General features: G+C 41.1%; 4 protein-coding genes across 7 annotated transcripts; 2 read left to right on the top strand and 2 right to left on the bottom strand.

Annotated features, from left to right (window-relative positions):
- Window positions 1-1,831: 1,831 nt before the first annotated feature.
- On the top strand, window positions 1,832-20,906 carry VSIG1 (V-set and immunoglobulin domain containing 1). 2 transcript variants are annotated; one of them, XM_065729641.1, is made up of 7 exons: window positions 1,832-1,971; window positions 4,740-4,900; window positions 15,527-15,725; window positions 17,276-17,431; window positions 18,101-18,220; window positions 18,858-18,984; window positions 19,966-20,906. In XM_065729641.1, exons 1-7 carry the CDS (start codon window positions 1,923-1,925, stop codon window positions 20,147-20,149), a joined length of 996 nt encoding a protein of 331 aa, XP_065585713.1. In that variant the 5' UTR covers window positions 1,832-1,922; the 3' UTR covers window positions 20,150-20,906. The 2 variants fall into 2 exon arrangements, with proteins under 2 accessions (XP_065585713.1, XP_065585714.1); XM_065729642.1 differs by having other exon boundaries at window positions 18,858-18,971; window positions 19,966-20,042.
- A 3,837-nt stretch (window positions 20,907-24,743) lies between these two features.
- On the bottom strand, window positions 24,744-26,902 carry PSMD10 (proteasome 26S subunit, non-ATPase 10). The gene is made up of 5 exons (XM_065729640.1): window positions 26,783-26,902; window positions 26,602-26,700; window positions 26,315-26,461; window positions 26,031-26,197; window positions 24,744-25,088 (listed from the first exon to the last, which is right to left on the bottom strand). The coding sequence occupies exons 1-5, from the start codon at window positions 26,894-26,896 to the stop codon at window positions 24,935-24,937; spliced, it is 681 nt and encodes a 226-aa protein (XP_065585712.1). The 5' UTR covers window positions 26,897-26,902; the 3' UTR covers window positions 24,744-24,934.
- Window positions 26,903-27,119: 217 nt separating this feature from the next.
- ATG4A (autophagy related 4A cysteine peptidase) lies at window positions 27,120-38,255 on the top strand. Of its 3 annotated transcripts, XM_065729636.1 has the most exons (13): window positions 27,120-27,166; window positions 27,389-27,499; window positions 29,274-29,345; window positions 29,760-29,858; window positions 30,783-30,884; window positions 31,672-31,744; window positions 33,009-33,088; window positions 33,871-34,058; window positions 34,177-34,255; window positions 34,892-35,037; window positions 35,490-35,546; window positions 36,331-36,442; window positions 36,700-38,255. In XM_065729636.1, exons 1-13 carry the CDS (start codon window positions 27,157-27,159, stop codon window positions 36,762-36,764), a joined length of 1,194 nt encoding a protein of 397 aa, XP_065585708.1. In that variant the 5' UTR covers window positions 27,120-27,156; the 3' UTR covers window positions 36,765-38,255. The 3 variants fall into 3 exon arrangements, with proteins under 3 accessions (XP_065585708.1, XP_065585709.1, XP_065585710.1); XM_065729637.1 differs by lacking the exon at window positions 27,389-27,499 and having other exon boundaries at window positions 27,150-27,166; XM_065729638.1 differs by lacking the exons at window positions 27,120-27,166; window positions 27,389-27,499 and adding an exon at window positions 28,548-28,767.
- Window positions 38,256-40,154: 1,899 nt separating this feature from the next.
- COL4A6 (collagen type IV alpha 6 chain) lies at window positions 40,155-112,147 on the bottom strand. Its single transcript, XM_065729823.1, has 44 exons — window positions 112,088-112,147; window positions 111,062-111,145; window positions 77,591-77,725; window positions 75,462-75,506; window positions 69,998-70,114; window positions 68,890-68,958; window positions 68,357-68,392; window positions 67,884-67,946; window positions 67,234-67,269; window positions 67,054-67,095; window positions 66,114-66,206; window positions 65,034-65,087; window positions 63,578-63,637; window positions 62,660-62,704; window positions 62,374-62,427; window positions 61,802-61,871; window positions 60,996-61,106; window positions 59,977-60,126; window positions 59,212-59,316; window positions 58,176-58,336; window positions 57,095-57,274; window positions 56,440-56,623; window positions 54,738-54,809; window positions 54,235-54,342; window positions 53,073-53,294; window positions 52,685-52,846; window positions 50,556-50,726; window positions 49,761-49,904; window positions 49,309-49,434; window positions 48,841-49,022; window positions 48,523-48,586; window positions 47,974-48,048; window positions 47,513-47,620; window positions 46,682-46,789; window positions 46,177-46,248; window positions 45,223-45,348; window positions 44,780-44,896; window positions 43,728-43,889; window positions 43,139-43,237; window positions 42,735-42,881; window positions 42,123-42,239; window positions 41,594-41,785; window positions 41,081-41,367; window positions 40,155-40,485 (listed from the first exon to the last, which is right to left on the bottom strand). The coding sequence occupies exons 1-44, from the start codon at window positions 112,145-112,147 to the stop codon at window positions 40,225-40,227; spliced, it is 5,076 nt and encodes a 1,691-aa protein (XP_065585895.1). The 3' UTR covers window positions 40,155-40,224.
- Between the last annotated feature and the right edge of the window lie 9,749 nt (window positions 112,148-121,896).

The following is a 121,896-nucleotide window of genomic DNA, read 5'->3' as shown; positions in this document are numbered from 1 at the left end:
GTGCACCTTCTAAAAATTGCTGGTTTTGCAGAGGTTTGATGCTCTGTCTAGTGAGAGCTTGTGCATACTACAGGGTTGCCACAGGCTGTTGCTGAATTAGCCCTGCAGATTGTGACTGTGCTCACAACCAGTTTCTGTGGCTCACTGACTAGAAGATAACAGCAGCTCCCATTTCAGCCTGATGCTGGGTAACTTAGTGAGAACCCCAGGTGCATTTGGGATACCTTCATGCTTCCTTACAGAAGGTCAATCTAAAAACTGTTCGCATTTGGAAGAAACCTGAATTTGATAATCAGGTTTTCAGTGTACATATTCCTCTCTAGCCACCATATCTCCTGTGCACCCATGGCAAGACATGAATCTGTTCCAAGTCCTATCCTCCTTGTCACTAAACCAATGAATGCTGCCTATCCTATGGGGACACAGTGAGAAGCACTGACAGTTAGAAGTAAGGAAAAGGCATCTTTCATGAAAATTCTTGGGATAGTTCATGTAAAAGTGCAATCATCCACACAGAGTTATTTAGGAATCTACCATCCACAGAAATATCAGGAAGAATAAAACTCACCTAATTCGTAAGCCTGAGCACAATGATAACTGACTCAATAAACGACTCATCGCTTCTGTCATGAAGAACCTACCACCACATCACACCACATCAGAGATGAGGTTGAGCATGGAAATACTCAACCATACCACTTTACACATCCAGAGCCTGAGCCCCACTTGCCAAAGGGGTGTTCTCTTCAGCATCACGTTCCCTGCCATAGAAAAGTTTGGCCCATGTTTTCACCAAGCACAGAACTGAGACTTGGGACATTTTTGTTGTCTTGGTCCCACAGGTACAGAAGCACTTCTAAGAGGCAATGCTGCCCTCTGCTATGTCTTCAGCTACTACCACGTGGCTGCACATGCACAACCAGCTACTCCCATCTCAGCTCCAGCTACTCCCATCTCAGCTCCAGCTACTCCCATCTCAGCTCCAGGCTTTGAATCAGCTTCTATCAAATGAGATGGAATGAAGAAAGCTGAGCTGCCTTCTCCAAGCACCTGAGCACCCTGTATTCCTCACGAGCTTTAGAGAACCAGACAAGGCGTTCTGCATTCACCAAGGGCACTCTAACCTACTGTAAGTTACTGTAATTATTTCTAGCCTTCATCCACTGCTTTTTCACTACATGTATCAGATATTAAGGTTTAAATAAAAATCAATATATTCACTCTGTCATTTGTAATAGCATCCAATTTCAGGGATTAAAACCAGATGAAACTGACTGCCCTGTCTGCTTAGAAGATGATCTGTATTTTGCTTTATGTTTGTTTTGATGCATTATCTTTTTGATGAATTTAGTACAGAAATTTCAAGGCAATCATAAGTCCAGTGTAATCATTCTGTATGGAACTGTATGAGAAATACTTTAAAAAATGGAAACATACTACAAAGTATTATCTTCAGATGCCCATTAAAAAATATGTGATTGAATTAACAGGAAATAAAGATAATTCCATGCTCATACAAGGCATGACTCCAATTCTGGTAATCAGACTGACCACTGGAAATTCTGGTTATCAGGTGTAGCTCTACAAATACTTCTGTTGTGCTCAGTGAAAGTACTTATGAGGGCAAATACTGCTGGCAGAGTAGGTATAGGTGGGAGCATCGGGGCTTCTTGGATTCAAAGGTTTATTATTAACAAAACGCTCATTTGCTCTCACCCCACGAAATGGTTTCAACTGAACAATCACACCACTAGTTGGAGAAAGGCATACACGCGATAAAGGAGAGTGAAAAAGCTTGCTGACGTGCTGATACACGGCTGATAAGAAAAACAAAAAGCCACTTGAAAAAAACCCCACTCAGATGAGTTTTAGTCGAAGCCAGAAGCTGCATCTGGTCTCTTTTCTCTCCAAACGTCAAGAAGATGTTTCCAACGATGCTGAAGATATTTCCAATTCTAGCCACACTTGCAGGTAAGAATTACAAACTGATTGAAACAACACCGAAGTAAAGGAACTTGCTGCAGTAAGAAAGTAGATGACCCTGACTGGCAAACTAGGAGAACATTCTGGATTTATTTCTAGATGGAATGAAAATCGTGGCTATATTGACATGCCATTTTGTGGAAATCAGCAGGCTGACCCCTGACTGGTGATAATTTTTTGCTCAAGAACAGAATTTTAGATTTAGTAAACTAACGCTTTGCTTTAGAGCCAAGAAGAAGCAAGGGGCTCACACTCAGACTGCTAGGGTCCTTCACGGTTGGCTTTCTCACATTTAGCTTCCATCTCCCCTTCGTATCCTGGGGATGATGCTTTGCATCCACTCCATTTAAAACTTTTTGAGGGATGCTTAACTTAAGCATGCAAATTGTCCTTTGTAATTCTGTGAAGCTAAGTGAGGATGTAATACTTGGTGGAATCTAGGAATCATATGGTCCACTAAATATAATATTTTATTACTGTTTCAAAGACAACTTATTGTGCTAAGCTCTATTTTTATCATATACAAAGGTGGACATTTTATATCGAATGGTCCATGGAGATGAGCAGCTTCCAGTTTCACTAAAGAAATTGGGAGTTACTGCCCACATTTTCTTTTTCAAGATGGAGTTATCTATTTGGAAGGCAAATAAATATTTTCAATAGTTGCTCTTGGTCCTTCAGTGTTATCTCTCTCACACATAAACTCCACAGATTTTTGCCTTAGAAATGAAAAGAAATTCAGCTCTAGTACAAATACTTTGTCAAACAATGTCCTCTAATTTCAAGGTTCTGGACTTGAGACTAGCAGTGTGACTGTAGTGATGGGAATCACTGACTGAGGGTTTCAGTAGCAGCCAGCAAAAGATTAGCAATCTGGTGTTTGCTTTGTTAACATTAAGAACTGCATGGGACTGCAATCAAAGTGAATGATTCTCAATTAACTGCAGCTACTTTTCTGTAACAAGGAAATGCCTTTGCAGAAATGTTGAGTAGAAGACACAGACCAACTATTTTTAACAATAAGTTATGGCCCTGCTCACAGTAGCCTTTTGTCATGTGTAACTTCTTACTCACGCACTTTTTTCATTGCAGTCAAAAGGCCTGTATGTATGAAATGGGATTATAAGTTTGAAAGAGTGGATTAAACACAAAGCCAAATTCTCATTAACTTCCGTGATGTAGAACAGGCCGGACAGGTCCAGTTTGCTCCATTTTCAGTCTAAAGCACCATCTTAGAATTAGTAGTGGTTTTTAACAACCTTGCTGGAAAAAGAAAGTTTTTTTGCTTTTGGCCTTATTTATTTATGAGAACTAAGCAAGCTGTTTGTATTTATTCAAAGCATGCAGCTTTATGGAAGCTGGAGTCACTTCTATTAACTTCTCCTGGAAAATATCCAGTCTCTGTAGCACTCCAGAAATAGAGAGTGATAAAAGCAGATGCGTAGAAAATGGATGCTTTCAGTAGAATGCCTTTGTGTTGGGAGAGTACGGCTTTTTTTGGGTGCAGAACAGAAAATAATTGGATGTACCTGCAAGTATTGTTGTGGCAAGAAACTATTACCTTCTATCCAGCTGTAAGATCAATGAGCTGAGACATTGAAAATAATACTGCATGGCTTTCATATTAGATTTTAACTAGATTTTAATTTTAACTGACAGCTCTAGCTATGTTACCACGTCACCATTTCTAGTAACTTGAACAGGGACAGAAACAGATAAATACTGTAGGACATCACTAAATTCCTTTCATTAACACAGCTCTTTAGCCAAGACTGATCAGAACATTACAGAAAAGAGTTCATCAATTATGTTTGTTCCTTTTCTGTTTGCAGCATGACAAAAAGGGTTGATCAGGTTACCACAGAATTTCTCACAACTCACATTATGAAAGCATTTCCAGAAAGCTCAGTTTGAAATCTGCAATGTGAAGATATTGGAAAACAAAGAGCTTCTGCAAAGAAGCCATAAGAAACGTAAACAAAAGCAAAAGAAGTTGCGGTGAGGTGGAGATCAGCCTATTATCCCAAGTAACAGTGATAGGATGAGAGGTAATGGCCTTACCTTACACCAGAGGAGGTTCAGGTTGGATCTTAGGAAAAAATTCTTCTCAGAAGGAGTGGTGATCCGTTGGAACAGGCTGCCCAGGGAGGTGGTGCAGTCCCTAGAGGTGATCAAGAAAAGGGTCCATGTGGCACTGAGGGACTTGGTTAGTGGGCATGCAAGGACGGGTTGATGGTTGGACTAGATGATCTTAGGGGTCCCTTCCAACTTCAATGATTCTTAAATAGCAAAACAAAAATAGAGGAAAGCTGCCGGGCTCCAGCCTGGGGGAACCCAACAGTGCCACCCAGTCAGAATCAATATAAGAACGCAAGAAGAAGGTAACAGATGGTGAGCCATGGATAAAGATGAGGTATCTGAGGAATAAGTGCAAAAAAGAAGGCAAGAAAAGTGTACAGGAGGCCTAGGGACAGCTGTGAATGAGTGTCAGTTTCAGGAGAGTGCTGAGTGCAGGGAGGCTGCCAGTGACAAGTCTGTGCAGGTGGGAGCAAGCCTGCTTTTGGAAATTGTGCTTTGCCAGAACAATATTTGTTTTAAGGGGGCTTGCTATCACTAACTTCTGCCCAGCAAGCCCATGGAGGGCTGTTCTAAAAGCAGAGAGGCAGACACCTCCAGGTTAATTTGGGAGAGCAGGGCCCTCCACGCAGTGCCCAGCCTGCCCCGCTGCTCTCTGCTCACATGCTTGCTGCCCACAGGTCATGTCTGTGGAGTTGTGGTGACCGTTCCTGAGAAGACGGTGAATGTCAAGACTGGTGGGAACGCAACCCTGCTCTGCACGTACACGAGTTCTCAGCCACTGGGAAACTTCTTCATCCAGTGGAGCTTTTACAGTGCCAAAGAAAGCCAACTGCACACCGTAAGATATTCATTTACTACCAATGTAAAGATGTGTTTCAGATATCCTTAAGTTCTTAAGGAATTGTTGCTTTTTGCGCTGTTACCCAGGCCCAGGAGGCAGGTAACATCCATCTTCCTGCACTTTAGATTGAGCTGCAATGAAATTTAGGGGAGACACACGACGTCAGCCTAGGCTCCCAGCTCCTACCAGTTGCCTGAGCTCCTGCAGAAACTTATGAGAAAGTGCCAAAGGGACTCAAAAGTTGAAGGGACTCAAAAAGCCTTGCTCCAAGCCACAACAGTCAGTGTGATGGGGAGCCAAGTCCAGGTGTCCAACAATCACACAAGCACTCCTGCCCCAAGCCAGCTCCCTTTTCTCTTGTCTGGCAGATATTTCCTTCTATTGTGAAGGTTGTTTTCCTAGTGAGACGCCCTTGCCTATGACAATGTGCTCCCCAGCCAAGGGTCAGACACAAGCTCCTGGCTCAGCCACCACTGCCACTGCCAGGCGGCTCTGCATGGAGTGGTGCCAAACAACGGACTATTGGTGCAAAGCAAGTGGTCATAGCCTGGCAGGATTCCATAGGAATTTGTGCTGGCAGGAAATCTGCCACATCAATCTTGTGTTAGCGTTCTGCAGCATCCTATGAGTGTCACTGTGGTAGCAGAACAAACATGGATGAAAGGCTCCTGCCCTGCACAAGGCCCCCAGAGGCAGCAGAGCTGAGAAGCACTCCCCTGCAGTGTGGTAGAAGGTAGTCAGCATGGAGACAGCACCAGAACAGTGAAGGACACCATGAGCTAGACAGCTCCATGCTTAGACAACTGCTCGAGCCTCTCATGTGGCTATGAAGCCCTTGCAGAGCAGCCTGGCGTGCCTGGAAGGAGCCAGTGATGGGGTGTGTAACTTCCTATACGCCACAACAGTGCCCAGAGTTCAAGAGCTGTCCCTAAATCCAATGTTTTGTTGGGAAATGAATCCATGAATCTCACTGTGAGTTCCCATTAGCTTACCCAGGAAGGTGCTGAGCTCTCAACGACACTTCCTGATAGGCAGAAATGCCTATAGAAGTGTTACTGCATCCTGGAAGACCATGACTTTCCCCATGCCCTTGTGTCAGGCTTGTGTCTTTTAGACAATTAGTTCATTTTCTCTCCCATTGTACTCATCTTACTGCCAACATTTTCTTACTAAAATCTCAGTCCTGTTTGGTGTTACACCTGACAACTGATATGAAATTGACTTAGAAGACTGGCACAGTTCACATTGATGGTATTCCTGTTACGTTTAATAGTTTCTTAATAATATTACATTAGGAGATTTTCCATTGCTGATAGTTACACCTTCTATTCAGTTTATCAATTATAGAGGATTAGACTGTATATAATTTGAAGGATGTAAAGTACTGAACAGCAATAGCAGAAATATCAATTTAATATAAGACAAGGGAACTGCTTACCCTCCTGCAGCATATCATAGCCATAGATAAAGACTGTACCAGTGATAACTACAAGCAGTGAGCCCATCCCAAATTCCGACTCTAGCTAAATGCCAGACAGATGCATCCACACCTTTCCTGACTAATTATGTGAATAGCTGTTACTCATCATTTGCTTTTTTCAAATCAGAACTGTTTTCTTAAACAGAGAATTATTCATGGAGATGGTGGTAGCTTCAAATTTCCCAAGTAAGCCGTGTATAGTATAGTACATTATAATTTTGACCCAATACATTGCATCACAAACTTCAATCACTTGCTCAGAAGTGTATGTTCAGGGAATTAAGATCCTACCTTGATAGGATCGAGCTCATATTCTCCAGAACCAGTTTGAGTCTTTGTGTTTTACTTGCATTCAATTTTCTTTATTGCAAGACAAATATATATATATATATATATATACTATATATATTTTCTGGTCACAACGAAGAAAAAAGAGCACGTTGTAGCTCAAAGTGTTTCAGAGGGAGCATAAAAGACAGTGTCAAGTGACCCAGGAGGGGAAAACCACTTGTAAACTACGGCCAACAGTGAGAAAATATCCTCTGAGGAATGTAATCAGAAAATACTGTGGGTGGTTCAGAATATGCTCAACAAGAATTCACCAACATGAGGCTACTGTCAGGGAAACCTTGTGGGCCAATCTCTGCAGCACTCACTCACAGTTTTAGCAGCTCCCACTGAAGTCAGTGGGAAAGCCATGCCTATAAGGGCTTAAGAATCACTACCAGGAAAAACTATATCTGTTTTTCTCTCCATGTGAAACAAATTTCATAATACATTCACTTTTGCACTGCAGTACACATGCATTGGTAATGGGTGATTGTCATTTTTGTTACATAAAGTCAATTCAACCTGGAAAGGCAATGGGTTAGTGGTTAAAGCCCATTCTCCACAAAGAGAGAGGCAAACCCTCCATTCCCTGCAGTGCCCATTCTCAGCTCATATGCTCAGCGAGGCACCCAGCAAGATCCTCTCTGCCCAGGGCCTGCTGGTGTGCCTGAAGGGTGCAGGTGCGTGAGGAGCAGCAGGACTGGGGTGCTGCTCAGTTCACAATGCTTTCAGCAACCTGCTCAGCCCTTTGGTCTCATATCTTTTCACAAGAACATGGTAATTCCTTTTCATTTAGAACTTATTCACAGTGAAATTCAGCATGTCAATACAAACACTGGTAAGAAAGTATTGTGACTGCTTGTGGAGTACACCCAACACTGCCATGTTGTAGATTTTGCAGTGTGCTGAGATATGTAAGCTCAGGTGCAGTTCTGCCTCGAGTGAGATGAATAAGATTGGTGTTGGGACAGGTGCCAGTGTTAATTTAAGAGAATATTCAGCAGTAGATTTTCCCTCACTTGAAGATGAGGCAATGCTACTCATCAGTTCACAGACGTGGTGCTTCCCAGCACTTGCTCTACAAAGCTGGCTGGTGTGCTTTGCTGTTTGTTGTGGTGTTCACACATCCTGCTCCTTTTGCCCTCCTTACATGATGCTGGCACAGGTGCTCAGCAGCTAAAAGCCGTGGCAGTTACATGTGAGAGGATGAGATACCGCAAACAGATGGTATGGTGAGAGGGGAGGCAGCAAGCAGAGGAATGGCAGGTGTTCACTGTGCTGGTTTTAAGGCAGAGCAGCTACATTTAGTGTGTGAATAGAAATCTTTTTGCTCATTGGAGCCTAATTCTGCTCTTGGCCTGAGAAGTTTCTCCTGTGAAGAAACTAAATAATGTAAATATCAAGTAATGGAAAATAGGATGCCATGTGTATTTTTAACTTCTTTTTCTTGCCTTTTACACCTTAGCAGTGTGTCTTTTTAATAATGAATTTAATTTTTAAATAAGAGTACCCAGCCTAGGGTCTTGAGCTTTCCAGATACTGAACTCTCCCTACCTGGCCTATGAACAACTTGAGGCAAAAGCTCCTTGTTCAGCTCACCCAGGGTAACAACGTATGCCACAGCCTGGCCTGCTTCCTGTGGTAGGGTCTCAGCTCCTACTAAGGTCTGCATCTGTGCTTCATTTTATGCTCTGAGTCACTTGGCTGGCCTGGGTGTAAAGCAGCTAAATAAATGTTTGAAATATCGAAGCCTTCTGTTGACTTTGCACAGGCGAGGCTGCAGCCTTGCAAACCTAAATATAAGTCCCGAACCCAACTAGCTCACACCTTGAACTTCCAGCCCAGGCCACCCACAGTCAAAGTGAAATTATCACAGACACTGTAGCTACCCAAGATATGCCCACTGCAGTAGTACTGATGAAAATGTTAAGTTCACTAAAGGAGTAGAGGAAGTGAATGAGTGCTATCTGTAAGAGGCACAGCTTCAGTTAATCGTGGCAAGGGAAACAAAGACCCCTTGTCAGTGTCAGAGCAGCCAGAGTGGTTCCCTGCATGTCACTGGGATAACTGTGACTACCTGCAGTAGTCACTGATCTGAAGCAGGTAACAGAAGAAAACAGAAAGTGGAAACAAGTGGAAAATGATCAGGTTGCAATCCATTTGTTCAGAGCAAACTAAGACTTCAGTCTTACCTTGCCCAATTTTAGGTGAAACTCAGAAATAGGATGGTGTTGCATCCCAATCTGCTACTGAGGGCACCCTGCCCTTGTGAGTGGCACCACTGCCTTCTGGGGGCTGTGCAGAAGCCAGGCGCTTATGCTTTGGGGGAACACTTACAGTCTCATTTAACTCTCAGACCAGCCCATTTTTGCTCAAATACAGCCTTCCCCGTGTCATGGTATTCTGAGTATGGATGAAAAATCAATCAGTCAATGTCAAAAGATGGTGTATGTGACAGATGCGCGGGGAAGATGTAGCTGGAGATACAAGGTAAGAAAACAATCCCCACAATCTTAAGAAAAAAAGAAATCTAAACAGCTTCTGCTACATTTACTTTGCTGTAAAAACTTGTAATCATGCTCTAGGCTAAAATCCTAAAACCAGCATGGCTGAGGTGAGTTGAATCAGACGTATCATTCCGAATTTTCAACTCACGCTGTTTTATTGCATTTTCCTCTATCAAAATTCTTTTGGATATTTTTTCCTCCAGCTATTCTAGGTGGCTGAATTTGTACGTAAGCCTTCAGGAATATTCTATCCAATGATGGCATCCGGGTTGAATGTGAGCAAGTCTGAACAGCCCAAATTTGGAGCTAGGTATTTACACAGCAAAGGAAACATTCATCCTGGATCCCCTTTATACAAAGTAATGTCTTGAAAAATAACGTACAGAGAGGAACACGAAGCTGCCTGCTGATGTGGCTTCATCCCAGCCACTGGCTGGCCCTCTCCCAGCCTTAATCCATTCCAAACTCTTTGACTGAGTGGGATTCCTGTCTCACAGGGTACAACCCAAAGTAAATTGAGGTCTTAATAACTGCCAAAGAATAGCTACACTGAACGCACTAAGAAAGCAAGTTTGTGCTTGATGCATGGTAGGAATTTCTCCTTAATAGTTCAGCCACAAGAATGATACTGTGAGAACATGAAAGAAATGATTCTCAAGAGTATTTTGCACCAGTTAAAGCTGCTCAATGATTAATTCTTTAAAGGCTTCTGACTCCATTCCTTTACTCTTCTACCAACGTGCAACTGCAAGAGGCTTCTATTCATCTTTAATTGCTCCTGCATAACTCCCAATAACACAGGACACAATATCCCTGCTGCAGAAGGGCAATATCAGAGTTTCAATACAAATATGTAAAAAGAAGCTGTGGATGAGAAAAGCATTTGGGGCCAGACTTATCCATATGACATATGTCAAAGAAACCAATACGTATGTGGGGATTTGCTTTCTTATCTGGCAAGTTCAGAGAATCTGAGCCTTGGGCTTTAATTAACACTTTGTGCAGCATTTGCTCTCTAATTAGATGGTAAGATGCTTGAGGGAGTGCTGAATACATTTTTTCTCATGTTGTTATCTTATAAATTCTGCCTGTACTCAGAATTCAGGAAGATGATGGTTTGTAACTGGTAAAGTTGTTAATATCTCCCTCTGCATTAATTGGTAAGAAAGGATTCAGTCGTTCTTTTTATGGTAGCTTGAGAAACCTCCAAAGAAAATGATACGACATAGTGATAGGGCATGAATGCTTCTGAATGTCTGAGCTTCACAGCTCTCCAGGCAAGGACTGAATCAGAATGAGACATGGACTACATCGGCGTAAGGAGATATCACTGGGCAGGATGCTACAGCTTTGTATCTGCTGGTGGGAGAAAGCGAGAAGGGGCTGGGGGAGGGAAGGCAGGTATTAGAATGGACATCATGTCCTCAGACTGCCTCACGGTTAGGAAATCAAGACTACCATGGAGATTAAGTGGGACATTCTGTAATGCATCATCGAGTATACCTCTTTTTACAAATTTGACATCCAGATGTACTAGGAAAAACAGCAATGTGATGCAAGGGCACCAGCTGATGGGGAGGGGGGAGGGATATTGAACTGGAAATTGTGAATTAGTCCATATGAAGATATCTGAAAGACATATTTACACTGTTCTAGTATCTTTTTGTCCAGTTCCAAGAAGATAGAGGGAGAAGCAGATGGAGGCATGTTTTTTCTTATTTACTGCATGATTTTTCACACGTGCCCTCCACTCCCCAAGGAATAAGATTGTCCTATGGGAGTTGTATATAGAAAACCTGTAGGTGGGTTCCTTGTTCTCTGCCAAACATCTGGCAGCTTTTGAAAAGCAGCAACTCAGCATCAGCATTGCCAGATGCTTCCTCTTTAGGCAAGTACTTCCTTCACCATCACACAAGAAGGGGAACAGCCTTCCCATGGGTCAGGCTAAAGTAAAAGAAAAAAAAATGCATAAGTTCATGCACCAGATCCTTCTGTATTTGAGACATATATTATCTTGTCTCCAGCATCTGGAGATCACGAAGGTAACCATGATTTTCTTCCCAACTAACATGATAATTCCCACATCCCTGTTCTTTTTGTAATCCATATTCCCTGAACAGATACACAAATAGTTCAACTGCCTTGGAAGTCTATAAACCCAAATCCATCTCCTGGATGTATCAGAGACTTCAACTCTAGAAATGCAAAGTAACTGTCCTTGCCTTAGAAATCCAGGCAGGGTGGCTGCTGACACTAGAGGTGGCAGGCAAAAGCCTGGCCCACAAGTTACAGAACAAACTACAATCCTTTTAAGATCAAGGAGACTTCCTCAACTGCTCAGCTGTTTTACAGAAACTGGAGTTTCAGACTGGAGTTATTAGGGACAACAATTTTAGGAGTGATAATCTTGGCTTTTTTTGTTTGCCACTTATTTGATTAGTCATCCAAAGCAGCTGCTCCCATGAAATGTGAAAAGGCATCGTTATATAAAAACTTGCATGGGCAAGCTGGCTGGTAATTGGAAGTAAGAACCATTACTACAGTCTTTATATTGTTTTTACTCTGGTAAATCATCGACTTCACTAGAGCTGCTCATGATTTGCTTGAGGACAAAGAAGTGCTCTTTTTTTTTTCAGAGAATACTGAGATTTCCCTTTTTTTGTTTTACATTGAAGATGCTGGACTTGAAATGTGTTTATCACACCAATACAAGAAGGCCTCTAGCAAAAGGCTGTCACTGAGACTTTACTGATGCTTTTTGCATACAGACTTTTCAGTAACATTTTAGTTAAAATGGAAAGAAATATCAATGAAATATGTGTTTGTCAGAAGGAACATCAGTTGCCAAAAAAAAAAAAAAAAGAGAAAGAAAGAAAAACAGAAGTCTTCTGTACCTTCAACAGAAAACAAGTTTCTGACTTCTGAAATGGAATAGACATGTTTTAAAAGAGCTTTTTATTGCAGCTTTTTGAGAGGCACAAACATGAGCTTCTAAACACTATGAAAACTTCTGATACAAGATTCTGCAACACCCATTTTGAGTGCATTGTTTGAAATGGGCAATGCATTCACAGCCAATTAACTGAAGCATGTTCCTCTTAAATGAAATTTCCTGTGTACACAATCCAGTCTTACCTCTGGGACAAGATATACACTCAGTAATTAATCACAACATTACTCAGCCTTTTTGGTGTTTACCACCTTCCTTCAAGCAGTAAACTCCAGAGTTATTAAGATAAGCATCACACAGGAGCAGAAGAATAGGCAGGAGCCTGCAGGGGAACTGAGTGCATTTCCTTAGGCAGTTCAACTATGCTTATATTCTTAAGAAAACACTAAAACTGAAAGATTTGGTTTAAACCTATGGAGAAAACAAATATTCTCTGCTGTGTGCATACCTGCTTCAGATTTAACAGTGGACACAAAATATTTTCTCTGTGTGCATTCAGAAAAGAAGAAAGACCACACAGAACTATTTTTGTAGCAAATTATATGGGGGCTTAGATATGTAATTCGCCCTCAACTTCAGATGAAGCAAACTGCACTCACTCAGAACTTCTTGCTATGCTGTTTATTAGCATGTTCTGACTGCATTTACTGCTTGTAGTGCCAGTCTTGTTAATCAAAAACACGTGCTGTCACTGAGCTGGCATGCAACAGGCAGCTTCTGTTACTGTTTACTTTCACATAAATCCCAATTACTTTGAGGAAGACTGAAGAGAATTTAGCCCCTTTTTCAATAGACAGGCCCTATGAAATGAGATAACGGGCCTGCCTCTCCTCTCAAGATGCTGCAAGTCACACAGTACTTAAAATTTAAGCCATTGAACAGCTTAGTTTCATGATACTGTGAAGCTGATGGAAGCTCTTTCCCTTATCCTGCTGAAATGGACATCACATCATTGATAGAGAGGGGATGCAAATCCATCACAGCTGAGATTTATAGAGTTTAACAGAAGCTTAAAATTAGAAGTCATAGTTCTTGCAACTTCAAACTCATAAGCAGCGTTCAACACTCGGATGCTACCTGTATTGGGATAAACAGGAAGAGAGAAGTGTGGTCAATGGCTTTTTGAAGTCAAGGTAGCTCTGTTTTCTGATGAGTGATTTGTTTAAAGCAAATTCCTAACTTTGAGCTCTATCCTTCTTTCTGAAATACAAATACAGTTCATCCAGACTTCAATTTTGCATTAGATATTGGTAAAGTGTGATGTTAGTTTTAAAAGTGATGATCTTGAAAGCAAAAAAAAAAAAAAAAAGAAAAGAAAAAAAAGAAAGGCAACTGGAAATCTCTCTACAGTTTCGCAAACTTTCTAACCTAGTCTGCACTCTGCTAGCATTAGAACTCTTATCCTTCCTGCCTGCAACACCACTTTCCTACACTTCGTTGGTGCACACAGTAGTGTAGCTTTGGTATTCAGAGCCCTGCATCAATTGTACCTGGTGTTTGCAATTCTGTGGTTGGGAAAGATTAACCCTTGTTGGAAAGTGGACAAAACTGCACTTGAGACGGGGCCAAGCTGTAGTACTGGTGCTGTTGTTCCTATGCAGTCTGGGTTTTGACCTTCATTTGAAAACTTTATCATTGCCTACACCAGCCATGTTCTGGCAGTTTTAGGGTGTAGCTTGCTTTAAGCTAATAAAGGTTTCCAGATAACATTGCTTAAAGATTTCAGTCAACACTGTATCAGGGTGGATAAACAGAATTAAGAGTAAGTATTCTTAATTCAAAATGCAATCAGTTGATCTGCAAAGTAAAGCAAATTACACTTCTTGACTAGGGATTTACAGAGTCCCTACAGGCAGGAAGCTTTGACAAAAGAACTCTGATACTACTCAAGTGGGAATGATATTTTACATCAGTTTGTTTTTTCCTACAAGCATTTTCTAAATATTTCCATGATAAACATATTGTCAGTCCATCTTTAATAAATACATTTACAATGCTGATTTTGGAATACTGTCAGTAGGATAAATATTAGATTTATTTGGGTACCAAGCTGTAATTCTGTGTGATTACCACTTGCCAGTGTGAGAAAATAGCTAAGCGTCCTTGAACCATTCAATTTGCCTAGACAATGGAGTTTGTGTACTGGGGAGCATATGGCTTATCCCAAGCACTCTCACTTATATTCAACACTACTACTAACATCTGAGAAAAACAGTTAATTCCACAGTTTCAAGCTTTGTTCGTTCAGATCTCGATCTCACAGGCAAACTTGTGAGGAGACTGTGTATGTACTCCTTGAGAACTACTATATTTACATCAGAGTAAATGAGGTATCATGGCTCGAGGCCCAAGGCTCAAAGTATCAGTCTCCACTATTAGCACTACTTCTCCTTTCAGACAGCAGATGTGGTCTTCCGAGCTTACAAACCCAGTTCTACTCCCACAGTGCTGTTAAGTACAATTAATGCTACTGAAGTCTATGAAATCAGTCAACATTAAACCACAAACTTTAGTTGGGGAGGAAATCTTGCATTCCTTAAAGACCATTTCCTTTAGTGTGCATACAGTTCTTCAGAAGTTTCCTACTGGTTAGTAGAAGGGGAAATTCTTGATCTCAAATAGGTACCACTTCAAGCACTGAAGCCAACAGCTATTCTTGACTTCCAACTATGGTATAAACTCAAAAAACCCAACAAGATAGGTCATGACACTGGCTCTGACCCCGATTACACAAGCAAGGAGAACAGCATGGTTGCTCTACTAGCATGTGTGGTTATTCTGTTGGTGTTCTTGTACTGCATTTTTATTGCTTCCAAATTTACTGCAAACAGATCAGGCAACTTGTTTGCTTAGATCTGTGCTGTGAGGATTCACTTCAGCTCTCTGTTTGCTAGCTTCTGTATTTGGAAAGCTCTGTAGCCACTTTTTGCAATGATGGGTCCATTCCTGTCATAATCTACTAAGCTGCTTAATAATATCACACATGATCACTGCTTCAATTAGTGCCAGTATTAATTGTGCATAACACTGCATTTTTACAGCTTTGTCATATGATGATCAATGATCTCACCTTTGTTCCTGCAAACATACAATCTGTGTCTTAAGTACAAACAGAAAATTAGCTACTGTCCATTTACATGACTAAAAAAAATCCCATCCTGAAAAGCTTGCTCCCTAAAAACCATTAGTAATATATATTCAAGTGCACCATGTTTTCACCTCTTCCTTTGAGAAGAGTGATAGAAAGGGGGTCACCTTTCTTCACTTAATGAAAAATCAACCACTGTCCTGTTATGAGTAGCAAAGGGAGAGTAAGATCTCTTGTTATTAAACTAACAGCTTGTTTTGTACCACAGATCTACTATTATTCAGAAGGACAGTCTTATTCCTATGGAGAGTTTAAAGACAGGATCACAGCTGCAACAAGTCCAGGGAACGCATCAATAACAATCTCCAACATGCAGCCCTCAGACACTGGTTCCTACACCTGTGAAGTTTTCAGCCCCCAGGACGGTGCTGGACAGAGTCAAAAATCAGTGATTGTCAACGTGCTGGGTAAGTAACTTTTGTCTCTGTTGCCGTGTTGTACTTTTCCTGCCTTTTTACAACTGAGCTCACACCACGAAACGCGCCGCAGCAGGAGGAGTAACGGAGCAGTGAGAAACAAGGCCTGTGATGCAGAAAAAGGGCTCGGTTATGTATTGACGCAGTTTCACTCCAAGGCTTTGGAGGCAGAGAGAGCTTGTGGTGCCATCTAGCTTCCAGATAAAGCAAACCTCGTCTGATATAGCTACGTTTACATGGCCTATAGTAAAATCTTCTCCCACAAGAGGCCTTTATACTCATCCTCCCCAAAAGCTGCCTGAACAGGTACAGGTAGCTGGAACTACCCAGCTTTGCTAGATTTCTGATGCTGGAAAAGAAGGGATAATGACTGATTAAAATAAGTAGCTCTTCTAGCCATAATTGACAACCCCCCAGGAACCCATTGCTTTCAGTATAACCCAGGCCCAGCAAAGACCAATATTTGGCTGAGACCTAATAGCTGTGATGACCTGTGTGAATGTGGGAGAGGCAGCGGGGCAGCCCAAGGGTTCTGCTCCACCCTGTCCTCCAGAAGCTCTAGAAACTTAGTATGTGTTGAATGGAAATATTATGAATCTATTTTGAATTGAAGAAAACAACAGTTCAGCTGTGAGCAGGCTGGACAGAAGACGGAAAAAGAAGTGGAATGAGGTATTTTCCTTTCTAATAAGAGAAAAGTTTGTACTAATCCCATCTAACCATTGCTTTTGTACTGACAATTCATACCTGATCGGAGTTACAAAATCAAAGCCCTGTGCAAGCATTTTCAACATAATTTACCTATCTGCCATGGATAAGACAAAGACATGTATAAATCCAATCCCTAACAGTTGCGTTTTCAAAGTGCAGTTACTAATTCTTATCTAAAATTTCCCAAAGAATAAATCTCAGAACAATTAAATAAGAAACCATGCTATTCACATAGAAATTCATTAATGCACATAAACTTTGGCTGTGTTCATTGCTTGCATAGTTCCACTGATGTCACTCTAAAGAACCACAACAGCACACCTAGATGTAGATAATGAAAAATGAAAGTCTAAATGAAAGCCCTATATTTTGTGTGAAAAGTGAGAAAACACTATCAAAACAGATCTTTTCTTCCACCCCCCCCCCCCCCCCCCCTCAAACTGTGGTTGATTTACTTCCTCCACAACCATGATACTGAAGAATCAGGCCTGACCCTCAACTTTTATGCTGCTATGTGGCAGATAATTATACATGATGAATAGTGACTGACTCATTATAAGTAGCTGATAGTCTTCACCACCTCCATTAACAGTACTTAGTGTGTAAAAGGAAGACGAGAATAATCCTAGGCTATGTGTATATATTTAGTATATTTAGTATTACTGAAATCTTTATAGAAGATCCTTTGGCTAGATCTATGAACAAGTCTATGCTCTCAGGTGGACATCTGTAACAGGTTTAACTGCAGCAACACAGGAACAGGCCTTGATGTGGAAATCACAGCCCGGGCTGAATACTTATGTGTCATTCTCCTCATTGTTATTTTACAGTCAAACCTTCAAAGCCTTTCTGCAAAATAGAAGGAACACCTGAAAAAGGCCATCTAGTCTACCTCTTATGCAAGTGTGACCAAGGACTGCCTCACCCCACCTACCACTGGTACAAAGTAGATGAGAACACCCTCACGCCTGTGACTGAGCACTTCAGTAAGTAACTACAGGACTACCCCACCACATTCAAGAGTAGGAGTTTCATAGTATCAGCTAGGACTTCACACATTTTGTATCATGTAGGGCAGTGAAACACACCTATTCTGATTCTCAATACCACAAATTCCTAATTTCATTTACTCAAATTGTCCAATAGCTGTCACAGAGGTAATTTCTTTTTTTTCCTATTCATTTTAGAAAAAATACGTGGCATATTAATCTATACCAGTCTATGCCATTACATTAAAGTGTCAAAAAGGGAAAAATATTTATACCATTACATCTCCCTTTCCCTTGGAAGTCTGAAAGAAAATAATTCAAAATAAGTCAGTTTGTCATTCAGTTGCTAAGAACTCAATCCTGAAAATCTTCAGTACCCACTTTTTCATTTATGAAATTGTACTGACAATACTACGTATTTGCAGAGTATTAAAGATGTATTTACAAAGTAGGGACATACTTCCCACATTCTAATACACTTCTACAGAATCTACTGTAGTAATTTTCAAGGAAGATAGAAGTTTTTGATTTAAAGACTATTTAAAAAGTGTATGAATGAAGGAATTTTTTTCACCTCTTAACAGCTCTCAAAATTACCTGCTATAGATAAACATTTGCCTCTGAAGTATATGAATGATGATCCATACCTGTTCTCTTTTGTCACAGATCCAAACACAGGCATTCTTTACATTGGCAATCTCACTACCTTTGAAACAGGGTATTACCGGTGTATAGCCAGCAACATCGTGGGGAACAGTACTTGTGAGCTCGACCTAACTTCAATGCGTAAGTGAAAGTAATCCCTTATGCAATGTAGATATAATACACTGCAGAAAAAATGCTGTAATATCCTCACAATGCAGATTTTTGGCAATACAAACAGCACAGACATTGGAGAGTAGTGGTCAGCCACATTTGTGTGCAAACTTTTCACGTAACCAGTAACAGTAAATTTATGTTGTGCAAGTAGCCACGAGATACCTCCACAGAATGGGTTCTCAGTCATTCAGTGGTCTTGTAAAATGAGAAAGGCAAGTCAGAGCCAACTGACTGTTCTCAACTGAACAACAGTGATAAAGGCAACCTGCATTTAAGAACTTCCTGAAATGACTGAAGAGCAAAAGCTTTCCAACTTCTGCCAAGGTTAACAGCCTAATATTTTCTTCACTCAGTCATAAACATGGGGTTTGCTGGGGGCAGGGAGCTAACAACCAAAAAGAAGTCATAAAAACACAGTTCTTTCTTCCCTGGAACATCTTTGGTCTCAAAAAATGTTTCAGTCTTTAGCTTGTCAGACTGAGTGCTTTCTTTCTGATATAGGCTCATCCACTACATTTCTATAGGACTTTGCAGTAAAATTCAAGTAATCTTTCTTTTTCTTTTTACAATTTTCTTCTCCCTTCCCCTTCCCCCTCCCAAACAGATTCTGATGGTAATATTGTTGCTGGAGCATTAATTGGAGCAATTCTGGCAGCTGTTATCATTTGTGCTATTGTCTGGGTCTTAACCAAGAAGGCAAAGAAAAAGAAGTCATCAAGTAATGAAATGCAGTAAGAATTTGCTTTGCTTGCTTGCTTGCTTTTAAGACAATTATTACTATAAAATACTGCTGATAAACCAGAGCTAAAGTAAAATGTAAATACTGTAAACAACTGTAGAAAAGCAAATAATACAATGCTCAAGAAAAATTTCAAAATAAGATATTATATAAATAAATACATATATATATATAGTGACTTATAAGCTCTTGCTTTTGTAACACAGGTTACTATTACCCTCCTCCTTTAATACATTTGCAGTTACCATTTAGCAATTCCTAACATAGTGATGCAGATGTTTTTGAGCAAAACAAGTTGGAAAAGTTGGAAAAACTGCATTTAAAATGTCAAAGTTAATGGTGGTTGTTAATGATGGGTGGATTTTCTCAGCAAACTGACTGACTACTAGATATGACAACGGGCTATGGGACACATAGTGAAGGTGCTCTAAGGAGATACTCAAATGGAAGCAGACATAAAGGTTAAGGAACAGAATGGACCCCAGAATGTTCATTTTAATTCTGCCCTGGAGCTGATTTTTCCTCTGTGCTTTGGTCACTCATTTGTCTCTTAATTGCCAAATCTTCAGGGAAAAGAAAAACTAATTTCATATGCTACAGAGCCTGTGTTTAGTCCCATGATGTTATATGCTACATGCACACAGCTAAGCCTGGAAAGATTGTCATGTGGACAGTGGCCTGTAGCAGAGGTCTCAAACTTCCTGAGGGCACTGTTGCTGACACAGAGCAGTGCCCAGTCACTCACTCACATACATCACTTCTGCTTTGAACTGATGCCGCTTTAACACCCAGTTTTATTCTTGGATCCTAATCTATGTTGAATTAATCCACAAATATAAATTCTTTTTTACACATTAAAGCACTTACGTATTGGAAGTTGTATTGTTTTGATAAGGTAAATTCTTTCAACAGACTCTAATGTAGGTGGGACATCAATATAAGAAATCACAATCCTCCTCCTGTCTTCCTGCAGAGTAATGGCTCAGAAACAATCCAGTGCAGAGTATGCTCAGGTACCTAATGAAGAAAATACACCTGCAACCATAGTTCCATCGAGCAATGCAACAAACGAACAGCCTAGTGCTGATGAAGCAGCAGCATCTGAAACACCAGGAAATGAAGAGAAGCACGAAGTGGAAAAAGAAGATACAGCCTGAAGTTCATTTTAATACAGTTTTCCTTTTTGGCTTTGGATCACATTATTAAAAAAAAAAAACCAAAAAAAACAAACAAACAACAAGAAACATCACTGAATTAACACAGCATTGTGGCTAAACTCATTTGTATTATGAACCCCAGGACTGGAGATTGGAAAGGATGGTACAGACACATTTTATGAATAGCAGATTTGGCCTTCAAAGTTAACCAAATGTAACGTATTATCTAGTTATGCATGCACGTAGGTATAAAAAGATTACCATCTGCAATCATCCAATCTAGTTTTCAAAGCTAATCAGAAAATGCTCTCAATCTGTGGAGAAAGTAAGAACTTCCCTGTCACTAAAAGGAAAGCTGCATGTGTGCATACGGTTCTGAACCACAGCAGCCTTCTCCACACGTTTCCTGTGCACTGAGATCCACCATCACAGCCATTACATTGCTGTGTTTAAAAGATCTGGTTTTGCACTTCAGAAGCAAACACAAGCTCCATCAGAGTGCAGAATCAGATTTAAAAACTTGGATTTGGACCAATGAAATCTTATAAGTCTGAATTTCACTTGAAGCTAAAGAAAAAAAAAAAAAAAAACCAAGAAAAAAAAAAAAAGTAGACTTCTACTGTGTTACCAAAAATGGGAGTACAGCTTTATTAGCAATGACCTTCTGACTTCAGAGTTCCCAGGACATCAGTGTCCTGGAGTTGTGCATTTCAGCAGTTCTGGTTTTCAGTTTAATGGAATTAGTGGCTGGGTACCCATTTCATGGGAGCTGGAAACTAAGGTCCCTTACCCAGTTCAGGCACTCAGAGTAGCAGATTCCCCATGAAAAGCAGATGCTTACCTGCTTTCAAACCTCAGAAATTAATACTGCCAACTACAAAACACATCAGCTTCCTTTGCCTGAGATGACTTAAATAAAATTTGCAGGCAAAAAAGTCATGCTTTTTTTCTGCTGGTCTCTTTAGCCCAGTGTAACTTTGACCACTTTCTGCAGGCGAAAGCTTCAGGAGGAAAGGTAAACAGTGCATCCACAACAGCAGACAACTGCTCAGTCAGTCATGAGCTCTCTCTCGGAAAAGGCAATTGATCCACAAACACTAACTACTAGACACTTGTCTAGTGAAGTAAAAATCCTCCTCTCTCTGGGCCCACTTTCCAAAGATAAGCTGTTCAGTTAATAAACTGTTCAGTTCTTCAAAAGGGCAAAGCTACCACTTTCAGAAGAGACGGAGGACAAAGGGATTCTGGTTCAGGTCTGTTCAAGGAACAGACATTCAGACTCAGCATCTCCCTTCTGTTCTACACGAGGCAGAAACTCCTTGAAATAAGGAGACACTGCTTTCAATCTTCTGCACTGCAGATAAATGTATCTGACTCAGGGATCTGCTATGTTCGGGCATTTAAGTGTGGCATAGGAACTACAATTCATAAATCCTTCGGTGACTGTTCCTAGCCTGTAACTACTAGCTACATGCCACATCCATCTTTAAAATAGATCATATAAAGATGCAACTGTGCTAAAATTTTCCAGTTCAGTTGCTACAACTGAGTACCTCCATCAACACGAAGGCATGAAGTCCTAATGGAGATTCAGGATGAATCATTATACGTAACTGCATTTGCTGTTCTTTCTACACAGGTTTGTAGCTTTCAAGAGATTTAACACAAGTGTTCCAGCCTTTAGCCTCACTCTAGGGGAAGAAAGCATTTGCAGCATTCTGGTAACATTGTTTTAGCTAAGAAAATCTCCTGACAGAAGTGGTCAAACCATTCTAGTACCAACACTGCCTTATTGTATCAGCAGATTATACCCTCCTTTCTCTCCACAACACCCAGCTTAAGTCGCAACCTGTATATATGCTTCTTCTTAATCAGGCACTTCTTTTATTAAGTCTATTACTAAGCAAAGTCTGCAAACTAACCATGCAATCTAGCTTTAGTGGCTTAATGAGTATTTTTTAGATTCACACTCAAACAGTTTTGTAAGCAGGCAACAATCTGTCACTAAGCAAGAGCAGCAACAGCAAGAGTGCCACCTGGGTGCCATTTCTTACCAATGATGTTGTTTAATGAGATAATTCAAATGAATTATTGGTCCAAGGGAGGCCACTTGGGTGACACTGGCATTAATTTTAAATAGCTGCTTCTCTGATGCTCCTAGGCCTTCTTCTACTCTTGCCTTTTGTGGATGAATATACACAACTCTCTTCATCACACTGCTCTCGTTGTAATCTCTTGTACTTTGTCAACTGTATCTTCTTACTGTAACAATTGTACAAATTTCAGGTCTCCACAACTACATCATTGTGTTGTATGGGGGCAGTGGGGAAATACATTATATGGACATTTATCATCAGTTTTTAATCTTTCCTTATCTCACTTCCACACATTTCTCTGCATGTACTCCCCATATAACTGACCACTGACTTTGTAATTATGTTGTATGGCTAACACAAAGTTCCTAGACCACCACATCTGCTAAAAACAGAACTTTCTCAAGTTATGTTAAATGTTTTTAAATAAAACAAAGAATGCAACTTGTTAAACAACCTCTCCCTTACTTCTACTCAGCAGTTTGCAATAGTTTAGGAACAATCCAGGAAAACAAAAACCCCAAGAAACAAACAAACAAAAAGCTGAATGGATTGCTGGGGATTAGGAAAATAACAAATACATTTGGTTTTGGTTTCCTAATATAGAAATGTTTCTGTAAGCCTTCTCACAGCTGCTTGTCCTCCTTATGAAGTTTCTCTCATGTAAAATAACATATAATAAAGAACAAGGTACTGTTTGTAGCTTTCCACTGATGCTTTTAACAAAGCTCAAGCCAAATTAGATACTGATGCATGGCACATAGCTCAAAAAACCTTCAGAGCTATGCAGGAGGCAGTCTCTCAGTATTTGCCTCTGATGTTTCAACAGTCTTTCCTGCGTGGACCATTTCTCTTCTCTCCTCCTGACAGAGCAGGGGTCATTAACATGGAAAGCAGGTACTAAGCCAACATCATCCAGAGATGTGGATTTACAAAGCTACAGAGCTGTGGCAGTTTTAGGGTAGGTTTTTTCTTCATTTCTTTTCTACTCAAAGATCAAGAACCAACACAGAATTGTATCTTCAGCTTTTTTCAATTCTAGATTTCAGCAGCATCTGCATCACATATAGAAACACCATTTACTCCATCAAGTTTCTGCTAACTGCGAGGCCTGCAGAGCCAGGGGTTACCATAAAGACAAGCTTCTGCCACTGCTCTCAGAAGGTATTCTCAACGAAAATTAGCCTGCACTTTTCTTTCTAGGATAGAGTAAATAATTGGTGAAAATATTTGTTTAGATTGAAGTTTCTGTCTTGCTTATCAAAATAAACTGTATTAACTTAATCCCTATCAGTTAAACTATAGAAACCATCATCTTCTGCTTCAGCACTTCCTTGCAGCTGAAAAAAATCCCCATTCTATCTCCATACTGTGTATAGCTGGCAGCCTTTCAGCTGACTTGCTCGTTTTGTCCCAATAAGTTTTGTAACAGATAAGTTTAATAAGGTTTTTTAACACCAAAGACTGCTGTTACGGAAAGTGTCTTTATTTCAGAGAACTTCATCAGTATGATTTGTTCAGACACGAGAACTCACCCACCAGTGCCACAACAGATCTTACCAATGTCAGAACAGGATGCTGAAGACCAGACCCTTTCTCTCTGTGCAGCTTTCCAGCCACTCTGCCCCAAGCCAGTAGCACCACGTGGGATTGCTGTGGCCAGTGCACAGGACACAGCACTTGGTCTCATGGAAGCTCATACAATCACCTCAGCCCAGAGACTAGGCTGTCCAGATCCTGCTGTAGGGCCTTCCTACTCACAGGCAGATCCACATCTTCCCAACTTGCTGTCATCCACAAACTTACTGCAGGTGCACTCAATCCCCTCATCAGGATCATCAATAAAGATATTAAACAGGGCCAGCCCTGCTTTTGACCCTGGGAAACACACTAGCAAATCCAGTTGCCAGCAGGATTTAGCTCTGTTCACCAGTGCTCCCTGGCCATCCAGACAGTTTTTTTTTCCATTATGCAGTAAGTATTCTCACCTCTATTGCTAAGTGCTAAAATAATTAATTTAATTCCAATCACACCAAAAACAAAACACAAAAAAGAAAATCCCAGCCTCCCCCACATCAGTTCAATCAGGGATTAGCTGTACAAAATTAAGGGACAAATGAGCTACTGGCAGGCACATGGAAGTTCTCAATCATCCTTATTAACAAGCCATTTAGAGAATGTCTTCTCTCCTGGCCAAACAAACCCTTGCATGACTGCAAGCATCATAGAAGTTGCTAGGTTTTTTTTTAATATCCTACACATAAAGATGGTTGCTTTCCTTCTTACTCCTATGCATATTTTAAGAATTCAGCAGGAAATCACCTTTCAACCATGCTTTATCCCTTAAGCTATTACCTGAAGCACAGTGAGCAGGAATATCATTTTGAGATTCCCAAAGTTGTTTGAAAGAAACAATCCTAAACTGGAATGTGAAATAGAAGGAATGACCTAATGTATCCAGATCATACAGTGAACTGACAGAAAACTGGAACATATCAAAATACATTAAAAGATCTGTTTAATCACCAGTAAGTACAAATGACTGTTTTGGCAGTATACCTGAAGCAAACAAAGAGATAAGACATTTGAGTACCATGCTCACACATGACATCCTTATTGAACTATCAAAATACAAGGTTAGCAATCTTAAACACGAGCACAACAGAGAAGACAGCCAAGCCAGAAGGCCCTACTAGCCCTCCACCATTCTTTTAAGCATGGCTCCCAGGCCACCCTTTGCCACTTTCAGTGGGGTCAGCTCTTCTTTATTCTCAATGTGAATACTCGCACCGTGAGACACCAGCAGCTTTGCCTCATCCACTCTTTCTTCATCGCAGGCTAAATGACTGCAATAAAAACAAGAAACCCACAGCCACTTTTAAGTAGTCCAACTTTATGAAAAGCAATAATTTGCCTTGTCAAAACAAGAGCAAGACAAGAATGTAGGGGGCAGGGAGGGGAGAGAAATTCTAGAAAAACAAAACCATGCATAACCAGCTACCTACAAAGAATTTGAAGCCTGGCTCTGCAGTCAGCAAAGCTAAGGAGTACAAAATCCACAGTGGAATTGGAAAATAGTAATCTCTATTTGAATCAAAAGCAATAAACCAAATCATAAAGAATTACTGTAAATGCAGCATGTGTTTTTTTTTCAGTTAAGTATCCTATCTTGAGAATAAATGCATGTGTTCTACAATAAATTGGGGCTTATGTATAGCAAAAATACCCTGCTCAATCTTATTCGTGGCAAAACCTTGATTCCACTGCAGACAAGGCAGAGTTCTGCCACCAACTTCAAAGCGGGTAAGATTTCACTCCTACAGATTCAAACTGCATTCTGAGGCAATAACAAACATTGCACTAGTTACATTTAAATTGTATCTTATTTTCCTTAGAGGAGTGAGGAAAAGTTTCCAAAATTAGTTCTTACTCGACAGGACAGAGCAGGCCAGGCTGCATGGCCAGCTCCTTATGACTTAGATGTTATTAGCACGCTTTCTAACCCCTGGCAGAAATGGAATGTATTCCAAGTTACTACAAAAGGTGTTCCACATTTCATAATAGATGTATACAGACACACTTATGCAAAACACTAATTATGATTTTCTCAAATCCTTTTTAATTACACAGAGATGTGAAGGAAAGGAGTATTCTGAGGCACCCCGAAGTTAAAAAATGAATTTGAAGTGATGGAGCTTCATTTCATAGAAATTACGCTATAGCCACGCCAAAAATAAAAATTAAAAAAAAAAAAAGGCAAAAGCAACCAACCAACCAAAATCACTTACAGGGGTGTGTTCCCTTCTGAGTCCTGGATGTTAACAGATGCATTGTGCCGCAGTAGGATCTGGATCATTTTTAGGTTCCCTTTGGCTGCTGCTCTGTGTAACGGGGTAGATTCAAAATGATCTGTCGCATCAGGATCGGCTCCGTTCTCTAAAAGCATGACTGCAATCTGAAGGCATAGGAAGAGCAAGAGGGGAAATAAAGAAAAACCTGAAGAAAAGCTCATATAACCAAACACTTTTTGAGAGAGCAAGCCCAGCTCCAGCAGCAGCAGCAGCAGCCGTACCTCCTGCTTGTTTTTGGAGGCTGCGTAGTGCAGGGGCGTGCAGCCGTTCTGATTGACAGCATTGATGGGAGCCCCCTTGTCGATGAGGGCCTTCACGATCTCATCGCGGCCCGCCGACGCGGCGATGTGCAGCGGAGTCCAACCGGCCTGCAGAGGCGAGCGCAGAATGCACGAAAGCAAAGACGTCACGCGAGAAAACCACACCACCGCCACCCGACCGCCGTGGTCGGGGACGGTGACCCCGAGAGTCCCCGCGCCGAGGCCCGGCCCCGGGCCGCCCCACTCACGTCGTCCTTGTCGCCCACGGGCACGCCGAGCCCCAGCAGCAGCTCCGCCACCGCCGCGTGTCCCGCCGAGCAGGCCCAGTGCAGCGCGGTGCGGCTGTCCTGAGGGGAGGGAGCGGCGGTCAGCGGGCCCCGGGCCGCCCTGACGGACCCGCTCCCAACGCGCGGCGCTCGGCCGGCTGACCTGGTCGGTGGCGGTGGCCAGGGCCCTGTCGCGCAGCAGCCGGGCGCGCAGCTCCTCCAGGCGCCCGGCGTAGGCCAGGTTGCACACCTCGACGTTGGACACCGCGCCCTCCATGCCGCCCGCCCGCCCCGCCGACAGGGGGACGCCCCGCCCCTTCCCGCGCGCTGTCCAATCAGCGGGGCGCAGCGGCGAGCTCGGCCAATCGCGCCCGGAGGCCGACGGCGCGTCGCAGGGGCTGCCGGGATTTGTAGTTCTCCCTGCGGGACGCAGCGCGCTGCCGCTCTGCGGCGGAACTACAGCTCCCGGCGTGCCCCGCGCGGCCGCCGTGTCGCGCCTCGGCGTCGGGGCGAGGAGGAGGATGGTGACGGCGGAGGATGGAGTCAGGTGAGGGGCGGCGGGACGGGGCCGCGGGGTGAGGGGGGCGGCGGGGCCGGGCCGGGTTCCGATCTGCGGGGACCGCTGAGGTAAACCCCGCCGGCCTCGGCGCGGGGGCCGTGCGTGGGGCTCGAGGCGGGGGCTCGGGGCCTTCGGGCCGGGCCGGGCGGTCCGCGTCTTTCCTCAGGTGGATAAGGAGGGCGGGCTGTGAGTGCTTCGCGTCCCCTTCAGTTCTATCCAGGTATGAGAACCACATCACTGTGCTGGCCGACTGCTTAGAAGAATTTCCCGACACCGATGAGCCGGTGTGGATCCTGGGGAGGCAGCACCAGCTGAACGCAGGTATCTGATGTGAAAGCTCCCCCTTTCCTTCCACGTTCTGTTTGTTTTTTTCATTCCAAGTTTTGTTTTGTTTCCTTGTCCCTCGAAACAAACCCCACGGCTGAAGGTAGTGGTGCTCAGCCCAAAATGAAAGCGCAGTGTCACTGCCGTAGCTCATGCACAGAGGGGACACGTCTGGCAGAGGTGTGAGTTTTCGGGCCCTTCTCATCGTCGGGAGCTTCAGAAATTAAATGAAAGCAGATCTGTGGGAGGTGGTTGGTTTTGCTGCTGTTGTCTTCCCTCAAGGGCTGCTGTCTGTCAGCTAAAGTGAGATTTTGAAATTGCCTGGTGGATGACAGGTTGGCCATGAGCCAGCAGTGTGCTCTGGTGGCCAAGAAGGCCACTGGGGTCTTGGGGTGCATTAAAAAGAGTGTGGCCAGCAGGGCGAGGGAGGTGATCCTCCCCCTCTGCTCTGCCCTGGTGAGGCCTCATCTGGAGAACTGTGTCCAGTTCTGGGCTCCCCAGTATAAAAAAGAGGGATCTGCTGGAAAGAGTCCAGTGCAGGACACAAAGATGACAAAGGGTGTGGAACACTGCCCTTATGAGGAAAGGCTGAGAGAGCTGGGGCTGTTCAGCCTTGAGAAAAGAAGACTCAGAGGGGATCTGATCCATGTCTATAAATATCTAAGGAGCAGGAGGCAAAGGGATGAGGCTGGACTCTTCTCAGCAGTGTGTGGTGATAGGACGAGGGGAAATGGTCACAAACTGAAGCATAGGAAGTTCTGCACAAATGTATGTGGGAACTTGAACACAGTGTAATGATGGAGCACTGGCACAAACTGCACAGAGAGGTGGTGGGGTCTCCTTCTCTGGAGACGTTCCAGACCCACCTGGACGCCTACCTGTGCAACCTGGGCTGGGAGCTGCTTTGCATGGGGGTTGGACTCAATGATCCCTAGAGATCCCTTCCAACCCCTACAGTTCTGTGATTCTGTGAAATCATAATAATAAAAGATAATTATCTGAGACATGTGCTGTATTTTGGTGAAAAGCAACATTGTCTGATAGTCTTAGCAATTCTATATGATAAAAATAATTAGACTTCAGAACTGAATTTTGCTTCTTGGGAAGGGAGCAAGGGCATTATCCTGTGTTACATGTCAAAGACAGAGACCATCCGTGCAGCCCTGCTATCAGAACACCCAAGGGTCCCATACCCAGCCCTGCTGGGCTGAGCGATCCCTTGATAGGCTGCTGGGTCTGAGCACAGCTCAGAGAGAAAGCAGCAGGTAAGAGCTGAAGAAATCTTTGAGAGCCTTTGGGAGAATTCTGTTAGTGTATGTTAAAAAAAAAAAAAAGAGAGAATGAATTACAGTTAGTATTATTCATGTTTTCAAGAAATGACAGTGAATTGGGTTTGGAAGAAATGCATAATTCTATGCTGTTCCACACGTAGGAGTTCTTCACCTTAGCTTGCTTCACCAGTTCTTTCCTGAGGACATAATTCTGCATAGCACTCCATTCCAGCTAGACAGAATCATTCCAAACATCTTTTACAGCTTCATTGCCTAGTAATTATTTCATTCGTAATACTTCAACTTTAATTATAAGTCTACAAAAAAAGTTACCAGGTTTAAATGACTACGTATATATATGTGTGTGTGTGTAGGTATTAAAGCTCTTATATGTACAAGCTAACAGGAGTCATCTGTGAGCAATATATGTAGGCTACAGAGGAAAAACTAGAATTTTCCAGTTCTAAAAGTTTCTTTCTTTCCTTTTAAAAACATTCCAGATAAATCTAAGTTATTGTTGGATGTAAGTGCTCGTCTCTGGTTTACATACAGAAGAAAGTTTTCTCCTATTGGTGAGTATACTGCAGACCTGTTGCCTTGTTAAAATTAAATAGCAAGAGCAAGGATGTAATCATGGACTGAGAAATGATTTTTATGGTATTAGAACATTCTGAGCATAACTGTTTATGCAAACAACATATTGAAGTTATTGAAATCTATGCATAGTCAGGTGCTCGTGTTTGTACAGTGGGCAGTACGTGTCTGTGAGTGTTGCTTGAAGGAAGTCAGCTCCACAAGGAATACATAAACCTTTTTTGTGCCTCATGGAGATTAGAAGTAACACCAACAATGTGGAAAGAAAAAGTCTCCCTTGGTGCCCTGCATCCATAGGACAGTTGGTGCAGATGTCAGCTTACTCTCTGACGTTTTCTCTGTGGTGCTGCCTCCAGTTTAAGCCCATATTAACTGATGAACTTTCCCAATAGGAGGCACTGGTCCTTCATCTGACGCTGGCTGGGGATGTATGCTGCGATGTGGGCAGATGATGCTGGCACAGGCACTGATCTGCAGGCATTTGGGAAGAGGTGTGTGCTGTTTCTGTATGAACATCTGTATTATTTGGAGACCACTTTCCTTTTTTTGTGTGTGTAGTATTATGTGAAAGCTCAAAACCCAGATTTCTTAATGAGACTTTATCTGACACTCTGATGGGTTGAAATCAGCAGCTTATGCAGAGAAATAGAACAGACAGGGAGTCCTGCTTCTCTCCATAACTAAGGTAACTGTCCCTGTTAGAGGCAGCAGAAAACATGGCAGAGCTGTTTTGGATTAGCTTGTGAGAGGACTTTCCAGTGTGGACCTTATGTTGTTATTTGATGCCTGTTTACAAATCTGACATTTTTACCAGCCATGAACGAGATGCTGCACTCATGCAGATCTGTGCCAGCAGACATGTCCTGCTGTTGCCACTGCTGAAATGCACCACTCAGTGCCTCACTGTGCTCACACCCACTCTTTGGTCCCCATAAACTTTCAGCATGTGTCAGTGACTGGCAGCAGGTGCCATGTCAGATACCATGTTGTCAGACTGCCCCTCTGCAGTCTGTGCCAGCACAGCACAGCTCTTTCTGGGGATATTTTTTCCCTTATATCCAACCTGAACTTCCCCTGGTGCAACTTGAGGCCATTCTGTCCTACTGCTGTTACCTGGGAGCAGAGGCTGACCCCCCAGCTGAGGCTGTGCAGTGGATCAGGACACACAGGGCTGGGGGCAGCAGGGCCACAGTGCAGGGATGGGCACTGCTGGAGGAGGTTCAGCTGCTGTTACTGCACCACCACCACTACCACCACCTCTGGTGTTGTGGGCCATCATGAAATAGGAGGCATTACTTTTGGAGCAGCCCTCATGCATGACTTGTAACATCTCATTGTGTGGCTTACTGCCCAGAAGTTTGATCAGGATAGTGGAAACATTGCTATTTTTTAATCTTTATTATTTTTCCCCTCAGATTGGCAATGGGAAAAACACAAGGAACAACCAGAAGAGTATCACAGAATCCTCCGATGCTTTCTGGACAGGAAGGATTGCTGTTATTCCATCCACCAGATGGGTAAGAGCAAACAGACTTTGTTTGGTTTTCCTACTGGAATTCCTACTGTGACTAAACTTACTTTCTAATACGTTAATTCATAAATTTCAAGTAGTGGTTGTGAAGGCAATGTGTATGTTTAGATCTAAAAGTGCACATAGGCAGGTATAACAGTACAGAAATGTTATTCACTGAGACCTAAATAGAAGCATGTACTGGAAGCTGTCCCCTGATAAACTGTGTAAGCCTGGGCTACAGGGTCAGTAATATTGAAATAGACAGACGTGGAACTTACTGTTGTAATCTGTAATAATTTGTAATAAATATTTGTAATCCCTACCATTGTTCAGAAACCTTATTAGAGGAACTGCCAGTATGTGGAAGGAGCTTATAAGCATGAAGGAGACAGACTGTTCGTGCTGTTGGATAGTGATAGGACAAGGGGGAATGGCTTTAAACTAAAATTCTTCATCCTGAGAGGGTGGTGAGGCCATGGCATTGCTGCCCAGACTGGATGGGACCATGGGGGGGAGTGGGCAGCCAGCCTATGGCATGGCTTGGAGCTTGAGGGACTTTTAGGTCCCTTCCAGCCCAACCATTCTGTGATTCCATGCTTCTATAACTTAGCAACAGTAAGGATTTGCAAAGAGCATAGGTTGACAAAATAATTGTTACTGCTAAATATAGCTTGCAGTTACTCAAGAACTTATCACATAGCTATGGCATTGAATATATACTGCTATTGAATTCTTTGTTCTCTCTCTTTTTGTGTGTGTATGTGTGGTTTTTTTCCCCTTCATAACAACAGCACAGATGGGTGTTGGAGAGGGAAAGTCGATTGGAGAATGGTTTGGACCAAACACAGTTGCTCAAGTATTAAAGTAAGTCAGATCCTATCAGTTCGTTCAGAATGCACTCCTCTGGGACACCTAGCTCAGAGACTGGGGTGAGGCCCAGACAGGTTTTTGAGGGCTGCATCTTCCTGTCTCATAATCAGGAATACGTTTACTGAGTGTTTACAAGTACAGCGTGGAATATGATGGGCAGGAACTGAATTGGGAATGGGTGAGCTCTACATTTTAATATGGTAAGAGCCTGGGAAAGGGAAACCTCAAGAAAAAGTCTCTGCTGCTGTGCTGTCTGCGTGCCCTAACCAGTACCACTACAGACATCTGCTCTCTTTTGCGTAGTGGCACAGCTTGAACAGGTCAGGAGGGCCACCAGGAAGGTTAGGCTGGTGGTAAATATCAGAGGGAAGCCAGCTGGGCCAAGGGGGAATTCCTCATTTTCAGGGCTTTTGCCAACCATAAAAGATGGGCAGCTCTTCATTGTCTCAAAGCCACACTTAGAAGAGTTGACTTAGCTCAGTTCTTGGAGGGATATGAGGAGATGCCTTACATCAGGGCTGCAGGGTCTACAGTGCTCAGCTGCAATTCTTTCAACCCTGGGACAGGCACGAGTTCTGGAGAGAGGGAGGAGCTGGAGCACTCCCAGGGCCCCAGCACTTCTCACTGATAAGTTCTCCGTGGGTTAGTGGGTTTTTCTGGCTTGTTTTAAGCAGCTAACTCTGCCTGTGCAGCTTGAGAGTATAGCTCCCTTCCTCAGAGGTCTGGATTTACATATAATACAAATAACAGAAACCTATATATCCCACCTAACTTCTGCCCAGATTCCTTTAGCTTTTAATGCCCAATTCTGGTTTGCACACGTGCACAGAAATAGTTCCTCTGAATTCAGTAGAACTTCTTAGGCACCAACTAATAAGCAGAGCTGGCAATTTGTCCTTTTCTAGACAGTGACAGACACGATGGGCAAGATTCCATCGTGCAGGCTGTTAAATGCAATACAGAGTAGCAAACTGAATTATGTGGTTGCACCGTTACTGTCACTGCAACTGGCAATGGGACAAAACAGCTTCCACGTGGTACAGTGTGTGTGCTTTTCCTGGTACCACTTGGTATCTACTTTTCTGAATATCTTAAATGTTTAATATTGGAAGGTTACTTCTCATTGCATGGAGACTTTCAAAAATCCAACAGGTTTTTCCTTTGGGAAAGCAAACTTTTAATTCCTCAAGAATCATCTGTTTTTTCTGGGTATAAGTACCCTCTTGGTCTAACTAGCTCACATTAATTTGTTCTCTAGGAAGCTTGCTTTATTTGATGAGTGGAATTCACTGGCTGTTTATGTATCTATGGACAATACAGTGGTCATTGAAGACATCAGTAAGTGAAACATTAGTTATCCTGTAACTGTTTCTCATAAGACTTCATTTTCCCAAGCGTATCTAAAAATGAACAAAATACATCAGGGCCATCTGTACTCCCTCCTGGTGTAAGGAAATGGGTAAAAAAAATGACAAGCTCAGGTTTGCATTTCCAAAACTAAAGCCACCATGCAGCTGGGGAGAAGACTGAAATGGTCTGTGCTATCTAAACTCTTAACCCAGAAGTGGAATGAGGTTGCAGTTTATGTAAGTTGGTTTCAATGCAGGGATTGTGAAAGAGTTGTGCATTTTCTTGGCAGAAAAGAAAGCAGTGTAGCAGATCCTAGCACTGACAAATGCATGGCTGTGCTTAATTTACAGCTGTAAGAAATGTGGATTTAGAAGTGAAGCTTAGCCATAGTCCACGTCTGCTTTGGTTTGTTTCCTTTATGCTCAGAGAGTTCCCTGAAGAGCTCCTGATGTCATCATCTCTTCCATTTCATTTCCATGATGTTTTACAGACAAGTCTTGAGTGTATTAATAATACCAATAGTAAATGTCATTTCAGTCTTAAATCTTCATCTCCCAGTCATTAATCCAGTGCCTCCCTTTAATGTGCCAGCACATACTGTCTGCTAGGATTACTTCTGCTGAACAGCTGTAATTAATTTCCACGCCCTGCTCATTTTATCCTGGGAGCTCTGTGAAGATCTCTGGCACAGCAGCCCCATTTGTTACAGGGAGGAAGATCTCCTTTGTGTCCCTGTGTGCACCCTCTGATTTGCGTTTTTATTCCCACAGAGAAGATGTGCTGGTCCCCTCCCCAGAGCAGCAGCACAGCCCACAGCAGTGCACATTTGCACAGAAGTGCTCTTGGCCGAAACAGGAACGCAGCAGGACTCTGCTCAGGCTGGAAGCCCCTCCTGCTTATTATACCTCTACGACTAGGGATAAATCACATAAATCCAGTATATATTGATGCATTTAAAGTAAGGTGTTTTTTTTTTTTCCCAACAGATTGCTTGTTATTGTCAAATAAGTTCAGGTATTCTTGAGATCAGTGAACAAATGAGCTATAATTTCCTTTTCCTCCCTTTGAATTCCCAGGAATGCTTTAAGATGCCGCAGTCTTTGGGAGCATTAGGAGGGAAACCAAATAATGCCTATTATTTCATAGGATTTTTAGGTAAGGAAAAAAAGAAACTTATTCAAAATCTGCAGATGGTCAAAAGAGAAATTTCTGGGGGGAGAGGGTAAGCAATTTAAGTATGAATCCCTAAAGTAAAGAAAAATGAGAGTATGGTTAAAGAAATGAAGAAATGTAGCTGGAGTATTTCAGCAACAGTCTGACACGTTCCTTAACGGAAGCAGAAAGGTAACAGCAAAGGTAGGTGCAGAGACATAAGCAAGAACAGCACAGCAGTGCTGACAGCATTTGACAAGTACATCGGTCAAGTGCTGCTCTTATTTTCTTGTATTTCAGACGTGTTCTGATAGCAGTGTCTGTTTCACCTTCTTGCAGATCTTGTATCATGTATTCCTTTAATGACTGGAAATACAGTCTTCCATATCTCACCCGTTTGGCCCATGGTTTTACGGACATTTTGATGTTTTGTAAAACCTGAACTGATTTGGGCTGTTTTGTTCCAATTTCTGCATGAAAGTCTCATGGGATTGCAGATTTCACTTCTGGCCATCCTGTACCTTTCGAACCTGGAATGTTAGGGATTGCTGTGATGACAATTCCATCTCTGTTCTTCAGTTCTGGAGGTAGTGCTCATTAAAGTCACTTGTTTTCAACACACGGATGTCATCCATACAGGCAATGAGCTGATCTATTTGGACCCTCACACCACCCAAAGCTTTGTAGATTCAGAAGAGAACGGCACAGTTGATGACCAGAGCTTCCACTGCCAGCATGCCCCCCACAGAATGAAGATCATGAATTTGGACCCTTCAGTAGCTTTAGTAGGTGTCAGAAAGTAACAACGTGGCATGTGTTTAATGGTCAAAGGAATGGAATCAAGTTTGTTCGCTTTATCACTGCTTTGTATCATAATTTAAAAGTCTTTAATTGGAATTATTTGTCATCCAACATACGCTGCAGCATTCTGTATGTATCTGTGGTATCTGAAGAAACTAAATTTTTTTTAATGCTTTACTCTACAAAATCTGGAATGATACAGTGAGACAAAGTCATAATTGAAGAACACATATTTCCAGCACAGGTACCATGGGGAAAGTGTCCCTTAGGTTATTCTTATGTTCTCTCCCTGGAGCTGCCACCTATTTTGGGCCTTCCATGTAGTGGCCACAGGAGGATCAGCATACTGCTGCTCACACTGCCTCACCTGCTGCACCACGGATTTGTCATTTGCAAAATAACACTCCATTGTTTCGTTTTTTGTTTCCTCCCTCAGGGCTTCTTTTGCAAAGAAGAATGTGATTTTGATAACTGGTGCAGTCTCGTACAGAAGGTAACAGTGACAAGTGACCATCTTTGTCCACTCTATAGAAGTCATGGTTTTGGTTGGTTGGTGGTTGGTTTTTTTCCTAGAATGGAAACCCCCATTACATTTCTCTCTGTATTCACACTAAAAGAACCACAGAGAACACATTAACACAACAGAGTAAGGCAGTGCTGCTGAGTTGTTACGTAGAAACTGTTCAATGCTTTGACTGCCAGGAACTGTGCCAGTTGGAAAAGGGGTGGAACAGATCCCCTTAAGGGTACATACACCTCTGAAGGCATTTCTTTGGAACAAAAGAAGAACAAACAGCTGAGGAAAGCAGTTTGTGTATAACTGTAATACGTAACAGGAGGTGACATCTCTTTGAAGTAGCACTTGGCTTCAGTAACAGCTTGCTTCTCCTGATCAAACTCATCCTTCTAAATCCATTGGGTTTTTGGAGCTGATCTCTTTGGTCACGGAGTTCCACAAACACTTTTCTTCTAAAAGGCAGAAAACACTGAGCATTCTTGGTGTGTGTTTGCTACATGTGAACAAAACCAGACGCATGTAGAAATCAGAGCTGCTTATGAGACAGTGGTAAGTTGTAGTGCAGTTCAGAAGAGAATGAGGAACACATGTGAGAGGTCTGTGGTACTCGAAATATAACAGGACTTCACAGTACGTCTGCATAAAGCTTTTGTTTCCTGACAGATACATGTAATGAAGGAATGTTTTTATTGAGCAGACACCTTCTGTGCTTTAAGGTTCTCCCAAGGCATCATTTAAAATAAAAATATTCTGTCCCCAGGAGATTCTGAAGCAGCAGAGCCTACGGATGTTTGAGCTGGTCCAGAAGCACCCGCCCCACTGGCCTCCGTTCATACCTCCATCGAAGCCAGAAGTGACAACTACAGGAGCAGGTACAGTGCAGGCTGAGAGCCCTGTGGTGCAGCAGTGTCCTTAGCAAAGAGAGGAACAGTCACAGGTGGAATAACTGCTTTCCTAAGCATCAGCCAATATCTGTCTGCCACGTATCCAGACAATCCACACTATTGCTAGCATACATTCACTTACTTTTTTCAGCCTTACGAGATACTTCTCTGCAGTGCATCTTTCGAAGTGTTTTCCTTTAAGTAAACAGTTCGGGCACTACTTTAGCATCACTTCTTTTTTGCAGAACTCATTGAATCTACTGACAAGCTGTTTGAATTGGAGGAAGAATTTGAAATCCTGAGTGTATGAAGGAAACAACTGCTGTGACTCTTCTGAGTACTGAACACACTGGTAATATTACTGCATTGACTTACAGCCATGTTAGCCCCAAAGTGCCTGAAATTTTGCAGAACAGCACAGAATCCGAGTAGCATCCAGAACTCCAACGACAGTTTAACAAGAGCTTCCCCACATGGAGAGGCAATAAAAGCTCTTGTAGTGAGATGCTTAATGGGAATCTCTTTGTAATGCATCTTACCTGAAGACAAACGGGCCTCTGAGATTAAGGCAAAAATAAGTGCATCACTGGGCTCTATGTTTGGAGAAAGGGATAACCCAAATGGTATTTCTTGCTCTCATATAATAATGCAATAGTTGAGTTCTTAAAGCAAAACAGTCTTCAATTAAGGAGGATGTTTACTTCTGTTCCCTCCTGTGGGCTGCATCATAGGAAAAAATACGTTGTCTTGTTTAAAAGATCGACTGGATCATGAGAAAATTGTTTCCTTGTTAAATATTTTAACATGTATCTGAGCAACCACACTTTATTAGAAAAATGTTTCTGTGAAAGGAACTGTGTCTAATGTATACATTTTGCAATAGCCTTCCTGCTTCTGGGAGACCTCGAGAGGAACAGGAGACTCAAATAGTTGATACGGATCACAACCACTGTTATAGTTATGGTATATTTCACCTCGACCTTAACGTTGAAATCATTAAGACTTAGGTTATTTCCTTCAGAGCTAAAGAGAGTCAAAGGTGGTTTAACTGTACCTTATTTATTTTAAAGTAGATTTACACAAACTTCTGTTACAGCACTTTATCTGTGCATCTAATACATTTCTTAAGCTTTTCATAGTTTGTATATGCTGCTACATTTTGTTAATTTGTTTTTGTGTGAACTAATTACAAACCAGGTTGTGTTAAAACTTAATATATATGCAGACACTGATTACATCATTGTTACTTTTTGAGTTATTGCCTTTTGAAATCTGTTGTGGTCAAAGTGCCTTAATGTTACAGGTTGATCAGAGCGGGAGGTTGTATTTCTAGAAGGCAGAGTGTCCCTCTAGCAGCCCTAAGAAAAACAGTGATCTTTTACTCCATGCTAAAGGTCTGCCAGACAGTCCCCATGGTGGTCATTTTGTCATGACAGTGTCATAAACGTGAACTGCAGAGTTTCAGCTTCACCAATAAAGGACACAGAGAAATACCGAATGCTGTCTCCTCTCACTTGCACCTCCTGATCAGGGCCAGTGTGATATTAAGAAAAGAGCTAAGAAGAGCCTGTTTCATCTCATTTAATGTTTATTAACCACAGTTTGGAAATGACATGCTCAGAAAAAATAGTACTTCTCCTCCTCCTCTGCCTGCAGTCGGGCTGCGTGCCCTCTGAGCAGCGGGAGGAGCAGCGCAGGGCCGAGCCCTCCTGAGCTGTTCACTGCACGAGCAGCAGGAAAAGGCCCTTTGTGGAACTCAAGGGAAGATCAGGTATTGATAGCAACAGAGCCAACTTCTCCAACAGAACACTTCTCTGAAGATACTGGCACATAAATGCATAAAGCTTTAATCCTGACAAAAACACGTGCGTGTGTTCGTGTTCAAAAATCGAGTCTGACCAGCACTTCTTACAGCACCATGGAAGCCCAGTTGCTGAAAGATTCCCAGAGTGAACTGCACACATTTTCAGAGCTGTGTGCACAGTGTTTTCGTGTTGCATTTGCCTACAGCAGAGCTGAGCAGTGTGCTCAGTCTGTGCTAGGACAGCTGGAAGTAAATTCAGTGTTCTGCACAAAAGGATCATCAGCCAGGAACATTACAACATCTCAAAGGTAATTGCAAAATGCATCCCAGGCAGCTGCAGATCTTTCACAAGCAGGGATAAGTTAAATGAAAGACTCAATTCTCATCACAAATTCTCTGCTCATCTCCACTGTGGTTCAGCTGTGAACACTCAGAGCTCTCTGACTCTGATCTCAGAAAACATCATGGTGTTACGTGTATAAATCAGCGCACGTATAATGCTGTGGGTTGGAAGAGACCTTAAGGATCAGCCCTAGTTCTGCCCCCATCAAAGGCAGAAACAGTAAGAAGCAAAAGTAAGGAATTTCTGAAATATTTTGCTGGATAGAGCTAGAGCTCAGAAACTAGTAGAGGAAAAAATACTTTAAATAATATCTCAGTCTTGTATTAACAGTAATACTTGGGCAGTTTGCCCTCAAAATAAGCTGAGGCAGCAGTGTATTGGCAAGGCACTTCCTTCAGATGTCCTGGAACGTCGGCACGTGAGGATCTGTGCACGCTGCTCTAGAAAGTGAGATCGATAACAGCAACGACAGCCCAGCCTGATGGATTCATCCAGCTACGAGCATGCTTCTTCCACAGCTTCCCCTCAAAGTACATAACGATAATACAATTAGTAGCACTTCTCTTTAATTATGCCCTGAAGGAATGTGGGGTTACAACAGAAATGCAACTTCTTAAATGAGCAAACTGAGCGAGCAGCCCAGAGGAAGAACACAATGCATTGTGACTGCAGAACTAAAACATGTATATCTTGGAGCTGACTGCTTTCTTCTGCGTTTGCAGACGTGTGCATGCTACTCAAAGGCCTCTACTTTTTAAACACACACAGCTTGAGTAATGACATGAAACTGTGCCAAGGCTACCTCTGAAAGATCAAGCTTTGCAGTAAGGAAATGTTTCTGGTGGCTGCGCATCCTATGACTGCAAGGAGATGAGCACAGGCCTTGAAGGAGACACTTCACCTGGAGTACAGTAGTAGTTATGAAGAATGCTGGAAGTGGTTTGGACTCAAAATTCACATTAAAAAATCTACTACTGGAGAGCTCTTCAAAAGCAACTGTGGATAGGAGTTTGGGTTAGAATTGATTACCTATCCCTGGAGCCAAAGAACATCCCACCTGTTCTACAAGCAAAGCAAAACAAATTCATTTTCCAGTCTCCCTAATCACGTCAGTTATCAGCCACTAATGCTTAGGTGTTTCAAAGTCACCTATAACGCATTACAAAATCTGGGTACTTCTGCATTTCATGGGAGAATGTGTCTTCATTCCCTTACACTAAGCCAAGTACTATTTGCAAAGACACCAATAAAGCACAACTTTGGAGGAGTCTCCCTTGGTGGTGGTTGGTGTGTGCCCTGGTCAGGGCAGTGGTGTATGTGAGATGCCAGTTACGCTTTGGTCTGAACAGAGGACGCACAGAGACGTTCTGAGGTAGCCATGAATGAAGAAAAAGCCCCAAGCAGTAGAGAAATAGCATAGCACCGTGATCCATGGAATGAGTTTCTGAGCACCGGTCTTCCCCTTCTCTGTGTGCAAAGTCCTGGACTTGACATCCGATTTTGGTAGAATTCTGGCCATCTCGATTCCTCTGTCAACCACACACAAAGGTTTATGAGTTTATCTCCTTTGCATCAGTGATGCCTGCTCTTAGGTAACAGAGACAGTTCACGTTTGCCTTTCCGTTACAAGTTCTTCATGCACACTTGGCAGCGGCTGACCCTGGTCCGAAGCTGTCCTGCTTTCAGAGTTTCCGAGGGAGGAGCACCAACAAACTGCTGCGACTGCTCAACAGTGGTGAGCCAGAAGCTGTATTTGTTTGCAAAGTAGTGGCACGTTCCCCTAGCACCATTGCATTCAATGAAGGGCGTAGCACGGAAATCCTCCAGGCAAGAACCAGGTGAGACAAGGGACTGACCTCCACCCTCTGCACCAGCTGCTGTGTGCTGAAATAAAGATCTCCATTTAAATGAGTGCAAAGGAACAGAAGAGGAGGTAATAGAGGAATAGAACAGGCAACCAAACCTTGGCTATCTGTATCTGAGTCTCGAGTCAGGGCTAGAGGCAAAGAACCAAAGGCACGTACTTATGCTGAATATACAGTCCCCGTATAAAGGAAACCCAGCTTTGCAGTTGCAAAGTGAGAAAATCAGGAGACAATAATGCTGACTTCATAGTTTCTAATGATCTCACAGTAATGGGCTTCAAGGAGATTACAGTGGAAATACTGTTCCAGCAGACAGAGGAGGTTAAGGAAATGCTGTAGCTTAATGAGTGTTTCTGCATTTAAAGGTTTGAAGCACAAATATCTGTGACAATGCAGAACTGCTGCTTCACTTTTACTACTGGACTTGAGCAGTACATACAGGAAGGCCAGCTAAATGGGAATGAGTGTGGCTACAGCAGGCCTGCTGATAAAGAATAAGTGCTCTGCTTTCCTATGAGCAGCTCAGAGAACACTGTCTCAGTGATGTAACCAACAAAGAGGAGATCTAAAAAAAATGAGTAAAGCTGTCCCTGCAGTAGCAATGGCATCCTTACCATTAGGAAGGAGTATCCTATCCAGAGGCTGCGCCAGCCGAGGGGACACTGTGGGATGGTGATATCCTGGCTGTGCACAGCCACAGCCTGGGACGGTGCTTCGCACACAGAGCAACGACTGATGTACTGTGGGATCTGATTGCTGTTCACGGGCATCATGGGGATGGGGGCAGTGGTGGAGAGCCAGTAGGACTTGTCATTGCGGCTGGCGTAGTAGCACACTTCATTGATGTTGCAGTAAATAAAAGGCATAGTGCTGAAGCGAGGCAAACAAGAGCCAGCGAAACCTGGAAGAATTGGGAAGCAGTCATACCAGGCATCTGCCAAATGTTGCAGCTCATACATACTAGCCATGAGCAGTAGCACAGTGCAAATAACGCTGCTTCCACAGTGCAGATTCTGGCCAAGGAGACTTCCCCTACTGCAACTGCCAGCAGTACCAATGAAAACTGTGCATCAGAAACAGGGTTTTGGCCTCCATCATTTATGCCTGAGAGAAGCACATCAACTCACCAAGATCCTGGGTGTGTGATTTTTCCTGGCCCTCCACGTACAACAAGCTGTAGCCATCCCAGAGCTTGTTCATGCCAATGGGGCAGGGTGGGATCTGGTCGGACTGGCTGTGCTTCACTAAGGTGTACCCGACACCCACGCTCCGACCAGGCATTCCCGGCAAGCCAAGCGTGCCTGGCTTTCCAGCAGCACCTGGAGGGCAGAAGAGAAGTCACTCATTGGCAGTGTGGGTATCAGTTGTCTCTACAGCTGATTGTGGCATTGCTTTCTGTGATAAAGAGGCCAAGTTTGGAGGGCTGTGTGACCAACAAGGCGTACCAGTTCCAAAAGCAGTTGCTTCACAGTAGCACCCACTCATTTCCTACCTCATTTCATTTTCCTCACTGAAGATAAGATTTACTTCGTTGCAGATACAAAGCAGAAGATCACGTACATCCCCCGGTCTTCCTAAGGTAACTAATTTGGTTTCTTCAGACTTTGTGGGCAAAGAAGATTCTAATGATCTGTGCTCCACAAATCATACCATTACCTTCAAATCCCTGAGGTCCTGGGGCACCCAGAGGTCCCGGGTCACCAGCTATGCCAGGTGATCCAGGTAAGCCATCACGTCCTTTCAAACCAGATCTGCCTGGCAGACCCTTTGCACCTGAAATCAAATACAGTTACTACTATCATTCCTTCCCCATTCCAGTACCTTCAGTCCTACAGCTATGTTCACAAGCAGAAATCCCCTATCCATGGCCACACTGAGAGTTCACTATTACACAGCTCTGGTTGCAAAGTGCAGTGGTAGTGGCTCAGGCTGAAGTTCAGCTCACTTCTCCAGGAGCAGTGTTCTACTGACACTCCAAATCATCCTCAGCAGTGAATCGCTTTCAGGAGCACTCCACCTGCTGTACCAAAGCTGGCATCATCCCAGCTACACCACAGCTGCTGCTCCTAATTCTGCAGTGTTAATTCAAAAGCACTATCAAAGCTCATGACAAGAACTGATCAAGTATATTCTAATAATAGGAAAACATAGCATTTGTATGTTTTTGGCTTGAATTATTTCCATTGCTAGAAAAATTTTCCTAATGCACTGATGAGAAAGTAGTATTCTTCCACAAGGCCAGAATTTCAGTGATCTCAGTGTTTTTACCTGGCTTTCCAACTGGGCCCTGGAATCCAGGATCTCCATCGAAGCCAGGGACACCATCAATCCCTGGCAGCCCTGGTAAGCCTGCAGGGGCTGTGATTTCTTCTGCCTGTGGGGTTATACCAGGAGCCCCTGGTTGGCCAGGGAGACCTGCACACAGCATAGGAGACAGTGTAAGTACACCACAAAAGCATGCACAGCTTTGATGATAATACCAACACAAAATTAAATTAATGCTGCCTTCATATGTCAGCATGGGGTATCTTTCTAAAAGTGATACATTAAGCTCTTCCTAACTCTAAGAAGCCAAGAAGCCCCCCAGATAAGCCAATTAAGGGAACTCGGAACTTTCTCCATCCCAAACCATTTCCAACCAAGCAGAGCTATTCAAATTCTCTGGCACTCACCTCGACGTCCCGTTTCACCTTTCAGCCCAGGGTAACCAGGATCCCCTGGGGGCCCATCTTTACCTGGCATCCCCATGAGACCAGGCTCACCTCTGACTCCTGCAAAGGTACACAGATAAGACCTCAGAGGCTGACCACGAGCTCCTGACTCCACAGCTGGGGCACTGAGGAGCACACTGATGGCAGCAATGAGAACACTGTTTCAGCTCTATCTCAGAGCTGTGACCCTTCAGGAACTCTGTGCCCATCATAATGTCCAGAATGGCTGCAGAGCCTCGAGAGAAGAATTTCCACTGCTATATAATTGCACTTGATAGACAATATTCTTCCTCATGGACATCACGTGCCCAGAAAAAATATAGTAAGGAAATTAAAAAGTGATGTGGGACACACTGACTGGCACCTGGAGCTGGCCTCACTTTACCAGTCAGAGGTAAAACCTGCGTGGACCGAAAGGAGACAGACAACAAACTCAGCTGTGCTCACACACAAAGCAGTCACAGTCACCACACAATAACCACTCAATAACCAATACTGTCACGGTGACAGCTGCCAAACCACACCCAGATCCTTTTCATGGCAAGATTACCTTTGAATCCTGATACACCAGGGAGTCCAATGGGACCCGTAGGTCCCACATCGCCCTTAACACCTCGCAAGCCAGGAACACCAGGGAAACCCGAACTGCCTGTGTCACCTTGGTCAAAAGCTGGTCCAGGGGGCCCTCGTAGTCCTGGAGGACCTGGAAGACCTAGAGACAAAGTGATAATTGGCACAATCTCCTCTTGCAGCAAATAAATGCTGCTGCTATCCCCAGTGGGTCATTCTAGTGCACAGTCATTGTTTGGCTGTTTGTATTTCCAAGACTGTCCTCCTCCCAGAGGAGAAGATTCAGGCCTCAGTTACTCACGTAAATATTGGTACAAAAAACCTTCAAATCCTTTTGACCATAGTCACCTTACTTCAAAGCCTGGGCCTGAGCACATATAGCCCTCACCCCAACTGATAGTTAGCTTGGTGACTCAGATATTACCTGGGAGAACAACAGGAGCAGCTTCAAATGTCTACCCAGGGAAAGACTTGGTCTCAGCCTCTTCAATCAGGCTGTTAGGCAACAAATAGGCACTAATGCTATCATGACAGATCTTTCACACTAGGAGGTAAACTTGCTATTGACCTTAGAACGAGTGCTCCTTATGTATCTTTGAGCAGCAACAAAGTTTTGCTGCCTCCCAGCTCCCACAGCTAACTTGTAAACTTCAGGAAGAGCCTGTAATAACAGCGGTAGAAACCACAGTCCAAAACGGAGCTGGTGTCCAAATTTAGACAGAACACATTGGACCTAAATAGTTACTTTAGTGCCTGAGTCTGTCTTCAGCATCACAATGGGTGAAATGAGTACTGATCGCAGAGCTTTATTAGTAGCTATATCAAATTAGGATTAAATAGCAGGAACTGGAAACAGAGCTCCTTATTCTCAAGCCTTGATCTAAAAATCAGATTACTAAAGTGATGCTACTCTAAATCATTATCCTCAAAGAGTTCTTCAAGAAAGTGCACTAAAAAAAAACATCCAAACAAAAAACCCACAAAAGCAAAACAAACAAATCCTCCTAGCTAGTCTACTCCCCTTATCCATACCTGAACTCCCATCGAGTCCTGGATGGCCAGCATCCCCAGGTCTCCCACGTATATCGGAAGGAAGAGAAACTCCAGGAGTTCCTGGCAAGCCAGGCAGTCCCACAGGACCTGGGGGACCTAGAATAAGAAATACACAGAGAGTGTATCCCAAGCTCTCAGCACACGTGCTGACATAACAGAATTAGTGGCTGAGCAGTATATGTTGAGCAGAACAAAAGGAAAGAAAGTACTATTTTCTGCTGTTCAGGGCAGGTACAGACAGTGTCAGAACTATGTAACCATTTCTCAACCATATAACCACGCTGCAGATGTAATATTTACCTTTGACACTACTGTCCACTTCTGTGACTTCAGAAGTTCTGTTTGGTAATTCCTTTAACTGTGCAAACCCACCAGCCTGAGTTGCAACACATCCCACCAGGCTTACAAACATCAGTACTTACCCGTGTCTCCTGATGAGCCTTTTGGTCCTGGGAATCCTACAGCTCCTCTACCCAAGCCTGGAGAACCTTCCTCACCCTTCAGCCCAGGGAGACCTGCAGGGCCTTTCAGTCCAACTTCACTCAGACCTAATTAAAGATTGTTGAAGAAGAAAACCTATTCAAATAATCTTCTAGCAGTTAATTCAATACATAAATAGAACAACAGGTATTATTTTAATTTCATACAACAAAGCTGTTCATTTTCACATATAAAATGTCTGCCTAGCCTTGAAATGCTACTTTACAAGATAACTGCAACCAAACAAGTCCCTTTGGAAAGGTTTTCCTCCTTGAGACTCTGCAAAACACTTTGCAAAACAGAACCACATTCTATTTCATACAGTTAAAAATATGAAAAAGTACAGCAAAAGCCCAAAAGCAGAATTCAGATCTGATAGAAGAAATCAGCTTCTGATCTGGTCTAGAGGGAGGTGTCCCTGCAGAAGGGCTGGAAATAGATGATTTAAAGGTCTTCTCCAACCTAAATCATTCCATGATCTTATCAAGGCTTTTCTTGAGTTCTACATAACAGAGAGCAGTAAGGAAACTCGGCATCATTCAGCCCAATTTAAAGAGAGCACTTGATACTGCCCTGCTAAAATCAAGCATCCACTAAAGGCAGAAGAGCTTTACGATTTTCATTCCATTGACTTTCCAGCAGCTACAGCCCTTCAGAAACTCAAGGAGAACCACCCACAGAAAAACCTCCTTTACTCCACAGGCTGCATCCTATTCTTACTGGCATTAAAGAAGAATTTGCATGTGCAAATTCAGTGTTTTGATATTCCTTCCTTTGATATTATAGTATAAGTCACAACTGGGTGAAACAGCAATTCTGTGAGGAGCACTGCTCTCATGATAGACCAGTTAATGCACTTCCCCAGCTAGGACACTTATACCATCTAAAACCTTTACCTGGTGTTCCAGGAGACCCTTTTGTGCCCGGCAAGCCATTCAGACCATTTAAACCTGGAAATCCATGAAAACCTTAAAGAAAAAAACATATAGGGAACGCTTACTAAGTGAGAGTACAGCAAATAATCTAGTTAGATGGAAATGCATGACATGCTTCACAGAAACTACAACAGGTGTGAGAAACAGGACGCAGCAACACAGTACATAATGCTTCCCTTCGTTCAGTTTCCTTTCATGGGAACTTCTCACTGCTCTCACTGGCTTTACCTTTGGTGGATCCATATTTACCATGAGTGATCCATATCAAAACAGAACCTCTCCCTTTCCAAACACTCCTCTGCTCACTTCTAGCAGCTGATGCCTGCACTAACACTGCCAATAGATGAGCTGATTTCCCACGCACAGCTGGCCCACACAGTGTGCTGCCTGCCTGCTGTGATACACTTGGCTGAAACTCTGGTTTTCTGACCCAATTTCTCTGCCCATATGCAGACTCCAGACACACCTTTTGGTCCTGCTGTTCCACGAGCTCCTGGGAATCCAACAGATCCTGGCTGCCCTGGAGGGCCTGGTGGCCCAGAGATTCCTCTTAGCCCAGCATTTCCAGGGATTCCTAGAAACAAGCAGCAAAATGTTTCTGTACTATGCATCCAAAACAGTCCAGATCATAGCTCCATCATTCTACAGCTTCTGATCCTGTAATTTAATTCGTAAGATGGGAAAGTTATTACCTAAAAAAAAGCCGTTTAAGAAAAAACAGATCAAAATCTTCTTCACTACCACTGTCAGGCTGTTCGTTTGATAGCTTTAAAAAAACACCTCAGAAATGACATTCTTTATCACCCACCAAGTGATAGGCTGGAACAGTTCACATAGTGAATAACTAATTAAATTGGTTTAAGTAAACATTCCAACAACTTCCACTGATCTTCCACCTTTTATTCCAGTAACAATTTGAGGGTATACCTGCTACTTCACTATTCAGAGACACATTCATTAAGTGCTGCAGTGGAAGATTTTAGGGCAGTCTTGTCCATAAGCAGCTGCAAAGAAGCTGCTATTGCTCGTCTCTCATTAAGGTCTTTCTTGATTGTTAGAGCAATTCTTTTGGGTTTCAACTGTGCAGGATTCACAATATGGTCAACTCAAAGGATCAGTACAAAAGGACACAAGGTGATACCTTACAGTAATGTCAAAGAACATTCCCATCTTCTTGTCAACCTTCTTACGTAAGCCTCAGCTGAGATGAGCCAACCAGGACTCAGGAAACAAAAAGGTGAGGTTGTTCCACAGCTACACAGTGAACTACAGAACTTGGGTGCCTATAATCCAGTACCTGCTGGTCCTTCTTGGCCAAGATCTCCCGGGCCACCTTTAAGCCCATTCACTCCAGTGCTTCCTGGGTAGCCTGGTTCACCCTTGTGTCCTTCTCTCCCTCTCTCTCCTGAAATGATAAAAGCATACCCTATATCAGAGCACAAGGTAGAGTAAGTGGAGGCAGGTCTGACAGGAAACATGCTAGACTGCAGCTGCAGCACTTAGGTCTGCTCAACCATGGTCTGGGCCCTGGAACAGTCTCCCTGGACGCCAAAACACAAACAAATTCCCAAATTCCTCAGGAAGCGAGATGGGATGCAGCATGCAAATTGGGCTGGTTTAGGACGTGTTCATTACCATCCTCATTTGTGGTCTACCTGGATATTTGTATTCTCAAATCTCATTTACAGGACAAGACAAAAGTATCTACATTTACAGATTACAAACAACCCTGAACAGAGCAAAGTTATCCAACTTTACCTGGGAATCCGGGGTCCCCTCGCTCTCCTTTAACTCCAGCAGTGCCAGGAACACCAGCAGACTCTCCCTGGTCACCTGGAAAAGGAAGACATGCTGAGAAGGCCATTCTGCACCTGACTGTTTATGAAAACAAACTTTGCTTACACAGCAAATTCACAAAGTAAACAAAGACAACAGTAAATGCTGTACCCAAGGAGTTTGAAAATGTTTATAAAATGCAATGCATGCAAATATAGTCAGGGAAGGAAAAGACAAACATTTATTGGTAATTTCACAGCATCCTGCCCCTTATACCTTTAACACAAGTTGACCAGAGAGAAGAGTGCCTCTTGTACTGTCCACTGTGTTTCATAAAGTGATCAAGATTTGAAAGGATATTAAAATATTAGGCAACTGGCTTGAGACTGAATGAATGACCTACCAGGGGAACACCTACTTCTCAGCCAGTCAATGAAGAGCAATGGACATTTCCAGAACTCATCTGTCTTGGCCATTAATCTCAGGACTGCAAAGACTGAAAGATCAAATAAACAGTGAAAGATTTCTTACCCTTTGGACCAGGGAGGCCAATAGGTCCTGGGAATCCAAGTGTTCCTGTGATACCATCTGAACCCTGAAATAAAAGCCCAAAGCTAGCTTTTGTTTTTTATTCTTGCTGTTCCAAGCTGGGGTCATGTGGGATAACAGACAGCAAAGATGTAGGAAGAGACGTTATCCAAAGTGTCATTCAACAGCATAAACCAATCAAAACAAAAAAGTGTTGTAAAGACATTCTGTTGTAAAGCAGCTGGCCAGAAGCAGACAGAAGTACACAGTATTTTCACAAGAGCTCTTCAAGAAGATGAAGATATTTAAGAAGATATTTACCCTCTCTCCTGGCATCCCTGGAAATCCTATGATACCACGTGTACCCTTCTGTCCTGGCAACCCAGGCTGTCCAGATGGACCAGGGAAGCCTTGGTCACCATGAAAACCTCTCTCTCTGCTTGCTGACCCAACAGGTCCAGGAAGACCGGGCTGTCCATGGCTTCCTGGGATTCCTTTATCACCTGAGTTTACATAAAAGAGTACAATTCCAATTCATAATACTGACATTCATTTGACCAACTGACCTGTTACCCAAAGCTTTCCTTAGAGACAAGGAAGGGATGGGATATTATCTACAGAACAGAACTTCAAACAAAAACTGTTTTTTCAAAATTTAGAGCTGCTCAAACATGAGTGGGAAAATAGTAATACTGCAGACTTTGTCAAAAGGAAAGACCGTGCTCCACCAGGAGTAAATGCAGCTGCCAAACAACTGAAACAGCAAATCTCTACAATGCTGTGACATACCTCTGGGTCCTGGGAATCCTCCAAGTCCAGCTAATCCAGGATCTCCTTTGTCTCCTTTTAATTGCAGTGCCTGTTCTGGAGCCCCAAGAACAGGAAGACCAGGTGGGCCTACATCACCTCTGTCACCTGAAGGAATACAAAGTAGGATTATTTTGCAGTAAGACTGCTTAACAAAAGAAGAGTATAGAACTACAAACTGACAGACAGAGACAGAACACACATATTTTCTTATGTCAGTTCATCAATAGGTGCACCTTCGGTAACCAGACCAAAGTATTTCACATGGAAGAACAGAACACAGCATGCAGAAGAAAACATTACTGTTTTATAACTCTTTCAAGTTTATATTATTTTATTATATTAGTTTATTGTTATAATCAGTAGACATCTCAGAAAGCTCTCTGAAGTTCTCCTGCTGCACAGACAACAAATGCCTTTAATCTATTTCTCACCTTTTTGACCTTGGAGTCCCAGAACTCCAGGGATTCCTTTTTCTCCCACTGTGCCAGGAGTTCCTTTAAATCCATTCACCCCAGGGACACCAGGCAGGCCTGGCATGCCTGGGAAACCAAGCAGGCCAGAAGAGCCCTTTTCACCTATATAGAAAAGTTGATAAATAGAGAAAATTAGTCTCTTCTGATATGCTACACACACACCCTAGCCGGCAGGTGGAGGCACACTGGGTTTGGCCAGTCACCCAAATCTGTGCAGTAAAACCTGATGGTGAAAGCCATCTTCTCCCAAGATACTTTCAACCAGCACTTTCTGGCTTTGTGAGCTTGGTTCTGCTTCAACGAGAGGGTAAAACCCAATCAATGAGCAACATGCAGTCACATAGCTTTACTGCCCTCCCTCTAAAATAACACTGAATTCTCCAAATCACCAACTGCTGTTTTTAAACTTGGTGGCCATACATTTTTACTTTCCTTTTGGTTTGTGCTTCATTCTCTCACTCCTATGGAATTTCTTACTTTATAACTTCACTCAAAGTTCCTCATTTATCCAGTGCTCTTGTCTTTCTGTCTTGATGTACAAGATATGTTCTCCATAGGGGCCCAAGTCATTAAATGGACCTCCTCACTACTATAATTTGATTATTAAATTCATTATTTGTAATTCACAACTCATCAGCAAAACAAACACATTCTAATGCTAGTTGAGAAACCTGTCTGAGTATGGCCTAAAATCAACAAGGCCATTTTTTTCAGGGCAGTAACCTCAGACTGTTCCTCAGATGGAATACATACCTTTTGGCCCAGAGAAACCTGGGTGTCCATCTTGACCAAAAGGTCCAGGTGGTCCTAAGAGTCCTCTTTCCCCAGGAGGTCCTGGAGCACCATCAAGACCTGGGAAGCCTTTCATACCAGCAGGGCCTTGAGGACCTACATCCCCAGTCAAACCTTTGACTCCAGGAAGTCCTGAATCAATACAAGAAAGAACTCAATAGATTATGTCACACAAACACTGAGGACATTTTGTGGACAGCTTTCCAAACTCTTCAAGCACAGCATTGTTTTTCATATAACAAATGGACCTTAAGGCACATGCAGCCTACTAGAAGGCATGAAGTTTAGAACTGCAAAAGCATTAGTGATCTAATAATGAAATACTTATGAAGAGGGTTACTGCCTACATCACTACACCACTGGCAAGAGTGAAACCCCTTATGATGTATCCATTTTTGTCTCCTTTACCAGACGCTACATCATAGAGCACCAGTCTTACCTTTATCATCAAGGCAGCCAAACCGGGATGGGGAGCATCTTTAATGGCAGCTACATCTACCTACCCCATCCTTAGAGCAAAGCAGAGATCAATTTGAGAGACTTGTTTTTACAGGTTTCTTTTCCACCTTGGCAGTTAGAGAGCTACTTCTCAAAAGCAAATTGCTCACTAAGGGAACAAGCTGATAGTGTTGCCATAAAACCAACACCATATACGCTCAGTTCTGTCTCTAAATGCTTCAGAGCGTTTCTAGCTGAAGCTTTGTAATGGTTTACAACTTTAAATAAAGGCTCAAACCATTGAAAAGAGAATGCTTAGATTAAAAGGGAGGAAGGAAAGAAAACAACCAAGTGGCTTCTGAAAATGACATTTGCAGCAGCAGCACCTGATACACGAGCTTCATTGTATTCAAACATTTTAAGTTAAGATCCAGTATTTTTTTTAAGTAGACAAAATGTCTGCTTTATGTAAAAAGACCAAGAAAACTCAGGCTTAAAAATTTTGTGCATGTTAAGGATTTCCTTCAAAGCTTCAGGCTTTGCTACCATCTGAGCATTCTCACTACAACAGTTCTTTGCCTTCTAGTTTGATTAGCAATAATAAGGGGTATCACCTATAGTCAATGCAATTCTGTAGCATTAAAAGCTAGGTTGTTAGTCCATGAGCTTTTATGCTACACTGCATTTTCTCACCTTGACAGCCTATGTGAAGAACCCATAACCAAACAGTGTGACATCAGAAATGGGGAGTTGATGATAAATGGAATAGAAACATGGTGAGGGAAAAAACAGATACAACATGTAAACAGAAAGAATAAGGTTACAAAGAAATTAATGATTCAGAGAATACAGCTGAAATATCTTAGTCATTTGGAGTTTATTGTCCTAGCAATGGAAGGTATTTAAAAACAGCTGAAGGAAACAGTCACATATGGCATACAGTCCAGAACTGTGAAATAATAGAGAAGTGAAAGTCATGTTAGCATTCTAATAAAAAAACTTAAAAACTATAATTTTCATCTCAAATGAGGTTAGAGCTTTCATTCATTTGTTGTCATTGTGTTCCAGCACTGTCATTCTGCACATTAGGACAGAATTACATCACAAGCCATTATCTACTAATTCCCAGATGCCTCTCTGCTTGGTTCTCTCTTGAATACACAGTTATCATGAAATGCTCTAGTCAGAACAGCTTGAGAGATACTGCTGTATTCAAGCAGTTTTTTTCCTGTAAAGTGAAGGGAAATTGGTTTATTTTCTGGCACAGTTGGTATAGCACATAAGTGCTTCTTCTCAGAAAGAGAACAGATTTCCAACCTATAAAAGTCACATATCAGGCAACCTCATATGTGAAAAAGATCAATTGTTATAAAAACAGGAAATGAAGATTAGTCAGTGTACACAACCAGCCTGTAAATGCAGAGGTGTTAACAGATATCAAAAATGCTTTTTCCTGTTTTTTGCTCCTCCAGTGCAGGAGCATACCAGATAACCATTCCGATGCCAGTCACAGGTAAAAGGCTCAAATTCTGTACTCAGTTACCCTTAAATAGTGGTAGAAGCTCTCTCAGCAACTGGCAACCTCTCCTACACTTCCTCAACACTGTAGCTTTCAGCTCAGCTTCTTGTCCTCATCTGAAGATGTTACACACCTGGTGCTCCTGCAAGGCCAACAGATCCCAGTGGTCCTGGTTTTCCCTTAATGCCAAAAGGACCTCCAGGCCCAGGAGGTCCCCGCAATCCGGGGACACCTGAATATCCTGGGTTACCCAGCTCGCCTTTAATACCTAGGAGGCCTGGCCTCCCATCCAGCCCTGGGAATAGAGAGACAGAACAAAATAAGATTCACTTATTCAATGAAAATAAGAGTCCTAATAAAAGTTTTTGAGTTGCATTAGATTCTAAAAGAAAACCACCACATATCCATCCACAGGCAGCTTAAAAGACCATGAATAGAGTGCCTCAAACAGATGGGAAGAATCAAAGGTTTTTGAAAGAAACAGTTTGATGTTCCCAGATACAAGTAGCATCAGTGCTTACCTTTTGGTCCTGGAAACCCAAGATCTCCTGCAAGCCCTTTATCCCCTGAGAGCCCAGGTCGGCCACGCTCCCCCTGGGCTCCACTCTCAGCACCAAATACATCTCCAGGAGCCCCTTTATTTCCAGCTAAGCCTGAAGCACCCATCTTCCCAGGCAAACCATCCGTCCCATCCAATCCTGGAAGTCCTTGTGATCCTTGCTCTCCTCGAGGTCCAGGGAAGCCTCAGGGACAAGGATAGTAAACGTCACTCATCAGAAGTACAGGCTGTCTGTTTCCAGTAACATCTTTAACAAAAATCAACATTTTAAAAACATCCACCCAAGCAAAGGCTGTTTGGAAAGTGGCAGAAGTTCTGGTACTGAAGCAGAAACAGGGGTTGGAGACAGTGCTGAAAATGTTTAAAACAGCTAAAATGATCTTCCAAAATTTTTAAAATGTTTATTAAAAAAATAAAGCTTTAAGAGTGTTTTGGAGCTGCAGCTTGAAGTCATAGATCTGCATACTTGATTTCATCAGATGAAGTTTAGGCAAAATCTACAAAAAAGGAGGAAGATACCATTTCAAGCTACAGACAAGCAAGATCTCACTACCACTACCCTCCACAAGAGTTGCAAATATAATATACTAATCACACCTTTCTTACTCTGTCCTCCAAGTCAAACAGCTTTGAGCACTGAGGAGCAGAAGATGCTAGCAGTCCTGGTATGAGGACTGCAAAGTTCTCTCTTTCATTTACCAAATAGAAATTAAGTAGCACTGCTGTGTGAGCACTGCACTGCTCAGAGGCTACGTCATGCAATCACTGACACCATAAAGATTGTGTCCCCCGCCCTCTCCCTTAATGTAGTGAAGAGAGATTCTGACAGCCACATATCACAGAGAAATATGATGGATATATATCAGCCTCAGCCTAAAAATCAACTTGAGGTTTCTAAACTGTTACATAGCACATGATGATGGTCTCTGGAGCAACAAAATACATTGGCTGTCCTATGTTCTTAGACCACTGGTATAATATCAAAACCACAGATGGCATTTGAAACACTGTGGAGTTCACAAACAGAGCACTGCGAATTTAACATATGAAGATGTGACCTAGAAGGTGAGACAACTTTTTTGATAAAACATTCTACACATTAATCATAAGAGAAAAACTCTTACCAGGCTCCCCTTGCAAGCCAATTATTCCTGGTGACCCAGGCTGTCCTTTTGACCCATGTAATCCAGGTTGCCCTGGAATGCCAGGAAAGCCTTTGCTGCCTTTGGGACCTAAGGATTAAACTAATATTAATGAATGAATAGCAGAAGGCAAAAACACAGCACCGGGAAATGAGATCAGGACTCTTCTGCAAAGCTAGTGCTGAAACACGCACTGAAAACACAATTTAACCCGCAAAGCATCTCAGGTCCATGGCTTTTTCAACAGCTATGTAAACACAGAAGAAAAGGGTTTGTGTTTGGAGGCTACCTGAAAGGGTAAAAATGGTGCAATCATTATGATCCTCTATGGAATTTAAGCCCTGTCCCTTTGAAGAAAAAGACTACTATTCTGTCAGTTAACTCTCAGGAATACCCATCACTCATAGGACATTAATTAGCAGGCATTATCTTCTTTGAGGAATAGGTGCTTCTGGGCAGTCATTACAATCACCTTGTCTCCATACCTGGCAACCCTGGAAGGCCGGGAGTCCCAGGGGGACCATATGCTCCAGGAACTATACAGGGCAAGGTGATACCTAAAACAAAGAAACAATAAGGTTGCACACAGCTCCTCTCAGAGAGATGATCAGAAGAAGACGACTTTGTGTCCAGATGTTTTTCACAGGACATGTAATTGATTGGTAGTGAACTTAAGCACATATCAAAACAGTACTGATATCTGAAATAGTGATGTTAAAGAGAAGGCATTTGGAGCCTGGAGTTTAATCTCATCCCCACTACTTACTGTGAGATCAGTAAGTGTTTGCAACTACTGCTGTGGAGCAACGGTAGCATGATATCCATGGCTTCCACTCACCAAAGCAGGTATTGCAAAGGCAGTCTGTGACTCAGAGGACTCATGGGCAGGGATGAGAGCTTTCAGAACCAGTAGAAGCAGTAAGGTATTCGTGATGTTCAAAACCTGAGTATGTTTCTAAGTGGTATATAAACTGTATGCCACAGTGTGAAATTCTAAAATGTGCATATGCAAGACAGAATGCACATCTATAAAGTACTGATAGATGTTTAAAAAACTGTGAACCCAGAGTTTATGCCAGAGAGATGCATATGAGGAAGGGGAAACAGCAAGGATTTATTTTTCTGCCTTGCTCTCCAACTGCTGCTTCTGCAATCTGTCAAACTAAGAAATAACCACATGGCTTGTAAGAACATTTCCAGCAAACAAGACTCAGCAATTGCAAAGCTCTTTGAATGACTTCCACTTCTTATAAAAAAGACTGTACTACCAATCCCTTTTCATTCAGGGGAGTTTCAACTCAGGTGGCATTACCAGTTTGCTATCATATCAGATTTACTTGAGAGACATCAAACACTTCCAGAACTCTTTGTCACTGACAATCTCAAGTCATGTTAACATGGTCACAGCAGTGATTATCACAAAAACTAACTCAAGGATTTCCACTCCAGAAAAGCTCTCAGTTATCTCAAGAGAAGTCTGTGCTAAAACTGCAAAATTAGCTCTTAGATGGTAATAGCTGGCTCAGATTAATACTATCTCAGAGACACGTTCTGAAAATCAAAATTCAAAGAATCTTCAAAGCCTTTTAGTCAGGTAAACTACATACAAAAGATGACCACAAAAAGAGCTTTGGGGAAGAAGGGTGTTTTTTCCATTACTTTGTAGGAACACTTCTGTATGCATAGGCAAACAGTTGCTTAACTGCTCGTTGCCTGTTAGTTATTAATTCAAATTAAAAAAAAAATCTGGAGCTCTTTTTATTTCAGTAACAGTAATAGTTCTGAAAACTGATTCAGAAGTCCCAAGTATCAGTGAGTTATTACTTTTACCTGGACAATGAAGGCCAGCCCTTTTAAAAACTCAATTTTTTTAACTGCCTTCCCCATTCCCTTTGGTGTAAAACATCTCTCTGGTAAGTAGGTTCCATTCAGCACCATTAGTATTTGAGTATTCAACTCAGATATTTGCTGCTTGTTATCTGTATCCTTCTGAGCCTAACAACTTCAGAAAGAAGTGACTGTTATGTCAGGTCTAGTAAGCTCTCACTCCAGCTTTAGTTAATTTTAAAAGCAGTCTTTAATCTAATGCTACATTATGGCTTGGGTACAAGAGAAACAGTAGTTGTTCTGTCACTTGACTTGTAGCAGCTTTGCATCTTTTCAAAGAGCATATCAAGAAACATTTACCTGGAGGGCCTGGCAGACCTGCTTGTCCTGGAAAACCATCCACCCCTGGGTCACCTGGTGGCCCACGAAGTCCAGCAGGACCCGGATATCCAATGCCAGGAGAACCAATCTCTCCAGGACGGCCCTTGGAGCCAGGTAGTCCTGGTAGACCTTTTTCACCTGGGAAACCTAGTCCACCATCACCCTGTAAGCAACAAATTACAACAGAAAATCAAAGAGATGTGGAAGGAGGATATATTGCTGCCATTTCAACAAATGCATAAAAGTTTTGCCAGTCCTGTGCAAGTTTCAAGGCAGGTATGTGGAAACCATTGTAAATGGCTCACTATTATTCTAAAATGTAGAAAGATCCAGTTACTATTAAAGATTATATATTTTATTTGTCAACACATTAAGTACACTGCATTAAGTACTATATATTCTGAAAAGGGCCTTTTCACTACAAGAACTTCATCATCTGACTGAGTGGCCAGAGGCATAATTAGTGCCAATTACTAACGTTCATCAAGACAAATCTCTGCCCAGAGACTATAAGATTTTCTTACATGTTTGGAGATGTATCACACAGACAAAAAGGGATAGCAAACCAGGCCTTTTTAATCTCTGCTCCTCATCACAATTCTGAAGTACTGCTGCTAAATGAATGTGAACTTACTGGTGGACCTGGTGGGCCCTGCAAACCTGGAAGTCCATCCCTGCCAGGAGTTCCTGGGAAGCCTGATGGTCCTCTGGGTGCTGTAGCACCACGGTCCCCAGGAGCACCTCTTCCTGTTGCATAGGATGGATCACCTTTTTCTCCCTTCAGGCCTGGAACACCTTGCTGGCCAGCTGAAGCCTAGAGACCAACAGATTAAAAAAAAAAACAAGCAAAAAAGAAACAAAAACAAAACCAACCAGGCACATGAATATGCAGAGAAGATTCTTTGCTTTCTAAAAATGTCATACAGTGTCAGGAAGGAACAACTGGAGATGGAAATAATTTCCTACGAGTTTCCTATTGTATGTTATACTTGAGAAAAAAAAAGGGGAGTGGGGGATCTGATTATTTTCAAGTGATTCTGTTAATCAGTACAATTTTACAGTGGCAAGACAAATGTTGCTGTATGTCACTGCAGTGACAGCAGCCTTGGAACAGCCTGGGAACACTACAGCACTCATGATTTAACAGGTTCAAATTATCAAGTCTTCCTTATTACTTGGTGTGCTGCATTCACTGACATTGATAACAACATTCTAATGTTATTTAGTTCTAGTGTAGAGCAACTGAGGAGACTGCATCTAAGACACGCAGCTTTTATAGCTAGGAGCAATGATGTGGAAAGACCTTATCCTTCAACTTCAAGTCTTCTCTCCATACAGATGTATATCTGCTTTCACAATCAGCCCTCTTTTAGGAAGAGCCCTGGATCTAATCCATGCATGTCTGTGGCCAAGAGGCCCCAGAATTAATACCTGTTACTGCTTCTAGCTTAGACTGCTAAAAAGCAGTTCTCTGAACTTAAAAACTATTTCTTCCCCCACTTTAATGTATGATAATTTCTCTACTTGCAGACTCTAATCACATCAATTTCTAGGTTTACTTGTTTTTTGTCCAAACAAGTAAAAGAAACTACAAAAAAAAACAAACAAACCAACAACCTGTGTCCTGGTCTCACAGCAATCAACACCAGTGACTGCACGATGACATTTTTTCTCCTTTAATTCATGATAAACAGTAAAAATTCTTCCTGCCTTACCAGTGGGCCTCGCAGTCCTGGTGCACCCACAGTGCCTGGGTCTCCACTAACACCTTTAATCCCAGGCACACCACGACTTCCTGGTAGACCCTGTGGACCTGAGATGCCTTTTAGACCTGCTCTTGTAACTCCTCCATCACAAGCACAATCACCTGCATCTCCTGGAAAATACAGTCATCACATCTGGATAAAGACCCTTTTACAGCTTCAAGACCTCCAAAAGAGGTATTTGATTCAATTAGGACAAAACCATTATGAAATGATATGATGTTGTGCCCACTTTGCTCAATGAGTGTCAAGCAAGGGGAGCTCTGTCTGGGTTAATTTCTCTACAACACCCACCACCCAATTACCACATGCAGCACGAACCCAGGCATTACATATTATTCATGCTTACTTTAATGACCCCTTCCTAAAGGTTTAGACTCTCCAAAGGAGATTGATTGAGGAGAGTTTAGATCAAGTTCTGTGGATTTTAGAAGATGGCTGCATGTCAGAGAAAACAAAAGCACACTCCCACTCATAGAAGGTTACAATGACCCTCAGCTGGATAACTTTATCTTTTCTGAGACTGCAACTGGGCACACATCCAAACAATGCAGTGATGCCTGCATCATACCATTTTTTGCTGCTAGTTCCATCACACACTAAAACCCAAACTCTCATCGTCACTTAGCACAGTGGAGAATAAAGTAACTCCTCTGTCATTTCTCTGTATTACAAAAAGCAGCACAAAGGATGTTATCTCCAAATCTCATTACGTGTTACGGCTTTAAAGCACAACCTACTCAGCCATACCATACTGAGTATGAGTATGAAATGCTTATCTGCTTATTTGCCTGAGCAGAGGAATTAAAAAATAGAATTTCAACAGCAATGCTGGGCACCACTCTCTAAATTGTAAAGGTTACTGCTCTTTTAATCCAACTAGAAGCTTCTCTGATTTGTCATAAATAAACTTTCACCTTTAGGATATTAACCACAAAGTGAGGTCAATTGATTGTTAAAAGGCTCTTTCAAAAAAGAGTCAAATTACCTTTGTAACCCTTTGGACCCAAAGCTCCTGGAAGCCCTCTTTGTCCAGGCTCCCCTGGGGCACCAGTCCTTCCATCTAGGATAGCATCTGGGAGGAATGAAGGATCTGTATGTGGAAAGCAAACAAAAAGCCCTGAGAAGGCTAAACTTACAGCTCGTTAACTACTTAAAATGCCAGATATGCAACTGGCAGAAATGGCACCAGATCAAGCCATGGCTTGTGGTTACACAAGTTGATGAACAGAGGACCACGGGCTGCCTTATGTTTTTAGCTTCCCATAAAGTAGAGCAAAAGATCTTGCAAGGTGGATGTAACAGAGCTTTACTCCTCTATTGCTCCATCACTGCACTTTTTCAAAGACTTAACAACTGGCCAAAGAACCAAACAAACTGCAAACACACTGTACAGAGGGCAAACAAATTAGTTCATGCAGTTCAGGAAAGGGCCCAAGTGGCAAAAGGTTAAGTGAAAGTCCCATTACTCACTTTACAACTGCAGGACTACTCTCAGTATCTCTTTATACACTGATGAATACAATGAAACATGAACTGACAGAAACAGCAGAGGGACATGACCTAACACAATCTAAAACTACAGTGTCTGAAAGCACTTCCCTCAGTGACAACAGTAAGACAGAGTGCTGATCAGCACACATCTGATGTTCCATGGAAACAAGCTGCAATCATCAGCTAAAAACAGCCCCAAGAGCTTAACAGACTCTGCAGAAAAATTAGCAACAAAAAATGATGTTAAAAATGTACACACGTGATGAACCAGGCAATCCTGGTGCTCCTGGCAGACCAGGTAAGCCATCTCTTCCTGGAGTGCCTGGTAATCCAACTGTTGCTCTTCCTGGTTCTCCCATTTCACCCTTCACACCGGGAATACCAGGAGACCCTCCAGGGCCCATTCCATCTAAACAACATCGACATGATTAGCAGCTATCCAGCAGCAAACAAACATATTCTGATATTTTTAATGTTATGAAAATTACTATTGTGTCCTGAAATGTAACCATGTTAGCAAAGGACATTTTCTAACTGCATACAAAGGAAAACTTATTAATTGTAGCCACCATTTACACATTCCTTTGGTCATTCAAAAAACTTCACAGGGCTGTATTGAACTCTCACTAGCAGGTGAGTGAGATAGTTGCCTTAGTAGTTTCTAGCCTCTGGATCATTGCAGGCCAGGACTTCACAAATGACATTAAACTGAAACTTGAGTGAGATTTTTGATGGGACAATTGGGTTCCAGCTACAGTGGTTTTACATAGCCAACGTGCTAGCTCTGCTACAAAACAGAAGATCTGCAAGGAATCTGCTTTAGCACAGGGGTTGGACTAGATGATATCCAGAGGTCCCTTCCAACCCAATTCTGTGATTCTGTGAAAAATGAGGAGTCATTCAAAAAAGCTCATTTTCAAAAGCTAAAGTGTTCAAATTGTAGGAAAGGTTCTGTCAATTTGAAATTGAAATGGAAAATATAATTTAAATGGAAATAAAACAAACCAACTTCTGTGTACAAAATACTGATAGCTGAAGCCTTGAAACAGACTGTAATCACTGTGGGACTAATTCTGCTCCTGCCCAAGTGAACACGTGGTTTTCCTGTGCCTCTTGCTTGCCTCCTGTACCTCACAGCAGCCTGTAAGTCTGCTGGCCAGCAGGAGGAGGAAGAGGCTAGCTGCAATAGCTTCAACATCTCCAGCCTGCCATCCAGAGCCAGAGTCTTCTTACAACACACAGAAAACAACCCATTAAGGGCATTAACAGATGCTTTACCTCTCTCCAGGCCTGGAAACCCTGGAGCTCCAGGAAAGCCTGGTAGACCACTGATCCCTTCATCGCCTGGAGGACCAGGTATTCCTGGGTTTCCAGGGTCACCTGGGGCACCTATTAGACAAATACAGAAAGACAAGGAGGAAAAACTTGAGAACTTCCACTGAAAAACTCTATTCAGCTTACTAGCTCAGTAGTCACCGATCTGAAAACAGCACAGCTGTTACTAGTAAGACTGTTAGGCCAAGCTAACAATGATGGGAAAACTTCCTCCCGAGCCCAGTTAGAAGTTGTTTTGAACTCAACTGCGTTTGAAAGAGAAATGAGGCATTATTCAACTCGTCTCCTTAATTTTACAGATTCCAAGATTGTTGTCACCCCGAACTCATTCAACTGTGGCATTAATTAACCTTTTTTTTCCTCAGTGGTATTCATATCACATTGAATGACAAATTCAGAATGACGTTCAGGCTATCCTTTTCCTTGGTACACAGAAATAAGACTCACAAACAGGCTACATTTCCCCAAGATCATATACAGTCAGCTTCCCAGCTGCTAAGCATTTAATTGTGCCTTGAAATGTATAACTCTGCAACTCCAGAATGAAACATGTATTATAAATTCTGGTATAAATATATGGCACAAAATGCATTTGTATGTTACCAATACAGAAACGAAAGGAGGAATAACGAGACAGGCTAGACTCTAATCACAACATGGAAAAGTGGTAAAACAGAAATAAAACAAGTTGGATCAGAAAAAAGTCCTTTAAACTAGTTTCAAAACAAACAAGAAATAAAAGCTTGTACCTGAAATTACTACACCTTCCTTGTCAACAATGATGGGAGGGCCTGGGGGACCGATGTCACCTACTTCACCCTGTAGAAGAAAAGGGGAAAATGGATTTCTCCAGAAAATCACCTAAATAGAAGAAGCAACTTGTGACAAACTGTGGTATCATTCATTCCTCTCACTCTAACATAGTATCTTTAAAACAGGGAGTGCAAAATCTGATTGTTGTCCAAATCACCATGATATATACTTACTATAAACACAATCCATTGCACCAAAGCAGTGCATCACTTTGATGATCCATGCAGTAAACCTAACTGTTCTTCCACTTTCTCACCACCAAATAAGCCCTTTACCACTTGCATTTCTCATGTTTGGTAGCCATATACCAATGTTGTTGGCAGATGTTAGGTTTGCTCACAGTAAACTACTATCCAGTCATCTTCCACTCCATCTCCAGACATCTGACAGCCTTGGCAGCTCTCTTAAACATCCACTCACTTCCGTAAGTTTGACTGAAGCAATGACATTTACTCATGCAAATACATTTATAATGGCAGTGCTTTAGTATTTCCATCTGAGAAGTTACCTTCGTGCCTTCAACTCCATCCAGTCCTGGATAGCCTGGAATACCTGGATGACCCTGCAAAGTCACACACAGGAACATTTTTATCAAGTGAGACAATAACGTAGTGGCATAATTTGCTAGCTGAGACATCTGCAGTTCCTGAACTTGCAAAACAAAGCCAATTCACTGTCTTACACATACTGTCAAGTATCTGAGAAGGAATAAAGAGTAATCTGATTGCATTGATTTCTTAGCACTCATAATACCTGAGATAGGCTCTGCAGTAAAAAATAAAAGAGCATTTCACCTTTCTCCCTGGAATGCCACTGGATCCATCCAGCCCCAAAAGACCCTAAAAAAGCAAAAGACATTACATAGTTTTCAGAAGCTCCATCCCAGTCTGCTTCACCAGACTCCAAGATGTCAGTACCAAAGAGTGAAAAGGGAAAATTTCAAAAGGAGAAGCTACCAATAATTTTCCTTGTCTTCCAAATATTTACAATCATCAGCAAAAGAACTCAACAGGATAACTGATAAAAGGTGTCATATCATCTTTAGTCATTATCTTGCTAATTAGTAGTTCAAATCAAGTAAGTCATGGTATCTCAACTTACAAGATAGGTAGTTCATCATTACAAAGCTGTGAAACTTAACACAGACAAATATTTTCTATCTTGACAATTTTGTCCTTCAGATGCAGAATAGAACGCTTTGGTCTTCCTGTTGTGTACGAGCACCATGTCTCTGCAAGTTCATGGTGGTTTACAGAATCTATGGCACAAGATGGGGTATGCTGTTAACTTCCACCTTCACTGTCCAGTTTGACCAATCCCTATTGCCAGCTGGACTTTTCCATTCCCAGATACCTGTGTTCGTTCATGACTTATTCTGTTATGGCATAAAAGTCCCTAAAATCCCTCCAAAGCCTCTGTAAAGCTTTCAAAAAGCCTGGAAAAAATACAGGCTTGGCAGTATCAAGTCATATGTATCAATACACATGTATTATTTTCTTGGAGTGCCTCATCTATTTTCATCTTTCACCTTTAGTCCGAGACTTTACTGAGAGAAGAAGTGTTGGTTCTGCTACTGTATGGTGCTGGCTAATATGGATCCAATTTCTATATTTGGGACTCCTAAATGCTTTGAGAATGCTTCTGTTGGTGAAAGTCCACTTTATGAAACTAGTATAAGAACAGGCATTTAAGGACTTTGTAAGGTTACCTACCCTGCCGCCTGGCAAACCAGGCACACCTTTTTCTCCTTTTTCTCCAACACCTCCAAAGCCCTGAGGGAAAACATTCACATTAGATCTGTATGGAACTTTAAATCACAGCTCTAAGTCAGAATGAGCACCAAATCATCTATGAACATATACTGTACAACAGAGATACAAAGGAAACAGACTGTTTCCACTGGGCTTCTTTTGCCTAAGAAAGAAATCAAGCAGCTGGCATTATGTTCAGTGCATTATCTTCGTCATTCCCTGTGACTTCCATCCATTTAGACTATAGTTTATTTCTCAGAAGGAAATGCAAGTTAACACTGCTATAAACAGCAAAGGCTGTCACTCTGTATTGTATTCTCCATTTAGAAGTAATTCTAAATCCTATTTCTGAACAGCAGCAGCCCAAGGCAAGGCTCGGAGCAGAGCACCCTTCTTTTTTTATTTCTAAAGCTTAAGAATGACACAAAAATAGCCTTTTCCCAGTCAGCAGTTGGAACTGTTTGGTTGTTTTCCCAGTCAGCAAAAAGTATCAAGTCCAGAGATGGAACACCAGGGTTTAATTTCAGTGAGTTACAGTAGTAAGGCAATTTTTAGGCTTCAGTCTTCAAATATCTTATGCTTGTGGTTAAGTTCACACATATGTTCAATCCCATCGCTTCAGTGTGCTTCTTGTGATGCTTAAAGATAAACATGCACATAATGGAACACGTCCAGAAAGGCTAATAACAAACTGCGCTTCATTAACAGGTTCTTGCATGCTATTCTCCTGAGAACATCTGTACACTGAAGAAATGGGCAAACAGTTTATCTAATGAGCCACAAGTTCCACAAAATATTTATTACCAAAACTTATCCAAAGAACTTGTGTTTACAATAGGTTATAAGCTGGGAAAGACCTTTCTGGAATCCAGAGATAAACTGTTGTTGTTAATTCATACAGGAAAGATGCTACACATTCCTGAGTTTATAAGCACTAATGTTAAACAGCTCTTTTAAAAACTAGATATACACATTAAGACTGTCAGAAATAAAGATATGCATATCTGCTTTATAGCTTGAAAGTAACCAAGAGTACATTTAAATATAATTAAACAGCAATAAAGAGCATTTTTACAATGTATCTAGCCCTCAGTGGGAGATCAAGAAACACTACCATCAAGTGGCCAAGTGAAAGTTATGCCTACTTGCAGATTACCTCTGAAAATCATAGATTAGATGTACTGAAATGATGGCTGCTTTGTAGTGTCTATAGCAGGACAACACTGTCTTCTTCATATTTCCAAGACAAAAACGATCAGATTACAGTTGCATTCTTCAAAAAGTTGTGTGGGCACCTGTATCAGATTTTCAAATATTCAAGTGCCCAGAAGCTCCTGTAGAGATCTTATGAGTTATTCAGAGGCTTCCTAACCATCTGACTGATACTAGGCTCATACTAAAAACTCGTTCCCCTTACCGGCAGGCCAGGCAATCCTTTGCCTCCAGGCAATCCTTGAGGGCCCGGCTCACCCTGAAAAAGGGAAAAGGTAAAGACAATAAACCACTGTGTCCATGAAAGCAAGACTTACCCCCATCTACCCATCATACTCCTGACCTCTAAAGCAAGGCCTTGTAACTTATTTGGCAGTTGAGTATGTTTGATCTGAGTCATCATTTGCCAGACAGTGTCAAAGCATGCAAAGGATTGTCTGTGACCACTTCCCATGGCTTCAAAGACCACTACTTTGGAACTATTGTTCTACTTCCCTCCACTGCTGGAAGGCAAACCAGAACATCTCAGATCGTCATCTTTGAACATTCACAGCAGTTTATGGAAAGCAGCAAATAACACATGCTGAGACAGAATAAAGTCCTTGTAATCCGGCTTGCAGCTTCAAGAGTGAGGCAAATTTAACAGCCCTTCTTTGAGTTTCAGCCTAATGCAACTCCACCAAGACAGTGGCTCCCATGACTTACACAGTGGCTTTGGCAAGCTCAGTCTGCTCCCAAACCATTCTGTATATGTTCTAGACTAATTCAACATGCCTATATTTCACGTGTGTAGAGAATCTTTGACTTGAGTTCCACAGGGCTTTTACAGATACAATGATGAGCTAAATGTGTACCTCACTGAATGCTTGAATAACAAAACAAATGAGAGAAATCTGATTATTTCAGAATAATGTGCATCAGAGTGAAAGCAAAAGACTTGGTGCTTCTTATTTACTTTTCCAAAAGGATTTGCTTTTTTTTCCCCATTTATTTTTATATAACCATATTTCACAGGTCCAAGGAAAATGAAATAAAGTTAATTTATTCTAGGATTAATGATAGAAATCTTTAAATAGCTTTGAGATTTATCATTCTGGCAGGTATAGATTCTACAGTGATCCACACAGCCCTGAGCCAACAATATTTTTATTTAATAGTCCTCTGGCAGATTAAACTAATGCAGAAAATAAGTATGATTTGGAAAGATAACGGCCTTCACTGTCTAATAGTTTCTTCAGCCTTTGTAACAAGGAGATGGGAGGGATTGTAAATTATATTTACAGACCTTTTCTCCTTGTTTCCCCTTTGGGAATCCCATGAATTCTAGTATTCCAGTGGATGGAGGGGGACCTGGAGGGCCCGGCAGTCCTACGTCACCCTGAAAGCAACAGATGAAGACATTAACATAGGCAGAACATGCTTGATTTCTTAGGAAAGTTGCTTGTGAACCAGAAAGTCTAATTTTATGCCCTGTACATAATTTTTGTGTGCCTAAGTGCTGGCACAGGAATTTGGTCTTGGAAGCCAAAAATTCTGAAAATTAAGATGAACAAAACACACTGCATTTGTTTCAGATAAGTTGTGGATATAAATCACGGAAAGATCAGAGGAAAACAAACAAAAAAAAAGCCTAATATTTAAAATCAACAGAAAAACACTCCAGAAACACTTTGAAGAGAAACATGGAAACAACTGGAAATGTAGTATACTGAGAACTGATTTTCAAAGCAGAAGAATCAAGACCCAAACTGAGACCTTTGAGAAGCCCCAATATGCCAGTGTAAACCCTCACACAGACTACAAGATGTCCATTTAAGATACTAAGAATATAAATTATGCATCTGTTAACCCAAAGAATATTACAAAATTCAAAGAGCATAAATTTAGAAGAAAAATTCATTACAAGAGTCCATGTAAACTAAAGGACAGATTCAAAAGGTGTCAAAGAGGACCTTGTGTTTTGATAGCCATGAAAATACTCCACTGAAATGAGATTTTCTTCCCTCACTTCATGCAGGAAAAGCTCCCAACCTCTTTTCTGTGCAAAATGTTATCAGCAACCAGCAAGACTATTCAGTATCTGGACTGTCATTCAGTCCAAAAGAAGAAAAGGAAACACAAAAGAAGAAAATGATGGAATCTGCCACTGTCAAGAGGATAAAGTTATGATGGAACATCAGAGTATAACTGCACACTCTTTCTGAAACAGAACAAGATTCACCTACTTTTTCTCCTTTCTCTCCTTGAAAGCCTAATCCCATATTACCCTAGGGGAGAAAAAATATGACAATGAATAACAAAACATCAGCAACATCAGTATCACTGTCATTGAGGCACACCATAATGATAAAAAATAACAGCCAACAATCAGGTGTGGAAATATGACAGAACATGGAGGTACTTACTTTCGGACCTGGTGGCCCAGGGGGACCCACTGGACCCTAAATGTGAACAAGATCAAGATTTTATTTATTTTGACTTAAGGAACAATGCTTGGTATCTGAAATTCCGTTTAATCTCTGTCCCCAAAGCAAAAGCATGTGATAAAATTATCTTCTACTCTTCGTATCTATGAGAAATGGTGTAACCCTTTGGCACTAAGGTTAATTAAGACCAAATCTTGATTTAAAAGCAAAACATATTTAGTTTGTTTTTACGGCTGTCCAAATAAAACTCACTTCTAGTATCTTAAAAAAAAAAAAAAAAAGCTTTTCAGCATATTTCATGATGAGAAAGGCTCTTAACATGAAGAGATAGCATATTTCCTCTAGTCCTGAGATAAAGCCTTCAGAACAGTACTGAGTACTGTTTGTAGTTGGTGCTCTAGGGCTTTGCCGGAGCTCTGACTTGTGACTGCTGTTCTGAACACTTGAGAGAACTTTTGCTCTGGTGATTAAACAGTCTGAGTTCAAGTATTCCACACCCTAAGAATGCGCTTCGTCCTTTTAGACACACAAGCTTCTGCTCATTGTGGTAGACAAATATAGTCAAGGATGGAAAATTGCCAACAATTTGAACTTTTATATCAAGAATTACAAGAGTCAAGGTCTCTTACTTGCAAACCTGGTAATCCTATAGGGCCTGCAGAACCTGTCAGACCTGGAAAACCTTTGGGCCCCTACAACATGAACATAGGAGAAATACAGAATGCGTAGCACCTATCTCATCAAGCAATCTCAGAAAACATACAATAACAGCCCCCATTTATGTACATTTATTTAAATTCTAATATAACCCAATTCACATTAGAAGATAAAATTTGAAAGTCATAAGTTACAGAGTTGATTGGTAGAAGGGAGATTGATTTTCATAAGGAAAATAGAACAAAAAATAGCAAAATCTGACTTCTGCTACCATAATGCGGATTCATTCATACCATTAGAAAACTGGAGTTACTCAGCCTACTGGTATAGAGAAAATACATGGCCCATTAATTTGAAAAGTGTCTTTATAGAACCAATATAAGGATAAGTACCTACTTTCCATAATATTCTTAAAAGTTATGATTCTTCAAATTAAATAACTTACAGAAATACCGTCCAATCCAGGAAGACCATTTTCTCCCTAAAAATGAAAAGTGCATCAATAAAAATACCATTGCAACAAACTATGAAGGGCTATAAATACATATTTGTCTAAATGGAAATATTCGCTTTTAGTTAATATTCACTTTTAGTTTTGACACCCGTGCTTCCATCAGAACGGCTCCAAAACTCAGGAAGAATAACAACCATTTTATTTACAGGTAGCAAGAGAAACTGAAGTGGCATTAAAAAGTTGTATTCATTGTGAAAAAGCTGGAAAAGACGCTACAAAAGCTTTCATTACAAAAACACTATAAAACATGTTTTAGTGCTGCAAAGATCATGCAATTTCAAGTTCTGAGAGTATTCCATGTAGTCGTTTAAAGAACAAATGGTCTTTTTCACTGCTCTGCATCCAGACCTATCTAGGATGCCCATGCTTAACACTATGAGCTACATAAGCTGCAGCATCAGCCTGAAACCTCTGGCACTTCAAAGAGTTTCTCATCCTGTGTTTTCTCCTACAACAAATCTTACCTTCATTCCTTTAAGGCTGCCTTGAGCAAAAACAGGTTCTCCTTTAAGACCTTTTGGGCCAGGACGACCCTGATAAAGAATAAATATAAAAAGTAAATTTCTGGAAAAAAAAAATTTGGTTTTAAAAGATACTGTATTCAGTATAAAGATCTTCTGGCTCCAGTAAACTGCAAAAGCAGCACTGCAGTGGTATTGTGAGAATTTAAGACTTTAAGACTTTGAAAAAATAACATTCTGAAAACAATTTTCCTGCTTATATTAGAGTTTTCTTTTCTTTTAGGCCTTTGAAAACTTTTAAAATTCTCCTTGAATCTGTCTGATATGCTGTAACTCACACACATACGTATGTGTATTTTCTATAGCACTGTAAATTACCATATTTACTTAGAAACAGTGAAACAACAACAAAAAAATGTCAGATTGCATGAATCTTCTGAAAAAGCAGCTGTTATAATTCTAGATTTACACAATTTATTTTAATCTTGATCATTTCATTCAATTTATCTGAGGTGATTTCATGTACTTGACACCTCAATTCAAGAGGAGTTAGCTGATCCAAGCTAACTTGCCAAAAGTATAATCCTACAAGCATGACAAAATAGAAATTTAAGCAGAAGGTATGAGTAAATTGGTTACTTCAGAAAATTGTACTTTAAATTGCTCTTGCTTTTGTTGCTTTGTTTTTTTAGCATTACATAAACTACAAGTCTGGATGACATGTAAAAGAGACACATGATAAGTTCCTTTTTTGAATCAGCACACCCTAACTTGAAAAATTCCAACTGGAAGATGTTTGACAAGTTGTAGTTCTTAAAAAGTTTACCACAGACCCTTCCGAGTCAGCTCAAATGTGGCCAGTGACAATGGGGTAGGGTGGTGTGGGAGCATACTGTCACAGGACCTTCATTTTAGCCTCAGAAGTTAACGTTTGCACAGTAAATAAGAGTGGAATTTCAATAAGAAAATGACACTGAGCTCTAAGAATACTAAGGAGCTTGGGGTTATTAGGGTTCTTCCTAAGAATGTGGGAGCTATTTTTTCACCACTGGTAAGAGAAACAAATCTTGGCTTAGTGACAATAAAACACTACAATTGCTTTAGGACATACTGGCAGCCCGGGTATGCCAGGAAATCCATCTGATCCAGAAACACCAGGACTCCCAATGGTTCCATTGCAGCCATCGAGGCCAGGAGGACCCCTGGGTCCAGACTGACCAGGGTGACCCTGTGTAAAAGGGAAAAAAAAAAAGAGTTTGACTGACAGGTGGTACTTTATTAGCAATTCTGCCCCTTAGAAATCGATGTCTTCCAAATAGTAATACAAAACAAAGGAAACAGGCAACTCCTACTCAAGTTCAGTGTATGACAGGCTGCAGTAGAACTAGGTTCTTCAGCCAGCATTCATTCAGCCAGAGCTTAAATCCTAGAACATCGGCTGGATTCGATTATCTTTTCCTCCAAGGGATAATTTTCTGAAGTACATAACTTGTGCATGAGCAGGTCCCGAAAGCACAATCCGAAATACACAGCATATGACACAGTGCACAGTACAAGGGGGCACCTGACAACGATAATGGAAGTTGCTCATGTAAAAACAAGGACAAAGGCAGGTTCAACAATCCTGAGCATTTGTAATTCCAATCAGCTAAAAGTTTCAGTGACTTCTCTTCCTCTCCACTATGGATTCTTTCTTTTAATAGCTCAACAGATGTTCCAGCTCCAGCATCACATCATTCAAGCAAACCAGCTTTCCTTGTTATATAAAACTTAAAACCTTAGGCAAAGCAACTGGAGAAAGATCTAATGAAAAAAAGCAGTCTTTAGAAGATTTTTTTAATGGTCAATTAATAATTAAAAGCAGAGGAGGAAAGGGTTGCACCTAATTCTGATTTCATACCAGTTTAACCCTACTGTACCCCTATTAATTTGACTCATCACTCCAGTGGTGCAAAGGAGATAAAAATTAGAGCCGTTAGTTTTTCTTCAGTATCATGTGGATATGCATTGGCAAAACAAAAGGAGGCAGAACTGTCAGTCACACTGCCCAGGTAATAAGCTCTTTATTCTATCCACCTGTTCCTGTGGCACTCAAAGATGATGCTTTGTGGTAAGAAGAAAAATGAAATTCAGGGAGTAATTATCAGTAATTGACAGTTCTCTCCCTCCCCCCTGTACACCCCGATTTTGTATCATTCCCAGAGTATTTCTGTGTGATCCCAAAGATTCATCTTTAAGGCATGGCATTACATGAGTTGTGACTCATACTCAGAAAGTAAAAAATAAACAAGGATAAAATGGAGATAAACCAGAACATTAACAATCCTTCATGCTTGACACTTAAATCAAATTTGTGTTGCTGAAAGTCTTCCCAGACCAAGCCAATAGCATATGCTCTGACCAAACTTGGTGAGAACATCGCAGTAAAGTAAACCCTTTTATCTAAGGTTCTTAAAATGCCTTGCAAAAACACGAGAATGCAATAATCTTCATTTTATAGTCAAGAAGCTGGGGTCACACAGTAGCCTAGTCATACTCCCAAGGATGCACAGCAACTTACACTATAATTATGTAAACGCTCAAACTGATCACCAGTGTCAGCTGCTACTGAAAGGGCCATTGCATGCTACTTGCAGCTCATACCTATCCTCTGTGCTAGCATAAGCACAGGCAGAGCAGGCAAGAAACCAACAAAGCAGAAAAATAACTATTCTGTTTCTTAATTTCAGCCAGACAAGTTCCTTGGTCCAGTGCATTTGGCAACTAAGTGTTGATTTGTGCCAACAAAATGGAAAGGAGAGAGCCCAGATCTGTTTGTAAGGTGCAAACTGAATCAATGTAAAGTGTATATCCATTGCAGGATCAAGGCAGTTCACCCAGACAGAGATAAATTTTAGTTTAACAAGACATAGAAATTACATAGAACATAGGACATAGAAAGTAGTCATCCCAAAACATTAGCTAGAGGCATCACTGTGTATATAGTACCAGTAGCCCTGATGATTGAAATCTGCTGGTCAAAGCACCCACCCGTGGCATGCAAGCAGGGGACATGCCAGGCCCCCAGTGAAGTGATGTGAAAAGGCTGAAGCACCAATTTATTGCCTCTTGTATTTGGTTCTTATAACTTCGTTTGCTCCCAAATCAGAAACAGATCAGTGGCAAGCCACCCACCTCCATCCATACAGTATGCCAGAGCCAAGAGCAGCAAGCCCCTGATGCTACAAGGCTGTGACTGCAAAGGAAGGCCAGAGTGGTCAATTCCGATGAGGTCTTTCTCTTTACTTACAGCAAGAACACAGAAGGTATGTGAGATAAGCACACACATATCTGGTTACAACATGAGCTGGCCAGCTGCAGGGTTTAGGGAAGCTGAGCCAACATCTGCCCCTCAGATAGATGAGGAAACCAAGCTGCTGAGCCTCCAGGGCTGGTCAAGAGCCAGCTGTGGCAGGCAGCTAACCAACAGGCCTCGTGCCCTGGGAAACGCTTTGGGCGAGATCTCCTAAATCTTGGCCCAATACAGTGTCCAAGAGGCCCAAAAAGATCTGAGTATCCCTATAATACACGAGAAGGGCTCACAAAGAGGATACAAACTATGCTGACTACAGTGACTGCTTATGTGTATTAAACATCTGTGGCCCTGTCACTTAATCCCATGGCATCCATGTCCATGGTTCTGAGCCAAAGCATGACATAGATGGACACACAGACACATGTTGACGCTATTGCTCTAGAAGAAAAACACAGGATTTCCTACTTTCTGGCTATTGTGCAATCAGAATTCATTATGTTTTGTTTTAAGAATCTTATCTGTGGTGATAGTGAACGTGCACAACCAGCTTCCTCAAGGAGTCAAAAATCTGGATGAAATGAAGCTTTCCTACAGGAATTTTAAACTCCAATTAAAACAGTTATTTTTACGTAAAAAACAGTAGTCAATAGTTTCACTCCACTAGCTCTAAGAGTTTCACCCCGTTTATTCATTATCAGCACCTCCCAATTCCTGCATCAGACCCATCAGTTCAGCTCAATCACCTCAACTGACTAAGGTGCAGAAGAAGCTTTTACAGTTGTTACTTATGACATAGCAGTTACTAGTTTACAAACCTGAGCTAAGAACAGGCTGGAGAGATTACTTTTGCTCTCTGTTCTCACAAAAGGGGGCATTCCTTAGGAGACAGATAAGGAAATCTGAGCTGTTCATCTAGGCTCTTGCTTTATCTGACTCTTTTGCATATACTAACGCTGTGATCCCAAGTGACCTCTTTTCTAAATCAAACAGCCTTAGCACAAAGGCCATCCCAACAGGAGAGCTCAACAAATATTTAAAAACAGGGAAACAAATGCAACCAAGGGTGAACACAAAACTAATTGAATAAGCAGGTTCATGGATTGCTACAGCAAAGTGGCCTCTTTACAGCCTTGCCAAGTGCTTGCATTTCCTCTAGGAGGGACACAAAATAGGGAACTTTGACTCTCCATGTAACTCTTAACTTTCATTGCAGACAAGTGCTTATTCTTCATACAAATACTTCTTTCCAGAACTCCTTGGACGGTTTGTGAAAAGCAATATACATCTCCAGCTTCAACCCTTGCCAGGGGTGTTCTTGAATCTTGTGCTATGGGAAAAAATAAACTTCCCAAGTAGGGCTAAGGATTTGACGGTTTCCTCCTCACTGTGACACAGAAGTGCTAGCAATAAGCACATGCTGCTGCTGTATTTACTAGATTAAAAGGATTAGTCAGGCCAGCTGCAGGCACATGATTTAATTGCCACCAGTATTCCCCAGGGAAATTCTATGGAACACTATTTCCATTACAGTCAACAGTGGGATTGTCCTCTGAACTACAGTCTTGCAGTCTTTCGGCCATGACTAAAATATACCTGCCCACACTAACATACCTGCAGGCTCAAAAGATGCTCTCTTCACATTTGGATGTTAATTCTTGAACAAAGATAGTGATATATTTTTACTTTTCTCTTAAATATATCAGCACACATATGCTTTCACTCCCTCGCTCTGTATTTCACAAACATGTAACATGCATCCATTTGTGTTCACAACAAACCGAAGCTGCTCCCTCTTCTGAAATGTGACTGGCAAAAATGTAAATATTTTCTCAAGCAGCGGTGTTTGCTATTTTCAACAGGAATGGAAGCATTTGTCTCAATGGCTAGAATGTAAACAACATGTCCTAGTTTCCCTGCCCCCATTTTCTGTCTCGCAGTTGTGACACAGGTGACACAAAGGTGAGCGTTTCACTGTTCATAAGAGGCAAAATCTACTTCTTTCCCGTTCACCCACCTGCTCAATACTGTAAAGCAGACAGAGTAGATCTGCATACGCCAGAGGTTTTGAATCCTCTCATCTGCCTCCCCCACTCAGTCCTTGGAATGCCTGCTGCTGCCAACTACCTGGCAGTGGCTTTTGCTATATCTCTATCCTCCCCTTATTGTTGGGAATCCCCTTTCTCCAGAGCCTCATCTGAAAAAATACCCTGAGAACAGCATGTTCCCACAGTGTGTTCAATTAAATTAAGTATTATGGGAACAGCTTGTTCTCTTCAGAGCTAGAGAGTTAGTTGGCTGGTGGGAAAAGAAAAAAATAGCAGCAAGGGAGTAGAGCAGGAGAGAAAACAGGCAAGGATAAACTGAGGGGGAGAGAAGAGGCCAGGAAGGAACTGGAATCGAGCAAGCTCTTTCATGGGGCCAACTGTGCATTTTCAGCCAACCTATCAAAACAATTCAGTTTTTGATAGGAAGTCAGAAAATACAGCTCAACTGTGATGAAGCTCTTGGCCAGCAGAGAAAGTAAGGTAGATGGGAAAGACAATAAGCGTGCTCAGAAGCACAATCATGCAGTAAAAAAATATCATCAAGAAAGGAAAAATAATTCTAAAACCAGAAGGAAAAAATACTGAGAGAAGAAGGATATGTGGGGCAACTTCTAAAGCCTGCCCAGCTAAAAGTCCTCTGAGGATAAGAACTTCTAACACATCTTTCCAAGAATCACTGGGGAAAACCAAAGCAAAAGAGAGATCACCAAAATACTCCAGGCATATAATTTTCAGTATGATGGAAGAAACAAATACTATAAAGTTCAAGTTGTAAAGAAACAAAAAAAAACCTCCTGATGGTGAAGGAAAGTACTTACCAACTCCTATCACATGGCAAATGCAGTACTTACCTCTTTTCTGTTAAAGGTTTCTGAAAGGCAGAGATCTAAAACAGTACTAGTACCTAGTCTGAAAGCGAGAATTGTTTGGAGACCTCAGCTCTAATCACTGTTTCAGTTCACAGCATAGGAAAAGAAGATTGAAGGAGATCTGATAACAGTTATCACATACAAGAAGGTTACTGCAAAGAAAACCGGAACAATCTGCACCCTGAGCCCACAACAAGGAAGATTAGATCTAACTACAACAAACTCAGTACGAAAGGCTGAAGTTAGGGAACTGGATTTTTTTTCAGAGAAGTTAGGGTCTCCATCATTACACAGTATGAAGAACTGACATTTCCTTCCAGAGAGAAGTGACATTCAAGTGACTTGTATTTACACATGCAAACTCACTGGGATCCCGTTGATGCCTTGAAATCCTGGAACTCCCATTGAACCCTAAAATAAAAATGAGAACACATTATGTTTCTCTTTATCAATCTGTATATTTCAGTCACTAGTGATGTACTTTTCACTCCAGCATTTTCAGACCTGGACTTCAACAAAGGAGCAAGCTATCTCATGTAGATTTTCTCTGACCACAGAGGTCACTGCAGATATAAACTGAACATCTGAGCTTGACTAGGTGCCAAATGAGTGTTTCAGGAACATTTTAATCAGGCAATTTAAAGGAAAAACATAATCTCCTATTGCACATCTGGGAAAAATAAGATGCCAGGAATATCCAGTGTAAATTTAACTCTCAGTGTGACAACTGATCTTCCAAGAGTTTCAACAAGTCTTACAGGTTCTTCTGTCTATATTTTGATACCTCCACTCAGGGATAAGCGGATAACTGCATTAATTTCAGACCACCTCTGGCTGAGTTGCAAGTGAATACCACTTCGTTGGTTCTACCACTTTGGATAATAGTAGAACAGGCAGTATGAGCAGGACACTCACCCTAAATTACTCTTGCTTTGGAAATCTAAAGTATACTGCTTCTATGAAGGAGAGGAAGGTATAATCTTACTGCATATTGTTATTGCGTATGCAGCCATTTCAATGGACAGAAACAGAAGTTCTGGAGTAGATAAAGGACTATGTCAGTGCAAGGTAATCGATTCCAGTTGTTAGAGGCTAGTTCCAATTCTGGATTTCTGTCTCTTCCAAAATCTGAGTTTATTGACTCCAGTGTTAACAGCTAGAATTGTGAAATATCATTCATATCAGCAGTCAGTGCTTGCTATGAGTACTCCTTTGCCTTTCAGATTAATGCGATACTGAGGCAATTACTTTCATTGTCATCATCTTCAGTTTACTATGCTCTCTGCCTTATGAAAAAGAGTGACTAGAACTTCAATGTGTTGACTAATATTAAGCAAAAGGAAAGAATAACTGCAGCATATGAAAGCAGAAGTGTTCTGGCACTCACCTCGCTATCTCACCTACTATCAGCTGGCAAAATGTGGCAAAACAAGCTCTGCTGGTCTTGGTTCCTAACCTAGCTAACCTTTTTTTTTTTTATTGGCATACATAATTTGAGCATTATGCATCAGACAGACTGGTAAGACATTCTGGACAGTCCTGGAACACAAGCCCTTGTTCTGATGTCCCAGATTTCCTTCAGGTTTTAGAAATAAGGAGCAACATATAGAGCTTCAAACTATAGTCCTTGAAACATTCCTTTTATCCAACCATATATGCATGAGAATAGAATTGCATTCCAGTTCTTTTATTAGACAGCAACAGACATGCCTATCATATAACATCTCTTAGGCTGTGTGGTGGGAGCATGTATTCTGCATTACATTATGCAATTAGACGTGTTGAATCCTCAGTGCACAACTCAAAACTAGCCTAGAGCACAACGTAAACTTTCCTTGAGGTAAACTACCTTCATGCATCTATCATGCACTCTATATTAGTGAAAGTATTTGACCGTACTTCCACTGACTCTTCTGCTTAGTCTGAACTTCCACCTTTGCTACTTCCTAAGAAGCAGTAGCAGAACAAACCCTCAGGGCATTAAAACACATTTGCTATTGTGCCCATTCATGCACATTCCATTCATTGACACTGATGCTTTATATTGGGTTATTCTATTTAGCATAGCAACTTCTAACATTACTTCTGTTATAAACAGCCTTTCACCTGCAAAACTCAGTTGCAGGTTCTACTCAATATCCATTCCCTTTTTTAGATGTCAGCTCAATATCTTCTACACAGGAATCAGCTCCAGATCTCCCTGAGTGATGTGCAAATGACATTCATCTATCTTTGGGCAGGTGAAGTGGCAACAATAATATTCTTCTAGCTATAGTTCATATTCGAGGATAGCTACAACATTCAGCAGCTTTGGAAACTGTGTTCTCACTTCAAAATAAAAGACAGGGATTCTCTAAGCGTATTAAAGTAATACTCTGGTGTTCTTACCCTTTGGCAGACAGTCCAAGATGCTCTTCATATATTCAAACATAGATCAAACAGGACAATAGATTGATTGCAAGAAAAAAAAAAAGAAAATTCATTGTCGACCCTACCTTGTTGCCCTTGTGTCCAGCTGGTCCAGGGGGGCCCACTGCTCCTCTCTCACCTTTTGCTCCTGGCAAACCTTCTGGACCAGTAAATCCAGGAGCACCTATCGGTCCCTGAATCCCAACAGGCCCTGGTCGACCCTAAAATACAATAAAAATTAATCAACACACCACGTTCATAAACTTTCATTTGCTCCATCCTGCTCAATCTTTAACATAACTTGATACTTCCTAGGTTAGTTAGGAATAAAGCTTTCCCCTCGCATATAAAAGATAAGGATTGCTTGTAGATATGTTTCAGATAAATAATGAGTCACAGAAATTTCCCTTTTATCCCTGGAAGATTTATTAATACCCATATTGCTGCAGAAATGTGGTAAAACAACAGTGCTTTGAGATGAAGCTGGCTACTGCTTATGAAATTTACAAATTCTTCTTCCAAAGGTGATAAGCTTTTTTTGTTTATGCTTCAGTTCAAGTACAACAGAAAGACAAAATAAGATGCAAGAAGTGAGAAGGTCACGTGTAGTCAGAAAGCACACGTTGGATTATTTGAGACTAGTGCCGTGGTTGGCTCAAGACTAGAATTAATTCCACAGTGAATTAACTTATATTCCACATTGATTACCTTCTTGACAGGGTGTGAATTTTGACTTCACAAGCTAAAGAGGCTGCAATGACAAACCACCGCCTAAAGAGGGCAACCTTTTTTAAAACTACAGGGCCTCATCTGTGACTGATGAACTTCCATTGTTCTATCACTGCAGAGACGGGCAGAGAAGTCTGGTACTTGCTTATTTAGCAAAACAATGCTATAGAAATACTGCTGTAGGCGTTCTGTTTTTTTCTTAGCCTCAGAAGCTGCCATTTGACAGCTGAATACTTACCATGGAGTTTCCTGTTAACATTTTTACCCTTCTCAATTTCAGAGAATCTGAAATAAATCAACAAATTCTAAGGTCCCACAGTGCTGGTAGAAACTGGCAGTATAGGATGTGCTTTCTAATGGCAAGATATGGAGTGGGTTACCCAAAGTCATCCATGCAAGGAATCAAGCCTGGCATTAAAAGACACAGAATGGAAAAAGAAGTTTAGAAGAAAATAAATCCTCCTCTCAGTTCTCATGCTCATGTCCGTGGCATTGTGTTTCTCTTCTATTTCCCTAACTCCTTAAAACAGCAAAAGGAATGCAGCTCCCTGCTGCAAGGGTTTTAATAGTCTCAGCTGGAGACATACAAAGTCTTCACTCCATGCCTTGGCAGGTAAAAGACTTTGCTGTTAATTTAAAAATGTATTTTTACATGATAATAATCAAATGAAATGAAAGAATCTGTAATTGATTTTTTTAATTTGTTTTCTAGGGGCATTTTTATGCCTAATTAGGCTAAAACATTACATCCTATGTTCCATCACTCCCGGAGCAGTTTCCTTATGAACTTCAGCAGTTCCCTCACGTCACTCTGTTGTGATTGTTTCATCTCAGCCTTTAACAGAGGTCAAGTACAGCTGTTTCACATTTCATACCTTTTCTGCACACACACTATGCATACTGTAAACTTCCAGGGGAACAGGCTCCCATCTGAAAAGGCTTTTTAGTTGGTTATTTTTTTTCTACTTTGGGATAATTATCAATGGAATCTTTTATAGTGGGACCAACTGATCATAGCATTAATCCTCAAATCTTCAGCGGTCCTTGGCAACCATGCAAAACAAGGAACACGTTGTGAAAATCACATGCTTTGTTCTCACTGTCTGTTTCAGCTTTAACTTCCCAAGCTATTCAGAGTCTTGCAGGCAATGCTTTGCTTAAAAGATGTGGTCTAAGGGCTGCTCACCTCAAGGCAATGCAGCCATGCAGATACACTTGTACTGAGCAGGCCAGACACCAGCCTTGATCTCTAAGGAAAATACACAGAATTCCTCAACCATTTCAATTGTTAACACCTCTGTATTCAATTAGTTTGTCTCTTTAATGACACTGCTTCAGGATGACTGGAAGTGATAGCTATGAAAATTTCAGGAGGTTTTTGTTTTGCACTGCTGCACATGACTGAGACAAATGTACCAAGAGGAGACAGAGGAGACGAAAGAATGATGGGTTGTGCCTGCACCCAGCTCTGGGGCTGACAGAAAAAAATAAGCATGTTCTGAGTGGTGTTGGTATCCACAGGTAAAAAGCTCTCTTTTGCCTTAGTACTGTTCAAGAGAGATTTCAACACTGCTTGAAGATTCCTTCCAGTGCCTTAAGAGTGCCACAAACTATAAAGACACAGTAAAGTGCTTCTAATCTCTCTGATAATGTGATTATGCCATGATAATCAGGCTCTCAAGAATTTCTACTGTTTCTTTTGAAGTCTGTGTGGATGGAAATCATATTTTCTATGCTGAAACAAAGGACTTTGCTGCTAAAGAAGCCATGCCTCTCATCACTCAGCAGCACTCCCATGAACTGTCCCAAGACAAACGCATTGTGAAGAGCAGGTGCTGTGCTGTGCTATGCAGGAGAAGTGCCAGGAGAAAAGCACAACAAAGACTCAGGTTTTCCCACAAGGTAAACTCACAAGGTTCAGTGATTTCAGTGAGTTTACCTTGTGGTAAAAAGTAAGTGCCTCATCTTTACTGTGCTTTGGCAGCAGGATTGCTCTCACTTCTCACTTAGCCCAAGAATGAAAAGAAAACACAGCTCTTTCCAGTGAGGACAAGATTAATCATCAAATGTGAACTGGATCAAAAAGAAACTTCAGGGAATCAACAGAGTCCTCCGTTTTTAGCTATATATATATATATATATATACATACACACACACACACACAGTCCAGTTGCCTGTAAAAAAAAACAATGTTAGGAATTGAAGAAAATGGTACCATTTCTGCTTTTTTTTTTTTTTAATGGAAAATTATAGAAATTCATTAACTCCAAGCAAGGACAAAGTCTATGAAATTACTTCAACTTGTGAATCTTTCCATAAATGCCCACTAGGAATTCCATATATTTGAAACACATGACTTGCATTCTCAAACACATTCATGTATCAGGCTTTCAGCACCCAAGCAGCACCAAATTAGGATACCTATTCCCCTGTAATGAATATCTTGGGGGAAAATGAATAAGAATGGTATCATATCGAGACACAACTGTGGCCTTTTCATAAGCAATTTCAGAATTTTGTGCCAAGCTTCAACATGGGTTACATGCTTCTCTGTTATGTACATTCCCATTGCAATCATTTAAACTATAGAGATGTCTCAGGCCCAGGACTCTGCTCTTGATATACAGCAAAGCAGGAAAAACGGCTGGGGATAGGAAGCACCCATTGCTTCTGCATCACCACCCTGCAGAGGGAGGGAGATAAAACAAATGCCTCCAAAACATACTTGGATCACAGCATCCTTGAAGAGGGAAAAGGCTCTACAAAATGAGTCATCTTCACTTCATCCTGTAATCCACTGCCTCCCCAGGTGCCATGAGGAAAGGTCAGTTTGGTGGGTAACAGGAGTCTCTAAGGAATTCACTGCTGCACAGTTGAATACATCACAGTTTCTCCATTGTCCATACCCCTTTTGCCAGCTCTAATACCCCACATAAATTTTTGCCCACTTCAGCAAAGCTGCTACACATAGCACTGCAAATTCCAAACATTCTCCCCCCCCCACCCCCAGTGCCTCTGTTAGCTTGGAGAATCAAGAGTAGATCTGTTCTATCTTTCACTATGCAATAGAACACAGGTAGCTGAGGTACAGAACCACTGGAAAGTCCCTTATTTCAGGAACAAAAGAAAAAATCTTACAAGTGCCTGCTTAGCTGGGGACAGTTACACTAGACTCACTCATTACCAGACATGAAATCAGTGGCTCATCAGCAAAAAAGAGTGCTGAAACTCAGAAAGCTGGACAAGTTGATTATTAACCAAGCAGAATACTACTCATCAAGTCAGGCAGACCAGCTTCAGTTAGCAAGTTTGCAGACCTCCATGTTTCAAAGAAGAAATGTTATTATTATTTTAAATAAAGATCCTTTCAAAGAAGAAATGTTATTATTATTTTAAATAAAGATCCACTGTATGTAAAAAGCCACTGAATTTAAAGATGTTCACACTTTCCCAAACTAATGAACAAATCTATCAGATTAAGAGATGTTTTCTGCAATGTGGCTTTTGACTTCTGTTCTAGTATGATACTAAGTCGTACAGAATCCCAAGCTCCTTCTTTTCAAATAGAATTCAGTGACCAGGGTTTTTAAAAAGGTCTTAGTTTTTTTTTTCCTTCATCCATCATTTCCTCCAAATTGTTAGACAAGATTTACTCCACAAGTATGTTGTCTGTAGTCTAAAGCATTTTTTACTCAGTTGATTACATGAAGGCAAACCAAAGAACCAGTCACTCATGGCACTAGAAATGCATATTCTTGTATCCTCTGCACGAGGAGCGGAGTCCAGCTTAAAACTCTGAAGATCAACGTGGCCTGTCACCCATGCTGTGCAGAAAGACCCGTGCAAGGAATGGCCCTTCAAGATGTGTATTCACCTAGGTCAGTGGCACAAAAATGCGTTTATTCCTTCCCCATTCAAACCACAGCCACTCTTCCTAACCACAAACAATGCATTACAACAGATGACAGTACTGACACACCAAGCTCAGGTGAAATGACTGTAAGTGACATATCACAGCAAGGCAGTGGGGTCCACTAGCATGAAGGGACCTCTTAATGGCACAACCTTTGGGTCAACCAGTCCCCCTTTCTAGGTCTCTACTTCCTCCCCTCCCCTCTCATAGAGGATTCCTGCAGTGGTGGTTACCTCCTGCCTGACATGCAGCGCCTAGCACAAGTAGCTCCAATCTCATCTGGGGCCTCACAGCTCTACCTCAATAACAGTAATTACTGATGAAAAACCCTTCACTACTTTCCTAAATTACAGGTTAGTGCTATGCTTGCATTCCAGCAAAAGTAATTATTTTCCCTACCGAAAAATGCTTTGTACTTTTAAAGACAATGATTCTCCAATCCCTCTACAAATTCAGGAAATTTTGATTCAGAAGGGTGTCTGTATTTCTAGCATATAACTTACTGATCTACACAGCTTCTGTTATCACATCCAAGGAAATAAGGGACAAGAAAAAATGTGCCATGCAGCAGTCTTGTTTCATTCAGTATCTTCCCCAAAACCTATCAGTTTTTCCCCTTTGATACTCTGCACGTGTTTGTTTTTTAGAAGGTATGATCTCACAGTAATCACTTTTTGATTGTTAGAGAAGAGAAATACTCCTGTACCATGGGGAATTCTATAGTTTATCACTGATTGCAGAGGTTTTCTGTTTATGCAAAGCAGAGCTTGGCACGTCACACTGCAGAGAGCCAAGGCTGCACCAGTCATCCCAGGAGTAATCTTTTAATACAGTAATAAGCAACTGCAACCTGTTTCTCATAATAATTCCCAATTTTAGTTTATGCAACAACAAGTACTTTTGGAATTAGTGTTTATTTCTATTAAACCAGACTAGACATGACTGCAAGTAGAAAATCTGTGTATATATATGGCTTTACATACTATTTTTAACGTTTAAAAACGAACAAAACAACAACCACTTTGATTCTAATAAATGACTTGCTTTCTGAATCCTGTACTTCAGTAACAAGTAAAGTTACAATTGAAGATAAGCCACATAAATAAATAACTTGGGTATATATCTTGGATATGAAAAAATACATCTTTATTTAAACTGGATATTTAAATCTCTGAAAAATATGTTCAATATTCTCCCTTTCCAGTGAAAAGATATTTATGGAACACGTTGATCCAATCAATCCTACATATTTGCTATTTCTGTTAAAAGCACACAGAGACCACATACTGTAGCATTTCTCCCTCACCGCAGACAATGCCAAGAGTGACTCAGCATTAAATCTAAGTAATTACTCCATTTTATACTCTGCAATCATTAAAGAAATTCCTAAAAAGAAAACCTTTCAACTCAGATTGCTTTTTTGCTTTGATGTACTGCAATCTCTGGGGTAGATAAGACAGCAAGAGCACATGGAAAGGCTCCAGGCCACAGAGAATATAGACAATGTGAAAGCAAGCAGGCCTGTGGGCTGCACCCTCTCCCTGAGGGATGCCAAGGTCAGGCAACAGCCCTCCTGCACCCAGCACCAAGGATCATACAAAGGTACTACGGGGTACAAATAGAGGCTAAGGGTACAATCTGTGGGGATACTTTAAGATAAGGAACAAGTAGTGAGATTTATGAAGTATGGTGGTGCCTTACACTGTATTTCAACTAATGAATAATGGTTGCAAGGAAGTTAGGAGTTGAAGCTTATATAAAGGGGCCATACTGTAAACTTGAATGACATCAACTTGCTCCCACCAAAGGCATAACTCCAAGTAAAGGCCATATTTCAGAAACTGTACGGGTTATTGTAGTTTGCAGACAATAGATACTGAAGAGATATTGCAGAGTATCACATCTGAGGTGATCACTCCTGAATCCGCCAGCTTACCCACTGTTTGTTTAAGCTAATTGGCCAGGAGGCCCCAGGCAGCCTTTCTCAGGTGATCCCTTCCTTGTGTTGTTTTTTTTTGTCATGAACTTTTCACTTCTTGCCACAGCAAAAGGGTTCTTTGGTGAGCCTTTTCTACTTTAAACTCAAAGGGCAAAGTTAGTTTCCTACACAAACAGAGCACAGCTCACGTAGGCAGCATATGAGAACTGACAACCACACTACTCTGAAATCAGGCGTGCAGAAGCCTGGCAGGGCAACTGAGGAAATGGAGCATAGGGCAGAAGGTGAGCAGCAGCAGGCAAGAATGCTCCCCACACCTCTCAGAGCTTTGGCACGATGCTACGCTCATTAACATTCCAAAAAGGAGGCTTATATGGAAAGGATGTGTTATACAATTAAGAAACCTTAGCAAAAAAAAGTCGCAGCAAGGCCTAGCTGACTTCAATTTGCTTATGAACTAAGCATTTCTTCTGTAACAAAAGAGCACAGTACAGCCAAGGGTTTGAATGGTTTATGGGATTTTATGGTCTTTTGCAACCTCAGTTCATCTTCTCTCCCTCAACTCTTTGGTGCCTAATCTCTAAAATATGTCTTAGAAAGCCTCTACAGTTCCCCGACCTATTCACATAGGACAGCAGCTGTCATAACATTTTCCTGCCCTTAACTGAAGGAAGGACACTTTGAATATTATCTACACCTCTTGACAGCAGCACAAGACACGAGCTGAATTTTAATACAATAGCATTAGTTACTTTGGAAGGAAATAGAGTTTTTCTCTAGGACCTCTTTCCATCATCATGCTGGCAAAAAGTGTTTGTGTTCTGGGGAACAAACAAGTAGTTCTCAGTGGGAACGTGGCTGCAGGAAATGCTGGTGGTGGAAATGCTCCTTGGTGGTCACTGCCCACACCAGGAGACGGAGCAGGACAGGAAGAAGCTCAGATCCCCAGCTCTGCTGTCTTTACTTGCAGGGCTTTTCTCTAGCTAGACTGATCTACAAATGCTGCTGCTTCTTAGTGATAAAGTCTCCTAGGGAAAACTAGTTTAAAGTCATGGTGACTTCATGGGCTGCTACAGAATAATTACATTTCTCTGGTCACCAAGTCATACCAGGAGCACTGCCCATGTCACCACAGCTTCTGACTCTCTTCAAGAAGCACCCTCCATTACACAACTTCTCCAAGGATCTTCTACGAGGTCATGAGAAAAGAAGATGGAGCATTGTGCTTTTTTCCCTTCCACTTGGCCCTAGCACCCCACAGAACAAACCAGAAGAGCCCAGTGGTTTTCCAAAGAGCTACTCAGCCAAACTGCCACACTACCTCCCCCTCCGGCTGGCATTTCCAAGCTGCCTTCCTCATGGACTCAAGCGACAGAAGATTCATTGTTGCAAAAAAATGCTGTCGGTAGAAAATTAGCTGTATTGAACAGCATACTGAACGAGTGAAATCTTGCCAGTGTGGGTCCTGTTAAGACTATTAAAGAGACACTGTATCTAGAAAGGCAGGACGGGTTCAGCCACATGCTGAAGTTGCACAGACTCAGATCTCCGGAGGGTCTGCTGTGCCCAGATCTGTTAATTCGCTCTGGGCTCCTCTCCAGCTCTTTCTTTTGCAAACAACCCAAATTTCAGTTTTCTAATTCCCTCATAAGCACAGCCTATAAGGAGGTGTTCCCCCAGAGGGATGTGGGCAAGGAGCAGACAGAGCAGCACAACTGCCCACACCCATCTTTTCCAAGCACCAGTGCTCCTCAGCAGAGATGGGTGAAACCCTCACTGTCACTCTGAGGGGCAGTGACACTGATTTTCATGTGTCCCACAAAGGCACGGGCTGTAAGAATCCAGTCTATTCACCAAGAAAAACTGTTGTTCAAATCACCCAGTAGCAAGGAAGCAGGAAGGACTGCAAAGCTCAGATAATTCCTTGCCCATCAGCCTTTACATCACTCTTAAGGACACGTGGGATTTTAGAATAAAAAAGACAGACTGAGATAGCAGTGAAGGAAATGAGGAATTGCTAATAAGTATGTAATAAACACCACTCCACTGGCTCACAATTTTTAATAATACATTAATATCCTTCTGCTATATTTAATATATTAAGAGCTTTTTGTTCTTTCTGTTTGAGAACTGGAAATCAAGCACAGTCAGGACATGTCCCGCTCCCCCAGTAACACAGGAATAAGGAGATAACAGAGATAAGGAGCAGACCAGAGACATGAGACTATACAGTGGGATGAAGAGATGGAAAAGGAATTACGGAAGCCCCTTCTGCTCTGCAGATGATACAAAGAGCTTTCTATTTACCCCATGCTGTGGGAACAGAGCATGTCCTCTTGCACTGGAACTTACCCAAACATGACTTTCAATGAGTTCAAAATGGAACAAGGATGGAGAAACTGGCAATGAAAGACAAAAGCCCTTAAGGTTACAGAGCTCTAGTGATCTCTTACCTTACTTTATGCCTTTCTGTCCTTTCTAAAGGGCCTCCTTATGCTAGAGTCAAGAAAATAGTTCATGAACCTTTTAGGGAAACATCACTCACTGGTGCTCTTCATTGCAGTTTCAGCTACAGATACTCCATTCTCAGCTTTGGTTTCTATCAGCAGAAAAACTAAATTCCCAGTCTATTTAAATCGTGACCAAGACTAACTTCTGCAAGTTTAATCTCAGTGCTTTTAAAGTAGTTTTACAGAGGCAGCCACATGGAAAAGAACATGCAGACTTGCAAGAACAATTGAAAAAGTGACAATGAAAGACTTCAGGCAAAGATTTAAATATCTCACACACTTCTAGAGAGAAAACACCCACTAATCATCAGGAGCTAGAAAGAAATTAACGGTACCAATCCTTCACACTCACCAGTTGGACTCTGCTAAACACTGGGCTTCACAGACAAGGCCCTGCCCCACTAAGTCCACATTCCTCCCCTTGTGAAATTTTAGACCTGGCTCCTGAGCGCGATGCCTGGGCCAGGCTCATCCCTTTCCAGGTTGCTGCAGTGTCAGGTCATACAGTTTTTAAACTCACACTGGGGGCTTGAGAACGTTTTGATCCAAGAAACCTCAGAGTACCTGTTTATTTCACATAGACTCCCAAAACCACAAGATGTTTTCTGTAATGCAAAACTTTTCAATCTGAATGCGGTATCTGAATAGCTCAGAAATGTTTATTTCATTACAGATGCAAATACTAGCTTTGTCCTTGACTCCAAAGACTTAACAGTTCCCACATAATTTGACACTTCTACATTAAAGTGGCTATCAATGAATCATATCAGTGAACTGACACGTGCAAATACCATTGGACTGCAGTTTATCTGAATAGATTACAGTAAGAAAATGGTAAGATAAAATCTAAGCAAAAAATGATAAGTGTATGACACCTCAAGGGAGACAGATCATTTGTTTTTCATGATAGTTACTCCAGATGAACATCGGAGGATCCTGTGATAATGGAGGAACAATAGTATCACACTGAATTGTTAACCAGCAGCTGAAGCTCTACTATGGCTATCATTTTCCTTGTTTCACATTTTATGGAGTCTTCTTGTTAACTTCTTCACCAATTCAGCTGAAGCACGGCAACATATCTTGGTTCAAATGCTGTAAAATTATCAATAAAATAAATAATCTTCACATGTAACTTCTTGACTTATAATCTTCATAAAAGTTGCTCAATCCTTCCTTCATCTATCAGCAGATGTTCTGGCTAGTAATGTGGCTGTATTAAAACGATGTTAATTTTTCTTACTGTATTTTGTAATAATTAACATACTGGGGTGAGTTAGTACAGTGTAGTTTTTGCATCCAACTAAAAAAGCACAGATTTATCTTAAAATCTAGAATTAAAAATAGTTGTGGTTTTTCAGGTGGCAACTAATATGGTAACTAAAAGGTTGATTGTTAGTACGTGTTCTGTTTCTGCAGAATATAAAACCCATCATTAGAATATGGAAAGAGTAACACTGGCATTCTAAACGCAAATTTAAATGCCTGTGTCCACTCTCACCTTAGGTAATTCCTCTCCATTTGTCTCAAGTTCCTGACAGACCAACTCAGTAAGTTGCTGAGATAACTAACTACATTTAAGATCTGAACCTTTCCTCTAACTTCGTCTGCTCTCCAAGTCATAGCCAAACCTTCACTGGACTAGGATCTGAACATTGCTTTTTTGGCTCCCTTTTCTTATCCTAGAACTATGCTATTCAACTTCACTGTTGCACAGATATGTACCTATCCATTGGCACAAATAAAACAAAGTTCTAGGACAACAATCTTGTCCTTCTCCCATCTCATCTTATTAGGCATTACTTTTGTACCCTTTCCCTCTGATAACCACTCTTCATGCTGGTACAACTGAACCTCAGTACTGAATACAGCATGACACTGAAACCACATCTGAAACTGGTATATGATCTATGCTGCACATAGCTACCTCTAAGCCTTACTACAGGCTCTGATGTTAACATAATTCATATGGTAAATAAAGTTGCCTTTTCCTGTGGAAAAAAAAACAATTTTAGTCACTGGACCATGTCCGACTCACTAGGCATTATATTCACAAGAAAAAAAACACAGCAAAAATTCTCATTATCCACTAAGGTCATTCAGCCCCTAAAGATGCTTCTAGTTAGAAGGCAGGCAGGGAAAGTAGGCCACTCACAGATCTGTCCAGTAAGGGGTCAATGGCAGAACAATAGAATCTCTGCAAGCAGTTTCCCCTATGTTTTGCCTCCCAGAGCCTTCCCAGCACAGACTGCTTCACTAAAAATTATCTGTTTGAACAGATAATATTAGTTGAGATTTAAAACTCAGATGGGAACCGTTTGCTTATTCAAGATAGAGAATTTAAGAAAAACCCTCTTCCCAGAGATCTGTTACACAGCAAAGCCAAGGGGAGTTTTGCAAACATGTAAACAATTCACTTTAAAGGGAAAAAATGGAGCCTGTGAATTCTCATTGACACACTGCTTAGAAATGCACTGACTGAAGCAGGAGTGGAGGGTAGTAGATGCTGTAAACCTGCAAACGTAACACTTTGGCAAGGCTCCAGTTATCTCTAGAGGCTTAAGCAGAGCAGGTCCAGGCAAAATTTTACTGCAGTGCCTGATAACAAGGAGCACCAGGCAGCCAGGGGCTGGTTTACCCAGTAGTGACAGAGAATAAGCTGCAATTAGCAAAAATAACTTCAACTGCTGTCAGAGAGTGAGGGAGAAGGGGAAAAACAAGACAGGATTTTTCATTTCTCTTAATAAGTGTTCCATATTGATCAAGATAAGGACGGAAATGAACTCTTCACCTACTTGAATTCCCACTGGCTAAGTTATATAGAATAAATGATTAATTCCAGCGTTGCTTGTCATCACTTAAATTGTATGTTTAAGTCCTTGGACGTTTACTACGTGGCTGTATTAACACTCCAAAAAGCTTCATTCATTTGTTGGTATAAACTACACTTCCAGTCTGCTTAATCTTTGATAGACAGGTCTCATTGTCCCCAAAATCCCTTGCTACACAATACAACAAAGACTTAAATGACTCTGTAGGCCAGCCCTGCTACCCACAGTGCCCTGCGCTTCCTGCCCATATATCCCTGGAATTCATGACCATGCAGATTACTAAATTACACACTAGGCCAGGGATTAGGCAGGGCTCTTTGTACGGGAGCATCTGAGGTCTGGAAGAAGATTTTACCTGTCACGGTCTGTGCTCATTAGGCCTTGATGAGAGGCAGAAGGAAGCAGCACTGCAGAAGATCACAAACACTGGTGTGATAATCAGCGATCTGTATATGATGACAGGATAACCTGATTGGTGCTGCCCTGCACACAGGTCTGGGGAGCTTTAGGCAGACAATAACCAGCCCACTATTTCCAAAGCAGCTCAGCAGCCACTTCCCTCTTGTAAAGAAAAGAAGAAACCATTCTCTGCTCTGACAGACTGCAAGCCAGAGAATGGCCTTCAGCCTTCTGGCCAGAACTGAGGTGTCTAAGTGTTAGGAACACATCCTGCAGTTAAGCAAACATACCAACAAAGCAAAAAGAGCTGTATGCTAGCTCATCAGTAGATTTAAATTAGTTGCTAATCAGTTGTTTCTTATTGCTTTCAGAAAGCTTACAAGTTACATATCTGAAAAATCTGAAAATAAAATCAAGATAGCGCTTGAATTAACACTGTAATACTTCAAAGATAACATGCCTCTTTTATCAATATGCATGCATAGAAGTAACATAGCTTCCCACCTGAAAAATCATAAATCTTCAGTAGGTCTTAATTTTGATGTAGACACCAACATATGCCCACATCAATACATCAGATGAGAGCAGTCTTTACCCAGCTGCCACTTACAGAAGGCTGGTAGCCACCCCAGGCTTTGGCTACCTTTACCTAGAAGTTCAGTCACCACTTACCGTAGGCAGGAAAAGTGCAAGGATGGAAATCAGAAGCGTGGAGAGAACAGCCTATTTTATGAAAAGAAGATTTTCTTCCTTAGGGAGTAGCTATCCCTGCCTTGTTTTCCTTCCCTTTGCTTGCATATTCTTCATTTGTCAGCAAATGATGACACCTTCCATTTGTAATTAGTTATGTTGATGTATCCATATTGGTCTGAAATGTATTATATTCTTCCCTGTAATGTGCACTCACTTGGAGTTCAGTGAATAACAGAAATTATCATTAAGGCCTGGGAGGTTGAAAGTTTACTGCACAGTCCAGCTCGTGGGTTTGTATAGAAGGCAAACCATGTTAGCAAGACATACTGACCATGGACTAGTACACCACAATATAGTGATGCTGTGGTTCAACATAGCCTCAGATCTGCAACGAGACTCCTAGCAGCTCACAGAAAAACTGCAAAACCCCGAAACCCCAGGAAGACAGGCAGTGGAAGTGGATTCTGTTTTGTACAGACTCAGCAGGACTCCTAGGAAGTTGCTGCCAGCACTCCTTTTGCAGCCAGAGCAGCCACTGTTGAGCTACACAAACTACTCTAAGCCCTTTCCCTAGAGCCATTAGCTGGGGAACAAGCATTTGTTTGCTGTTTGAGAAAAACAAGCAAAGCATACTTTAAATGAATACAGAAAAACAAATCCTCTATTGAGCACTGCTGCAAACTTTGTACTTCTCTTGTTCACAAAGTGACTCCAATTTCAGTTAAACCACAACTATCTACAGCAGTGTTTTTCCATAGGACACTTTTAAGCCTTGTGCCATCCTGTATTTGCTTAGTGTGCAAAAATTCTGCCCTTGGCCACACACACACACCACACCCCTTAGGACACTGGATTAAGTTGTTCATAATCCCTGTAGGTATTCATAATGGCCATACAGTCAGCAAAAATAGCAGAACAATAACTGAGTTAAACTGTGTCTGGATCTCTGAATAAATGCTCTTTTTTACTCAGTTCTCAATCATCTGAAGACACCATTGTCTTCTCACCAACATCAGTACAGACAACCGAAGTGCAGACAAGTGGAGTATAACATTGATGTCAGAGACAGAAGGATCACATCTGGTATGGCTCCTCTCTTGCCACTGATGCTGCTCATACAGCTGATCCTTGCTTGGCTGACTCAGCACCAGCAGAAGTGTTGTCTTACATCTGACACTGGTCAAAAATGCATCTATAGACCAAAGTCCAAGAGGATTCATGCTACTGAAGACAAAGTTCAGTGCTTAAAAACAGAATAAAGGAAATGGAATCTGAGAAATAAAGAAAGAACATAACTGTAAGAAATACAGAAGACATAAGCTCTACCATCTACCTTCAGTTTTCAACACATATCTGAGCCTCCTGAGATCTGAAGGCAGGGTTGGCCCTGCCTTCCCACCAGTTGCTCCATCACTACTTTAGGCCATGACTGAACATTACCACTAAAGACCAAATATTTAATTGTCCTTTCCACTGAAGCAGTATAAAGTCCATTTCCTTTTCAAAATAACAGCAGCTTCAGAAGCTCATTCATCAGTATATCCAAAACCGTCAGTCTTCCTCAAAAGCAGAAGAGGTTGGATCCTCATCAGATTTTGGCCCTTAGCAGGTTATCAAGTTGGAGGTCAGACAGCAGGTTGGACAGACAATACTGTCTTAATGATATCTTGCACCACTGAGGGTATGTTTCAGTTACGCAATCTACATACCTTCAGCCATTAAATAGTCTAATTGGTTGGCTTTTCTTTTAGTTAAAAGAAAACTTAAGGTTGACCTATGCTCTAATGATTAAAACAGGACAACGCAGTCTGTGATAACACATCCACCTGGTCAAGCCTGGCCAGCTGTATGTTCCTGCTCACCATTCCACACACCTAACTCCAGGGCAGAGGCCATTTCAGTGCAGCAGTCTGTGCTTGCCTAAGTCACTCTGTACCAACATTTGCCCAGGCTCTTTCTCTGGCTCACGTTCCTTGACAGTCCCATCCTTCAACATTGCTTGTACATTGGGGATCATCTCATTTAAAACACACTGTAGATCCATTAATCCCTATTATGCCTGCCATGAACACAAAGTCCAAATGTTCTGCAGTTTAAAGCAGACGGATGAAAATCTGGATCAGCATTCGTGTGCAGCTACAGTTTGGGACAATTCCATGGTTTTGTCCCAGCTGCATGTTCTTCTGCAAAAAACACTAAACTTAATGCTTAGAATAAAAGTTCTTTAGTGCAAAGCTTTTCCTGTTGTTTATACAAAGCACAGTTGATCCTGATGTGTAACTGAGGCCCCAGGCCCTGCTATACTGTAAATACTGGAAAGAATCATCAGACCAAAGAAACTAGTCTTTGCACAAAGGTTCATTTTAAATGAAGAAGCATTTGGATGCTGTCTTCTAATCCTGCTAGAAATAATATTTTGCTTCCACGTTACAGATATTTCTAATTTAGAGTAATTGTTTGCTGCTTCTACAGAAACAGTGCAAGAAGTCTCTGTAACACTAGCAGTAGTTGACAATATTTTTCCTTACATTTAAATGATTAAAAAGGGAAAAGTAATTCATTTACAGAAAATGAATATCATTATTACTTTTTTAATTAGGCTTAGATATGAAGTAACAGGAAATTTTAATATTCTTGCACTGACCTATCAACAGAATAGTGTCTCATACTGCGTTGTGTGGCAAGAACCAAATCAATTAAACTAAGCAGACAATTTGTAAATATGCTTTCTGTTTAGACTGGAAAGCAAATTTTATACAGCACATACAACTCTTAAATCCTATCCAAACAAATTCAGAGACAAAGCAGACAAGGAATGCATACCTAGAACCATAGGTTTCATTTACTTACAAAATTTGTTTAAAATATTTGGAAATTAAAACATGGGAAGCATTTGCTCAGGAACACTCACTAGAATAAAAGCTAAACACATTAGTCAAATACATTTCACTAGTTCTTCATCTCGCACGAGTAAGGCTCTTGGAATACAGTGGTTAAAACAGTTGACTCTGTAAAGCTAAAAGTCACATCAAATACTAATACCTACCAAATAAGACTAAACCCTACTAGTTCTGACAAGCAAGTGGTGCTTGCTGCGTTTCTGGAAACCTTCCAAAGCCTGTAACTTGACTAGCTAGTTGTGCTTAGAAAGAATTAAGATAGACTCTATGATATGCATTGGCATTTAGGAGCAAGCAAAGGGCACAAGATCTTAAAAACGCGCCGAGATCTGTTTGGGGCATTCACATTAAAAGCTGCCTGAGACTCCACTACACCTGACAGAAATGCTTTTGTTCCCATCTGTTCATAGCTCATGGTAAAGTGAGCAGATATTTGCTGGAGGACAGTGCTGATCAGGCAAGCTTTTGCCAGATTCACAGAAACCAAATGGACAGCAGCAACATTTCCATGTCACATAATCTGAGCAAAGTGAGAAAATCCACTAAAAGCAGTAGGGATGGCTTCAAACTAGCGCTCCCCAGCCTCTTCAGCATCACAGATAACTTAAGAGGACTAGGTTCAAATAACATGTTTTCTCTTTGAATAGCTGTAGCTTGTGGTAGCAAGAGCAGTGAAGGTTTTCACTCACGCTTCTGTATTTTATGTAACATTAAGGCTTTGATGTTTCTTCAAGTGATAAAACTGTTGAACATATGGGCAATCAGTCACAAGACCAACAGACTGGATTATCAGACAGAGTCCATTTGTTTTCAGCTTTCTTCCTTGTCAGTGGAACGGGTCTGATGCTTGTCTTTACTTCTGAGTATCAGATTATGTATATATAGTTACACTTTGAGGATGGAAAGGAAGGCTAACCCTGCAGCCTTTCTTAAGAGCAGAACACTGCGTAGCTGACACCCGTAACACTGCAGTTTAGGATCCCATTCATTCACTTCCTACATAAGCCATGAATGACATCACTGAAGTCTGTCCAATCACTTCTGAATGCCAGCAACAAGTTTTCACCACTGTACGTCATCAGACCTTAAGCAAAGGTAAACTGGAAGAAACTGGTGTTTGTTATTTCTGATAGTTCTCCGGATGAGAAGTACAAGAATGCAGTAGAACCAGAGTGAAATCAAGACCTGGTATTCACCAATATTCTCTTCATCACATGCCTGCATTTTATAAAAGTCATCCTGGAATTGATATTTGCCTATTTAAAACTCCTCCATCACATACTCAGTCATTCAGTGTTCCCTTAATCTTTAAATTGTAAAGTTGAAGCAAACTTCTCCCAAGATTACAACTAAAACCCAGGTGTTCTGGATCTTCCCAGTACAGTCATTCTACGAGGTACAACGTAAACAGTCTAGTCCAAGTATAAATATTTAATAAGATGCCTGCATCTGGAGCAAAATGGAGCTAAATGAGCATTCCCTATTTAAAACATAAACAGATTAGTTGCATGACAGTGTTAGTACAAACTCCTCTTGACTATAAACATTTGCTGATGTATTTCACCAATGGCATATTATGTATAGGAGCAGAGGAAGGGTTTATTTTGAAGAGTTGATGTGGATGAGCTCTGATTTAGTAGCCTCATCTCACCTGACAGTACCTGCTCCTGAATTCTCCTGGAGGAGAAGTATCCACACAACATTCCCTTTTCTACTGGCAGAAAAAAAAAGCCCAGTTAAAAAAATCAGCAGCAGACACCAAAAAAAGATTCTGCTGTGCTTCAGGCATCTCCACTCAAGTACTACCTTCTCTTAGAAGGTTCTGGAAAACCTAAGCTTAAACTAGCACATATTTTTGAAGGACAATTCAGCTAAGAACAAGAGCAGAAAAAAACTGAACTATTACAAATGTACTGCTCCATCCTAGAAGGAACTGCTCATTCCTGCTTCCCTCTTCCTTCAGCAAGAAACCATCAATAGATGGGTGGCAAGACATTTTCTTGTCCAACTAATGTACAATTTTTTTTCATCATCTATAAAAACAGATGAACTTTGTGTGGCCTTGTAAGTTAAGACAGAATAATAAGATTAATTCTGACAATGTTTTTTCTCATGAAAGTTCCTATAGTCCAGAGACTTGAATACAGTAAAGCCACATTGGCTACAGCACTCCTCAACCAATCTAACATTGATGAGGAGCAGCACCTTTGCAGGGAATATTTCTACTGCTGATCTCTAGTGGGGATGAAAAAGATGGGAAAGCAGCTTCAAATCTCACAGAAGCATATAAATCTCTTATAACTCTCCTGTTCGCTGTTCAGTTTACATGTATTCTCAGACCACCTCTACACATACAAAAGGAACGTGAGAAACTGTTTTAACTCTTCGTTGAAAAGTGACTCCCTTTTAAACAAGACCATGCTATTCTCTGAGCTTTAGTCCACCCTCATGCTCTGCTATTTGAAGCAGTAAATGCATGGGACAGCTCATGGCTGTGCCTTGAACATGGAGCTGACTGCACCGATGCTTGCGCTTAGCTGGTACGCAACCAGGCAGATGCATGCACGCATTTAGCTGAGGGCTTATGGTAAGCTTGGGCATACATCAGAGGAAATCACACCCACACAGCCTGCAAGGAACAGATTACATTCCTGGTCTGAGCCATTTAACTGAACTTTCCATGCAGTTACATAGCTCATGCTGTGACTGTCAGGTAGACTGGCTAACCTTTCTAATAGACACAGCCTGAATGGATGAGCACCAATGAAACATGAGCTGCCTGTCTCTGTGACTTGAGACAGGCATAGCAAGTCACTGCTGACTGAAGTAGCAGCTGATCCAAGCTCCTGAAGACACTGTCCTAGGATAAACAGTTGAGACAGCAGAAAATCAAAACAGCCGAAAATCAAAGCAGCCACAGACAGGAAGTGAGTTCCCCAAGGTAACTTCTGCCAGGTCCTCTAAGAATTTTATGGCCACAGTCTGAAGCACTGAAAGTGATCCCTTATTAACATAGTTGGCTACCAGGACAAGAACTGCAGCTGTACTATTACAATGTGGAAACTTGCCACTGGTGTTTGGCTGTTTTTTCCCCTCTCTCAGTATCTTCCTAATTATCAAATAGGGAACTTAGGGTTCCTGTTTGTCCTCACATACATACTAATCAGAAGCCAGTCGTATCATCTGCTTTCAATACATAATGAATAAAGTTATAAAAAAATACTACTGACAGAACCTCAGGCTTCAAGTCAAATGTCTAATCTATCAGGCTTTTCAAGTACAAAGAGGAAATACGAAACAAATGCTGAGCTTGTCAGTAAAGCATGAGTGAAAAAATTATGTATAAATCAGACTGATCTTATTAGAAGTAAGTCAAAATTCACAAATTTTATTTTTGTTTGTTACTCATTATTATGTCCTGTTAAGACAAAGAAAATGCAATTAAGTGCAGGATTATTTAATGAGAATATTTTTTGTTGATTTCGTCTTAAATGAAACAATACCACTCCAATTCCCCTTGTGCCAAGAAACAAATTTACTGAAAAAAAGTCTACGGTAGAAAAAAATCTGCATTTTCCTCTCTAGACATAACTGGTTGGAGTCCTACAGAAAGATACAACAAGCACCACAATCACATAGGACTAGAAAATAACTAAATATCCCAAACCCATTTTGCAAGGGCAAGGAAACCACTCTTCTACATGGCACTGCAAGTCCTAGATGCAAACACAGCAGAATTATGCTGCTCAAAGAGGAGGTCTGTAAAGGACCATGTATCCATAGTATTCAAAAAGTCTACTACACAAGAGGGAAGGAATATGCAAGCTTCACCTTCCTTTAACAATACACAGCTTGCTTGTAGTTCATCCTTGGAGAAAAAATGTGACGCAGTATGACAGGAAAAAAAAGGTTCTGAAAAAAAAGGTTCTCCCTTCTCCCTGAACACTACTGTTTGCCCATCAGCTGAAAAGAAAATCCTCCACCCAAAACGATCAAAACCGTTAGGAAAACCATGACTTAAATCAATGAGTATTAGATGTTGACAGCAAAGAACACCCCCTCAGCCTCCTCCTATTATGCAGATGGTGCTTTTTTTTCCTGTGGCCACATCAAATGTCATGCCATATTTATAGTTTGAAAGAGATGGAGAGTTTTACTCATTTACTCAATTTTAGTGATGAAAATAAGTGAATATTGAAGGACCACATCAATGTTATAGAAAGGTGTAATGCCCAGCCAGTGGAATATGCAGAGCACGTTGCTCCCATTGCTCAGCATACCCATGTCATGATGTCTTCTGTCAGCCATGTCCTCCATGAAATGCTTCAAGGAAAGTCTCCTTTTCAAAGTCAGGAACAGGAAGCTGCCAGAGATAGCCTCAAAAGGGCATTCAGCTTGCAAGTGGCTTCTCTTCCAAGTAGCTTAGTGGAAAATCCTGATCAGAGGAGAATTCTATGCATTTGCTTTAATAGCAACAGAGTTGTAATTTCATTAGAGGGCCAAGACATACCTGTCAGCCTAGATGAAAATGAGTAGATTGATCACATACAACTACTTGTCACACACTGCTTCAGATACCCTACTTTCATTTACTTCAACTTGAAGAATTACTCTAAGCACTGGACTGATTCAGGAAAAAATAACGTAGTGGCAGAAAGGAGTGCAGAGCATCTCTGCACAGCCCCCACACTGAGAAAAGGATCTCACGTGTGCTTACACTCATTAGATGTGATACACCTGATGCTCTTCCGCCTGCTCATGCAAGAAAAATGCAGAATACAGCAGCAACATTAACACTGCAAAAAAACCCACATGCTTTCTGTCACCCGGTATACAAAATAGTGCCATCGTAAGCAGAACTATTATTTACCCAAATGTTCTCAGGAGTTAACACACATCCCAGCTGATAAAAAAAAGAAGGGAACAGTTAGAATAGATTAGTTCTGGTTTTAGCCCTGATGTTAAAAAAAACAAGAGAAGTTCAGTTAGTTCACTGCTCTGGAAAGTCTAGAGATAACGCTTATGTCATTTATTGTTTCAAGAGAAAATGTTAAATCTTAGGAAAACTTCCTTTAATGTCTGAAGAACAGTGATCCAAGGCTACGAGGAACCAACGGGTGTCCTGTTGCTGGTTTTGTAATGCTTTTGGATTTACAGCTCAAGTGCAGCTGGAGTTATACAGGGAATGGCCACCTGCTGCTTTAATTTTTCATGCAGACTTTATTTCTTTCCTTTGAATTTGCTGCGAGACAGGCTGGACTATATTTCAACAGCTTAGGGTAATCCAGAGGCTGATATCCTCCCCAAAACATTTTGTACTGGTAGGAAGACATGCTCTAATTAAAGTAAGACATGGACAATGTCTTGTATTTTCTCTCTCACGTCTCAAAATTTGGAGAGTAAATATATTTCAGAAGAACACACTACCTATTTTCAGAGGTTTCTTATTAAGAAATGCAGTGTGTCAAGTTTTTGGTGTTTTATTTCAAAATATTTTCTACAGAGACACCTACTTTCCTGAAAATAGAGTTGAGCAAGTAACAGATTTCTTGACTGAAACTTGAGAAAACAACTAGAATAATTCTTAGAGCAAAAGCACTTTGGAGCACCAACTGGCCCCTACTGTAGGTCTGTACTGCCCTCACTGCAGGGTTTCCCCCATCTCAGCTGGGATCCTCAGTCATTAGTTGTCATCATAAAAGAAATGCCATAACAACATCATGTCAGTATTCAAAGTGGCCAACACGACCAGTAAGTATCAAAGGAAATCAAGCCTCACAAAGAAGAAAAAAATCTGTTTAAAGATTTGCTAGAAAATGCCCATTATCTGTATTTCACATGTAAGAATATCCCGGCCTGCATTCCAGCTGTTCACCAAGTGTGATTCACGATGACAAGGTAAGCAGTCCCTGACATGTTTGTGGTGCTACAGTAAATCGTGTTTCCAATAAAACATGACTGATAAGTGCACACTGCGATTCACAGGGAGAGCTGAGGGGAAGCATCACCACACTGCTCCAAGTAACTGGGACCCACCGTGCTCTGCATCTTCCAGAAAGAGTAACTGAAGCCATTCAGGCAGTGATGTCTTTCATTGCTAAGACATCCAAAGAAGCCATCGCTGCAGTTACACATTCAGGGTACAGAAATGTATATATTTATGACAAAAAAATAACTTTACCAAACAGGATGATTCCATGAAGCTTGCAGTCAGTGGGAGAGGATTCTCATATTCAAAACACTTCTTTGGTTCTATGACCGACATTCATCACATCTGTCACACAGACAGCCTGAAAATATGCTATATAAATTGACTGCCTTGCAGAGCTCAAAATCTGCATATATTCTGAGAGACATCCACCAAACTCTCTTAAGTCTTAAGCTGTAGCAGCTTACAGCAAACATAGCTATGTTAACAGATGTATCAGCCAGGATATTCTTATATTTTCCCCACATTTAGAACATTTGATTTTATTTTTGGAGCCTAACAGGAAAATGAAATGCTCAGACATAAGTAAGCGTATGTTGCCAATCTGGTAATAGAGATGCAAGCACTATTAATTTGGTGTTGCAACAGATTTGCCAGTGAGCTAACAAATACCCCAGCTTCACAGGCACAAAGGCACAAAGGGCACAGCTCAGCTAAGAAGCAGAGCTAGTTCTGCTATACTGTTCCAGCACAATATTATGCACTGATGTAAACACAAATCTGAGAGATCTCCAAAGTAACAGCACTACAGAACTTTGAGAGACAAATAATGTACAGAGTTGCATTACCCATAGCACTACCACTGGATACTAAAAAACACGTTTACTATACTCTGAGGATTCAGCACATGTTGAGTGATTTTATTAAAGATTATTCTCTGATGATTTAAATTATTACAAGAAGCTTTAAGAGACAACCACAAATGTCTTTCTGATTGGCCTTCAAAAAGTAGCACGCTGTCGGGATTGTATTTATTATGGATTAAAACCAGATTTTACATTACTTTGATTTATTTATTACATTTGGCAATATCCTGATTTAAAAAAAATTCAAAGTCACCCACTATTAAAGGCTGCATTTACACCTAAGCTGCTTTTCAAACTACTAAAATGATATGATTCAGACAACCTTTTCTAGTAATTGCACAAACATGTCATACAAAAAGAGCCTAGCATTAGATAGAACAAACATTCACAACCATCTAAGGGAATCACTACTTACCAGATAGCAAGAGCTAAAATGACTAACAAGCAGCATGGAAGAAGGGAACTGACAAGCAATTGAGGTTTTTTCTTTTTTGTTGTTGTAGAATAAGGTGGAGGGAAAACCAATATTCTTTATGCTGTTATAGCAGTGTCTCTTTCAGCAGGTTTGAACCCCAGAGTCTCTCACAGAAAATCTTCTAGAACCTGCCATTTTCCCCTCCATCATGTTATGCCCTCCATCATGTTATGCCCTCACTCCTACATACAAGCTCAGAACACACCATCCCTGTGCTCACTGTTCCCTTGTCTTTCTTCAGTTGCACACTCCGTTTTTTTCGTATATTTCTCCATACAACCTACACTTACAACCAGATTCTTAGCCAGACCATTCTGTATCCTGCATGCTCTTCATTCATCTCCTGTTCCCACTGTATTCTGCTATTTGGATATCCCCATATTAGTCCAAAAAAAAAAAAAAAAGCAAGGACAATGGTGGCTTTTTTCTAAGGTCCCCTACATGAGATACCTGTTGTGATAACAATTCCTGCTTTTCCTCTGTTTCATTTTCTTCTCCATCAGGTATTTAGAAAGTCAGCCCTGGCTTCTCCCTGGACAGCACCAAGCATTCACTGCCTTGCTACACAAGGAGCTACCTTCTCCCCTTTCTCTTTGCTATATAGAAGGTTATAGCTTGGTTGTGACTTATAGGCAATCTCGCTATTAGTCCAAGAACACTTTGTAACACAGATGAAGTTCAGTCACAGACTTGAATTTTAAGCTCTTCCTATTTGTTTCTCCCAAAGCACCGACTTTTCTCAGATGTTCCAGTGTCCCAGAAAGCTCAATTTGCTGACTAATTCCTTCCTACTCCCAGACATAAATGTATTTTCAAGAAGCCATCTTTATTTTTAAGCCTACCAGACAGGTTGCATCATATAGAAGGATCAGATAATATCCCAGAATCTAGATTATCGTAAGTAATAAAAACTAATGTTTGAAATAAACCTTTTTCCCCACCAATAAAGAATGAATGGGCCTGGGATTTACACTTTTTTTTTTCTTCTTGTACTACCGTTAAACTCAAGGAATGCCTGATTATTTCCATTAGTGGCACAAGAGGTATTATGTACCAGTCAAGGAAGCACTAACCTACACTTACTTCACTGATAGCGTTGTTTGTTTGTTTAAAAAAAAACCTGCAGATAGACATTTTCTCTTTAGAAGCATAGAAACCACCTCTAAGCAGTTTTACAGTCTCAGCAACCATGGAAAACTGAAATGCATCAGGGATGTTCTGACTTCCGAGCCTGTGGTTTCCCGTTTGAAAAAAGCTGCAGTCCATACAAGAAACACTGCACATTTTTCCCAGAAAATGAGGACAGTTAGCCTGGGGGATCCATGCATTTGGCTTTACTTTCAACTAATTGGCACTACTGCCTCTTTTACTACTACAAACAGTTTTGCCCAGTTAACCATCTTCATTGTTTGCTCTATCTGGCTGCAGGCTCCATGACTGGCGTACTTCCTGCCTATCTGTTGCTTAATTAAGTTTGTTTTGTAGTAATCCCTGCTGTCGGCTGTTCTCCTGGCTCATGAATTGCCTCCAAACCTGACTGTCAGCCAAATCTCTTAGAACCAGGCCCTGCTCCTACATTGGTTATGTGATAATTCTGTTCCTGATGGGCTGACTTAGTCAAGTGAACACAATGAAAATGTCATACCTTTCATTTACTGCCAACGGAAACTCTTAAAAAGCCTTCTCCTCCTTCAAAGTGGGCAACTCTTCTCATTTTAAGAAGCTTAAAAATAATTAGTAGCACATACAGCACAAAAATATGGAAACAATCAATTAGAAGATGGGCAATTTGGGAATGAAGTGAGGAGAGAGGTAGGGAGAAAACAGGATCTTAAATATAACAATCTAGAGAAAGACTACTGAGGTGCATACTAAGAAGAAAATCCCACACAAGAATGACAAATGTGATAAAATTTCAATTGGGTAACGTCAACCCAGGATTGTAGTACAAGTAACTCTTATCTTTAGGCTTGGAGAAAAACAAAGCTGGAACATAAGGTCAGTCAAAGCAAGGATCCAGAGAGGGAGGGAGAAGGATGGCCTGGTTCCATCTTCCCATCTTTTGGATGGATAGAGTGATGGCATTGACTTCAAGGAAGACAAGACTGTACTCACCCAGAATACCAGCAATAGCCATGGCAGCTGGTATGACCAAGAAGTTAAACATATCTTCCCGTACCCTCAGCTCACAGTTGTGCCAGCAGCACAACAGAGAACTACCATTTACTCATTCTTCCCATTAGAACATACCACAAAACACAATAGAGCGTTCCAGCTCTGCCAGCAGCTGACTTCATGTCTTTCAGTAGTTGGGAACAGTTAAGCTTAAACCTATATCAGTAAACCTCACTTTTAAGAAGCTCTGAGAAAACCAGAGTTTTTTTTTTTTTTTACAGACTGAAAAGAAAAAAGAACTAGAAAAGATAGTCAGGCACCTGGTAGAGAAAGACAACAATTTCTTCTTAAGCTACCACATCTCACAGCAATGTGAGCTGAAGCCTTTTTAAATGCTAAAAAAAAAAAACAACCTTACAAATAAATAATCATGGATTACAGCAATTTCTTAAACAGTGACAGGTTGATTTTCCAAGCCATCTGGAAGTGCTCTGCAGAGCACAGCTTGAGACCTTACGTTCCGGTTGATTTGAAGAGTAAGCACTGGCCTCCACTGCAACTACAAAACATTCTGCCCTTGCAGACAGGCTTCAAAATGGTTATAGGTCACACAGTCACCTCAGCCACTCCAATAACACAGCAATGGCACACTTCCTGGTTAGTTTCCAAAGTAATGGAAACCTTAACAAATATGATCCCTAGGACGTATTTTGCCTCATTTAGCACATCTCTTCAACCAAACTGCAAAATAAATCATTGAAGCAGCTACCAGAGTCTCCCTGGTTAACACGCTTAAACAATTGTTCTCCATTACTGAATTTTAAGAGGTCTGTAAAATAAGAGAAGAACCTGGCCCCGAGAAGTCTTCAGAAACATACTCAAGAAGATGTGCGATCACCAGTGGTCAGTACAGAAGAACAAGTTTAGTCTTGATACCCATTGTACAAGGGATCCTTTCAAATGCAGTAAGACCTGCTTTGTGTTGTTTTAGTTACTATTTGGCATGGTTCTCATTAGAAGGCCTGGCTCAGTGTATTTAGTTTAGGTCAGGAAGACATGTACAATAATTGCTTAATGCCGAATTTGGCAAAGTTAGTTTTATTACTTAAAAAAAAAATAATCTTGGCAACTGTTAAAAAAGCAGCTGGCATGAAAGTTGTTTGACTTAACTGTTACCTCATTTTCTCTCATAATATTGCCAAAACTTCGTAACACAGAACAGATGGTTGACATTTTTTAATTTTATAGGTAATTCTCTTCCCAAATCAAATAATGTCACTTTATCTGCTTAACCAGAAGAGGATTTAAACAACAATTAAACATCATTTACGTATATTCCATGACCATATTTACTATGAACAACAGTACTGCAATATTTTCAAAGCTGCAACATATCAAGATAATTTAAATAAGAGTGCAGCTCTTACATTCACATTTGGAGAAGGGTTTGGTCTCTGGATGACTGCTAGTGCTTAGAAGCCTTGGTAGGCAGCAGCCTCATGCCCAAAGCTGCTATGCACATTCACTTATAATGCAGTCAATCCACCTTAGAGTTTAAAGATGGTACATACTCATCTGGTATAGAAAGGTTGAGGGAAGAAAAGTTGGAATGGCTTGATGAAGTCTCTTACATGAAGAAAACACATAAGTCCAAGAATTTTCCTCTTTGGTTAGGTCTAATAGACAGTAAAATGGCAAAACAAAATAACAGGCCAAGAATGTATTTTATAAGCAGTATTCCCAGACACCACTCAGGAAGGAGAGTGCAGTTTCCAGAAGAATGCGATAAGAATTCTTAATGTGTAGATAGTGAAGACAGAGAGCAGGAGTTCCTGTCAAGAATAATAGAAATGGGTTATATCCTGGCAGGAAGAGGTGAAGTGGCAACTGAGAAAGCACACTGACTAAAAAATATGCTGATGTTGAAAACTGCAGAGAAAAAGACGAAGAAGGGAAAAATGAAAAAAAGATTTCTGGTATCTTTACAGTGACTGCAAGATATTCATAAGGAAAAGGGTACAGTTGGATGTAGAACTGATGGCAGAGGAGGAGAAAAACAACTCATTATATTGAGACATTTTTCATTAAAAGGAAAAATAGAAGAAGGGAACTGTAGAAGACAAGGGACGGGAAAGTACTGCAGCCTAGCAAGGCCTGCCGGATACTAACCCCTATGGTCTGGGCACAAGATTTTAAAGCTGGATTGGCTCTGTCTACACTGTAGCTGGAAAGGAAGAACCAATAATAACAGTCACAGAAGCCTGGAGGTACAGCTCCAAAATTATGACAAAACATACATGTAGTCTGGTCCAAATACTGAGGCAACAGGAAAAAAAATAATTGTCTGTGCTTGTCTTGAACAGAAAAATCTCAGAGTGCAAGTAACAGAGAAAGTCATGGATTTTGGCTTCACAGATTGGTCCATCTGAATGATAAAGAACTCTATCAAATTAAGCAGCATTTCTTTCCCACTTGATTCTTCTAACCTCCTTTTTTTCGAGTTCATGTGCACTGGATGGCTATTTCCATGATCCTGCATCCAAGAACGGGAGCATTTAGTAATGCCTTGCTTGATCAAGCTTAAACACACAGCACAAACTAGTAATTATGGTGGCTATAAACTGGCCAACAGTTTTCAAAAAGTTTAACTATAATGCAATAATCCTCTTCATCTTACATATTAAAATATCCCTCAAAATAACTATAAAATGATCCAGTATTACCTCTACTACACTGATTAACAAGTTACGTTATCTTAGTACACTATCTCAACACTTATTTTTTTGAAGAAAATGTCAGTATCTTATGGTCTGGTTTGATTCTAATTGGTTTGGTGAGTCAACCTGCAGTGCATGGATATCAAAATGGCATCTATCACCATCTTACAGTGCTTGTCAAGCTAGGTAGGAAGAACAAAATGTGTTTGTATAAAACTTCCGGAAAAAACCCTCACTATATTAAGCTGACAGTTTCAGAAATTGTATTTCATCAGGAAGTCCCTAAACTGCTCCAGTTAGTGTTCAGTCAGACAAAACTAAATTCAGCAAGTGTTATCCAAAAATACAAGTTGTAATTCTTTGCTATGCAATTGTAGTAAGTGTCAACCAACCTTCAACTAATTATCACGAGAGGCCCCTGTATAAAGTTGAGGGGATTAGTTCCAGACAGATGTTAAGATCTCCTACCAATGCAACATAAGCTTATGCTAGATAACAATTAGATCAAATATCCTAAGTTATGACCTCAGGTTATGCTGTTCAGTATAAGGATGTTACAGATCTATCATTTTTAGACTTTGATTTGCAGTTATTCCCTTGAACTCTTGACCTGTCCACAGATTAATTTATACAAAGCTTACTATCAAAATTTTAACTTCAGAGAAAATCTGTGGAATCTCACACATCTCTTGGTAGAGTACCCTTTAATTCAGATGACTGCATTTTTTTGAACAAGTCTGGCAGATTTGCTTGATCTCCTACTTACTGTGCTCTGCTTCACACTGTGGTTTAGCAGTACACAAACAGGATTTCTTTTCATAGAATCATAGGGGTTGAAAGGGACCTCAAGAGATCGAGTCCAACCCCCTGCCAAAGCAGGTTCCCTACACCAGGTCGCACAGGTAGGCATCCAGGCAGATCTTGAATTTCTCCAGAGAAGGAAACTCCACAACCCCCCTGTGCAGCCTGTGCCAGTGCTCCGTCACCCTCACCGTAAAGAAGTTCTTGCGCACATTCACGCAGAACCTCCTGTGCTGCAGTTTCTGTCCGTTCCCCCTTGTGCTGTCTCTACACACTGCTGAAACGAGTCTGGCCTCACCACTTGGTCCCCCACACCTCAGATGTTTATAAACCTGGATCAGGTCCCTTCTCAGTCTTCTTTTCTCAAGGCTAAAGAGACCCAGTTCACTCAGCCTTTCTTCATAAGGGAGATCCTCCAGGCCCTTCAGCATCTTTGTGGCCCTCTGCTGGACTCTTTCCAAGAGATCCCTGTCTTTTTTATACTGGGGAGTCCAGAACTGGACACAGTACTCCAGATGAGGCCTCACCAGGGCAGAGTGGAAGGGGAGGATCACCTCCCTTGACCTGCTGGCCATGCTCTTTTTAATGCATCCCAGAATGTCATTGGCCCTCTTGGCCACGAGGGCACACTGCTGGCTCATGGTCCACCAGGACACCCAGGTCCCTCTCTACAGAGCTCCTCTCCAGCAGTTCATCCCCCAGCCTGTTCTGGTGCACGCAATTATTCCTCCCTTTTGAGTGAGCATAGGGCAGAAGACAGGCTCCAGAACACAATACACCAGAGTGGTCACACAAAGAGAAGGAGCAGACTAAATGTAGTGTCAAGTGTCCATCACATCCTCAGTACCAACTGTCTAATACTATAGACAGGCACACCCCCTTCACAACCACATCAACAGCTAGAAATAACTGCAGTGTGAATTGTTCTGAGAGAGGAAATAGGATCTAGATATACTAATAGACTTGTAATTATCATACCATCAAATTTGAATGGACTTCAGAGAACACGATGCAAGAGAAATCAGTTGATATGAACATGTTACAGGAAAAATAAATAAATAAAAAGAGCCTGGTGTTTTTTAAAAACAGTAAAAGCTGCTTGGTCACCATCCCTACTGATTCATTTGAAAAGCTTTGAAAACAATTCCCAAAGTATATTTTTTTCCTAAAGAATAATTTTAAGTAAAAAGAAAGGATAAGACTTGAGCACAAAAATGAAAGATGATTATCAGCTGAAGAGCTCCAGAACATGTTGAGTAAAGTCTAAAACAAATCCTTGTACTGTTTAAAATTCCAAGATAAGTGAACAGGCATTGGGAAAAGGTAAACTTGCAGTGAGAGCTGCAGCTGCTAGTTTATCTTTGCAAGTGTTTGAAAGTAGATGACAGCACATAGAAACAAAAAAGCCAGCACTACCATAAACTAATGCAAAATGAGCTGCACAGATGAAATGGTACAGATCATCTACTATTTAGTGCTTCCAGAAATTACAAACAGGGCAAAGTGTCCTCTTGGTTACTGCTGATTTATCTGCAGTGCTTTTCTTAGCAAGATAATTACTAAGAGTAAAAGCTTTTCAAAGGGCATTATTCCTACCCATATATCAAACCTAGAAGTGAGAAATGGGAGTGAAAAAATATTTTTTAGCATATTAATTTCTTCTGATAGTCCCCAAAGTGTTCTAGATGTAGGTCACTCGACTGCAAAGGACTACATGTATTAGAAATTCAGCCTTTCATTGACACTAGCATCAGATTTTACATTCACTTTTTCACTACATTAGAATTTAATAGTTGCTTTCTCCACCTTTCCTCTTGTACTCAACCAACAGTTGTTCTGAAAGAAGACTGTATGTGAAAATGTAAGTAGAAGTGGATTTAATAAATGTAAATGTTTGAAAAGGGAGACAATCACAACGGCTGCAGGCACTGGGGTACATCTGGGTACCTTCACTAGCAGACTTTCTTTGAAAAATCACAACCACAGCTGGCCAGAAAAATGAGTGTAGGGATGCTGAGATTCAGATACCCCCTACTTTCATCCAGAAACTCTACCTGTAGAGAGGGCTTCTTACACTTGATTGTGTATTTTAAACATTGTTATTATATTAAAAGTCAGCACAAATTCTAACACTGCAGTTTAAAGGAACTGGATCATATCCTAAGTTCTTAGACATCTATTCAAGCCCAATCTTTTCATTAGAACTCAGAACTTCTAGAGAAGGTCCTAGATGGGACCTTTCAGCACAAGTAAAACCTTACCAACAAGAACTAGACTTCTGCATAATCACTTCAGTCACCCACAGAACTTCAGCAAACGGGAACTGACACAGAGAGGCCACAATGTGGCCCAAGAGCTTTGCCAATAAATCACAGAGACAGGTTTTATATCAACTTGACAAACAAGGACCAACTCTGCAGCACTAGCTAAGACAAAGATTTTAATGAACTGAATTGGGTTAGACTTCATTAAGCAGCCTAAAATGAGCATCAGTTTGCATTACAGCTTTCCTGAGACAATGCAAGCTATAAGGATAACTAACAGAAAGGAACCTTTTGCTATTGCAGAAGATGCACCTTACTGCTCTGCTGGATGAACTCCCCAAGAGGATGTTAGACAAACACTGCATCACTCTACCCCTTCTAAGCAGAATCCCAGCTCCATTTCACAGAAATGACTCATTACAGAACTCAAAGAACAGTCTATCTTAGAAATGATAAAATACATTTTTTGTAACATTTTGTACACGCATTGACAGTCTATAACAAAAACCTGACCATGGAGAGAGAGTATTACATACCTACATTCCATTTCTAGAAGTATCTAACTAAACAGACAGCAGACTTAGACACTTTCACAAGTTTTCCTGCCCCTCTCCTCCTTTTATTTATTTGTCTGACTAGGAATAAGTCCATCACAGTTCATCAGCTTGATCTGATCAGCAGCATATCCAAGAAAAAGGACGTTTAAGGACACTGCCTATACTATTTTCATTGAGTTGTCAGCTTATTGCCATTTTTCTTGGGCTTTTCAGTAATCCCCTTTTAAAAAGAAAGCTTAGCTTTATTCTTTTCTGATCAGTTGTGCAAATTGACAGCTGATCTTTTGAAATAAAAAAAATGAAAAGGATTCTGGGCATGGGCAGAGCCCTGTCTTGTATTTGCCTTTTCTAAACTTAAGGGCCTTGTAGCAATGCACGAGAAGCTAGGCAGAAAGCCAGGGAATTAGCCTCAGGCTGTATAATCTCCTCCAAGAAACAAACAGTGCTGTAGGATAGACAATCACACTGCCCCCTTCCCCAGTTCCATCAGTTACCTCCCTGTCCTCCAACATGGCAGGACTCCAGTAGCTGTCTGCAGATGTCCAAGGTGTCAGTAGGGCTCGGTATGGCTTCATAGAGGCAGCGTTGTAAAAGGGACTGATTACCCCTTCTAGCTGACAGTTTACTCCACAGAGAGGTCTCAGTAGGATGAAATGTATGTTTAGAAGCCTGAAAATGTCCACTGATACAGGTCACATAAGGAACAAGCTAAAAGCCAAATGAATTCTCAGGTCAGCAATGAAAACAGACTAAAACCTTTGTGACATCTTAACAAAAGAGATACCAAGAGCTCAAACTGCAAGGTCAACACTGTTGCGGCCAGTTCAAACAATCAAGCTGAACCCCAGGAATATAAAGAGACAGAAGAATGATGCTCATTGCTATCCAAAGGTCAAAGCATTTAGAGAATATTCTGTTCCAGAACCAAACCAGGCCTGTGCCTTACCACATCTAATCACAGAAAGCATTGAGTAATTGGCATTAGCTCATATTTTAGGTTGAGAATTTCCTTGCAAAGTTCTTTTGCTTATCTGTTCAGACATGTTTCCACTCCACCAATGATTTCAAAGAATTTTTATCCTTCCAGAGCAAACACATCAGTTATCAATTAAGAATTCATGCTCAAGTCTGTCCATAACTAGAGAAGCATTTAAGTACATGCTTAAGATCATTTCTAAACAGCAATGTTCTCCTAAGCTCAGTCCTAGAAAGCAATGCCTTGAGCTTACCCACACATCACTGGAATACACACGGAAAAAAGATATATTAAAATTGTAACTGCAAAATGAAGATGGCAGCTCTGCACTACCCTAAAATGGGAAGTAGGCAGCTACACATTAACATACAGGTTATAACCCTTTCACACAATCAGACAAAATTAAGCAGTTTTACAGAAATACTGTTTAAACATTCAGTTTCTTCAAATACAGAACTTAGAGTAGTACTCTGGCTAAACAAAAGCTATTTCCTTTTTTTATAATAGAGAAACATTTAGATTCCTTCAGAGGAATTGCATCTTTGCAAGCAAGTACAAAAGACAAAAAACACTTCCACAAACTAATAGAAGCTATTACAGTAAGGACAGAAAATCCGCCCTGGAAGCATACAGTAATTTGATTTTTCTTTTCAATTGTTATAACCTACTTAAAGACAATCTGACTGTTTTTTGAACCAGGCCTCTGACTACATAGAAAAATAAGATTCCTTTAAAGACTAAGTGCAAAGCTAACAATTTGTAAGTCTTTAGAATAGCTTTTGAAATCCTGGCCAGGGACATTTGAAACACAGCTGGTTGTCTTCGCTTTTGTTGTTTCATGAGGTCATAAGATTCAAAATTACACATTCACTTGGTTCTCTCTCTTTTTTTCCTCTTTAATTGATAAGAGACAAATAATTGTATTAGTGTACACGAACTTACCCTCGCACCCTTCTCTGGGAAGCATTTGCATCCAGCACTGCAATCGCGGCCTCCACACGGCCCAATGTATGACTTCTTTCCACCCTATGGAAAAGAAACAAATGACTTTATAACTTTTTCTGGTGAAGAAGATCTTAATATGTTTAAATTTCAAAACTTCTCAGCTACCTTACATCCACTGTATGAATTTGCTGGGAAATAAATAGCAAAATATATTTGAAATGTTACTTCTCCGTAATAGAAATATCTGTTGATTCTGAAAATGATTCAAAATTTTTTTTCATATTTAGAAAGAAGAAAATTTACGAGTAGTGAGGAGAATTTTCTAGGGCTACCAAAATCTACAGTTATGTGATGTTTTGAGATTCACAATACACTAACTAGACATAAATAGAACTGGTGCCTCAGCCATTCTCTACATCCAAATATCTCTACATCATGAGAAATACCAAGGCATGACCTTTACACATTTGTGCCAGCACAAACTTGCAACTCCTGAGCCACAGGCACAGAGAAGCAAGTGGCTGAGAGGTGGCGGCATCTGGAGCCATAGGGAGATATTCAAGGTAGGCAGGAGGAAACACCAATGTATGAATAGATGAAAGATTTCTACCTCCAAATATATATTACACAGATGTTTTGGCAAAACTACCTTGTTTTAAACAAACCACATCCCCTTCCCACAGGGGTATTTACAGCCCTCACAATGCCACCTGTCACACACATTAAGGGCAACTGAGAGTAGACGTACATCATTTTGGAGATGAAATGATATAGTATTTAGGATTTCATGCTCTGTGAAAAGAGGTCAGCAGAAAGAAACAGTGGCCTCATCCTCCACCTGCTCATACTCTTACAGGTATGGAGGTGTTGCTCTTAAGCCCTCCATGTTAACATGCTCTGGTACACTTTCCGCCCTTGACACTGAATGCACGTTTTGCTGCGGAGATACACACACACAAAGGTGTTTTGGAAAGACTACCAAGAGAATAGGAAAGGATAAAAAGCAGCAATACCTCTGCTTACACTGCAGTTAGCCCATGGCACTGGAAAGGCAAAGGCCTTGCCACGCACAGTGCTGCGCATCAGCCCGCACACCTGCACAACTGTCCCTGGGTTCTGAATGTCTGAATGGAACAGAAATTTGAGATCACCTCGAGGTGACCAACCTAAGTGCTTGTACAAGTTCAGACTGGAATCGAACATTTCCTTCCTAAGAGTATTCACAGAAAATATTTCTCTAGCATTTAAAATTTCCTGACACCTGTCGAGCGAGGAACGTGAAAAATGAAAGGCAAGTCAGGCAAGTCTCTCATGCAGCTTTGAACTCCTTTATGTCAGCTTTCTCTAAGAAAGGAACTAGAGTCTGGCATCACTTGCTCTGCTTACATGGAGGTAAATAAAACTATTTATTTACATCCTGATGTATGCATTGCTTTGCTATAAATTCAACAGCTCAAGCTCTTAAGTGTAGAATGAACAGACGATAGTACCAAAAAGCATTCAACCCTATGTCCCAAGCCTGAAGGGAGCACTATGTCTTGCTGCAAGATAGTCATAGCTACCTCCAAGTAATTCCAAAAGGCATCAAATAAAAAAAATAGTATTTTCACAGACTTATCCACAGTTTTGTTTGGATTAAACCCCACTACACATGGAACTTTCAGACTCCTCACTCAGTAACACCTTATGGCAGCACCTGATGCAATCCTTGGGCTAAGCAGGGAGTGATAAACTGCAGGAGTCACCATGACATGGAATGCAATGCAGATAGTTCTCACCCTTGGAAGCAAGAAATAAAAGTAAACAATGCAATAAAGGTAATAAAAAAGCAAAGAGGAGAAAAGTTGCACCTGCAGGATATATAATAGGCAGTGAGAGCATCTCCAAACTGTCTGCACAGGATGATCAGCACTAATATGAGCCTGTAATGTACACTGGCAAATGTACATTGCGAAAACTGGTCTCCATCTTGACAGACACTGCTGGAAGGGCACTTCTGACCACTAGCAGAATGAGATCCTAGAGTCCTGATAATAAGACCTCAGAGTGAAGTGCCCTGAGACAACTTTTGGCACGTAATATGCATGTTCTGCAGTGGAAATCTGCACTCATTGCTAATGCATACCTCTATTCCTGAGACTTAACTTTACGTTTACACTGTTAGCAGATAGCTTTATACCACTGAAGAATTAGATTCTTCTTCAGCTCAGCCTTAAAAATCTTCAAATATTTTAGTTTCCATTTATTCCTCCCCACACAACTCTTTATTCCAACAGTCATTTCTACAAGCCTCCAGTTCCTATGGTTCCCTTCATTTTGCCTTTCCCCTCTATGAGGCAGTACAGAAGAGAAACACTCCATTGCCAGTGCTGGATCCCTCCCAGGTCTCTGACTCACAGCAGTTGCTTGCGTGGAGCACCAGAGCTCACCTTGCCAGAAATCTCCCATACCTGGTGGCAACCAGGCCCTTCCTGGTGGCAAAGCACTAGAAAGAAGTTGAATATTTTTTACCATGCCTGCTTCCTGCACTGCTCCCCACAGTGCTGTGGTTTAGCATATACGGGCCAAGTCAAATTCCCACTAAGGTCAAAATAAATCTTCCCATTGACAGCAGTGGGATCTGGATTAAAGCCTCACAGAGGTTTATTAAAAAATGAAAGAAAATATGTCCATATTTTGAGTAAAACTGTGAATACATCGAGTTTCTACGTTCCTTTTCGTAACATGAGTCATTTTGCTTATTTATGAATGAAAGCATTTGGGAAGGAAGTAAACCAAAGCCAGTTGGCTATAAACCAGGTGTTACATGCCCTGAGTGTTTTATTTAGGGGAAGGAACTGACACCAGACACTTCAGTACTACTTAAATAGCAAACAGCCATGTACATAATATTTATGTATACAAATCTAAAGGCTACTTATTATATTCTGGAGTACAGTGCTCTCTTCTGAAGATGTTTAATACATCTTTTTCCCATTCAAATGTAGAACTGCATCGGTCATTTGAACACTTACAGATAGGAATCTGAATGTGTAAGCACAGGACCTTCGTACCTGTTCCTTGTATGGATGCAGGTACGAGATCTGACTGCCCCAAGATGCACTTCAGGTTGACAAACATAGTTCCTCAGTAACAATGAAGAAGTCAAGAAATGAAGATTAATCAAATTATTTCAATTCCATTGACTACAAGTAGATCAGGATTTTTGCAGAAAATTAAAAAACAAATCACTATTGATGATTAAAAAAGCAATTTTTAAGACAAATAGCTAAAATAGCTGTAATGTAAGTGGAGTAACACCCATAGAGTTATTTCAGTCTTATGTAAGTCTTACTAGTACTCAGCATAGAAAAAAACACTAATAAATAAAACACTTAAACAAGTTAAGCATTGGTGCTAGTGAAAAGTGTTTTTTTTTAAAGACATTCAAAAATGAGTATATGCATGATTTTCCTCTACCGTTTCCGGTCACTGAAGCATTTGTGCACAGCTGATTCATTCAGATGGAGTGCCATTTTAAATCATTCCAATGACTTCAGCAACTCCTGGAGCAAAGCCAAAGACAGTAAAGAAAACTAACAGCTGTGATGCCATAAGAGGTGCCCCAGACCCATGTTCATTCCAGTTCTACTATAGCAACACATAGGACCTTGCAATAACAGCAAAGGATATTGAAAGTGCAGATTCAAAGAGAACTTTACCTGCAGCACACGCAGGAGCAGATCCCTAAACAGAGGGCCTGAGTGAGATTTTGAGGAAGGACAGCTCCAACACATGAGCCAGAGTCCTATTTTCTTCTTCTCTGTAATCTAAGGATCACTGACCACTCTTTCAGAAACTTTTTTTTCTGAAAGAGTGGTCAGGCACTGGAATGGCCTGCCTAGGGAGGTGGGTGAGGCACCATCCCTAGCGCTGTTCAAGAAGCGTTTAGATGAGGTGCTAAGGGATTTGATTTAGTAGTTGGGTAGGGATAGTGATAGGAGGATGGTTGGACTAGATGATCTTGTAGGTCCTTTCCAACCTTATAAACCTATGAACCTATGATCATCTGAGCAATACACAAGAGCTCTGGCAGAAGACAATGACTTCATCAGGTAGGAGGATGAACCCACAAGCCAAGAAAAAATTTACAGAGAGCATGTTTTGGATAACAGCAGCAGAAGTGAAAAAAAAACGTCACTAACATGAGGAAATTCAAGTAGCAGTGGTAATGGGAAGGAAAGTTGGAAAGCTTTAGAAAAATAAAGGATCTCAAGGAACATCAACATGCCAAATTGGAGAATGTAAAGCACACTGAAAGAAGAGCATGTCCATGATAAAATAAAGAAAAAGATTAAAAAAAGTAAAGCAAAGAAGAACCTCAGATTTGCATAAGAAATTATGACAAACTTTTTTTCTCCCCAAGTCTCATCTCCCATAGCTTCCAAACTCCAGTTAAGGACCATTCTAGTCCAGAACAAAATCTGGACCAACTTCACAATCCAAAGCTGAAAATAGAACACAATGAAACTTCTGCAATCCACAAAAAAAAATTATATAGTTCAGTACCTATTATCTGCTAATGACTAATAAGGAAATTATATTTACAGTACCAGATGCCCTGGTAAAATGTCACAGTAAAAAAACCTAGTGAAACTTAATATCTCTGTTTACTTCATGAGCTAAGTAACGTTACCCTTTTTAGCTTTCACAGCTTTTAAGATTTCTACAGAACTTAAACGCAACTCTGAAAACACTTACCCACACATTTATCTCCTCTCTCAGAAATCAGCAGCCAGATTCTACTTCACTATGCATGTGTTAAAAAGGTGCCATACTAACTTGAAATAAATCCTTCAAAACTAAAAAACCTGATAAGTCAGGAAGCACGGCAACATCTGCTCTCAGAAATGGAAGCATGACCCAGCAGAGACCACATAATGTCATGCAGCAAACAGATTCAGTCATTCTTCCCAGCACAGAAGGTGGCAGAGCAGAAATAAACCAGCAGGCTTGCCAGTTAGACTGTACAAGAGCAGCTGCTGGGATTTGTCTGGGAGTGAAGTAGTAAAGAGGTAAAAATACATCAGCAAAACATCAGGTAAACTTAAAATGCAAACACATTCTTTCCACAAAGAATAGCTAGTATTTGAACTCATTTTTTTCTTTCTGATATGTCCCAAACCTTGAATTTTCCTGTCTGTCAAGTTAGTGGCTTGTTTAAACAGTATGAAGAGTCAGGTCAAGCCTAGGAACTAGTAATGAGAGCTTTCTTTGGTCGATCTGGTGAGTAACTACTCACTGGGAAGCAGCAAGAGAAAATCCTGAGTAACTACCAAACAACAGACATGCAAATCTATGATCCTACGTGAATAGGATTTTAGTTGGACTATTTGCACCTTTCTGACACTTTCAAGAAGTATTAACTCTGCACAGGCACAAAGCTTGAAAATCCCTCTTATTACAAATGCATGGTTTAAGATGCTCCCTACTATAGAGTGTGGTTTACTTAAGGAAGCAGAATGAAGACAAGGAGGTGATGCAAGTGCCATTCACACATTCATCAGAAAGGTACATGTCAGAAGCAAAAGAATTTTATCTAAACAGTGTTCTGTATTCCACTCTGCTGCTTAGAAGCATTTTACACCTCTGACTTCAGCAACTGAGAACATGCCAACAGAAAGACCTTTGTGCTAAGAGTGTGTAAACAGCACTACAGATGACCATCAGGGACTGAATGTTGGGTTACATATAGTACACTGAGCAGACAGAGGAAAGGGCAGCAGTGGCACAAAAGCAAGTGTGTATAAGCTGCCTTATATATGTAGGAGAAATAACATCTGTAAGCAGAAGCTCTTCCAGTTCCAAAAGCAAGAGACATTTCTATGAGCTGGTAATCCCTGTTAATGAAGTGACAGTGTGAGACAGGACTCACTGAAGTCCCAAGTAAGTGAAAAGCCTCCAAACACACCAGAAATAGGAACATCACTAACTGCTTCTTCAGTATAACATACTGATCTGGTTCTGTACTGCTCTGTCTGCTAGCAGCTCTCTGCTCAGTTGATAGAAGCATGTACTGCTTTGTGTAGCCTTTCTCAATACCCTGCTGCTCAATGAGCATGTAGTTAAAGCCAGACAGTTTATTTACAGCCTACATGAGCAAGGACACAACACGCAACCACAAGCTTATCTCTTACTGCACAAAAGGCCTTTCAAAGGAAGCTATTAAATGTGAATTTGTAGCTAAGATACTAATTCATTTTAAGGTTCACTGACTTCTTCAGTAAACCAATTTCCTCAAACATTTTCATTCATTTCATAGAGCTGGCAAACAACTGGCAGCTGAGACCAACCGATAGTTACTAATGGAAACCAACCCTCCTCCAACTCCAATGACACACAAGGCTACAAAACCAAGAGGAAATCCTGGCATAGAGAAACTAGCAACAAACTCCAACCGAACCAAGTCCCATCCTGTATTCACTCCCTGCTTCACTCCTGCCAATGAGACAGGGGAGCTGGCACACTGAAAACGAGCAGTTAAAGATCAGTTTGACACAGCAAAAATGAACTGATGCCTTTCAAACACTAAGAGGGTTGACTGATCCTTTTTTTTTTTTTGAGGAAATGTATTTCACATCAGTAGGCTGGAAATGGAATTTGCAGAGATTTTAATTCACTCAAGTAATCTTCACTCATACAAGGTCACCAAATTTCTGCAAAGGGAAGCATTCACCTAGCACAGAATTTCCAGAGCATATTATCTGTGAGAGCAACCAAGCAAACCATCAAAGGTACTGTACCCGGCATCCAAGAGGCCACAGGCCTCATGACACCTGTGAGCAGCTTAGAAAACTCAGAAGCAGAAAGGAGATGACCTGGATCTGAAAATACAAACAACAAAATTGCAGTTCACTTCATGCCTCCACCCAGTTCAAGCAACCCGAGGCCTAGCTGCCAGCAGCCTGCAGGTACCCACAGCTACACCAGCAGCACCAGCGCACCAAAGCAAGAACAACTCCATAGCCAGGTCCTATTAGATCAGTAATAAAAAAAAGGAAAGTTCTTGGTTATCTTGTTGAAACTCACAACTTATTTCCTACCAGATGGAAGGCAGCCATGCAAAAAGAACGCGCAGTCCTGCAGGCAGTGCCCACAGTACAGAGCTGAACTCATGGCAGTGTGCGCTCACACCTTGGAAGGAACACAGGGAAGGGGGGGCTTACATCCCACAGAGCCAGAGGAAGGTCTCTGAATTAGATTTGCATAAGCAGCAGAGGGATATCCACATGCAAGTGTGGCAGCAGTAACAAGGAACAGTAGGATTATTGCATCTGGCTGTAAGAAAAGTGTTTGTAGATAACTCAGTGCCCCTTTAGTGAAAATGAAAGGCACAGTCCTATTGATATTGTTTACAAATCCCAAAATACATCAATAATTAGGAATTCACATTAAAGTGAATTTTTAAGCATATTCATATACTGATGCAGCACATAACCTAATAAATTATATTGGGAAATAGTTTGCTTCCCCAGAATTACTTTCATTCAAAGCTGGGCATATTACAAGTGAAGAAAAGGACCATTGCTCTAGTTCTGTAACTACACAGAGCTGTAAGTTACACAGCCTGAAGTAATCAGGAATAACAGTTATTTCTACTATTTATCAGAGGTATTTACCAAGTTTGTACATGCCCAACAGTGTTATCAGCCCCATGTAGCACTCCACCATAATCCCTGGCTAACTCCAACACACATTGCCAACCAGCGCAGACACTTAGTATACTGAAGTTGCTAAACTGATTGATATTTGATATTATTTGATACTAGAATCTATGCTATTGTACAGCTGGATATTAAAAGAAGTACAGATAACCTAGTTGAAGGAGGCAGAAATTATCATAGAATCACCAGGGTTGGAAAAGACCTAAGAGATTATCCAGATCAAATCCGTTATGCAATGTATGTGATATGTATATCACCACGAACCGACAAGCTTTTAGAAACAAAACTAACAAAACAAGAACTGTTCATAGAAACACCAACCCCTCAGCAAGAGAATGGACGCTCCTCCATCAAATAACCAGCTTTATCCTAGAACATTCCAGTGACATATAGGAGCTTTCAGACAAGTTTAAAAGGTACGCATATGGCTTGGAAACAAATTTTCATGGTTCACCCACTCATGAACTGAAGGCACCAGCTGATTCAGCCAACCCTTTTACTTGAGATCATGCTATACCTTGCAGAAAGCTGTGCAATAGATAAAACATGACTCTCTCTTTTCAAAAATCACTTTTTTCTTTCCAAATCACTCAGGCTTCCAGTGTTCTAGCTGAACAGTTTTCAAATCCCACTGAGAGTGATACGTAATCACAATCTTTCAGAGCCACCTTTGAAACTGTCTTACTTCCTCTTACCTCTCGCCAAAACAGTAGCACAAACTCTGACAACTGTAAAGTGCTTGCAAGCAAAATGTGTCTTTGAAAAAACTCCCACAAATTATACTTTCATAGACTCTTCTGCATGGTTCTGTTGCATGAGAAGTCAATCACTGAAGATTTTTTTTGTTCAAAGGAACGTTTTTAAATACAAAAACCTCTCCTTCAACCCCAACAGAAATAAGGAAAATAACATGAGTAACTTCATCCATTTCAGCTAAGATATTTGTTGTTGTGTTCACCTCAGATGCATAAGACATTATGCAGAACTACACTGCATGTCCACACTTGGGCACTCTCTCCAGATGCAGTTGGCCAACCGAAAAGCATCAATCCTGAAAGAGACTCAGCTCCTTTATCTTGTAAATAATTCTAACAATTAAAGGAAAGTCTTCACAAAAACGTCAAGGGCACATAGTACTTAACAATAAAATATATGCCAGAAAGTTGGAATGGTCCATCATGAGTCATCCTCCAGTTTTACAGTCACAGACCACCAACTTCGAAAATATTACAGTAATTTATTATTTGCATCTTATTTTAAAATGCATCACTCCCCAAAACCAGCAGCCACATTTTTTTTCTTATTGCAAGTTCAAAAATGTCATCATTTGTCAGCTCTAGAAGTAAAACCCAGTGAAAACATTGGTAGAAATCGGCTGTGCTTCCAGTGATGCCCTTGGCTAAACATCAGTGATTAAGAGGCAAGGGAGGGAACTGTATCTGACCTTCCACTCTGAAGCTAACAACTAATCTCGCCCTACATCTTTTGGATCTGAATCAGAGAAAAAAAAGCTCTGGTGTAACTGCTTACCACAATAGAACTACACTAGGGGTCAATGCAGCCCTATGCGTGGGAGGCAGCTGGTAGCAGGATGCTTGATCCATCTCCTGGGGGGACAGCAAAGAGTGGGAAGAACCCAAGGAAATAGATGCTGTGAACTGAAGGGAAGCCTCTTGGCAGAAGTGACTTTTGAACTTATTTTGCACTCAGACAACTCAGTGCACAGATTCAGCAAATCCAGCCAGTATCAAAACAGCAGGAAAGAGAAGGGAATGGTAAAATGGAAGCTACAGGTATTTAACCGTCACTGCATCTGCATAAACAACACTTGCACCTAACCTAGGAAGGCTCTTTTCAGCTTGCATCCAAGATTTCATAAAAAATATATATTAAAATTTGTCGAACCATCACTTCAATGATCACTTCAAAAAGAACACTGCTTTTTCAATGATTTTTTTGCCCGCTTCTTCAATCACTTCACATTTTTCTCTTGTATACAAGGTAAATCTATTAGTGGCCAAAGAAATGGCCAAAATTTATCTAGTCATACTTTGTTCCAATTTTGGGCACATCCAATACACATCTCAGCAGTACACTGAATCTGTTTACCAACTACCTTAATTTATTCCCCCCACTACCTTCCCAAACGTAAGGCTCCACACTGCTATTCACTGTTAAACATTTTTAGCAAAGCAAAATTAAAATACTCAATTCCACATTGCAAAGAGATCCGTGCTCAACTCTGAAGACCTCAAGGAGACCAAACAGAGTGCAATGCCTTGCTAACCAGAAATCAACTTACGTATGTGCCTTTTTATTTTTATTTTTTAAGTTTTTGTTCATCTATGGCCTTAAGAAACATCCCTTACAATACCTGAGCATAGAGCAATCCTGCAAAAAACGAACAAAAACAAGCCACACACATTGAACAAAAGATAGGAGATCCCTATATTTCTGTCTCAACTAGAACAGCATGACTGCTAGTCCCTTACTGCTGAAGAAAACATTGATAGGGGAAAGAAATGATTATTCCTGAAAAGAGAATGGGGAAAAAAACTGCAAGTCCTTAAGCTTTAGATGAATGAAGATACATTTAACAGCATAACAGAAACAATACAACTCCCAAACATGGGAAAGAAGGTGAGCAGAACTTGATCTTTTATCTAATCCTTCTATTTTAAATAAATATATACTGTAGATCTTAGCTGGAACATGGCATACATTTTGTGTGATTAGCCCAAAGGACAAAATATGCTGCTTGGAATATTCCAGAATCCTTCCTTGTCAGGATTAGGAAAAGGTCGCCCTCAGCACTGAATAATCCTGTATGCACATTACCAAAGAGACTGAAAACTTGTCAACAGCTAATTTTCTCCACAATAAAGTTACAAATAAACAACACTGAAATAGCCATAGTCATTATTATTCCTAGAATGGAAAGACAAAAAGCAGTTTTTAAAATGAAAGTGATAGCAGCAAGAAATCAGAACAGCTGAGATGAAAGTTACAGGCAGACTGGTTGGGTACTTCCATTTTCTATATAAACAGTTCTGCATGCAACACAAATTAATGGTTAGGGAGGTGACACTTGGCTGTTCATGTTACTGACATACCCACCCCAGATTAAAT

This window comes from Cyrtonyx montezumae, unplaced genomic scaffold (genome assembly GCF_038088225.1).
Source record: "Cyrtonyx montezumae isolate F1298 unplaced genomic scaffold, pur_monq_1.0 scaffold_11, whole genome shotgun sequence".
NCBI lineage: Eukaryota > Metazoa > Chordata > Aves > Galliformes > Odontophoridae > Cyrtonyx > Cyrtonyx montezumae.
This window is presented reverse-complemented; position numbering and strand designations above follow the sequence as displayed.

Excerpts from the sequence above, each read along its gene's own strand:
- PSMD10 (XM_065729640.1), bottom strand. The coding sequence starts at position 26,896 with ATGGAGGGCGCGGTGTCCAACGTCGAGGTGTGCAACCTGGCCTACGCC. Across the intron at positions 26,701-26,782 it reads TGGCCACCGCCACCGACCAG|GACAGCCGCACCGCGCTGCA; the intron begins GTCAGCCGGCCG and ends CCCTCCCCTCAG. Across the intron at positions 25,089-26,030 it reads TCAGAAGGGAACACACCCCT|TCATTTAGCCTGCGATGAAG; the intron begins GTAAGTGATTTT and ends TTTTTATTGCAG.
- COL4A6 (XM_065729823.1), bottom strand. The coding sequence starts at position 112,147 with ATGCGCAGCACTGTGCGTGGCAAGGCCTTTGCCTTTCCAGTGCCATGG. Across the intron at positions 62,705-63,577 it reads CTGGTTTGCCAGGCGGCAGG|GGTCTTTTGGGGCTGGATGG; the intron begins GTAGGTAACCTT and ends TTGCTTTTTTAG. Across the intron at positions 44,897-45,222 it reads AGGCTCATCAGGAGACACGG|GTCCCCCAGGTCCTGTGGGA; the intron begins GTAAGTACTGAT and ends TTCTTATTCTAG.
- VSIG1 (XM_065729641.1), top strand. The coding sequence starts at position 1,923 with ATGTTTCCAACGATGCTGAAGATATTTCCAATTCTAGCCACACTTGCA. Across the intron at positions 17,432-18,100 it reads GCCTGTGACTGAGCACTTCA|ATCCAAACACAGGCATTCTT; the intron begins GTAAGTAACTAC and ends CTTTTGTCACAG. Across the intron at positions 18,221-18,857 it reads GCTCGACCTAACTTCAATGC|ATTCTGATGGTAATATTGTT; the intron begins GTAAGTGAAAGT and ends CCTCCCAAACAG.
- ATG4A (XM_065729636.1), top strand. Across the intron at positions 29,346-29,759 it reads AAGAAAGTTTTCTCCTATTG|GAGGCACTGGTCCTTCATCT; the intron begins GTGAGTATACTG and ends CTTTCCCAATAG. Across the intron at positions 30,885-31,671 it reads TTATTCCATCCACCAGATGG|CACAGATGGGTGTTGGAGAG; the intron begins GTAAGAGCAAAC and ends TCATAACAACAG.